The following is a 144,179-nucleotide window of genomic DNA, read 5'->3' on the forward strand; positions in this document are numbered from 1 at the left end:
CGCTGAGTCGGCTGTTGCCGAACGTCGGGGGTCCCGACATGGTGGTGCGCCGCCTCTACACGGGGGTGGTGCGGTCAATGGCACTGTACGGGGCGCCCGTATGGTGCCACGCCCTGACCCGTGACAACGTCGCAGCGTTGCGACGTCCGCAGCGCGCGATTGCGGTCAGGGCGGTTCGTGGGTACCGCACCGTCTCGTTCGAGGGGGCGTGCGTGCTCGCCGGGACGCCTCCCTGGGACCTGGAAGCGGAGGCGCTTGCTGCGGATTACGCGTGGCGATGTGATCTCCGCTCCAGGGGGGAGCCGCGTCCCGGCGCGGCGGAAGTTCGAGCGCGGAAGCTTCAATCTCGGCGTGCCGTGCTCGAGGCGTGGTCTCGCCGCCTGGCGGACCCCGCCTACGGGCGACGGACCGTCGAGGCGATCCGCCCGGTCCTCTCGGACTGGGTGAATCGCGACCGCGGACGTCTCACCTTCCGAGCGACGCAGGTGCTCACGGGACACGGCTGTTTCGGTCGCTACCTGCACCTCGTCGCCCGGAGGGAGCCGACGCCGAAGTGCCACCATTGCAGTGGCTGCAACGAGGACACGGCGGAGCACACGCTCGCGTGCTGCCCCGCTTTCGCGGAGCAGCGCCGCGTCCTCGTTGCAAAAATAGGACCGGACTTGTCGCTTCCGACCGTCGTGGCTGCGATGCTCGGCAACGATGAGTCCTGGCAGGCGATGCTCGACTTCTGCGAGTCCACCATCTCGCAGAAGGAGGCGGCGGAACGGGAGAGGGAGAACTCTTCCTCCCTCTCGGCGCCGTGCCGCCGCCGTCGAGCCGGGGGTCGGAGGAGGGCGTTTGTCCAGCTCCGGCCCCTATGAGGAGGCAGTCTCCTCCCGGTGATGGTCACGGGGCGACCTAAGGGGGCTGAGACTGCGCCGCACGCTACCGTCACTCTAGCGCGCTGGCATCAGGAGGACGGGACGACGCGTCGGCGGCTGCGGACTGCGATGCGGTCCGCATTTTCGTCGTCGCTGTCGTCGCCGAACATACTGTGGAAGAGCAACCCGGTCGGCGGTGTATCGCGTTCCGACCCGGCAGGCTGGTTCTGGCCCAGCGGGGTATCCCGGAACACCAGCGGCATCGCCCGGGCGGCCTGAAGGGCCGCCGTACCGCGGAGACTGACGTCGTTGGTCGTCGACTATCGCCTCGACGACCCGTCGGTCGGGCGTCCTCGGGGTGGCGCCGCGTGTCTGGTTGTAGTGTTGACCGCGGGAACCCCCCTACTCTGACCGGGTTTTGACCCCGGACGGAGATCGGACGCCGGGTGTAAGAGTGCAGGGGAGTCGTTTAGTGGGTGGGCCCTAAATTCCTTGGGCCCGCGGTCTGCTCTCAACACCTGCAGATCGTAGAGTCTCACATACCCCGCGCGCCCCCTAGGCGCGGGGACCTCGTAGGAGGTTCGGCCCTCGGCCCGGAAAAAAAAAAAAAAAAAAAAGGGTGGCGCATTTATGTTGAAGATGTCTATGGGCTCCAGTAACCACTTAAAACCAGGTGGACTGTGAGCTCGTCCACCCATTTAAGCAATAAAAAAAAATTATATGAATTTCATTCATAATTAGTCAGCGGGAAGCAGATGTTAAAGGTTAGCCTCTTGCTCATTGCCAGTATATAGTATGTATGATTATTGAATAGTATTCTTACTTCTGCAGTTCCTCTTGGGTGATGTTCTTCTTCATCTCCCTGTATAGCTGGAAGAGTTTCAGTAAGGCTGCAGCATGGAATAGGCAGTGGCCAGCTTTCCAGAAAACAAGTGCCAGTTTCCCATAGTAGTTGGCCATAGTTTTGGCGACTGGAGTTTTTTTAGACATATTCATTAGGTTGTGGATGTCTTCAATGGCTTTATAGGCTTCCTGTTAAAAAAAAACATATTTTTAAAAGAAATTTAAACATTCGAAAGGTATTGGCCGTGTTTGTATTAATGCAATTTTAAATTATTATATTATTGTAATGAAATTCATTTCTTCATATTCAAATAGTCACTTTTTTGTATATATTCTATAACTTTATTGATTACTAGCTGACCCGGCAGACTTCGTAGTGCCTCAATCGATAAATAAAATACCTAAACTTTTATATAGAATTTACTTAAAACAAACAAAAGGAATCCGTCCGATGGGGGACACGTCAAAGGGAAAACAAAATTGTTATTTTTATTTAATTCCGAGAATTTTCATATTTTTATACCTTTTAAACCTTCTCTGGACTTCCACAAATAATTCAAGACCAAAATTAGCCAAATCGGTCAAGCCGTTTTCATGTTATGTCGTGACAACGGAAAACGGGTTTCATTTTTATATATATAGATTTTCTGTATTACTTATTTATTGAGATTTTAGTGCACATAAAAAATAATTAAATTTATTTACGTATTACAAAATAAAGATGAAATATATATTTTTTTAACAAACCTGCCATAGCTCCATTTGAATTGCACAGTCGAGCTGGAACAATCTTGTTTCGAGGTTCAGCTGTTGAGTTTCTGGTTTTGAAATGCTAACGTTTCCAGTTTGCACCTACAAAATAATACAGACTATATTTCAGAACAGAGTGACACGTCCTTACGGATCCATCAGATCCAATAACCTTTGCATTAGATGCCTTCAGCTCTAATACTAGGGGCAGGCTTAGGGACCCCGGTAACCGTACTCGTCGAACTCGACAAAGAGGTCGACGTGCAACCTAACCCATGCATCAGCCCGCTGAGTTTCTCGCCGGATCTTCTCAGCGGGTCGCGATTCCGATCCGGTAGTAGATTCATTCGCGAAACAATTGCTCTTGAGTTGTTAGGTCTCCTTCGGAGGCGCTCGGGCAGTTGTTAGCAAATCCCACCCCTCTTGGCTGAGCCTTTGCTCGCCCACCTGTCCTGGTGAAACTGGAAAGGCCTTCGGGCCACCAGTAAACTTTCAATCATAAAAAAAAAAAAAAAAAAAAAAAACAGAGTGAATACATTTTGTTTATGGAAATACTACAAACATAAACTATCCACTTAGAAATACAACAATTGTATAGTACCCTTTATACCAGAATACATAACTGCTTTGTGACAGAAACAGGTAATGGTAGACCCCTGCTAGCCCATAAAACAACCCAACACCAGTAGACTAGTTGTCTTCTATATGATGCATAATTGAAGACATGAGTGGATGAAGGGGATATGATACAATTTGTTAATTTTGAGAAAACGAGCAACAGACTTTTGTTACTTGTATTTTTTCTTGAAACATAACTCCTTCATCACATGCAATTTTTAAAAATAGCCTTTAAATCTGGGGTTTGAGGTCTAATATAAACCATATCAGCACATAACACCTTCATTCAATGTAGAAACTCAAAAATCTTTAAAATTGTACTTAGCCCCTTCATCTATTCATGTCTTCAATTGTCCCAGTACAATGTTATCCATCAAAAGTCTCTAATCACACCGTAGCATGTGATAAGAATGTATCTTTAGATCTTGTTCAGAGCAATCTTAATCAATTTGGGATCAAACCACTAGTTGCCCTTTTTTATGAAAGGAAATGGATGTCACAAATGATATAATCTCAATTGTATTTATTGTATGTATTATGACTGCTTCATTACAGACAGTTTACGTGGTACCTGCCTATAAAAGCTGACATCTATGCCCTACCACCAGTTGATAAATAGAAGAATTGAGTTTTATTACACTTACTGTAGGTTTGCAAATATCTTCAAGATGTTTTCTTAGTTTATCACAAAGCTTTCTGAATTCTGTTTTTCGCGAGTACTTTAAACAGAATTGGAAGGCCATGCGAGCAATATCGTGATACAAGGTTTCCACATGAGCATTGGTACGAAGGAGCTCCAGGCATTGGCAGTAGGATTCCCAGAGGAATTTCACCTGTGTTAAAAAATTGGTCTCATTATTATATGTAAATCTATACTAATATATAAATATGTGGTTTTTATAGATGTTCAGTTATAGCTACTGAACCATGCATCCGATTGACTTGAAACTTGGTATTCATGTAGAAAATACATGTTCTTAATGGATAGGCTATTATTTATATGAGTGTTGGACTCCCTAATAATAATGTTAATTTTAAATGCCCAGCGAAGCGGGCGAATACAGCTAGTTTATACATAATTTAAATATCTAAATGCAAGCTCCATAAATTGATAAATTCCAAATGCATTGTTATAGACGAATTTCTGATGATAGCTCACCCATGGTGTGAGTATTGTTCTGTCGGATCGGTCCTGTGCATCTTCACCTGACACTGCACTCAGCAGTATGCTCTCTGGGGTTGCAAGGTTATCCAGATCATCGGTGTCTATGACGGCCTGCGTCGATAAAGCCCTGGCAGTTTCTGTGCGTTCCTCTGCCATACGGAGATAGCCTCTGTAAATTTCTTTAATAGTTAGAAATTGTGAGATTGTACAGTAACTAGTTTTGCTATATTTGGATTTATTAGCTTACAGTATCAAGTGTTTTTAGAGTTCATAGATACCACAAAGTCAATGTTGCTTTCTGTCCACCTCATGCCCTAAGATTACAATTTTATTTTTATTGAATCGATTTACGAACAGGCTCACTGGCATATAGTTGGTTACTTGAGCCCACATATATTACAATGTGTATTTCATCCTATCAACCTTGTGATGAATTACCAAAAACCTCATTTATATTGTAAAACAACTGTTCAATCCTTTAAACAGTTAAACATTATTACTTTGCAACCGCAATGTACAGGATAGTGAAGAGGACCCACTTCTATGAGTTAATTGTATACTTGTAACAGTAAATTCTTGTATTCTTGTACGACATGAACACTGCTGCCAGTTCTCTCAAAAACCCATAGTCGTCTTTTACTGTTGTAAACAGTACAGGACAAGATGAGATTGTGGTAATCTGGACAGACATCACCCATTAAAACATATACTCATGGTATGGCAGCTTCTGAGCCTGAGAATTAGAAGTCATAGTGGGCTTCAGCATTTACTTTGTTGATGTGCATCAGCTCCAGTGACTACTGAACACCAGATGGGGCTTAGGCCACAATCTATATATATAAAAATGAATTGCTGTTCGTTAGTCTCGCTAAAACTCGAGAACGGCTGAACTGATTTAGCTAATTTTGGTCCTAAATTATTTGTGGAAGTCCAGAGAAGGTTTAAAAGGTAGATTAATAAGAAAATGCTCGGAGTTAAATAAAAATAACAATCTTGTTTTTCCTTTGATATGTCCCCCGTGGAACGGATTCCTTTTGTTTGTTTTAAGTTTATTTTATACAAAAGCTTAGGTCTTTTATTTATTGATTGAGGCACTACGAAGTCTGCCAGGTCAGCTAGTAATAACAAAAACAAAAAAAACCTAAGCATATTTGACAAAACTGTGATTGAATGAACATTATAATTCAATTTGTTTGTTACAAAGTGTAAAATAGTGGATTGCTTAAATTTAATTAACAACTTTCATATATTTTTTTTGTTAGGGGTATCCAATTCATATGCCAATATCCAGTTTTATGTGAATCAATGATCATTACTTGATTGGTCGAGTGTGCACCAATGTTTGTGTCTCATTCAACATGTTACTATTCAACTGTATCTTTAAGTATTAATGATTAGCAGCATTTTAGATAAGTTTCAGTAAGTTCAATGCTTTAGAATTTAATATTTTAAGATAGGCATCTGCATTCACAGTGAAATGTTTGTGAACCATGGTATACCTTGCAATAGGTAGACAAGACTGATTTTAATAATTACCTTATAACCTGCTCCAAAGACCCAACGTTAACTGATTGGAACATGTTTCTGTATTGGAACAGACCTTCCTTTGCGACATGAGATTTACGTAGATCAACGCAAAGTTCCAAGTATTTGAACATGATTGGTTCTAGGACAGATTCGGACCAGTTGTAGGCCCATTTTTTGTTACGGAATACTTCCTGTAAGGTGTCTAGGGCCCTTGCTGGTTTGTCCAAATCCATGAACTCTGAAAATAGCATAGTTACATTGGAATGTGACTTAATTTTGTCAATAACAATTGATCTAAATTTTTTACAATATTTTGCACAGGAAACGATATGAAAAGAACGGCGGTGTTTACTGAAATTTGGATCATAAGAGTGAGATCATCAAAACATATGGATTGTTTTCGTAGTTTCAGCATAGGAGATAATTATAATCATGATCTACTCTAAGATTGAACGTTATATTGGATTTGGATTTTAGGTTTGTATTAACTAATTATTGTTTCGTCAATTACGTAAAGATAAGCTTGACACGACGACTCTTAAATGTTTTTGGTTATGTTTATTTATTAAATAAAATTTAAAATCTTTTCACTTTAAAAAAATAAAATTTAAAAAGCATTATTTGATGTCAATAGATGTTTCTCTTGTAATAGCCGTAGGTGGTGAATCCATCGAAATGTTTTTTTTGCTAATCATAGAAACGCAACGTGGATGATCAAATTAATACTAACCATTGGCCCGTTTAAGGGCATTTTCCGGTCTTTGACCGTATCGCGCCATTTTCTTTATATCACTTTCTACTTCATTAACACAATTTCGTCGATTTTATGTCGGTTTAGGAGAGAAAACCGAATTCCTCCAGCACCGGCCTCACACGCGACATGTAAAACAAAATGGTGGAACAGGATACTTTTTTTTAAGGGATTTTATGATCTGGTAACTAAGAACTTTAGGTCATGTCTTATTTTCATTTATATTCTTATTTTTATGAAAAATGATAATATGGACTGAAATAAAATGAAGATGATTAATTTGAGACATTAATCAACTGCGATCAAATAAAATGAAATGAGATGAGATATATGGGATGAAATATAATCTCAGTAAAATGGTGGTCATTTACTGAGATTTTTTCAGTGGACTTTTTGGAGGATCCGGAGAAGTTCCGTCCAGCGGCTTTGTTTCATTTTCCCACATTTGTGCACTTTCATAGATAATAAACAGTTAATAGGCCACCGGTATTACACATTTAAGCCTGAAGAAACAATAAATAGACAATATAAAACAAATCACACAACTTCACTCCTCGCTTTCCCGCCAAAAAGTCGGAACAGGATACAGATTAGCTATCAGAAATAGGGTAGAAATCTCACATCGATTTCATTGTAGAATCGATTTTTTTGCAAAAAAAGTTAGGATTTTAACTCAGACCAAGCAATGAATCTTGGTTAAATTAAAAATTATAGTATATATTTGTTTTGTTTTCTGTTTCGGATAGAAAGTATCATAAAAAAAAACACGTGTGGCCCTCGGAGCCTGCCGCGATACAGCTATTGCGTTCCATTTCTATCAACTTATGCGATTATAATTAGACAATATTAATATAATATTGAAAAAATAATAAATTAAGACCACACTTTAATTATAAACATTAACAAAAGCAAAAAATTCACTGTTTCCTTCACACTCATAAGCTAGACCGCGCGAGAGAGAAATGGGCAGACTTTTCATGATGCTCATGCAGTGCGACGTCACGCCGCGCGCTTATTCACAAACACTACCTACACAAGCGCAACGTGTGAATCTGTTGATCGCGAGCTACCTAGTAGGCGGAGTGGGGGTATTAGGTTTTATTTTCGTTACGGAATTGCTTGATATGGTCGCCGCGTTCAAAGCCCACGATAAATTTTATTTAATAGGTTAAAATTCAATATTTTATACTCAATTAATTTAATTCATTGTAATCACAATTAAAAATCATAGCAAGCACGGCACATATTTAAGAAATCAAGTAATGTCATGCTCCATAGAGAAAGACCCTCAGTTTCTGTTAGACAAATCATGAAAATTGCTTCATCGTACCGCCGCTCACTCAGGTTCACGCAGGAGCCAGTCACCCTCGACGCCTTAGACACATATTTACGGATGCATCTTGTTCATTAATTATGTAATTAGACGCTTGCACTTTAGCACTGGGAGCAGGCATAAGGACCTTGGTAATGCTCGGACAGAAATTCCAGCCACCAGAAATCCGTCCCTCCTAAAGACAAGTTTCCATATTTTTTATACTGAAACCCAGATAAATGTTTCGTTGTCTGTGAAAATCATATTTGGTAGTTATAATATTGGTTATTTAATGATATCGATATGATTTACTTAAGTATCGATTTATAATTTTAAGTACTTAACACCTAAAATTTTCAGATCTACCTAGTCTTGCCATAAATACTGAGACAAAGGAAAAAAAAATCTATTGCAAATGACATTAATTACTTTTACAGTGTGCTAGTTTAATACATAAATATAAAACAATTTAAAGTATAAAAATCTTATTGGAAGTGGTCTCCATTGGCTGCAATACAGTCCTTTAAACGTTGAGGGCAGTTATCAATAGAAACACGCACTCTTTCCATGGGAAAATTTTTCACTGCCAATCGTACGGATTGTTTTAGGGACTCCAAATTATCATGGCGTTTAGAGCAAGCCGTACTCTCTAAAAATGACCATAAATCACAATCCAGCGGATTAAGATCGGGACTGGATGACGGCCAGTCTTCAGCTCTGATGAAGTCCGAAACGTTCGTTTCCAACCAAAACTGCGTAGACCGAGCTTTATGACCTGGCGCCGAGTCTTGCTGGAAGGACCATTCTTGATTATTGAACATGGTGTTGTTAAGGGGCTTCACTACCTTCTCAAGAATGGTATCTTGATACACTTGTGCCGATGTTTTGATACCTTTTTCACAAAAGTATGGCTCAGTCACTCCTTCATAGCTAATACCCCACCAAATCATCACTGAGGTCGGATAGTGCCCACGTTGCACTCTGTCGACTAATTGGGAAGCTTCTTTAGAGCTTTGAGCATAAATACGGTCATTTTGTTTGTTAAAATGTTGCTCAATTGTAAAAATTTTCTCATCCGTAAACAAATTTTTTCTATGACCTCCCTTTGCGTACCGCTTCAGTAGCTATTTCGATTTTACCACCCTATTCTCTTTTAAATTATCAGTTAAGAAATTACCAGTACGTCTCTTTTAGGCTGCAAGTCCTAAGTCATCTTTTAAAATACGCGACATGGTTCTAGGTGCTATCTTCATCTCCCGAGATAAAATCTTTTACTTTCGGACAGAATTTCTTCGAATTCTTTCCCTTACTGCTTTGACCACCTTTTTCGTACGAACACTACGTGGACGGCCAGATCTTTTTCTGTCACAAACAGAGGAGGTCTCATTGCACCTATTAATAGCCCGGTACACAAACATTTTAGTAATACCAAGTGTATGGAGAGTTTTAAAAATTGCATTTGGATCCATACCTACTTTGTGTAATGCAATCACAGCGATTCGGTTCTCTTTATCACCCCACTCCATTTTAATATCGCAAAATATTGTACAATGTATTGGCGCCAAAATGAGAAAACTCAATGAGCAATCATATAAAAATGACAGATTCCAAATTCAAATGTAATATTTTTAATTGTAACGGTATTTATGGCCAGACTAAGTACAGACGATTTTTTCATGTACGGTAGTAGTAGTAGGTAAGTTTTTTTATTAGGTTTTGTCTGAAATCTTGAAAAGGTCGTAAGCGAGATTCAGGCATCTGTCAAGTATCTTGCATTGTATGATTGCTACTCGCCATATCACTCCCCTCCGAGACCTGAGAGGTTGTGTCATTTTAGTTATCGTTGTCCGTGCTGAGATTAGCTTACAAGTGCCAGTGCTGCTCGAAGTTTGCGGTGAGTCGAAACTGAGCTTGAATGCTGCGCGTGTATCGTGAGAAGTCCATGAGTGCAGAGTTGCCACGCCGGAGATGTGTGACCCCAACCGTTGATGATCCGGTCGTGGGCTGCGATGAACTGTAGTCTCGTGATGAGGTAGTGAAGTTGCGTGCCGTAGGACCAGGAAGCGCGGTGAGTCAGCTGCGATGGTCCTGTTGAGGCTGCGATGCTGGATTGCTGTGGGACGACTGTCAATGACTTGCTTTTATCTGCGAGATTGCGGGAATAGTGGTAGCCGAATTTCTTGATGCGCTGATGATGAACGCTGCAGTTGTTCCGTCGCAGGTCACCAGTTGTAGGTTTACGAGGAAAGGAAAGATCTTCCACCGAGCGGGTGATATTTGCTCGGTAGACCGACGGTCCCCATGTTGTTGTTCGGAACTTGTATATATGCAAGCTTATGTTGAAAATGTCGTAAGCAAGATTCAGGCATCTGTCAAATATCTTGCGTTGTATGATGGCTACTTGTTGATCACTAAATAATTTCCTTCATCGTTCTTTTTGAATTTTAATTAGTAATTAATTAAAAAAATATATGGGAAAAACTAGAATAATTATTAAAGACGTGATTTTTTTTTTATTGCACAGATGGGTTAATGAGCTCCAGCCCACCTGGTGTTAAGTGGTTACTGGAGTCCATATACATCTACAACGTAAATGCGCCACCCACCTTGAGATAAGTTCTAAGGTCGCAATAAAGTAACAACGGCTGTTCCACCCTTCAAACCGAGACGCATTACTGTCTGTAAGGACTAAGGAGGATCTCTAAGGATGTTTTTAAGGCGTTGACGATGATTGATCCCCGCATGAGCCGGATCAAGGACATGTTTCGCAACGGCCACCATAAGAGAGCTGGCGTAAATAAAATCACAGCTTACTAATATAATTCATATCTATTGTTTGTGGTAAAACAGATCTTGTGGCAAATGGCAGATACTTTCGCGCGTTAAGACGTCCAGTTTAGCCTATCAGTCAGTCGTTTTACGCTGGTATAATACTCTGGGAGCACCCGTGCCCATTCTTGGGTGAGTTTTTCACTCATACTACTTATTGTACAGAGAACACTGGTGCCCAGGTCAATCCTCTAGTTGTCTTTTACGACACAACACGACGTGTCTGCAAGAATACTGGGCCTCGACGTGGCATTCGCTATATTCCAAGACCTGTGGTTCCACGGGGCTCGGAGAACGATATACTTACTACCTCAGTTGAATTCGAGATATCGTCTCTTCGCATTAAAGGTGTACAATTTCCAAAAATATTCGAAAGTGAGTTAATACGCGGAATAATTTGGTATCACCAGTATTTTTCTCGTAAATATTGTCAAAAGAGCGAAGTGTAGTTTTTTTCTTTTTTAGTTCACCTATAATTTGACTACAATTAACAAAGTTAATACAAATTTTATCTTACTTTAAAAGAAAGATAATGTAACTGGTAAAAGATAAAAAAATAAATGTTGCATCTTTGCAATTAAAATTAAAAATATCACACGTTAAACCTTTAAAGCACTCTCCTGTAAAATTAGTAAGTTTTGAGATTATACAGTTTTAATGCGAGAAGACGATACCTCATCATATGAAATGTTTTATACTGCTAAGCGAGTGATTTCATTCGTTTCGAAAATCAGCATCAGTTTTCGGAACTAGATTTATAGGTGAGTGCGTCTCGTAACTTTTCGGCGGCAAAAAACGCGCCCGTGCCGTGGAACCGTCCACGGCGCCAAAACAGCCCAAGGCCGCGAACGCGTCGCGACCTAAAGTCGTGGTCTCACCCGACTCCCCTCGCCGCGCAACCCCGTCGCCGAAACCCGCGCCCTTCAATAAAATCGCCGCGCCCCCGCCCGTAATCCTACGGGAAAAATCAGCGTGGAACCGGGTATCCCAGGCCCTTACGGCCAATAAAATAAATTACTCCCAAGCGCGTAATCTCGCGCACGGGATTCAAATTAAGATCGCAACGCCGGGCGACCATAGGGCCCTCACATCTTACCTCCGAAAGGAGAGCATAGGTTACCACACCTATGCACTCCAGGAGGACCGCGAGCTCCGCGTAGTAATACGCGGAGTACCAAAGGAGCTCGACGTCGAGCTAATTAAGGAAGACCTAATCGGGCAGGCGTACCCGATAGTAAGTGTGCACCGTATGCACAGCGGTCGGGACAAGTTCCCGTATAACATGGTTCTCGTCGCGCTAGAACCTACTCCGGAAGGCAAACGGATTGCCTCAAGTCTCCGCACCGTTTGCGGTTTATCAGGGGTCACCGTCGAGGCCCCACACAAAAAAGGCACTCCCGGGCAGTGCCATAGGTGCCAACTTTATGGCCACTCCGCGCGCAATTGCCACGCGCGTCCGCGGTGCGTAAAGTGCCTCGGTGACCACGTGACAGCCGACTGCTCGCGGGTCAAGGAGACCGCGACCGAACCGCCGAGCTGTGTGCTCTGCCAAAAGCAGAGTCACACGGCCAACTACCGCGGATGCCCCAAGGCCCCGCGGAAGCGTCTGGCCAACGCGCCACCGAAAACCGTCGACCCAAAGACTTCGGCGCCCCGCGCGCCGAAACCTGCCTTCGTGCCGGCACCGGTGCCCACCGTCTCCGCGTGGGCAAAACCGCTGCCGCTCACGTTGGCAGGGAAACCACCGGCACCCCAGCCCCTGCTCGCGCCGCGCCCCGCCCCCGCGCCCGGTCCCGTGCCTCGCCCCGGCCCCGCGCGGCCTGCCGTAAACGACTTCTCAATCGTGCGTGATTATATCGCCGCGATTAACATCGATCGCATGCGCTCGTTCGCCGACGCCATGCGCAGGGCGGTCACGGCCGATGACCGCCTATACGCGACGTTCGACCATATGGACGTCATCGAGTCCGTCCAGCGTACGCTGGGTTGATTACCGGTAATCAATGGCGAACAACGGTAGGGAAAAACCGCGTTCCTTAAAGTTAGCATTTTATAATGCTAACGGACTCGCGCGTCAGCGCGATCAAGTATATGAGTTTCTCCGCGATAATCTCATCGACATCCTTCTGGTGCAGGAGACCTTCCTAAAGCCCTCGCGTCGCGACCCCAAAGTCGCGAATCACGTCATGGTTAGGAATGACAGACTCTCCACCCGCAAGGGCGGGACTGTCATTTACTATAGGAGGGCCCTGCACTGCGTCCCTCTCGATACTCTCTCGCTCTTACATATCGAGGCGTCAGTGTGCCGCATCGCGCTGACGGGACACCAGCCGATCGTCATCGCATCCGTTTATCTCCCCCCTGACAAACCCCTCCTGAGCAGTGACCTCGAGACACTGCTCGGTATGGGGGACGCGGTCATCCTGGCAGGCGATCTAAATTGCCACCACACTAGGTGGAACTGCCATCGCACGAATATGAACGGTAGGCGTCTCGACGCGTTCATAGACGACCTCACATTCGAAATATTCAACCCCCCGACCCCCACGTGCTATCCGTACAACGCCGCGCGTCGTCCGAGCACAATAGATCTGGCACTGCTGAGGAACGTAACTCTGCGCTTACGCTTCATCGAGGCAATGTCAGAACTCGACTCAGACCACCGATCTGTCGTCATGCAGCTCGGTCGTCCACTCAACCGCGAACCAGATACGAGGACCATGGTGGATTGGAAGAAGCTGGGCACGTGCTTAGCTGACACCGCTCCACCAATCCTCCCTTGCGGCCCGGATTCAACTCCATCCCCCGAGGACACCGTTGAATCCATAAACATCTTCACTGATCACGTCTCGACGGCGATCATAAGATCTTCAAAGCAAGTCGATGTGGAGGACTGCTTCCACCGCATCAGACTTTCCCCCGATCTTAGGGACCTCGTAAGAGTTAGAAACGCGGCAATCCGGGCCTACGATCGATATCCCACGGATTCAAACCGGACTCGGATGCGTCGCTTACAGCGGGAGGTCAAATCCCGCTTAAGCGACGCCCGAAACGAAAACTGGGATAGTTATTTAGAAGAGCTCGCGCCCACTCACCAGGCATACTGGCGACTAGCTAGGACCCTCAAGTCCGAAACTATCGCCACTATGCCGCCTCTCGTACGCCCCTCAGGCCAACCACCGGCTTACGATGACGATGACAAGGCAGAGTTGCTGGCCGATGCACTGCAAGAGCAGTGCACCACCAGCACTCAACACGCGGACCCCGAACACACCGAGTTCGTCGACAGGGAGGTCGAGCGCAGAGCTTCCCTGCCGCCCTCGGACGCGTTACCCCCTATTACCACTTCCGAGGTTAAGGAGGCGATCGATAGCCTACAACCACGGAAAGCTCCCGGCTCCGACGGCATCCGCAACCGCGCGCTTAAATTGTTACCAGCCCAACTGATAACGATGTTGGCCACCATATTAAATGCTGCTATGACGAACTGCATCTTTCACGCGGCGTGGAAAGAAGCGGACGTTATCGGCATACACAAGCCGGGCAAACCGAAGAACGAAACCGCGAGTTACCGCCCCATCAGTCTCCTCCCGGCGATAGGCAAACTATACGAACGGCTCCTTCGTAAACGCCTCTGGGACTTCGTATCCGCGAATAAAATTCTTATAGACGAGCAGTTTGGATTCCGCGCCAGACACTCGTGCGTCCATCAAGTGCACCGCCTCACGGAGCACATCTTACTAGGGCTGAACAGGCGGAAACCCATTCCGACAGGAGCCCTCTTCTTCGATATAGCGAAGGCGTTCGACAAAGTCTGGCACAACGGTTTGATATACAAACTGTATAACATGGGAGTGCCAGACAGACTCGTGCTCATCATACGAGACTACTTGTCGAACCGTTCGTTCCGATATCGAGTCGAGGGAACGCGTTCCCGGCCCCGTCACGTCACAGCCGGAGTCCCGCAAGGCTCCGCCCTCTCCCCGTTACTATTTAGTTTGTATATCAACGATATACCCCGGTCTCCGGAGACCCATCTGGCGCTCTTCGCCGATGACACCGCCATCTACTACTCGTGTAGGAAGAAGGCGTTGCTTCATCGACGACTTCAGACCGCAGCTACCACCATGGGACAGTGGTTCCGGAAGTGGCGCATCGACATCAACCCCACGAAAAGCACAGCGGTGCTCTTCAAAAGGGGTCGCCCTCCGAACACCACGCTGAGCATCCCCCTCCCGACTAGGCGCGTCAACACCTACGCCCCCGCCGTTCGCCCAATCACGATGTTCGACCAGCCCATACCGTGGGCCCCGAAGGTCAAATATTTAGGCGTCACCCTCGACAGTAGGATGACATTCCGCCCCCACATCAAGACGGTACGCGATCGTGCCGCCTTCATTCTAGGACGTCTCTACCCGATGATATGTAGGCGAAGTAAAATGTCCCTTAGAAATAAGGTGACACTCTACAAAACTTGCATACGCCCCGTCATGACCTATGCAAGTGTAGTGTTCGCTCACGCGGCCCGCATACACTTGAAATCATTCCAAGTCATTCAATCCCGTTTTTGCAGGATAGTCGTCGGAGCCCCGTGGTTCGTCAGGAATGTCGACCTCCATGACGACCTGGACTTAGAGTCCATCAGTAAGTATCTGCAGTCGGCGTCCATGCGCCACTTCGATAAAGCGGCACGACACGAGAACCCTCTCGACCATCGTGGCCGCCGGTAACTACATTCCCGATCCTGCGGACAGAATGGAAAGCAGTCGACGTCGCCCAAAACACGTCATCTCGGATCCTCCCGATCCACTAACGGTGCTTTTAGGTACTTCAAGCACCGGTCACCGTTCTCGTCGAACCCGTCGCTTGCGACGAAGGGCTCGACGAGTAAACTAACTCTCAGACACAGCCCACTGAGTTTCTCGCCGGATCTTCTCAGTGGGTCGCGTTTCCGATCCGGTGGTAGATTCTGCGAAGCACGGCTCTTGCTAGGGTTCGTGTTAGCAACATCGTCAGGTTTGAGCCCCGTGAGCTCACCTACTAAAGTTAGGGTTACGCTGACATAGCCGCTAGGGCTATCAGCTTAGGTAGGAAAAAAAAAAAAAAAAAAGTAACTTCTCGAGATCTTCATTAAACAGATTCGGTTTTGTTTGAATGAATAGCAACGTAACTAATTTAATATAAATCTTTATTCTGTTTTTTATCCCTACTAACATATAAATGCGAATGGAAGTTTGTTTGTTACGCTTTCACGCGAAAACTACTCAACCGATCATCATGAAACTTTGTACACATATTCTTGGAGGTATTAGAAGTATAATAACCGGCAAACTTCTTGAGCATTTGTTGACGTAGTGGGGGTAAGTTTGCGCATGGTACACTCACGTGCAAAAACATTACTTACTCTGCGTCATAATGCTATTAAATTATTAAAATCAACATATGTATATATTTATATATTTATTAGAACATCAACAAAACATATAGGTTAATAATTGTAATAATTTAATCTTGGGGTAAAATAGATATTCCTTCTATTAAGTCAAAACTAGAGCTGTTGCCAGGTCTTGGTTCAGTTGAAGCGAAACTGGTATTTGTAATTTTTTTTTCGTTATCATTATCTTGACCATCATCATCATCCCTTTTTTCATCACCCGAGTCGCTATCATCGTGATGAGTCGACATAGGGCTCATCGGCGTAGTTTACAACTCGGTCGATTCGGTCTTCTTTTTTGTCTATAATTAATTATTTTTTGAAGATATTCGATTTGTAGCAATCGAATGTTACTTTTTTCATTTACCAGCTTCCGATTATTTTCTGTTCTTTTCTTCCATCTGAAGCCTAGCTCTTTCATAATTCGTCGTAAGCTTCATTCCGAGCCATTAAAATTTATATCTTCTTTAAATTTTTCGAAGCCTTTCTACGGTACGGAGTTTCGCTGCTTGTTATGTAGTTATTATGATTACATCTTTTTATTACAGATTGAACGAAACTATCCATTCCGGTAACTTTCTTCTTCCCTGATCTTTTCTTACCCGGAGTCCGAAACACGGCGAGCAAGCCAGAGCCTTTAGCTTCGTTAATAATGCACCTAACAGTACTCACTGATGTTTTTGTTGCTTTCGAAGTCTGTTTTAATTTTTCCATATCATTCTTCCCCTGTTTTATAATGAAGCAATATACATCGTACACAATTTTTCTACCCTTTCTTTTAAGTACTACACCAGTTTGTCACGGCATAGTGTATGTTTTATAAAAAATCAACAAATACTCAACAAATAGCAATGGCAACAAAGTCCACAAGCAATTATAACAAATAACTTAACGATTAATAACGATAGACTTTCCACTGTACGCAAGCGTACTTTTGGGAGCAAGCGGAATGAGGGCGCGGTGCGGGACGCAAGACTCGACTGATCTACCAATAACGCGCTCGATACGATTTCCCCTGCCGTTGCGCCTCACCCTCACCACCAAAGTGATCTAAAATTCGGTTCTGCGCAGTCAAGGTCATTTGCTCAAGAAGTTTGCCGATTACTATAACATAGGATACTTTTTATAACGAAAAAAAAAAAAATTTTTCTTTAGGAAAAATTAAAAAATTGTTTGTCAATAAATCTCAAAATCTAGCTTCTTCAACGCCATCTACCGGTTCAGTAATGAAGTTCCAATCCTGAGTACTGTAAATGAAGTCGCGGGTAAAATTTAGCGTTATGCCAAAGTACCAACTATTCCACGCGGACGAAGTCGCGGGCAGAAGCTAGTAATAAATAAATATGCACGAAACAACTTCATAGCAATAAGACAAGCCGCGATATTAAAATAAAATTCAATGAAATCCTTGAAATTATGTAAATAATCGTCTGCATCGTTTTACAAAAAGTATGAAAAAGTATTGCAAACATTAAAATGAAGACTAAATAATTCATTTGGATTTCCTGAAATCATTTTCGTGTACCATCCGACTCTAGAATAAACTTCATATTTCCCGTACGCTATGACATGTTCCTCTTCGAGCTATATCTCCTCCCGCATAAGCGTAGGAATTTCACACCCCCGATTACCCTCTTCGTCAATCCATACCTTGGGACAGGAAGACCAAGTACTTGGGAGTTATCCTGGTTGCATCCGACATAATCCAATCATGTTTATGCAGGCAAGCCGTAGGAGCACCGTGGTTCGGCAGGAACGTCGACCTACACCACGATCTGGGTTTCGAATCAGTCCGGAAACACCTGAAGTCAGCGTTAGAACGGTATTTCGATAAGGTCATGCGTCATGGTAATCATCCTATCGTTGCCGTTGCTGACAACTCCCCGACTTCGGTTCACGCAGGAGCAAGTCACTATCGACGCCCTAAACATGTCCTTACGGATCCTTACGATCCACTAACATTATTACTAGACGCTGCATCTCTAGCACTAGGAGCAGGCTTACGAACCTTGGTAACCATACTCGTCAAACTCGACAAAGAGTTCGGCGTGCAACTTTAACCATACTTCAGCTTAGTGACTTTCTCGTCAGATGTTCTCTGCGGGTCGTGATTTCGTTCCGGTAGTAGAAGCATTCGTGAAGCTGTTGCCCTTGAGCTGTTAGGTCTCCTTCCAAGGCGCTCCGGCGGCTGTTAGCAAGTCCTACCCCTCACGGCTTAGTCCGTGTCGCCCACTTGTCCTGGTGAAACCGGAAAGGCATCCGAGCCATCAGCAATCTTTCCATCCTAAAAAAAAAGATGTAACCTCTCATAACGTCATTTGAAAACGTCATCATTATTTTGATATTTATTATCAGGTGGGTATGCTCGTCTACCTTTGATGGCAATAATTAAATTCCCAATTTCCCACTTTATTTACCCCAGTCGAAGGTAAAAAACTAATGAGAAAAACAACTCCGAAGACCTTATGTAATCATTGTGTGAGTTGCGTCTTTCAAAAAAGAAATTGTAGATAAATTAAACTCTGAAAAAGGTTTTCAATTTTTGTTATTTACTATGCTCAGGACATACTGCGGTAGTTTGTATCCGAATGCTCAACTTCATCTTTGTCTCCACTCGAGAAAGCGTCTACTCCAGCGATCGTCAGTTCTACGGCATATATATTATGGCCAGCCTTAAAATAGCCAACTTATTTACTATGCTCAATACGTACTGCAGAAGTTTGTCTCCGAATTGATCTATTTCATTGCCTTCATTTGCCTTCTTTCGATAATTAAAGTCTGGCTAATAAACGAAGGTCGCGTATACACAAGCTATTTTTTTTAATATTATTAATAATGGAGATCAAACAACGCGTGAATCTCACAGTTGTGGGTGACTCACATGTATTTATTTTGTAATATTTTATTATAATTACACTACATAACAATACATACATCCATGCTTTATTTTATATCAACACATTCAATTATCACACAATCATACAAAACATTATTTACACTGAACAAAATTAATTCACAAGCATAGTCAGGCGATAGCTGCTGTATAGCGGCGGCGATAATATTTCGCTACTACATAGGTGCATCCGTATCCGACCCTGTAGGTGTAGACCGAATGGTAAACAGTCGACGTCGCCCAAAACACGTCAATAACGGATCCTCCCGATCCATTAACGGTGCTTATAGGTATCTCAAGCACCGGTCACCGTCCTCGTCGAACCCGTCGCTTGCGACGAAGGGCTCGACGAGCGAATTAACCCATTAGTCCAGTCATTATAGGGGGTTGACCTCAGAAAATCGACATACCCAGTATATTACCACATAAAAACTTGTATTTTGGCATCCTAAAACAGTTCTCAAAATTCACATATAATTGATAGTCGCAAGTTTTGAAGTCAGGGGTCAATAGGCATTGGGGAAGGCCTGTGTCCAGCAGTGGGCAGATTAAGGCTGATGATGATGATGATGATGATGATGGGTCAAAGGTCACAAAAATGTTTTTTTTTATTTTTTGCAAATATCTCGTTTTCGTAATGATTATTATATGTTTAACAATAAATTATAACCTTAACATTACGAGTTTTTCATCGAGACTATCAGTTGATCTCAGATAATTCTCTGACCGCGCGCTCTACGCCCTCTATCTCGAAAACAATTCATTGTATAAAAAAATGTTAAATAAAAAAGTTGTAGAGAATTTAATTCTCAACAATATTGATAATTGATGATAAATACAAATAGCGTAAAACCCATAGAAAACGAGATATTTGCAAAAAATAAAAAAAAAAAGATGTCGATTTTGTGACCTTTGACCCCTGACTTTAAAACTTGCAACCATCCAATTATATGTAAATTTTGAGAACTGTTTTAGGATGTCGAAATACAAGTTTTTACGTGGTAATATACTGCGTATGTCGATTTTCCAAGATATGTACCTAATTTGACCTAAAATGACTGGACTACATAGACCTAGCCCACTGAGTTTCTCGCCGGATCTTCTGAGTGGGTCGCGTTTCCGATCCGGTGGTAGATTCTGCGAAGCACTGCTCTTGCTAAGGCCAGTGTTAGCATCATTCCGGTTTGAGCCCCGTGAGCTCACCTACTAAGTAGTTAAGGTTACGCTGAAATAGCCTCTCAAGGCTATCAGCTTAGGTAGGAAAAAAAAAATTTGTGTATAGAAGAACCGGTCGTCGCATTTTTACCGATCACCGCCACTAGTCGAAATCTGACTTGCGAGCACGCATCCTGTGTTACCTTTCTGTGTTACGCCTTTTTAATAATTGCCTCTTGTTTCGTGTACCCTGCTCGTGTTGCTTGGACTATCTATTTCTTGTTATTTTCTCCTTATTTCTATATTTTGTGTTCGTCTTAAATAAAAACTTTCTTTGTGTCCTTTTATGTTTGTAATCAAATTGCAAAGACATTATAATAATATTACAATCTAAGACGACTAAACAGTCACAGCTCAGAGGTCGAGCAGTTGACGTTGAGCTCGCATTTGCAATGTTGGTTAGTCTGTGTCTGTTGGCAGCACTCATCGAAGTCAAAGCGGCTGATTTTAATGGTAGGTTTCAATCTATCTTATGACAAGATCTATTCTATGTATTACCAAATTGCCTTGCATAACACAGTACCTATCAGAATAATAATATGCCCGGCCTTTTTATTAATTTTTTATTATTGCTTAGATAGGTGGACGAGCTTATTGAAGCGAGTTTATTGAAAAGTATAACAATACATTTTTTTCAATAAATTAGCGCTTGGGCCGACTGTGCCTTTCTATCGCCTGTTTCGCGCACTCGCTTGCACGCTCAGGCATAGGCGGAACGTGACACTTTTTCGTGCGTGCAGCCGGTGCTCATCGATTTATAAGACGTTATCACATAAAAATGCGGTTAAGTTTGGCCTTAAACGCCACTGGAGTGAAGTACGCTTTGTGGCAAAGTGCTCCTAAGAATGAGGAGCAGTTGATAGTTGTTGATAGAGCTACGTATCTCCGTATCTCCTATTGAACATCCAAACTGGTGTGAGGTTCGTCTTTTGATATAGTTTTTTTTTTTATTGCTTAGATGGATGGACGAGCTCACAGCCCACCTGGTGTTAGGTGTTTACTGGAGCCCATAGACATCTACAACGTAAATGCGCCACCCACCTCGAGATATAAGTTCTAAGATCTCAGTATAGTTACAACGGCTACCGCACCCTTCGAACCGAAACGCATTACTGCTTCACGGCGGAAATAGGCGGGGTGGTGGTACCTACCCGTGCGGACTCCCAAGAGGTCCTACCACCAGTGATTACGCAAATTATAATTTTGCGGGTTTGATTTTTATTACACGATGTTATTCCTTCACCGTGGAAGTCAATCGTGAACATTTGTTGAGTACTTCATTAGAAAAATTGGTACCCGCCTGCGGGATTCGAACACCGGTGCATCGCTACATACGAATGCACCGGACGTCTTATCCTTTAGACCACAACGACTTCAAATCAATTGTTCAATGAAAGATAAATTTTTTCCACTTTAATTTTGATTAGAGTGCTATTATTAGCGGTAGTATTCTATTAAAATTTTGTATCAGCGTTTCTAAGTTAAAGTTTTGCTTCCAGGGGAAGATTACTGGCTTCTTCCTCGTCTCTTCGATTTGGACAACTACGATGAGTGTCTTTCGCATCCCGACGGCTTGTACTGCCTCGGCAGCTTCCATCTTACACCTGCTGAACAACCGAACCGTGTTTACGAAATGATGACTGTAATTTCTTGATTTGACCTCTAGATATTATCTATTATCTTTATCTATCTAAATATATAAAAATGAATTTATGTTCGTTAGACTCGCTAAAACTCGAGAACGGCTGGACCGATTTGGCTAATTTTGGTATTGAACTATTTGTGGAAGTCCAGGGAAGGTTTAAAAGGTAGATGAATATGAAAATGCTTGGAATTAGATAAAAATAACAATTTTGTTTTCCCTTTGACGTGTCCCCCGTCGGACGGATTCCTTTTGTTTGTTTTAAGTTTATTTTAATACAAAAGTTTAGGTCTTTTATTTTTCGATTGAGGCACTACGAAGTCTGCCGGGTCAGCTAGTGTAAAATAGAAACGCATTTGTGCTGAAATCGTGCGTCAGTTGTCGTGCGTTGGTTCGTGCTGTGACACTACTGGATACCAGAGCCCATGGCGGGTGGAGTTGATATATAAAGTTGAAGCGTAAAAGAGGTAGCCGTTGTACTATAGAACAGATTTAGAGCTCATACGTAGTTGATGTCTATGGAATCTGCTAATCAGTTACTAAGTGGGCCGTTAGCTCGTTCACGTGTCTAAGACAAAATAACTACAGTTCTGTATATTGATAGATTCAGCGAAGCGCTGTTCTTGCTCGGGTCAGTGTTAGCAATCTCTCAGGGTCAGACTCGTGAGCTCACCTACCGTTCCGCGCGTATTTGCAACACGACATTTGTCAAATCAATTTAAGCGTCATTTGTCTTATTTCAGAACTATTCAAAGGAATTGTATAGGTTCAATCGCACTGTTATCCGACGTGGATGGTGTGTTAGTGCACGTGAGTCGAATGTAACAGCGGAGCCGATGAATAGGTTTGAGCACTGCGCTGCGGAGTGGGCCCGCTCTCGTCGCATGCGCGCCCGTCTACTCAGACTGGAGTACTGCAGGAGCCATAGCGACGTACACGCCACACGGAGCCCTGACAAGTCCGAACTAACATTTCTCATTGTGATAGCGGCGATAATATTATTGAATGCAGCCAGTACCGCGTATGATTACGCCACTCGGAATAATGAGAAAAGTGAGTGAATTAATGCTTTTATTATAACTAATATTGAAACGATTTGTTATCAGCCTTTCGGCTGTGCCCTTGGCATTGCTGACGTCCATGAACACAGGTAACCTCTCACCGGCAGGCCGGTGCTCGTCTGGTTATAAGGGCAACAACAAATGGATAAAGGTTGTTGATACATCGTAGAGAGTACCTTTAAGGTTAACTCTCCCTAAAAGTACATGTTGGCGGTCAGTGGATAGACTTTTGGGAATCCACTTGGGATTTCGGAGTAATAACGTCAGCAACACCAGTTCAGGCTACATCAAATGGAAGGTCTTCCACTGAGTGCGTAATATTGGTTGCTAGACCGAAGATTTGAATCCCTTTTTTTGGTATGGAAGGATAATAGCCCGATGGCCTTTTCAGCTTTACCAGGACAGACAGGCAAGCATGAGAACAGTTATATTTATAAGCTCATCTTGAAAATGTTGTTGGCGTGATTCAGGTTTTTGTCGATTTTTTTTTATTCTATGACAGATAGCGCTACAGGTCGCAATCACTGTAATGCTAATCTGTACCGCGCTCTAGGTCACTAGGTCTCTGCACATGTTATTAAAAAAAACATAGACCGATTTCAAGTACAGAACTTGTATTGGCATTGACCATTGTTTTTCAGAGATTGCTCTCCTAGCAACGTGGTCTGTTGTCGCCAACTGGAGGCAACTAGTTGAGCCTTATAAGTCACAACAGAAATCCCTACAAGTAGTCCAAGGAATAAAGTGAGTTCGTATATAATTTGTAAGAGCCGTGAGTGACAACGAAATTCCAATTTAAATAGTATGACTTTATAATACAAGAGCCCGTGAGCCCCAGATCTTCGTTATATTATAAAAGCTGAAAGTTTGTCAGCAGTCAACGCATGCTCCCAACATAGGTTAGAACGATGGATCGTTATGAAGTTTGGGTTACCGCAGATAAGCGGTACTAAAGGTGAATAAAATACCGATCTTAATTCATCAAATAATAAAGTACGATTTTTTGGTATTACCTTCACTATTCATTATTATATCATTTGGTATATTGTTAAAAATCACGTTAACCATTGCTAAACGTAAAACGAACAAAAGTTATGAATATGTTCAGTTAGAATTAATGAAACATGTTTTCGCAAGAAGCTTTAACGCGAACTAATCTAAGCTTTGATAAGACTTAATATAGTCAGTTAAAATATAAATAAAAAATTGGCTCAATAATCTCTTGGACAATAATAAATGTATATAAAATCATATCTTGGTCACACGGTGATACATTTTAACTGTTCTAAATTATACGTACAAAAAATATCCTATGATATTAAGTTGAATTCTTTAGATGGTTTTTTTCGTCTTCTTTGAATCTCTGTGTTGGCTGTTCACAATGAGATTTAAAAAACTATCATGGAAAAAAGTAATGTACTGATATGACCGTAGTCTTCACGATTGTACTGTACACCAGTAATTCATTAATGGAGCCCTAATAATTATTAGGCAATCTTTTTCTGCCCCAGCTAAGACGCATTTGAACATTAGTAGCGAACTTAAGTTTTTTTTCAAGTTGTATTTATTTTTAACACTACTAATATATTTGTTGTTCAGTCAGTCAAAACACCCTTAATATATTAAATATTTCTTAATACGTCCGGAGTTAAAGGCAATGTTAAGATTGGAGATGGGATTTGATCGATAAGATTCGATGATTTTTTTGTTGATATAAATGGCGTTGATTTAACTATGTTTCCCGAGAGCGTGTCCTTCTACGTTTCCTCCTTCAAAGCTTGAAAGTGGTTTGGCTATGTCCTTTACGATAACTGATATCCACACAACAGTGCTAGTGCGGTAAAGGCTAGGGGCTCATCTGCTTTCGAATTAATAAACAAAATTAAATGACTTTTTTCATGTTATATTTTTTAAGTATGGCAATAAGCTTGTTCTGGCACTATTGTTTCCAGTGCCGAGCTTACAAAAATCTACAAGTATTAATAATACGGCTATATTCTGTTAATTGAAAAAAAATTGGAACGAAATGAGGCGAAGTTAATTTATTTGAGACTGTAATTAGTTGGGATTATTATTAAATGGAATGAGATGAGATGAGATGAATTAAAGTCTCAGTGAAAAAGTGTATTTATTGAGACTTCTGTTTTACTGGTGCTAGGACCCTTTGTGAGTCCGCACGGGTAGGTACCACCGCCCCACCTATTTCTGCCGTGAAGCAATAATGCGTTTCGGTTTGAAGGGTGGGGCAGCCGTTGTAACTATACTGAGACCGTAGAACTTATATCTCAAGGTGTGTGGCGCATTTACGTTGTAGATGTGTACGGGCTCCAGTAACTACTTAACACCAGGTGGGCTGTGAGCTCGTCCACACATGTAGGCAATAAAAATAAAATAAAAACTTTTTGGAAGAGCCCGAGAAGCCACGTCCAGCGGTTTGTTTCATTTTCTCACATTTGTGCAGTCTCACAGATGCTCAACAGTTAATAAACCACCGTTATTACACATTAAAATCTGCATAAAAAGTGATTTAAGAGAATAAAACAATTCACAGACTTCGTTTCTAGCGTTCCCGCCATAAATCCAAAATGACTTTCACCCGCCATAACTATCACAGATAAACATAATTTTTGTACCATTTTCAGAGTCATAGCTTGTGCGTGTATCTGTATTGTGCATAGTGCAATATTATTATATTCATTGTTCTTGTACGAACCTAGAGAAATGGAGCAGGCAAGTGTATATATAAATATTTGAAAGTTTTGTAAACTTTTCATCACGTTTTCATTTTGTTTGTTTTTCAACATTGTAAAGTATAAATAATAGCTTGGGGAAAAGTTTCTTCGCATTTTTTAAGAAAATTCATAACATTATTTAATATAGTTTATTTAGTGTATGTAGGTACCATTTTGTTCGATAGCTTTTTGCCATCTTGTAGGTAGGCATATGATCCCATTGCTATAGAAATTTTTGACCTTTTGATCAAAATACCGCGATAATTAGATTTGGCAGTCCTCTCGTGATGTTAACCTGACACTGCCTAAAGAAATCTGAAGAGACCGAAACAGGGGGAAATCTGAAGGTGCAAGGTCAGGACTATACGGAGGATGCATTAACACCTCCCAGCCAAGCTCTTTTAATTTTTGCTGAATGGCTAAAAATGTGTGCGGTCTAGCGTTATCATGATGCAAAACCACACCCCTTCTGTTGATTAATTCTGACCGCTTTCTTTCAACTTCTTGCTTTAATCTCATCAGTTGTTTGCAGTAGAGCTCAGAATCGATGGTCCTGCTTAGTATAAACAGCTCATAATGAATAATGCCCTTCCAATTTCACCACATACACAGCACCACCTTGTTGCGAGTCAACCCGGGTTTTGCCACAGACTGTGAAGCCTGTCCGGCCTTTGACAACGACCTTTTTCGCACGTTCTTGTCGTACGTGATCCACTTTTCATCACCAGTTATCAGCTACTTCAGCTACGTCGTAACTACTGATATGCCGATCTTGCTCCACTTTTTCAAAAATGGCATCCATTTTATTCGTAATAGGGCGACCAGAGCGACGTGAATCTTTGACATCAAAATTTCCGAATTGAAAAGGCTTAAACCAAATTTGTGCTACTCTCACAGACACTGCACTAGGTCCAGAAAATAGCCCATAAAAGTCGCAAATTTATTTCGCGGCATGCGTTGCGTTTTTACTTTTTTGTAGTAAAATTTTAAAATGTATCGAATTTCTTCATTAGATTCACTCATCTTGACAGCACGAAAAATAAATAAAAATCACACATTTTCTTAATTTGAATTTGGAATTATCTTCTTTAAATTTTAAACTTTAATGATACCAAAAGCAGCCAGATACAAATAGTATAGCCAAAGAGATTTTATTACAAGTTCATACATACTATAATGCGAAAAGACTTTTCCCCCAACCTATTAATTACCCTGGTGCCTAATAGTAAGCGCGGGGTCAATATATTTTATGGAATACGTACAAATGTGACAGGTTCATTGAAATTGCCGAGGGCGGCGTCCTTTGACACCGCTGCGCCCACACCCTGCCCCATAGATAAAGCTGCCTCTGAATATTATAACAATACTGCTTCTATTATGTTACTCTGTGGTCAAGCAAAACTGCTACCGTGCCGTTTTTGAATCCGGTAACTGTAGTTTTCAGTAGTATACCGGCATCAGGAATATCATGCTCTTAAGCACGGAACTTCTTCCGCGAACCTTTTTTAAGATACTTTCTTAGAATTTTCATGATAAAATTTTCAGGTAATAGCGAATCCATTAACAATGACGATCCAGAACAGTACGACGGTCGTGCACATGTTCATTGTACTGTCAAGTTTCCTTACTGCTCACAATCTGTTAAGGTCAGACAAACAGTTTGGTTTCGGTACATTCTTAAGGTTGCTCGCGAAAAGAATAATTAGGTAAGTGTTTTTTTTAAAATATTCCTTTAAACTTTAACGTTATAAAGCTTGTGACACATCTGTAGGGTGACCAGAGTGTTGTACTCATTTTGCAATCACATCATGGCTTACCTACCCTCGAGCCGGAATATAGACTTCATAGATCAGGACGATTTTTAATACGATTTTGTTTTATACTTTACTACTATTACTTTACTACTAACTATTTTATTTTATACTTATGTAAGTATCTATGTTACTACGCATGCATCAGCCCGCTGAGTTTCTTGTCGGATCTTCTCAGCGGGTCGCGATTCCGATCCGGTGGTAGATTCATACGCGAAGCAATTGCTCTGGAGTTGTAAGGTCTCCTTCGGAGGCGCTCGGGCAGTTGTTAGCAAATTCCACCCCTCCTGGCTGAGCCTTTGCTGGTCCACCTGTCCTGGTGAAACTGGAAAGGCCTCCGGGCCACCAGTAATCTATCACTCATAAAAAAAAAAGAATATTTATAACCACGCACCCCATGCTTTTTTCACAATAAATTAATTTTCTAATTTTTAGGCGGATTCAGTATAAAAGCGTCTTTCTTCAAAAAAAATTAAAATTAAAATTTATTCCATTTGGAATCAAACCTTTAAAAGCGTCGAATATTAAATACCAAGGACAACAAGTAACAGAAAATTTATTAGAAACTTACCACGGTCCGATTCTAAATAATAATAACTAGTGTTCGTTCTGTGAACGAAATTCGACTTTATTTACTGACGTTTCAAGGTTTATAATAAATTTCCTCTGTTGTTTTGTCAATGATATTAAAAGAATAATACAAATAGAACTATTAAATTTTTTATATATTCCAGTCTAGTCGTACTCGCCCACTTCGCCGCGCATTTAAAATTAACATTATTATTTATTGTCAATATTATTAGGGAGTCCAACACTCACATAAATCCATTAAGTACATGGCTTTTCTACATGGATACCAAGCTTCAATTCAATCGGATGCATGGTTCAGTAGTTATAACGGAACATCCGTAAAAACCACTCTATAAATAGATTTATATATTAGTATAGATAACGCTAAACAACGTTAAATAATACTAAAGAAAAAAGAAATAGAAAAATCGGTTGAAAAACAAATGCGAGAATCGTACTTAGCTTTGCCTAATTAAATACATAATATGATTATTTGTTTCAGATTGAGCCCTGTGTGTCTATTGGTGATCGGTTTCGCCGGGACCTGGTGGCCCCGGGTCAGTGACGGACCTCTGTGGCCGGCTGCGGTCGCGGAGCAGAGTAAAATCTGCCGCGAGAAGTTCTGGGCGCACGCGTTCTTTATCAATAACCTGGTGGAGCCGGACAAGTTCTGTTTGTTACCGACCTGGTGAATAGCTTATTGTGTTAATCTTCAAAAATTATTTTTGTCATATCAATGTCATTGTTGCGTTCTATTTTCATTTGCAGTTCAAAATATGCCTAAACAAAAAATCATAATTCTGTTGATACCGATCACGATATTGGAGTGAAGTCATAAAGGTTTTATATTGTCATCGGTTCTTGATGACTATTCAAGTTTTCAAGTTAATCAGACGTCTTGAAATCTGTGTGAATGACGTTAAATGATTCCGTTATATACTTATAACATTACACATACTAATTCCGTAGTACTAAACCAATAATTAGCCGTTTTAAAAAAACAATATCGATTAACTAACAAATCATCATCATCATCATCAGCCTATAGCAGTCGACTGCTGGACATGGCCTCTCCAATTGTTCGCCACTGTGCACGATCCTCGGCTTCTCTCATCCAGCTCCTGCCAGATCATCACTCCACCGAACCTGAGGGCGTCCTGCACTGCGTCTTCCAGTTCGTGGTCTCCACTCAAGAACTAACAAATACGCTATTATTATAATTATTTTGTATTTTTTTTTCTCAGCAGACGCTGGTACGTCTTTATTATTTACGGGTCTTAGCCAAGTACATAAATAATAAGGAATAAATATTTTTAATGTAAAAGGTCGTGTTCGTTAGTTGAGCTTTCTTCTCTTTCTAAAAACTTACGAACAGTTCTGTATGTATGTGTTTAATACAGCAGCTATTTGTATTTGCACGAAAGTGTTGGGTTTCAGATCAATTAACTTCAAATTATTATTATTATTATTTAGAAATTCGACCAAAAGCCTGAATTCCGATAAACACATTACAAAGATTATCTTGGCGACAGCTTTTTTTTTTTTTATGAAATACGTACTTAACACTTGTTCACGATTGACTTCCTTGAAGGAATAATATCGCGTAATAAATATCAAACACGCGAAATTTTACTAATTTGCGTAATTTCTGGTGTTAGGACGCCTTGTGAGTCTACACGGGTAGGTACCACCACCCTGCCTATTTTTGCCGTGAAGCAGTAATGCGTTTCAGTTTGAAGGGTGGAGCAGCCGTTGTAACTATACTGAGACCGTAGAACTTATATCTCAAGGTAGGTAGTGCATTTACGTTGTACCTAGATGTCTATGAGCTCCGGTTACAACTTAACACCAGGTGGGCCGTGAGCTCATTCACCCACCTACGAATCTACTCCTGGTGTTTGGGTTAGGTTCTTCATTTTTTCCCCCTACATATTCGCTAAGGGGTCAGATACGTCCGGACGTGTAGGTAAGCTCACGGGTTCAACCTGTGAGAAATTGCTAACTCTAGCAAGAGCTGTGCTTCGCAGAATATAACACCGGGTCGGAATCGCGACTCACTGAGAAGATCCGGCGAGAAACTCAGTCTATGGAGGCTCTTCAAGCACCGGTCATCGTCCTGGTCTCACTCATTACTCATCTTATTTTCCAATTGATTGATCAGAAACAGTAAGGGCTGTCGAATAATTTACGCATCCATAACGAGTATTTCCATTTCGTCAGGTATATAGCGGTCGACATGCAGATGTCCATACTAGCAGCTATCTTAACAATGATCCTGGCCAAGTTCAGTAAGAAAGCTGTGCCGATTCTCGTGATTCTATTCATAGGAGCCATAGTGTTGAATGCAGGCTTGGCGTACATATACGAATGGAAGTCAATGTTGTATTTTGCAACAGTCGCAGAGTGAGTATTCCCATATCTCTTAAGCGGATAGATAGAAAAGACCGCGAAGATACTGACGGTACGTGACCGAAAATCAAGAGCAATCAATGACACTGTGAACACTAGACGGCAAAGGTGGCAAGCTCACCTACCCTGACAGAGCGTAGCTGAAATAGCCCCTAAGCCTAAGCCCAATAGATAAGGAAATAAAAGATGGCAAGAGCACAGAGATTGCTAAAGCACGAATCCACTGCAATATTCTACTACTCAGAACCGCTTTTATTAATTATATTTATGTATTGTACAAAGGCACTTTCTATTTCTATATAAGTACTTATAAGAAGAAGTAATATTTAGTATTAGAATAAACGTGACGAGACTGACTGAGTTGCAGGTAATAAAATGCCTATCAACGCAGGGTTATTTAAATGTTATCGTGCAAATTTTAATTTTTTTTTATAACTATGCAGATAGCCTTGAGTGGTTATTTCAGTTTCTCCTTGACGTGTAGGTGAGTTTAGGGGGCTCAAACCGGGAGTGTTGCTAACACTGGCCCTAGCGAGAGCAGTGCTTCGTAGAATCTACCACCGGATCGGAAACGCGACCCACTGAGAAGATCTGGCGAGAAACTCAGTGGGCTGTGTCTATGGGTTAATTTACTCGCCGAGCCTTTCGTCCCAAGCAACGGATTCGACAAGAACGATGACCGGAAATTATCGATACATACAAAGCATTAGCGCTTTGTGGGATATTGAATAGGAAAGAAAATACAAAGGCGAATTGGGAGCCACTTGAGATTTGTGCAAAATTGAGAATGCTTCATCCACAGTGTGTTAAGGGAGATCATTTGTACACAGTGGCTTGGCTGTACCTCTAGTATTGCTGATGACCATGAGCAGTAGTGGGCCGTAACCGGGTCTGCCTCAGCAAGCAACAAAAAAGAATGGAAGAATGTATTAGTAACTACGTGACTATGGAGGGTAGAGGCAAGGAACACCATCTTGTATCATCAAGTTGAAAACTGTCCAACAGCACGTTATGCACTTGAAGACTTACTGAAATAGCGCAAGTGTAGAAAATGGAAATGATATCAATATAGTATTGATATAAATAAAGTGAAGTGTGCTGGGTTGAAGTGAAGTATCGTAGTTTATGGCGCTGTTTTTAAAATCCTTTCAGTTGCTACTACGAGTATGACGCCACCTTAATTGGTTCTCTTTCAGCGGATACTTTTTAATACACTGAGATGGTGCTCCTCACTTTTACCCTCCATACCCTGGAACAGACAGTATGTATACAGCACGTCGTACAATTTCGATTATTTGTTTCAGAAATATCCACACTTTATTCCGTGATATTCCATCATTGGGCCACTTTTACATGTCGCCTTGGGGCAGTCTTCCAGCTTGTATCGCGGGGCTCACCGTAGGACATTTGGTCCATTTTACCGAGGGAGAAACCTTGGGAAACACACACAAGGTCAATGATACATTATTTCACTTATTACTATTATTACTATTTCTAATGCACTCGATATTGTTTTTAAGATCGCGCTTGTTATGTCTGTAATATTTATTGGAGTAACTTTACCGCGAAGCAGTGACGGAGGATTGTCTATCGATTTCTTTGATTTTCGCTTTTATTTTTATACAACTGCAAATGTTTGAGTGGTTACCGGAATCCATATATATCAACAACGTAAATGTCTCAATTCTATAGAACAAGGGCTGCCGCACCTTCCAAACCACAGCGAAGAAGGATCCCTTTGTTATAATGCCGCAATTGCAAGGAGCTTATAGTTAAAAAAGCCTGACATAATTGTGATTTTTCAGCGACGGCTCCACAAATTATTTTACATTCTGTGTATACCTATCCTGGTGGGCTGGTCGATGCTGGGTATCTACTTCCAGCATATCCGGCATCCGATCTTCGTAGCAGCGTACGCGGCTCTCGAGAGATCAATTTTTCAGATCATGTGCATCCTTGCGTGTATAGCATTAGCCATCATAAATAGTGAGTATTTAAATAGAAAATCTCTATAAGCTGATCATTCCAACTGTATTCGATTTAGAACTAGAACTACATATTTTTATTCTTACCTATTCGCTCCTCACCGAACCCGTCGCTTGCGACGAAGGGCTCGGCGAGTAAATTAACCCTTTATAGTTTCTCGGTGGATCTTCTCAGTGGGTCGCGTTTCTAATGCGGTGGTAGATTCTGCGAAGCGCTGGTCTTGCTAGGGTCAGTGTTAGCAATACTCCGGTTTGAGCCCCGTGAGCTCACCTACACACGTTAGGCTGAAGCTGAAATAGCCTCTCAAGGCTATCAGAATAAGTAGGAAAAAAAGATTTGAACATCATATGACTAAAAGCAGCTCCACATCGCATGTCGCCTACGACATAATATTACGACATAATAAATGGAAAGGCGATCCACTAAGAAGATCCGGCGAGAAACTCAGTGGGCTGTGTCTATGGGTTAAGATGTTCAAGATCTTCGCAGCGAGAAACGAAACGCATAAACTGATTTTTTATATTATCTGTGCATTTTTTACTCCCTCACGACTTTGGGACTTTTTGGCGGGAACGCGAGGAGTGAAGTTGTGTGATTTGTTTTATTTTGTCTATTTAGTGTTTCTTCGGGTTTAAATGTGTAATAATGGTGGTTTATTAACTGTTTAGTATCTGTGAAAGTACATAAATGTAGGAAAATGAAACAAAGCCGCTGGACGTAACTTCTCGGGATCCTCCAAAAAGTCCACTTAAAAATTTTTAGTAAATAACCACCATTTTACTGAGATTATATTTCATCCCATATCATCTCATTTCATTTAATTTCATCCCAGTTGATTAATGTCTCAAATTAAACATCTTCATTTCATTTCATTTATCTCCATATTATCATTTTTCATAAAAATAAGAATATAAATTAAAATAAGACATGACTTAAAGGTCTTAGTCACCAGGTCATAAAATCCCTTAAAAAAACACGACTTTGGCGCATTTTCTAAACATTTTCAAATATTTTATCTTCGGACTCAAGTTAAATAACATCACTTCCACAAACCGGTTTAGCGGTAGGCAGCGGCTTGGCTCTGCTCCTGGCATTGCTGAAGTCCATGGGCGACGGTAACCACTTACCATCAGGTGGGCCGTACGCTCGTCTGCCTACAAAGACAATAAAAAAAAAACCGACTTATTATTTATCCCCGGGCGAGTAATTGTGTACTCGCTACAGCACCTACCGTTGCTCACTCAGCACTACTTTTGGTTGACTGGTACAAAATGCCTTAGGCATTAGGTCATCCATGTATGTAGATAAATAATACATGAAGTGCAATACACAATTCGAAAAGTAACATGAGTTGTCGTTGATCCAATCGAAGTCAACGGTATTCACGAAAACTGTAAATAATTATTGGAAAAGTCTGAAATAATAATAATAAAGAACACGAGATGAAACCACTAAAGTATTTTATATATGGTTCGAAAAATAATAAGTTGCAATGCGCAATCGAGGCCTATAAAATCAAAGGCAGCTAAATTCAAGTCTGTCAAATATTCAGGTAAACTACAAAAATCGGCCCTAAACACGTCATTAAGGATCCTCCCGATCCATTGAAGTACTGCTCTTGCTAGGGCCAGTGTTGGCAACACTCCCGGTTTGACAAGCTAAAATAACTTTGTTCGGATAGCTACGATATTCTTTATTTTAAAGCACATTTATAAAGAATGAGAATATTACTAATAATCTGAATTTTAAATGATAAAACTTCGTTTATTACTACTTAGTATACAGAGTAAAAATAATTTTTTTGAACTGAATTTGTTAGAGATTTAGCTGCATTTGTTATAATATAAAAACACTAAAGCGTATCCAACTGACTAAACAAGATAGCGCTATTGTTAATCCATTTTACGACATTAAGGCGTTTAGCTGCCTTTGATTTTATAGGCCTCAATTATGTTACAGTGTTATTAAGCTGTAGATATTGTATCGAATTTATTGTGTCGATCATTACTTTCAGATTTAAGCTTAAACGCATTCACCTGGCAAGGGTGGCATCTGTTGGCGCAGCTCTCTCTGCCCGTGCTGCAGATACACTGGTGCATAGCGTTGTTCATCATTGGTCAATCGCCTCAGCCAGTTGCGGCCTCGGTCCTTAACATTGTGAGCGCATTATCATTTCGTGTTTGAGCAAATGAAACATAATAACAAGTAACCTTTTCTGATCAGTCAAAACGTCAACAGCCATGTTTCGCACGCCGTGACGTGGCGCTCTCTGATTGGTGTTTGCTGTCACGTAATTTAATAGCTATTTTTCAGAATCTCAGTAAAAAAATATTAATATTCTTTAATTTTTATGTTCAATAATTGAGTCGTCTATTATCAAAGGTGGCAATCTGTGCATTTGGACAAAAAAATGTTATTGATATGTCAATACAGATTGATTTGAATATAATCGTCTCCTTCAAAGAATACGGTTCAAAACCTGCATTAAATAAAGGTTAATAGTTAACCTGTTATTTATCTAAGATGTCGTTCCGAAGAGTTTTGTGACTGCCAATGGAATACAAAGTCAATAATTCGTTTTTCTGATTTACCAATATTGTTCAAAAGTCAGATTGCCGGCTTTGATAATAGTCGACTCAATTATGAGTTTGGCTTATTTATATATTATTATCTTAATTGATAATTGGAATCAAAAAATTATAAAAACTGAGTACCTATTTGTTTATTCCTTTTTTTATTTAAACCTTGTCTTTCACAATAAGTACCTAGGTAGTTCTTCTATTCTATTTTAATACAAAGTCTGTTGTAATTGGGTTTGAGTTTCAAGCGATCTTAATGATGATAATTTGAATGGCTGTTAATTAGAATATCCGTGTCTTCGTTTCTTTGAGGTTCTACGAAAATTCTCCATCTCTTTTTCGACAGTGTCTCACGTAGGTATTTTAATTAAAAAAAACTCTTTAATTCCTAAGCCATTAATGCCTTCAATACTGCAGGAAGAGATATTTATGATTCAGTAAGGATGCGTATCACTACCCGACCTTTACATTATCACTACATAGTATAAAACAAAGTCGCTTTCTCTGTCCCTATATCTGTCTGTCCCTATGTATGCTGCTTAAATCTTTAAAACTACGTATAGACCAGGGTAGAAGCCTTTAAAAATAATGAAAAGTGAAAGAAAATAATAGTAGGATGAAACCCATTAGAAAAGGAGGACAATATTATAAAAATGGAAGGAAAAATAATTTACGGGCGATCTGAGGTCGGGAAGGGGATGGGGGGGGATTAAGGGTAAAAAACGGTTTTTCTCGATTTCCGGCAAAACTAAAAGTCCTATGGAAAAAAGTTAAATGGCAAAGTTGTAGGTAATAAAAAGATCTAAAACTTTTGTATTTACACTTTTTTCACATAACCTCAAAATTTATGTAAAAAATTAAAAAAAACAAGTTTTTGGTTTTTTATTTTTATCTTTTTAAAAAAAAAATCTTTTTTCACGAAATTTGCTGAAAACTTACCTTTTTATGTCTCAAATACGCTGTAATTTATTTGATTAGAAATATTTATTTTTTCACCTTATTTTGAATTAATATCAAAAAGGACCCTAATTTTCAATCGAAAATTCACCCGTCAAAATATCAGCTTTTTTCAAAAAGTTGGTATGTTTTCTGCTCGTTGAAATCTCTACTTTCCGATGGTGAAAAAAAAAAAATGTTACTGTAGTAAATCTTCTCAGAAAATGCAAAAAATCGAAAAAAAAACTCGAATTCGAATAAATTTTTTTAATTATTATATACAATTTTTTATTTTAATATTTACACTTTAATTACTCGAAAAACATAAGATTACATACCTGATTAACTTATATACCTGAGTAACCTACGAAAAATTTCAGCACATCAAAAGATATTTGAAACATGTGAAATATACATGAAAATCAGCCAAAAGTTAGTTATTAAAAATATATTTACGATATATATTTTATATATATATTTATATATTTTTTATAGATTTTTAATATATTGTTTATGTATTTAGAAATATATATTTTCCTGGGAGTAACTAAATTTGTTTGTGCAAAATTAAGGAGATTATTATTTTTTAATAACTAACTTTTGGCTGACTTTCATGTATATTTCATATATTTCAAATACCTTTTGATGTGCTAAAATTTTTCGTAGGTCACTCAGGTATATAAGTTATCTAAAAATAGTTATAAATAGGCATCTACGCATATAATTTTAAGAAGATTCGACAACTTTCTCCAAATATTGTAAATGTCTTATTAAATATGAATTTTATTAACTTATTTGTTTGTTAATTATAGTATTATATTTTGATTTGCAATTTTTTTCTATCAATGTAACATGTAATCTTATGTTTTTCGAGTAATTAAAGTGTAAATTTTAAAATAAAAAATGGTATATAATAATTAAAAAAAATATTCGAATTCGAGTTTTTTTTCTATTTTTTGCATTTTCTGAGAAGATTTACTATAGTAACATATATTTTTTTTTCACCATCGGAAAGTAGAGATTTCAACGAGCAGAAAACATACCAACTTTTTGAAAAAAGCTGATATTTTGACGGGTGAATTTTCGATTGAAAATTAGGGTCCTTTTTTGATATTAATTCAAAATAAGGTGAAAAAATAAATATTTCTAATCAAATAAATTATAGCGTATTTGAGACATAAAAAGGTAAGTTTTCAGCAAATTTCGTGAAAAAAGATTTTTTTTTGAAAAAGATAAAAATAAAAAACCAAAAACTTGGTTTTTTTAATTTTTTACATACATTTTGAGGTTATGTGAAAAAAGTGTAAATACAACAGTTTTAGATCTTTTTATTACCTACAACTTTGCCATTTGACTTTTTTCCATAGGACTTTTAGTTTTGCCGGAAATCGAGAAAAACCGTTTTTTACCCTTAATCCCCCCCCCCATCCCCTTCCCGACCTCAGATCGCCCGTAAATTATTTTTCCTTCCATTTTTATAATATTGTCCTCCTTTTCTAATGGGTTTCATAATACTATTATTTTTTTGGTTTTAAAAATTATCGACACTGGTCTAGTAACGGATTTTGATGCGTTTTTATTTATTAGATAGAGTGATTGAAGAGGAAGGTTTTATGTATAGTAATATCCATTGAATAGTGGAGAAATCAATAATAAATTACAGTTTCCGAAGCGAAGCGAGGGCGGGTTGCTAGTAATTAATATATCGCAAAACTATCGTGCCGGCTTAAATATTTCTGTAGACGCTGTGCCATTGCAATTGAGATCTTGACTCTGTGTTTCATAGTGGTGATATTCGCTTTGCGTTTAGGTATACGAAACCTGTTAGTTTCGGAAGCCCGGATAAATAAGTATGTGATTTATGTTGCAGCTACCGGTTGGCGTTACCACAGTCTGTTTCACGTATCCACTGGCATTGTTATTGACTCTACTGGTTGAGCTGCCGATGAAGAGGACATTTGACTTTATTCTTCGTTGATTTTATATACAATTTCCGTCTTCTTATTTGTCCATTACGTGAATTTGTATGTGGGAGTTTGTGATACTTGTTGAAGATTAAATAATGTTTAAGATATGTTAATTTGTTTTATTTAAAACCAAATTAATAGTGTCTTTTTGATGGGTGTTAGGGGTGGCAATGGAATCACAGGTACTCAATAGCCAACCTCACCTACCTGTGGCGCACTCTGTTACCTAGGCCCTGGCGACCGACAGATGGCGGTATAAACATCCATAATAAGCTATGTCCCTAAATAAAAACGCACTAGGACATGGGTAGCAGCATGCCTGAGGAAAGGACATAGTACTGCGGTCACCAAACCGCCTGGCAAGCGTGGTGACTATTGCCATAACGCTCCCAATAGACAAAGCACAAAACAAAGGTTTCTAGTCCCGGACAGCTCCGCTATTCCTGGTTACGGCAGCGGCAACGGTAATGGTGGAGCATGGGGTGTCAAGAATCCCGCGGTGCGATCCGGCTACCATAAACGTCTGTGCCTTGACGTATACAATACCCGGACATTGTTGAAAGCTGAACATCTCCAAGAGCTGGAGGCAGAATTGAGCACAGTAAATTAGCATATTATTGGCCTATCGGAAGCCCGAGGAGAGGGAGAGAGTTACGAAGCCCTAGCTTCAGGAGATATGCTCTTCTATCGAGAAGGAGAACAGCTCTCGCAGAGCGGCGTTGTTTCCTTCTCCATAAATCCCTTGTCAACCACATTACGGAAGTCAGGAGTGTGTCGGCGTGCGTTGTGTATCTTGTAGTAAAACTAAACAGTTGATGCTTATTAAAAGATGTGCAAGCATAAGCTTCCACATCGATATACTCTGACGAAGTTTGCAGGGTCTTTTACGACGATATCTGAACGAAAATTGACCTGGCAAAGCCCAGACGGGAAGATTAGAAATGAGTCGTCGTGGCCTAAAGGATAGGACGTCCGGTGCATTCGTATCTTGCGATGCACCGGTGTTCGAAACCCGCAGGAAATTACATTTTTTTCTAATAAAATATGTACTTAACAAATGTTCAAGATTGACTTCCACGGTGAAGGAATAACATCATGTATTAGAAATCAAACTCCCATAATTAGCCCACAGTTGTCCACTGCTGGATATAATCCTATAGGATTCTGGATATAATCCTATAGATAGACCTCTCCCAATCCACACCACTGAGCCCGGTCTTCGACTCTCCTCATCCACCTCTTTCCGGTCACTGTTCTGAGGTCATCGCACCACCAAGCCAGGGAGCGTCACTAGTTACGTTTTCCGTTGCGCGGTCTCCACTCGAGAGCCCGTCTACTCCAGCGATCGTCGTAATCAGTTCTGCGGCATATATGGCCAGCCCACTGCCTTAAAATCTATACTAATATATAAATCTACAGTGGTTTTTACGGATGTTCCGTTATATCTACTGAACCGTACGTTCGATTGACTTGAAACTTGGTATCCATGTAGAAAATACATGTGCTTAATGGATAGGCTAATATTTATATGAGTGTTGGACTTTCTACGCCAATTGCGGGGGCGTTAATGATGATAATCTTTGTGGGGGAGAGAAATAATAATGTTCATTTTAAATGACCAGCGAAGCGGACGGGTACAGCTAGTAGCTTATAATAGCCCACTTATTTACTATGCTCAGGACGTACTGCAGAACAAAAAAAGGTCGCGCGTACACAAGCTATTTGTTTTAATGTTATTAATCATGGAAATCAAACAACGCGTGAATCTCACAGTCACAGCACAGAGCTCAAGCAGTTCACGTTTGAGCTCGTATTTGCAATGTTGGTTAGTCTGTGTCTGTTGGCAGCACTCATCGAAGTCAAAGCGGCTGATTTTAATGGTAAGTTTCAATCTATCTTATGACAAGATCTATTCTACGTATTACCAAATTGCCTTGCATAGCACAGTATCTATCAGAATCATAATAATATGTCCGGACTATTATTTATTCAATAATTTAATGCCGTTTTTATCCACATCATCATCAATACGCGATAGTAGTATCCTTATCTCTTTTACTACCTAGCTGTTAATAGCCCTATTCATTTTTATTTTACTAGCAAATATTGGGGGCAGAGTAGGTATTAGTATTATAATAGGGCTTGTTTTAAGCTCGTTAAATTGGTATAAAAGTACTATTTCTGCCGCCAATTAATCTACTACTTTTGTTTTTGTTTTGAAATCACCAAAGAAAGAATAGATATAGGTCTTAATAAAGAAAATTAACACATTCTTTGAAATTATAAATATAATATAAAAGTTTATATATTATTATGTAAATAAGTCATCGTAGTCTAAAGAATAAGACGCCCGGTGCATTCGTATCAAATTTAACAAATATTCACGATTGATTCCCACGGTGAAGAAATAACATCGTGTAATAAATATCAAACCTGAAAAATTATAATTTGTGTAATCCCTCGTGCTAGGACGTCTCGTAAGTTCGCACGGGTAGGTACCACCATCCTGCCTATTTTTTGCCGTGAAGCAGTAATGCATTTTAGTTTGAAGGGTGGAGCAGCCGTTGTATTATAAAAACTGAGACCTTGGAACTGTATGTGTTTATGAGCTCCGGTGACCATTTAACACCGGGTGAGATGTGAGCCCGTCCACAAATGTAAAAAAATAATTTGGTTATTTGTAAATTCAGCTTACGGATGATAGGTCTATGTGATACAGTAATAAATAAATATTGTTAAAAAAAATTGCAAACTTTTAAGAATCGAACTGGTTTTTTTTTATTGCTTAGATGGGTGAACGAGCTCACAGCCCACCTGGTGTAAAGTGGTTACTGGAGCCCATAGACATCTACAACGTAAATGCGCCACCCACACATGATTAGCGGTAGTATTCTATTAAATTTTTGTATCAGCGTTGCTAAGTTTTTTTTTTTACTGCTTAGATGGGTGGGCGAGCTCACAGCCCACCTGGTGTTAAGTGGTTACTGGAGCCCATAGACATCCACAACGTAAATACACTACCTACCTTGAGATATAAGTTCTAAGGTCTCAGTATAGTTACAACGGCTGCCCCACCCTTCAAACTAAAACGCATTTGGTTTTTCCTACCTAAGCTGGTAGCCTTGAGAGGCTATTCCAGCGTAACCTTAACTAGTAGGTGAGCTCACGGGGCCCAAACCTGACGACGTTGCTAACACGAACCCTAGCAGGAGCCGTGCTTCGCAGAATCTACCACCGGATCGGAAACGCGACCCACTGAGAAGATCCGGCGAGAAACTCAGTGGGCTGTGTCTGAGGGTAAATTTACTCGTCGAGCCCTTCGTCGCAAGCGACGGGTTCGACGAGAACGGTGACCGGTGCTTGAAGTACCTAAAAGCACCGTTAGTGGATCGGGAGGATCCGAGATGACGTGTTTTGGGCGACGTCGACTGCTTTCCATTCTTTCCGCAGGATCGGGGATGTAGTTACCGGCGGCCACGATGAGAGGGTTCTCGTGTCGTGCCGCTTTATCGAAGTGGAGAAACGCATTACTGCTTTACGGCAGAAATAGGCAGGGTGGTAGTACCCACCCGCGCGGACTCACAAGAGGTCCTACCGCCAGTAATTACGCAAATTATAATTTTGCGGGTTTCATTTTTATTACACGATCTTATTCCTTCACCGTGGAAATCAATCAATCAATCAATCAATGCTAAGTTTCATTCTTGCTTCCAGGAGAAGATTACTGGCTTCTTCCTCGTCTCTTCGATTTGGACAACTACGATGAGTGTCTTTCGCATCCCGACGGCTTGTACTGCCTCGGCAGCTTCCATCTTACACCTGCTGAACAACCGAACCGTGTTTACGTATTGATGACTGTAATTTCTTAACTTATTATTATTATTATTAGGGGATAGGATAGATATTATTAGGGGTTAAAGTATGAAATTGCCGATTTGTACTGAAAATTTGAAATTCGTTTCTTTTTATTTAACACTAGCGACCCGCCCTCGCTTCGCTTCGGAAACATTAAAACACACATGAAACAAAAAAAAAAAAATTAAAAAAAGTAGCCTATGTTCATCAGGGACAATGTCGGCTTCTAATGGAAAAAGAATTTTTCAAATCGGTCCAGTTGTTTCGGAGCCTATTCGAAACAAACAAACAAACAAATCTTTCCTCTTTATAATATTAATATAGATATAGATATTTATTTAATTGTTATTATCTACTTAGTCTGGCCATAAATACCGTTACAATTAAAAATAAACAAAATATTACATTTGAATTTGGAATCTCTAATTTTTATATGATTGCTCATTGAGTTTTCTCATTTTGGCGCCAATACATTGTACAATATTTTGCGATATTAAAATGGAGTGGGGTGATAAAGAGAACCGAATCGCTGTGATTGCATTACACAAAGTAGGTATGGAGCCAAATGTAATTTTTAAAACTCTCCATACGCTTGGTATTAGTAAAATGTTTGTGTACTAGGCTATTAATAGATGCAATGAGACCTCCTCCTCTGTTTGTGGCAGAAAAAGATGTGGCCGTCCACGTAGTGTTCGTACGAAAAAGGTGGTCAAAGCAGTAAGGGAAAGAAATGTTGGGTCCACGTGGTTCGTTCTTCAAACCAAAATTTTCATCACGAAAGCGTTTAAACCAAAATCGCACGGTGCGTTTATTAGCAGTCCCCTCTCCAAACGCAATATTGATATTGCGAGCTGCTTTTGCAGCGTTAGTTCCGCGTCGGAATTCGTATTTAAAAATAACTCTAATTTTCGAAGTATCCATCTTTCTTGTCTAAGCTGAATACAAAAAAAAAAACAACTGAAAGTCGATAATCGAATGTTGCACGTTTTTAAAAGAAGAACCGCATAGGCACCATTTGAAAAAAGTTTCACTCAGAAATCTCAAACCATGAAGGTTCTATGTCAATTCGAAGTACCTATTACAATAAAACGGCAATTTCATACTTTAACCCCTATTATGTAAAATAGAAACGCATTTGTGCTGAAATCGTGCGTCACTTATCGTGCGTTCGTTCGTGCTGTGCTACTACTGGCTACCAGAGCCCATGGCAGGTGGTGTTGATGTATGAAGTTGGAGCCCAAAAGGGGCAGCCGTTGTACTATAGAACTAAGATTCAGAGCTCATACGTAGTTGATGTCTATGGGATCTGTGCTCGTTCTCCTCGTCCACTCGTTCACCTGTCTAAGATAAAATAACTACATTTCTGTATTTTGGTGGATTCAACGAAGCACTGCTCTCGCTCGTGTCAGTGTTATGGTAGCCATACACGTAACGATATACTTGTGCAAGTTTAGACTTGTACAAGTATGCAGTAACGTGTGTTGGAAAATTATTGCGCAAATTTCTAGACTTGTACAAGTTTAAAAAAGTTTCAATTTTCGATTTCGAACTTGTGCAAATTTCCGTTTGCGCAAGTTTACTTGAACGCGTGTGGCATGTCGACGTCCGAAGTTACAGTAGTATAGCAACCGCCCGCTTGTGCACACGTCTTGTGCTAGTTTTAAACTAATGCTCTAACTAATGCTCACGATTGACTTTCACGGTGAAGGAATAACATCGTGTAATAAAAATCAAACCCGCAAAATTATAATTTGCGTAATTACTGGTGGTAGGACCTCTTGTGAGTCCGCACGGGTAGGTACCACCGCCCCGCCTATTTCTGCCCTGAAGCAGTAATGCGTTTCGGTTTGAAGGGTGGGGCAGCCGTTGTGACAATACTGAGACCTTAGAACTATATCTCAAGGTGTGTGGCGCATTTACGTGTAGATGTCTATGGGCTCCAGTAACCACTTAACACCAGGTGGGCTGTGAGCTCATCCACACATCTAAGCAATAAAAAAAAAAAAACGCTAAAATGACATGGAGTTGAAAATGACACGAGAGACGTGGAGTTCGAGACAATTTGGAGGAATTTATTAATATTTACAGAAATAAAGTCTATCTTTAAAATTTTTATTCATTTAATAAATTGATGTGCGAATGCTCTCTTTTTTTAACCAGCCTACCCCATATAGGTATTTCGGTTTCTTTTAAGTCTTTTCAGTTTTTTGGTAGCAAATATTAAGCAAACTATTGCCAAAGCTTCATCCATCGACACACCCGGATGCTCTGCTCACTTTCATAGAAATGATATCGTTCAATTATACTTGAGCCGTCTGTGGTCACTCAGGAGTGACATTATACCTGTGCAAGTCTAAACTTGCACAAGTATATCGTTACGTGTATGGCTACCATTAGGAATTATCTCTCACTTTCAGCCCCGTGAGCTCGCCTACCCTTTCGCGCGAATTTGTACCACCGGCTAAAGAAAAAAGAAAAAATAATTTATCAAATCAATTTAAGCGTCCTATTTATCTTATTTCAGAACTATTCAAAGGAATTGTATAGGTTCAATCGCACTGTTATCCGACGTGGATGGTGTGTTAGTGCACGTGAGTCGAATGTAACAGCGGAGCCGATGAATAGGTTTGAGCACTGCGCCGCGGAGTGGGCCCGCTCTCGTCGCATGCGTGCCCGTCTACTCAGACTGGAGTACTGCAGGAGCCATAGCGACGTACACGCCACACGGAGCCCTGACAAGTCCGAACTAACCTTTCTCATTGTGATAGCTGTGATAATATTATTGAACGCAGCCAGTACCGCGTATGATTACGCCACTCAGAATAATGAGAAAAGTGAGTGAATTAATGCTTTTATTATTCTTCCCTCTCGGCGTCGTGTCGCTGGCGTGGGCTGTGGGGACGGAGGAGGGCGTTCGTCCAGCTCCCGGCCCTATGAGGAGGCAGTCACTTCCTGGTCATGGTCACGGAGCGACCTGAGGGGGTTGAGGCGGTCCGCATTGCCGTCGTCGCTGTCGTCACCGAACATACTGTGGAAGAGCAACCCGGTCGGCGGTGTATCCCGTTCCGACCCAGCTGGTTCTGATCCAGCGGGGTATCCCGAAATACCAGCGGCATCGCCCGGGTGGCCTGGTAGAGCAGCCGTACCGCGAAGACCGGCGTCGTTGGTCGCTTCGACGACCCCTAGGCGCGGGAACCTCGTAGGAGGTTCGGCCACCGGCTAGAAAAAAAAGTCATTTAAATTTAAATGTAGTTTAAGCTGCGATATCAGTGGGGTCAGTAACCATTCAACACTAGGATGCAGTCTCTTCACATTTTATTAAAAATATATATAGACCGATTTCAAACCCAGGGTTTGAATTGGCAAAAACTATTGTTTTTCAGAGATTGCTCTCCTAACAACCTGGTCTGTTGTCGCCAACTGGAGGCAACTAGTTGAACCTTATAAGTCACAACGGAAATCCCTACAAGCAATCCAAGGAATAAAGTGAGTTCGTAAATAATTCGTAAGAGCCATGAGTGGTAACACTAAAATTCTAATGTAAATAGCATAAAATTATTAAATATACATACGTTCCGTAATGACCTATCCAAGTGTAGTGATCGGTCACGCGGCCCGTATGGACACAAACTTTCTCCAGGTCAACGAATTCTTCAACGTTTCTGTAAGTATCTTAATGTTGCATCAGAACGCCACTTCGATAAAGCGGCGCGACACGATAATTCTATTATCGTGGCCGCCGCTAATTCCTTATCCGACTCAGGCGACGGGACAACGCATAGCCGCCATCGCCCGAACCATGTTTTGTCGGATACCCCGGATAAGCACTCGGCGTTTTGAAGCTCTTCAAGCACGGGTCACTGTTCTCATCGAACTCGTCGATTATGACGGAGTTCGACGAGCGAACTAACCCATAGACACAGCCCACTCACTGAGTTTCTCGCCAGATCTTCTCAGTGGGTAGCGATTCCGATCTGGTGATAGATTCTGTGAAGCACTTCTCTCTTCTCACTTTCAACAAGTGTACTTTCATTTATGTTGAAATTTTTTTTTGATTTGAATTTATTTGTCTAGGTCTGCTCTTGCTAGGGCTAGTGTTAGCAAATTCTCCCGGGTTGAGCCCGTGTGCTCGCTTAACCGTCCGGGCGTAATTGGCATAGTCCCTTAGGCTATCAGCGAATAGGTAGGAAGAATAAACATAAAACAAACAAAAGTTTTGAATATATTAAATTAGAATTAATCCACAAAGCGGAATGAGAATAAAACGTGCACTGATCTAAGTTTTGATAAGACTTAATATAGCCACTTAAAATTTAAATAAGAAAAGTTGCTTCACAATCTCTTGGCAATCTCTTTGCATACAAAAGAATATTTATAATATAGATATTATATAAATTTATATATTTATAAGAATATTTAAGTTAAATTTTAATCATTTAGCTGACTTTTTTTTTTGTTTTCCTTGAATCTTTGAGATTTATAAATAATTACCAAAAGAAACAAAAAAAAATGTACTTGATAGGAATCTAATCGTCACGTTTTCCTTCTCTTTGATTCCCTCGATGAAAGATTCATTTCTCTTTGATGATGCTCCTCCATTTATGTCGGTCCTCCCTCCATGATGAGGGCATCACGTATAGTTGAGTAGATCTGGTAAGCTAAGCTAAGGCTAAGCTGCATTTATTTTTAACATTATTAATATATTTATTGTTCAGTCAATCAGAACACCCTTAATATATTAAATATTTTTTAATACACCCGGAGTTAAGGCAATGATAAGATTGGTGATGGTTTGATGGATGGGATTCGATGATTTATTTAAAATTTAAATGGGTTCAATACTCAAAGATATTACGACGATTCTGGAGTGTGTGCCCTTTCCTCCTTCTAAAGGTTTATAGGTTGAAAAGGGCGTCAGCTCTAGCTAGCAGCTAGGGGAGATAGTTTGTCTATATCCTTATGGTATAACTTCGGTGAAAGCTATGGGCTCAACTACCTTGGAATGAAAATCTAGGTTGTTCAATGAAACGATATGAGACGAAATGAACTAAATTCTCAGTGAACAAGTCTATTTAGTGTAAATTTCGGTGAAATTTTTGGAAAACCCTGAGAAGCTACGTCCAGCGGCTTCGTTTCATTTTCCCACATTTGTGCAGTCTCATAGATGCTAAAGAGTTAATAAACCACCGTTATTATACGTTTAAATCTGAATAAACACAGACATCTAACAGAATAAAACATTTCACAGAACTTCACTCCTCGCATTCCCGCCATAAATTCAAAATGACTTTCACCCGCCATAACTATCACAGATAATTATTTTATGTTTGATTTTCAGAGTTATAGCTTCTGCGTGTATCTGTATTGTGCATAGTGGAATGTTGTTATATACATTGTTCTTGTACGAACCAAGAGAAATGGAGCAGGCAAGTGTATATTATATACATTTTTGAAAGGTTTTCCAGTATTAACAAAGGCGTCCGTTATAGCGTCCGTGTGCAATCACTACCCTAGTGCTGTATAGTGCGCGTGGTCAAAATGTAATAGGTTCATTGAAATTGCCAAGGGCGGAGTCCCTTAACACCGCTGCACCCACACCCTGCCCCATAGATAAAGCTGCCTCTGAATATTATAATAATACTTCTTCTATTACGTTACTCTGTGGTCACGCAATACCACTACCGTGCCGTTTTAGAATCCGGTAACAGTAGCTATCAGCAGTGTACCGGCATCAGGAATATTATCATGCTCCTATGCACGGAACTTCTTCCGCGAACCTTTTCTATGATACTTAGAATTTACGTGATAAAATTTTCAGGTAATAGCGAATCCATTAACAATGACGATCCAGAACAGTACGACGGTCGTGCACATGTTCATTGTACTGTCAAGTTTCCTTACTGTTCACAATCTGTTAAAGTCAAGCAAACCGTTTGGTTTTGGTACATTCTTAAGGTTGCTCGCGAAAAGAACAATTAGGTGAGTGTTTTATAATACGCTTTTATTAGCTTCAGACGTATGTATGTAACGGAATTTTTGAACATGATTTTGACCCCTTCAAAACGTCGGATTAACTCGAAATTATTAACACCCGATGACAATTCAATATAAAAAAATTTATTGAATAACTTGAAATTCAACTAAAAATGAAAAATATATATTTAAAAAACTAACAAAATACGTTTTTATGGAAAATCCAACTAAAAAATAGAAAATAAATTTTAATAAATTTGAATTAAAAATAGCGTAAGAAAAAATTATAATATTTTATTTTAAAAAAAGCGTGGGGTGCATGTTATCAGTAGTTATATATATATTTTACTAGCGACCCGCCCCCGCTTCGCTTCGGACATTAAATTTTATTATTGATAGCTGAGTCCCGCGATGTTATTTTTTTTATTTTTTTTTATTGCTTAGCTGTGTGGACGAGCTCACAGCCCACCTGATTTTAAGTGGTTACTGGAGCCCATAGACATCTACAACGTAAGTGCGCCACACACCTTGAGATATAGTTCTAAGGTCTCAGTATAGTCACAACGGCTACCCCACCCTTCAAACCGAAACGCATTACTGCTTCACGGCAGAAATAGGCGGGGCGGTGGTACCTACCCGTGCGGACTCACAAGAGATCCTACCACCAGTAATTACGCAAATTATAATTTTGCGGGTTTCATTTTTATTACACGATGTTATTCTTTCACCGTGGAAGTCCATCGTGAACATTTGTTGAGTACGTATTTCATTAGAAAAATTTGGTACCCGCCTGCGGGATTCGAACACCGGTGAATCGCTTCAACACGAATGCACCGGACGTCTTATCCGTTAGGCCACGACGACCACTAAATATTTTTACCCGCGGTTATTGTTCGTACCGCGGGTGAAGCCGCGGGGCGAAGCTAAAAAAGCCGGAACAAACAGACAGACAGATAGACAGACAAAAATTGTAAAAAGCGTTATTCTGGTGTATGTACCGTATATATATTCATATGCATGTACCTACTAGTAAAGATGCTATTTCAATATTACAAACACACTCCAATTTTATTTATATGTATAGATGAACCGATATGAGTAGAAGGGTTATTTTAATAATATCCTCGGTATCCTGAAAAGCACCCCACGCTTTTTTACAATAAAATATTTTTTTCTTACACTATTTTTGATTCAATTTTATTAAAATTTAATTTCTATTTTTTAGTTAGATTTTCTTTAAAAGCGTAGTTTGTTAGTTTTTTTTAAACTATATATGTACATATTTTTTTAATATTATTTTAAAGCTTATAGTTATAAAGCTTCCGGCACATCTGTAGTGTGACCAAAGTGTTGCGCTCACTTTGCCATCACATCATCGCTTGCCTACCATCGAGCCGGAATATCGACTTCATAAACGAGGAAGAATTTTCTATTTAGAATCAAACCTGAGAAACGTCGAATATTAAGTAGGTACCAAGGACAATTGGTAACGGAAAATTCATAAGAAACTTAAAATGGTCTTATTTTAAATAATAATAACTATTGTTCGTTCTATGATAGAAATTCGACTTTAATAAATGACGCTTCAAGGCTTATAATAAATATTTTATTTTACATTACCTCTTTTGTTTTGCTAATGAAAAAAATAAAGTAATGGAACTGTTTTGAAATTTTTAGTTTAACTGTTTAAACTATTGAATTGTCAACGGTCCAATAAGTGTGCCAAATTTCGAGTTATTACGACGCTTTGAAGGGGTTCAAAATCATGTTTAAAGATTTCTTTACACACATAGAGACATAGATTCTAATTATTTTTTTTTTGAAAGCATTGGCAACACGGCCATCAGCTTAAACTAATTTTACAAAAAAAAATAGAAAATGAACTAGGACTTACAATAAAAACAGATATAAAAGAAACAAACCAAACCAAGAAACAATTACAAATCATTGAGAACAACAAAGTAATTACAAAATGAATTGCAAGAACTTACAATAAAAAAAAAATTACAAGTTTTCTTTCAACAAACAACAAAAAAAAGAACTGAGATGTTATAAAAATATATTTAAACTTGCACATACATAGATTCTAACATACGTATTGTTACGCCGGTAAAGAGTAACGCCATCTATCGCTGAATAGTCTAACGAATATCGAATAACGAAATCTAGTAGCGCCCAGAACGCTCGAGAAGTACAACGCCATCTGTTGACAGATAGAGGAAACTATCACTAGAGAGGTGTAGAATATTCTCGATAATTCTAGGGATGAGGTATCGGCTATAAAAGCGTGTTTTAAGGTGTTTGTGAAGTGTTTAAGTGTTCTAAGTGTTGAATACAGTTTTTAAGTTGTACTTTGGTGAAATTTTATTTATCTCGATCCCCAGCGTGTAGCAGTATGAAGCTAATAAAAGCGTATTAAAAAGAAATAACAAAGTCGGTTGAATATCGAACATGAAAATGGTAGCACTTAGCTTTGCCTAATTGAATATATATGATTATTTGTTTCAGATTAAGCCCTGTCTGTCTATTGGTGATCGGTTTCGCCGGGACCTGGTGGCCCCGGGTCAGTGACGGACCTCTGTGGCCGGCTGCGGTCGCGGAGCAGAGTAAGATCTGCCGCGAGAAGTTCTGGGCGCACGCGTTCTTTATCAATAACCTAGTGGAACCGGACAAGTTCTGTTTGATACCGACCTGGTGAATAGCTTCTTGTATTAATCTTCAAAAATTCTTATTGTAATATCAATGTCATTGATGCGTCTATTTTCATTTGCAGTTCAAAATATGTCTAAACAAAAAAACGAAGTAACAGTTCATTTTATCTCTTTTTTTTAATCCGTTTTCTTAATTGTTGATACCGATCAGGATATTGGAGCGAAGCCATAAAGTTGTTATATTTTTATCGGTCCTTGATTAGTGTTCAAGTTTTCAAGTTAATCAGACGTGTTGATGGCCGAAACATGTCTTGTCAGATCTGCCGGTCCACTTCTGATGTTTCTAAGCTCTTCAAGCACCGGTGACCTCTTCATCCTCGAACTAGCCCATAGACACGGCCCACTGAGTTTCTGGCCGAATCTTCTGAGCGGGTCGCGATTCCGGTCCGGTGGGAGATTCTGTAAAGCACTGCTCTTGCTAGGGCTAATGTTAGCAAATTCTCTCGGGTTGAGCCCGTTAGCTCACCTACCCGTCCGCGCGTAGCTGGAATAGCCTCCTAGGCTATCAGCGAATAGGTAGAAAAAAAAACGAACAAAAGTTATGAATATGTTATATTAGAATTAATGAAACATGTTTTCGGTCTGTGTCTTAGGGAGGCTCTTAAAGCACCGGACACAGACTTTAGTCTCACTCATCACTCAACTACATCATACATTACTTGTTTTATCAAAAACAATAATTGTTGTTGCATAATTGTTGCATCCTTAACGAGTATTTTCATTCCGTCAGGTATATAGCGGTCGACATGCAGATGTACATACTGGCAGTTATCTTAACAATGATCCTGGCCAAGTTCAGTAAGAAAGCTGTGCCGATTCTCGTGATTCTATTCATAGGAGCCACAGCGTTGAATGCGGGCTTGGCGTACATATACGAATGGAAGTCAATGTTGTATTTGGCAATAGTCGCAGAGTGAGTATTCCTAAATCTCTTTAAGCGGAAAGACACTGCACTATAATAAATTATGTAGAAAAGACCGCGAAGATAATGACAGTACGTGACCGAAAATCAAGAGCACACGAATCAAAGACACAGTTTGTGTGAATCTCTTCTTCAACTCGTGTCTACCCAATGCTGAGTATAGGTCTCTTCGAACGCACCCCATTCTCTTCGGTCGTTTACCTTTCTGTCTGAATACTAGGCGGTAAAGATGATAAGAGCACAGAGATTTTGTACATGAAAAGAGGAATATAAGTTAGAAACACGAACTACGAGTGGTAGCTACACCCTGATAGTGCATTTTGAAGGAAATTTTTAAAAGTAAAAAGTCTGGGTAGATGTCTGTAGTCGCCGTCTTCGGGGTCTCGAATGAGACTGTAACTACGCGTGGACTATGGGCGTTGTACCCGAATCTAAGCCTGCCTGTACAGGTTCCACAATAGTGATGTGGGGTCAACTCTGTTTGAGCAATGAGCATGTACAAGAGGGGACTGACCGCGTGCTTGAGCTGTACCCATCTGCGAAGGTTGTAGACTTTAACGCTCACCAACAAGAGTGATTGGGGTCTAGAACCACTGGCCTCCCAGGTCGGGCCGACTACGGTTTCGACTTGGTCTACGGCATCTCCCAGCTGGTGACACAGCTCACCCGTGTCCCAGATATTGAGGGGCACGAGCCTTCTCTGGTGGACTTTCGGCTGACCACCGATCTAGCCGGATGCAGCGTGGTGGTCGACTCTCCACTTTGATCGTTTGATCACTGCCTTATCCGTGCTGCTATACAACTCTCTCATCCTGGTCTTCGAACGACAATTGAGTATCGACTGGATGTCTGTGCGGACCGTCTTAAAGACGTGGTGCTCCAGGAATGGAATTGTTTATTCGCTCCTCTGAGGGGCCCGTTGGGGGCGCAATAGACCCTGGTATAATAATGCCAGTAGGGATGCTGCACATCTCAAGTAGTCCCCATACACGGCCTGGAACGATCCCAGGAGATGTCGAGATCTGAACGTCTCAGAGGAAAGGCAGAAGTATAACACCGCTTCCAGGTCCTACAGGAGAGCTATTGCCAAGGCGAAGTCGGAGAACGTTTCCAGAATTGGTGAGCAACTTAAGAACTATTCCTCCGGATGCCGTGCTTTTTGCCAAAGCTGCAGAAGAAAACTTTCCCATCACTACGCAAGTCCGATGACAGTCTGGCTCATAGTGTGAAAGAAAAGGCTGACCTTCTGGTCAATCTCTTCGCCTCGAATTCAACTATGGATGCGGGGGTGCCACATCCCCCGGTTTGATAGTTATCTGCCGGAGATCTGCTTTACACAGTGTGCAGTCAGACAGAAGCTGCGGACCCTGGACATACATAAGTCGAGTGGGCCAGATTGCACCCCTGCAGTGGTTTTGAAAACATGCGCCCCTGAGCCAACACCTGCGCTAACGCGTTTTTATCGCCCCTCGTATAGTACTAACAGGGTTCCGTCTTCATAGAAGACTGCCCATGTCCACCCGACAGTCCAACTGGACACCCGGATGCTGATCAAATGGACTCCTCGAGTTATGGACCTATCGCGATAACTTTCTTACTTTCCAAGGTGATTGAGCAAATAATAAATACGCAACTTCTGATTTATCTTGAGGACCATCAACTGATCGACACAGTACGGTTTCCGTCATGGTCGCTCAGCTGGCGATCTTCTTGTACACCTTACTCACATCACTGTCGTTGTAGATGGTTGCTGCTCTGCTAACATGACCCTTAACGCTGGCGTTCGACAAGGCTCGTTGCTCTCCCCAGAATTTTCATCCTTTATATCAATGACATAATATCGATTGATGGCATGCATTGCTATGCGGATGACAGCATGAGGGATATCGGCCAAAGTCTTTCTTGGAGCGTGGTGCAGGAGAGACGATCTAAACTTGTGTCTGAAGTGGAGAGCTCTCTGGGACGGGTCTCCGAGTGGAGTGAATTGGAGGAAATGTTCCGGTTAAAGATACAAGATTGCGCATTCACTGCGAAGAAGGACCTATTTGTTATGATGCCGCAATTCCAAGGAGTATCCCTTCAACCTTCCAAGAGTATTGGGATACTTGGTTTCGATATTTTCAGCGATGTCCAATTTTGGAGTTATTTGGAGGGCAAAGTCAAATTGGCGTCAAAAATGCTGTGACTCCTCAACAGAGTGAAGTGGCACTTCACGCCTGGACAAAGGCTTTTGCTTTACAAAGCACAGGTCTGGCTTCGCGTGGAGTACTGCTCCCACCTCTGGGCCGGGACTTCCAAATACCAGCTACTTCCATTTGATTCCATACAGAAAAGAGCCGTTCGGATTGTCGATAATCTCATTCACAGATCGTTTGGAACCTCTGGGTCTGTAGATGGACTTAGGATCCCTCTGTATTTTGTACTGTATTTTTCATGAGGAGTGCTCTGAGGAATTGTTTGAGATGATACCGTCATATCGTTTTTACCATCGCACCGCCCGCCACCGGAGTAGAGTTCATCCATACTACCTGGAGCCACAGCGGCCATCCACAGTGCGTTTCCAGAGATTTGTTTTGCCACGTACCATCTTTAGTTGCGCTTTGTGGGATATTGAATAGGAGACTTAATGCAAAGGCGGATTGGGAGCCACTTGAGTTTTTGCAAAATTGAGAATGCTTCATCCATATTGCGTTTAGGGAAGATACACATATAATATTTATATACACAGTGACTTGGCTGTATGTCTAGTATTGGTGATGTCCTTGGGCGGTAGTGGGCCATAACCGCGTCTGCCTCTGCAAGCAATAAAAAATAATGTATTAATTAGTACGTGAATATGGAGGGTAGAGGTAAGGAACAACATCTTGTATCATCAAGTTGAAAAAGTGTTCAACTGTAAACGGCAAGCTATGTACTTGAAGACTCACCGAAATAGCACAAGTGTAGAAAATGGACATGATATCAATATAGCAGTTTTTAATAGAGTGAAGTGTGCTGGGTTGAAGTGAAGTGTAGTAGTTTATGGCGCTGTTTTTAAAATCCTTCCACTTGCTACTACGAGTATGATGCCACCTTAATTGGTTCTCTTTCAGCGGACACTTTTTAATACACTGAGATGGTGCGCCTGACTTTTAACCTCCATACCCTGGACTAGAGTATTTATTCAGCATGTCGTACAAGTTTGATTATTTCTTTCAGAAATATCCACTCTATATTCCGTGATATTCCATCATTGGGCCACTTTTACATGTCGCCTTGGGGCAGTCTTCCAGCGTGTCTCGTGGGGCTCATCATAGGACATTTGGTCCATTTTACTAAGGGAGAAATCTTTGGAAACATATACAAGGTTGTTTATTTTTATATCTAACGCACTCGATATAGTTTTTAAGATCGTGCTAAGTCTGTAATTTGGAGCAACTTTACAACGAAGCAGTGACAGAGGAGAGCGGAGATTTTTTTGTCCATCTAGGTGTAATAAAAATGAGAATTCCAACAAATTGTTGCTTCATTAGCTACGCCATGCAAAATGATGATCGTACTTACTATAAAGTGAATGAAACTGCACAAAAAAATAACGAAAGGAAGTTGAATCATTAGTTCCAGATTTTTAAATAAAAAAAAAAAAGAATTGTGTACCGATTTTTTGAAAACAACTTTTCTTTTTATACACCTGCAAATGTTTAAGTAAGTATTAAATCTTTTTTTATTGCTTAGACGAGTTAAGGAACTCACACGGCCCTCCTAGTGTTAAGTGGTTACCGGAGCACACAGACATCAACCACGTAAATGTAACTACTCATGTCGAGGCATGAATTCTAAGTCTCAGTTCTGTAGTACAATGGCTTTTCCACCCTTTAAGCCCTCTTATCGTAGCCACCTTTTTTTTCTACCTATGCTGATGGTCTAAAGAGACCATATCAGCGTAACCTTAACTAGTAGGTGAGCTCACGGGGCTCAAACCTGACGATATTGCTAACACGAACCCTAGCAAGAGTCGTGCTTCGCAGAATCTACCACCGGATCGGACACGCGACCCACTGAAAGGATCCGGCGAGAAACTCAGTGGGCTATCGCGACCGCCGCTAATTACTTATCCGACTGCGACGGGGCGACGCAAAACCGCCGTCGCTCGAAACATGTCTTATCGGATCCCCCGGATTCATTCTCGGTGCTTTTAGGACCCTCAAGCACCGGTCACCGTCCTCGAGTCCTTCCAAGAGTTCGACGAGCGAACTAACCCATAAACACAGCTGACTGAGTTTCTCGCGAGACCTTTTCAGTGGGTCGCGATTCTGATCGGGTAAAAAAATAATGATAAAATCGTGATTTTTCAGCGACGGCTTCTCAGCTTATTTTACATTCTGTGTATACCTATCATGGTGGGCTGGTTGATGCTGGGTAACTACTTCCAGCATATCCGACATCCGATCTTCGTAGCAGCGTACGCGGCTCTGGAGAGATCTATCTTTCAGATTATGTGCATCCTTGCGTATATAGCATTAGTCTTCAAAAATGGTTAGTAGTTAAATAGAAAACCTCTATTAATTGATGATTCCAACCGTTTTCAATTTAGAATTGGAAGTACAAGCTCTCGGGGCTCAAACCGGAAGTGTTGCTAACACTGGCCCTAGCAAGAGCAGTGCTTCGCAGAATCTACCACCGGATCGGAAACGCGACCCACTGAGAAGATTCGGCGAGAAACTCAGTGGGCTGAGTCTATGGGTTATTGTTTTTTATTGCTTAGATGGGTGGACGAGCTCACAGCCCACCTGGTGTTACTGGAGCCCATAGACATCTATAACGTAAATGCGCCACCCAACTTGAGATATAAGTTCTAAGGTCTCAGTATAGTTACAACGGCTGTCCCACCCTTCAAACCGAAACGCATTACTGCTTCACGGCAGAAATAGACAGGGTGGTGGTGCCTACCCGTGCGGACTCACAGAAGGTCCTACCACCAGTAAATCTATGGTTATATCTATGGGCTATATCTATATAGTCTATGGGTTAATTTACTCGTCGAGACCTTCGTTGTAAGCGACGGGTTCAGCGAGGGCGGTTATAGCAATAAATAATAAATAAATAGCTGGGAACAAAGCACGCACGGTCATCTGCCACCAAATGGCACAAAATTAGGATTCCCTGTGTTATGGGTACCAGAGACTGTAAAGTATACTTACATAGTTAAATATGTTTTAATATATACATGTAGTTATAGATAATAGACACCCAGACAAAGGGCAAATAAACCTTTTCAACACACGATATCGAACCCAACAGCCTCGACGCAAGTCAGGGGCGCTAAGTACTGCACCGCTGAGTCAGTCCATCCAACCATTAAAATATTTTTTGAGTATGTGGCAGGAACAAAATTAAGACGCAATGCTCATTTATATTATAAAAATGGGTGCGCGTGCAACTTGGTGCACGTGAATGAAGTGAAACTTCTATTTTGATGTGTAGTATTGTGGTTTTCTTCATTTTTCATCCTTAAATCAGATTGCTCTTGTAAATAGGGAATGCGGTGTTTATGAGATGCGACATCTTCAACATTTATATTATATATATTGTAAATGATATATAGAAAAATAAATATGTATATATATTTTTTTAAATACTTCATTAAATTATTGGACGCTACTCTTTGCTAACGCTCGCGCTGGCCTGTAACAGGTATACTACACGCATGCGTTCGAGTGCCACGTATTCACTCTCGCTCTGTCTCTTTCTATTCCCCCTCCCCAGGAGCGTTAAACGTTTAACGCAACCTTGTTGGAAGTCGCATTAGAAGTTTCACTTCAATAATATTATAAAGCTGTAGATACGATAACAAAAAAATAATTGTTTCGAATAATTGTTTTATTAATTTCAGATATATGCTTTAAAGCACTCGCCTGGCGAGGCTGGCATCTGTTGGCGCAGCTCTCTCTGTCCGTGATGCAGATACACTGGTGCATAGCGTTGTTCATCATTGGTCCATCGCCTCAGCCGGTTGCGGTCCCGGTCTTTAACTTGGTGAGCGCAATAATAATTTCGTATTTCGAAAAATCAAAAATAATACCAAGAACATTGGTATACTTTTTTGTTCAGTAAAACGTCAACAGCCATGTTTCGCACGCCGTGACGTGGCGCTCTCTGATTGGTGTTCCCTGTCACGTGATTCAATGGCTATTTTTACCGAATCTCTTAAACAAAAATATTAATATTCTTTAATTCTTAAGTTAAATAATTATGTGTTTTGCTTTCTTTTGCATGTCTTAATTGATATTATAAAAAAAACAACCCATTAGATTTAGTCTTAGTGGATGCAAGCCGATTTATGTGTATGTTTTAGGCTTGTTTGCGTTACGTTATTGTTTTTACTGCAAATACTATAAAAATAACGTATTTATTCATTCCTTTTTTTATATAAACCTTGTCTTTCACAATAAGTATAGTTCTTCTATACTATTCTAATTACAATGTCTGTTGTAATTGAGTTTGAGTTTGAAGGGATCTTAATGATGGTAATTTGAACGGCTCTTAATTAGAATCACGGGGTTTTGGTTCCTTTGAGCTACTACAACTATTCCCTATCCATTTGTCCATAATTAAAAAAAAAACTTAATTCCTAAGCCATTAGTGCCTTCTATACTGCAGGAAGAGAACTTTAAAATTATATAAGGATACGTAAAACTATACGGCCTTTTTATGTCGGGAAACTATTGTGTCAGGTTAAACAGTTCTTTTTTAAGGGATTCTATAAGTCATATTTTATTTTAAAATATATTTTTATGTTTATGAAAAATGATAATACAGAGTGAAAAGAAATGAAATGAAGATGATTAATTTGAGACATTAATCAACTGGCATGAAATTAAATGAAATGAGATGATATAGGATGAAATATAATCTCAGTAAAATGGTGGTCATTTTCAGTAAATTTTTGCAGTGGAATTTTTGGAGGATCCCGAGAAGTTACGTCCAGCAGCTTTGTTTCATTTTCAGACATTTGTGCACTTTTACAGATATTAAACAGTTAATAAACCACCGTTATTACACATTTAAAACCCGAAGAAACATTAAATAGACAAAATAAAACAAATCACACAACTTCACTCCTCGCGTTCCCGCCAAAATGTCCCCAAAGACGTTCTTTTTTTTTAATAAATTTTATTGGCTAAAACAAAGTCTTTTAAGCAAACTTAAAGAGTTCTTAGAGCGTTGTGCCCATAGATTATATACTTAATATTTGAGAGTTGTGCCATTACAATTCGTTGCGTTTATATGACAGGTATTAACGTGGAAGGTCCAAAAGAGTGTGTGATTTATGTTGTAGCTACCGGTTGGCGTTACCACAGTCTGTTTCACGTATCCACTGGCATTGTTATTGACTCTACTGGTTGAGCTGCCGATGAAGAGGACTTTTGACTTTATTCTTCATTGATTTTATATACAAACTAGCCGTACTCGCCCGCTTCCCTGGGCATTTAAAATTACCATTATTATTTATTGTCATTATTATTAGGGAGTCCAACACTCATATAAATATTAGCCTATTCATTAAGTAGATACCAAGTTTTAAGTCAATCGGATGCATGGTTCAGTAGTTATAACGGAACATCCGTAAAAAGCACTGTAGATTTATATATTAGTATAGATACTGTCCTGGTTTATAGTCCATGACGTGAAAATGTATGTGGGAGTTTAATTTTGATTAAATAGTGTTTAAGATGTGTTAGTTTGTTTTATTTAAGACCAAATTAATAGTGTCTTTAGGATGGAATTAGAGTCGATTGTTGTTGTTGTTATAGGATTTTTCATACATGCACACACGGTGTACTTCGATATTACGACTGTTCCACTCTTCAAACCAGTGTCGGATCAGTTGGATATGGGACCAAAGGTAGGCAATCAATCAGTTAGGTATGGGAGAAAAGGTAGGCAATCAATCAGTTAGATATGGGAGAAAAGGTAGGCAATCAATCAGTTAGATATGGGAGAAAAGGTAGGCAATCAATCAGTTAGATATGGGAGCAAAGGTAGGCAATCAATCAGTTAGGTATGGGAGAAAAGGTAGGCAATCAATCAGTTAGATATGGGAAAAAAGGTAGGCAATCAATCAGTTAGATATGGGAGCAAAGGTAGGCAATCAATCAGTTGGATATGGGAGCAAAGGAAATCTATCACAAAATGCGGAGGCTTTTCCCCTTGTAAGTACCCAAAAAATAAGCAAAAAAGCCTAATAGTTATTTTCATAGTTAACGCTGCCCGTACTCTATTTAATTTATTTTATTGCCTAGTTGGGTGGACGAGCTCACAGCCCACCTGGTATTAAGTGGTTACTGGAGCCCATAGACATCTACAACGAAAATGCGCCACCCACCTTGAGATATCAGTTCTAAGGTCTCAGTATAGTTACAACGGCTACCTCACCCTTCAAGCCTAAACGCATTACCTACTGCTTCACGGTAGAAATAGGCGGGTTGGTGGTACCTACCCGTGAGGACTCACAAGAGGTCCTCCCACCAGTAATAAACGTGTGGACGATCTCACGACCCAACTGGTGTTAAGTGGTTACTGGAGTCCATAGACATCTAGAACGTCTATGAGCTCCGTTAACCTCTTAACATCTGGTGGGCCGTGAGATCGTACACGCACTTAAGAGAAAAAAAAAGCTCTCGTCTGCCGAGGATTGCAATAAAGCAAACACTAAGATGACGTAATCCCAGCTGAAGCGGTGTTTGTCTATGGCAATTGAAGACCAACATATATTTATGGTATAGGTTTTTTAGGCCAGTAAGAAACAAATCTGATTATAAAATTACTTCTTTATTATTTAATGAAATTTATTCTTATCCAGTCAATTCTAATTTATGTCTAAAATATGAATTATTATCACAAACATTAATTAACATTAGGTAACTAAATACTAAAAACATCTTTTTAAATAATAGCGTATTTACATTACTTATTATTGTGTACATTACAGCAGTATGATATGATATGAATTATTCAAGTCATTGTTTAATTCGTTATTCTGTATTAAAATAAACATTATGTTGTTTTAAGACGTTTTATATTATTTTACTGGTTTATTACAAACACCTGTGTATGTGTTACTGTAAATGAAAATGAAATTAATAAAATCGTCGATAAAACGCTCCCCGCTTCTAATACCGGTCACTCACATTCGCACGAATACGGAAACCCGCAAGTGTAGGACGACATTTGCAAATAATTATGCAAAGTTTTCGCTGCATTCGTGGTTTTCCAAGCTGTGTCGGTTTTTTAACAGACATCAAAGCACGCGAACCGCGATCCTTCGCGTAGTCTCCTAGTCTCCCACACATTCGTGTGACCAGTTGCGCCCAGAATTGCGAAGGCAACGGAGGTTTCGCTATTTTCATAGATCGTGACGTCTACTGTGTAGCGTATCTTCATCAAAAGAAGTCCCATAAAAACAGCATGGCTGTTAATGATGTCTGGGAAAGAATTCAAAACTCTTTTTCTCTTCAATGTTCTATTGACGAATTAAAAAGGAGGAGAAATTCGTGAGACATTCGTAAACAAGTGTAGGAGGAAGCGCAAACGGGTTCGCAAATTGCGTACCGAACCCATTTGCACAGCCGCTAAGTTTGCGAATGAGTGTTTGACGGCCCGTACAATGTACGAATATTTGCGCGCATGTGAGTGGCCGGCATAACTGATAAGAGTCCCTTTAAATACAGCCACTCTTGGATTCAGAATGACGTAGTAAATGAATTGTTTGTCTCCGCACAGATATCGCTTTTAAATAATTACTTTTTTTTGTCTTTACGTTAAGGTCACGGCCTCTAGATCATAATTTTCAAATCAGTTACTTAAATAATTGCATTCTAAATGATCGTAGTTTATAAGATAAAATTTTGAGCCGTACTAACATTATTTATTTATATGATATGTTATCTATCTATGTAACAGGGTATTTCAAGGTGATTTTTACAAACTTCAAGTTGGACAGTTAAAAAATGCATACGTATGAAGGATCGATAATAATACTTATTTTATTACTTTGGTCTTATGATAAAATTATTATTTCTAGTTCCGTTTGCTATTTAAAGTAGGCAGTAGCTTGTCTTTGCCCCTAACATTGGCTGACGTCCATGGGCGACGGTAACCAGTCACCACCAGATTGGCCGTATGGCTCGTCTGCCTACATGGGTCATAAAAAAGCGGTTTTATTAAGCTTTTAAACTATATTTACCTATTTCGCATGGACGGATATATGTTTTTATTGTATTACAGTTATTTTTCGTTACGAAGCAGATCATTATTCGCTTAAAACTAGTTTTGAATCGAACAAAGAGCTTAAAGAAATAGTTTGTTTTTCCTAAATTCTAATTTCGCAGTTCATAGATGACTCATGCTTGCAGTCTTCCTCCTCCCTAAGTCGCATTCCTCATGTCTGAGGGTCGTGACCATCTCCTCCCGTTACCCTTCTCTGGAGGATGTTCGCCATCTTCCTCTGTTCGCGGCGGTGTGTATGGCATCGTAGACTGTGGTATCCATGTGCGGATTTGGTGGCATCAGCGCATTGGATTGCGACCACGAGACCTTTGCCTGCAGTCTTGCCAGTTACTGTCAATTTTTCAAGATTATCTTCCTAGATGACTGCAAAAAGAGTCCACATTCTAAACGTACCTATCTATGCAAAATTCTCCAACTTTACTTATATTGTTATCTACATTTTTTTCTACTACATTTAACACTATATTAATTGAGGCCGGCAGCGCAACAGTGGCTTAAGCTTCCCATAGTTATTACGGAGCAACCAGGTTTAAGTTTTCATGAATTTGAATTTGAGTAGGCCAAAAAAACAATACGCGCAAAAATAATGTTTACAAAGCCATCTATTATCTAACTATGGATAGGCCGGTGAAACTATGGATAGGCCGGTTTTGCATCATTTATTACATTATTTTAAATAAATTGCAATATACATAATTATAAGCATGGTTATGAAAAATTGTGGGCTAGGCCACTTTTGCGCTGACGGCCTCAATTATGCATCAAAGATAAAAAGCAAGTACATTTTTTTTTCAATCTATTCGCTGGTAGATTAAGATGCTATTCGAGCTACGCAAGCACAAATCTACAACCACCACTGTTCGTCACGTGAATTTTAATCCAGCAAAATTCAAAGGCGAACCAATCGAATCATTGTCATACATCCGTAATGATAAATTTGTTTATGTTGTATTTATTCTGTGAACGATTTTCATCTGATTGAAAGGTCAGTTCACAATGGGAAATTTTTATATCCTATACCCGTGCTTAATCTTCGCTAGAATAAATGCTTTCATATCGTCTCGGCGCGTAATGTGAGAGCTTGTTTTTTATTTTCACACTAGTCGAACAGTCCGTGTGACTCGGATCCTATATACTAAATACACAAGGCTACACGATTCACTGTATTTCATCGCGTGAAGTTATCAAGAAATCGTTGCATCGGCATTTCCACCAGGATCGTCGCTGGCGCAGCCATGATGTAAGTAAACACTATCGTTGCCGCCGCGTCTATGGACTGAAAATAATTAATTAAATATTATTTATTAAATAGGATAATTATTAATTAAATAGAAGCCAAAAAGTCAACTTTCATTGACTTAATAGAATGTCGGCTTAAGAACGCGTTGTAATTATTTATTTCACTCTGGAGTCGTTTTTAAGTCTCTCTCTCTCTCTCTCTCTCTCGATAGTGTTGTAATGCAAAAACTTGGTATAGCCATTTAATAATTATTAAAATAATTGTTTTAAAATTGTATATGTTGTTGTATTGTTGTATATGTTGTATTTTAAAATTAGAGTTTCGTGGTGTTCAATGAGGTGTTCTAAAAATAGCTATACTATGTTTTTTTGCATTACAACACTATCGAGAGAGAGAGAGAGAGACATAAAAATGACTCCAGAGTGAAATAATTACAACGCGTTCATAAGCCGACATTCAGTTAAGTCAATGAAAGTTGACTTTTTGGCTTCTAATCGGTTTTCTCACACCCTGTATTGTAAACTATAATCTGTAAACTATAATGTAAACATATGCGTTTAGTAAAACATCAATTACTAGTGGTAGGACCTCTTGTGAGTCCACACGGGTAGGTACCACCACCCTGCCTATTTTTGCCGTGAAGCAGTAATGCGTTTCGGTTTGAAGGGCGGGGCAGCCGTTGTAACTATACTGAGACCTTAGAACTTATCTCTCAAGGTGGGTGGCGCATTTACGTTGTAGATGTCTATGGGCTCCGTTAACCACTTAACACCAGGTGGGCTATGAGCTCGTTTACCCATCAAAGTAATAAAAAAATATATCGATAGCTGTTAGTGTTGTTGTTGCTGACTTCATTCTCGCAAATGTTACACCCTGTATAGTGTGTAGATAATTTTGTTGTGTTGTTATAAACTTACCACGTCTATAAAACTAGTAAAGGTCCGTGTAGGTCTGGCTGCAACAATGGTCACGTTGACCACCCAGTGAATCATCATGACGGACAGAGACATCCTGGCGAATACGTCCCAGCCGCGCCATGAAAAGAATTTGCGTGCACGGGCTGGGTGTAAAATTAATTCATGAGAGAAAATTATAAGATGCGAATTGAAAACTTCCTCTTTTCAAGAAGACAATTCTTACTGGTGATAGGATCTCTTGTGAGTCAACACGGGTAGGTACCACCACCCTGCCTATATTTGCCGTGAAGGAGTAATGCGTTTCGGTTTGAAGGATGGGGCAGCCGTTGTAACTATACTGAGACCTTAGAACTTATCTCTCAAGGTGGGTGGCGCATTTACGTTGTAGATGTCTATGGGCTCCGTTAACTACTTAACATCAGGTGGGCCGTGAGCTCGTCCACTCATCTAAACAATAAAAAAGAACATGCAAAATATAAACGTCATGTCATTGTTGTTTGTCAGCCAATTTAAGCGCTAAATTTCATTTTAAGTAGAATGATAGTCGTCGCGGCCTAAAGGATTAGACGGCCGGTGCATTCGTATTGAACGATGCGACTCTGACCGTGTTCAAATCCAGCAGACAGATACCATACATCTTTCTAAGGAAATAGGTGCTTGACGAAAAACTTCGAAGACAGAAGAAGATCCAACAAAATTAGAAATTAGAAAAATTACTGCTGATATAGAAAGCCCGCAAGTGTAGGTACAACTAACTAGCCTATTTGTGCTGCAAATCAGTCCTCTGTTCCGGTATGAAAGTTGGGAAATCTGGATAGAATAAAATTATCATTTACAAGTAAACTTGTTGAAAACCTACATTGAATTGTCGTAAATCCCATTAGTTTTACTGCGAATATTGAACAGAATAGCAGTCGGTCCAATCCAATGAATAGAGCTGTGTCTATATTAGATTTTAGTTCTCTGAAATAAATCCCGCAAAACAGCCATAAAATGTACAGCGGTATCATCAAAGCGTGAGAGTACTTCAGCCACTGAAACAGAAAAAAAAATTAGCGTTAAAAAAATAGGTCACATCAAGACCTAGAATTATTTAGTTTGGGGATTTTAGTTCTTCTTCTTTTTGGGCTGGTCACTGGACGTTTTCGGATTATTAAAGTGCTTCTAAAATCTAGTAGGTACTTACTTTACATTCGTGAAATTTATATCCGTTTTCTTGTAATTCGTAAAGTAGATGAGCCAGAAACAAACCCATCAGGCAAGCTGGTAGCGAGTTAAATGGATTCACGTACATTTCGTAAAACGACGGCTTATTACGGAGCATCTTGCGTGCGTTACTGAAAAATGAATGTAAGTAATGGTTAAGATATGTTAATGAATCATAAGCATTGATCCGTTGATTGGTTGAAATAAATTTCATTCGTTCATCTTTTTTTTTTTTTTTTTGTTTTATTGCTTAGATGTGTGGACGAGCTCACAGCGCACCTGGTGTTAAGTGGTTACTGGAGTCCATAGACATCTACAACGTAAATGCGCCACACACCTTGAGATATAGTTCTAAGGTCTCAGTATAGTCACAACGACTGCCCTACCCTTCAAACCGAAACGCATTACTGCTTCACGGCAGAAATAGGCAGGGTGGTGGTACCTACCCGTGCGGACTCACAAGAGGTCCTACCACCAGTAATTACGCAAATTATAAATTTGCGGGTTTGATTTTTATTGCACGATGTTATTCCTTCACCGTGGAAGTCAATCGTGAACATTTGTTGAGTACGTATTTCATTAGAAAAATTGGTACCCGCCAGCGAGATTCGAACACCAGTGCATCGCTCGATACGAATGCACCGGACGTCTTATCCTTTAGGCCACGACGACTCTTGTCATCTTATCGAATGCAGTCAATTGCGTAGGAAGACCCATTTGTTACGGCACCGAAATTCTAAGGAGTAATTGCTGCCACCATCGGAAGGTATTATACAGGAACTAAAGGATAGTTGGAATGAGTAATTTGGAAGGTAAAGAAACGATGAATTCAAAATACTTGTAAGGCCTAAGCAGGCCAACAAATGGTACTTCAATTTTGAACAAGATTAAATTTTTTGTAGAACACTCTTCGCTTACAGTGCTGCTCTCATCTTTAGCACAATACTCTTAATTGCCAGCTACCTACATTTTAGTCGAAAAGTTCGAATTGTCTCAACTTCTGAACTCACGGACGTCTTTGGGTCTCTTTGTCTTAACGTATGGCCAGTATATACCCTATTATGTAATTATTTAAGAAGTCACCACTAGAACAGAGTTCAATACTAATACTTTTCTTCCAAAGATTATTCTTCCCCCGTACCAAAAGGACGTGTCTTTTGTTTTTGCGTAGACTTTCATAGTATTCGTAATGCAGAGAATATATGTATTATAAATGTATATTACGCAGTGACCACGTTCATAGCCTGTACCAGTTTATTTGATGATTAAAAACATATTCTTAACTTACTCAGGTTCAGCGATTTGTAATAACGTCGAGTAGTTATTTAAGTACACCATTAAACTTAGACCAGCACAGGATAATACGAACAGGCTTCCGAGGATGCGTAGGGCATGGCGTCGGTGCTTAGCCAGACACAAAGTCAGAATGAGAGCTAGGATATGGAGCTGCATGTCAACCGCTAAGAACCTGAAACAATGAAGAGTTTATTATATAGATAGCAGAATGTGACAGAATATCTTTTCAATCGTAACTTCGCTGTTAAATATCGTAGGTCTATGTGGTTCACCATTGTGGTTGCGACTCGAAGACGGCAGAACATACGCTCATCGCCTGCCTCGCATGGGAGGAGTGGCGCCGTGTTCTCGTCGCAAAAAATAGGAAACGATTTGTCGTTGCCGAGTATTGTGGCATCGATGCTCGGCGACGACGAGTCGTGGAAGGCGATGCTCGACTGCTGCGAGTGCAATATCTCGCAGAAGGAGGCGGCGGGGCGCGTCAGAGACGTACAAGCCCGCCGCCGTCGAGCGGGGGCCGGGGAGGCGGATTTCACCCAAGCCCTGGCCCTTAAGTGTTTCGGGTCCTCCTCAAATGTCGGTCTGGGGACCGGCGAAGGGGTTCTAAGAAGACGACGTCAGCTGCTCTGAACGCGTTTTACGCAATAGCATCCGGGTGATGTAAGGCCGGCTATCCTCGACCTACGCTGGTTCTGACCCAGCGGGATATTCCGTAAGATAAGTCACTCTAACCGGCGCCATCTAGGCCGGTTTCGGATAGCCTGCCGACCGAGAGGGCTGGTAGTCGTGGCGCCGACGACCGCCGATCTGGCGTCCCGAGGGGGAGAGTTGTGCTCCGCACTAAGCACTTCACTTTCCTCCCTTTGCTTTTTCATGAATCCTGTCTCATGCAAGGTTTGGACGTTGGTTGTTGAGCGACAGGAGGTTTTAGTCGGTTCGACGAAGTCCGGCGAAGTCCGGCGATTTCCTCCTGACCAAAAAAAAGGTCTATGTGGTTCCAGCCCAAAGTTTGAACTTGAATCGTCTTTTTTCTCATATTTTCGGGTTTCTGGAGGGTTGCTTTGTATTATCTAGCCAAAGCACAGCCCGGAACTGTCATATGGTTCGTAATAGGTACATTGGGTGCATTAAGCTTTTGACAAAGAGACGTCATTAACATGAACGCAAAACAATTCTCAGTATAAGCGGGCATAATGATGGTATTTACCCGCGCGTGTTTAAAGGACAGTCAGCCACCAGCAAATGTAAGATTTTGGGACACTGCGATGCTGTACAAAAACCCTTTTATGTTGATCCTAGGAAGATCATGGTACGGTCCTATTCGTGAAGTTTCGATGGAAGATCAATGGAATTTATTTTGAGCACGACGCATCTTTTTGAGGTCAGATACCTTTTCTATGCCGAAAGATGTCGCTATGATATCATAACACTGAACTTGTAATGACATTAACAATGCATACATCAGACGTGATCCGTGTCCAAACATTGGAAGCGGAACGTGCTAATGTCGTCATCTGACAGAGCCTTATCGATAGATTTCGATCATGATAAGGTAATGATCTTGATAATGTTATTAGTGAAAGTAATGAAACGAATGTTTTAGATTAATTTGAAATTTTAGGTCAATTTTTAATACGCTTTTATTATTATTATTAATTTTTTTTATTGCTTAGATGGGTGGACGAGCTCACAGCCCTACTGGTGTTAAGTGGCTACTGAAGCCCATAGACATCTACAAGGTAAATGCGCCACCCACCTTGAGATATCAGTTCTAAGGTCTCAGTATAGTTACAACGACTGCCCCACCCTTCAAACTGAAACGCATTACTGCTTCACGGCAGAAATAGCCAGGGTGAGAATACCTACCCGTGCGGACTCAAAAGAGGCTCTACCACCAGTAAGAAATTGAGTAAGAAATTAGCCTATTTTTGGTAGTGGGTAGTGGTACCTACCCGTGTGGACTCACAAGAGGTCCTACCACCAGTGCAGTATTAGCTTCATACGTATACGTTAGTATGTAACGGAATCTTTGAACATGATTTTGATCCCCTTCAAAACTATCTGATGGGGTGCATGGTATCAATAGTTATAAAATTTTTATGATCAGTAGAAGGATTATTTCGGTAATATCCTGAAAAGCAACCCACGGTTTTTTTACAAATTTATTAAAATTTATTTTCTATTTTTTAATTGGATTTTCTATAAAGGCGTATTTTTTTAGTTTTTTTAAACTATTATTTATTTTTCATTTTTTTGTTGAATTTTAATTTTTTCAAAATGTTATTTTCAATTTTTAAAAATTTTTATTCTGTTATATCATTTTTGTTATAGAAATGAGGATTGTAATAGGTAATATGTTCGTTGTATTATTCATTGTATATTTGAAATGATTTTATGTTTTAAGGATTCACTCAGTACTTTAACTTAAATTAATAGCGTTGGAGTTCGTGACGTAGCAGATAAGCTGCAGGAAAGTCGTCTCCGATGTTACAGCCACATAAGAGCCAGGCCTCCAGACTATGTCGGAAATTAATGCCTCAACATCTATATACCAGGTCCAAGATCTCGCGGCAAACCCCAGAAACGCTGTTTGGATGTGGTAAAGGCGGATATGGAGGATAACCTCACCCAGAAGGATGCCGAAGACCGGGCAAAGTGGAGGAGTAAGAAAGCGGACATTGACACTAAGACCGGGAAAACTCTAGGAAGAAGAAGAGGCACTCAGTACTTTGTAATTGGATCTAGCATGGTAAACGTTATAGGTTTTTATATTTTTGGACTGTAAAACTCACTAGCACCACTGTGATTAGAAACTCGGTGACACAACAAAACGACACTAAAAATATAGGCTTATACGTCCATAAGTGTTCGTCGCTAATCCCGTTTTCGCGGATCATTTGGAACCTTTGGGTCTGCGGTGGGAGTTTGGTTGTTTGGGTATATGGGCTATGCTCCTTCTTCCTGTGCAAAGGTATATAGTTATGTACCTATCCTGTGTTTATAGGCGTTGCTCTAGTAAAACTGCGGGATGGTATAATAATCGGCATGAGTCGTGAGCTCCCGACAAAAGAGTGGGGGGCCGTCCGCGTATCGTGCACTTAGGGTCAAAATAAGTGGTTCACTCATGTATTTAATATATTTTTTTATAATTTTAATTAAATTAACTTCGTTCAACTTGAAATTAAAATATGTAAAAGTAATTTTATAATAATTTTACTCTTTTTTTTTGCTTATATGGGTGGCCGAGCTCACAGCCCACCTGGTGTTAAGTGGTTACTGGAGCCCATAGACATCTACAACGTAAATGCGCCACCCACCTTGAGATATCAGTTCTAAGGTCTCAGTATAGTTACAACGGCTGCCCCACCCTTCAAACCGAAACGCATTACTGCTTCACGGCAGAAATAAGCAGGGTGTGGTACCTACCCGCGCGGACTCTAAAGAGGTCCTACCACCAGTAAACTCGGGGCTATAACAAAAAAAAAATAGACAGAACAGTTCGCTTACCATGTCTGTATGAAACAAACGTTTTCAGGCATGTAAAAGTTATTGATGTACAGCGCATGAGACCAGAACTTTTGTTCGCAAAAAATCTTCTCGTTTCCAACTAGGACCGGCCATAATGCACCGTCGCGGCTATGAACCCACCACGTGGCTCCGTAGCCCACCAGGAGCAAGTTCATAGGAGTTATTCTAAAGAACAAAAGGATCGAATTAGTTTCATCATCAACAGCCCACAGTCGTCCACTGCTGGACATAGGGCTCTCCCAATCCACACCACTGAGCCCGGTCTACGGCTCTCCATCCACTTCTTGCCGGCCACCGTTCAGAGCTCATCGCACCACCTAGTCAGGGGGCGTCCCACGTTACGTCTTCCGCTGTGCGCTCTTCACTCGAGAACCCGTCTGCTCCAGTAATCGTCAATCCTACGACATATATGGCCAGCCCACTGCCACTTCAGCTTGCTGACTCTTTGAGCTATGTCGATGACTTTAGTTCTCTGTCGAACAACCTCATTCCGGATTTTGTCCTTCAGAGAAACTCCGAGCATGGCTCTTTCCATGGCTCGCTGAGCAACCTTGAGCTAACGGACCAACCGTACTGTGAGTGTCCATAGTACATTTGGCTGAATTTATTTGGCAGTCCGAATTAGTTTGGCTTTTTTTTGTTCCTACCTTTACTAATAGCCTGAGAGGCTATATCAGCGTTACCCTAGCGTGTAGGTGAGCTCTCGGGGCTCAAACCGGAGGTGTTGCTAACATTGGCCCTAGCAAGAGCAGTGATTCGCAGAATCTACCACCGGATCGGAAACACGACCCACTGAGAAGATCCGGCGAGAAACTCAGTGGGCTGTGTCTAAGGGCTCATTTACTCGCCGAGCCCTTCGTCGCTAGCGACAGGTTCGGCGAGGATAGTTTCGCTACAAAGCGTCCCAAAACGCCAATTGTAAACATTGTTACCTGCTATATCTCTTGACGATTTGCTTCGGGAACATGCTTAGCGTGAGCGGTTTTTTATTTGACGGCAATAGTAGATTGTAGGCGCAGAGGAAGTTTGAAAAAATAACGAACATCTGCACTATGGATGTCCCATTATAAACCAGTGTGCCAATAACGCCGTGGAGAGACTGCAATGAAAACAGTTGAACAGATTAAGAGTTAAGTAGGATTCGGAAGGTTGTCTGTGAAAGCACGAAGAGTAATTTCGAGAAATCATCAATGGCTGATGGCAAACAGAAAATGCTTGTTGAAAAAACCACGTTCAGTAGGTACTTGGAGGTTTCAAAAGAGTCCCGAGTAGGTAAGTACGGTATAGATGGCTGTGCCCCTGGCATTACTGATGTCTGAGCGTCGGTGACCATTGAGACGTATAGTCGTTTTAGTCATTTGTCTTTGAAGAAAATATTGAAAACAACAAAATGTTTTACAGTGTAGAAAAACCTGTAAAAATTTGTTATGCTCATTAGTAGCTGGGATCCACAATCTCTTAGATATTTTCAATCGAGAATTTTTTTATAGTAAACGACACTATCTACATCCTAAAGTTATAATATTTCTTCATGTAAAGTATTTAATATAAAGGGATATTTTTGCGACTTTCAGACTAGTGAAATGTTGATTAAAATTATTTTGATATTTGTTTCAAAATATCAAGCGTAAAATACAAAGACAAGCATTAATTATGCATTAATAATGAATTTAAAAAAAAATCTACTAGTTGAAATTATAATATTTGATGAGACCTTTGCGCTGGAGAGGGCTGAGAATCGCTATGTAAGGCCTTAGTCTCATTTATTTATTTATTATTCTACTCTCTACAAAGTGTCTTATGATTTATATTGTCAGTGGTACGATGGACTAGAAGTACTCGTGTTACCAGGCTATAAAATCTTTGGAAAAAAGTCGGAGGATACATTCTATACTATTACCATGACATGGGGTAAATTGGGATCCTGGGGTAAATTGGGACAAACCTGCGGAAGATTCTCAAAGTACTTGTAGCACGGAATCTACCTAATTTTCTTTAAGGTAATATTTATCAATGTATAGAAGAAAAACCAAGTTAATTATGGAAGTACTAAACATGAGTTAAGTTGGTCCCAAAAATTCGTCAAATTAAATTTAAAATAGTGGTTGAAAAGTGCGTTTTAAAACAGCTTAAAGAACTTTTTAAAAAAGTGATATTATCGTTGTTTTTTCAATAAGATCACAGTTTATATAAGTTTTTAATACACCTGGAAATACCACAACAAACGGTAAGTTGCAATATTCTTATTTTAAATACAATATTTCGACAAAATAAAAAATGTATATTTTTTCCTTTCTTTTTGGGGAAAATTGGGACGTATGTAGGGTAATTTGGAACGAGACTGGAAAAATTAGGGACGAGAAAACACAAAATTGGAACGCCAAAAGACAAAATAGGGATGGCTTGTTAGGGTTGTCACTGATATCTTATAATAGATTTTTTAGCCTATACTATCACTTAATTGCGTGATGTAAAGAAGGTTAATGTGTTTATCAGTTAGTTTATGTAAGTATTATAGGTAAAAGAAAAGTATATATATAATTACTTTTTTTTCGCGACATTTACCTTGTAATATCTGCCCGGTCGTATGTTCTTTATAGCAATAAAAAAAATTAAAAGTTAAAAGAACTCAAACGAATCAAAACTTTTGTTATTTCAGAATCTATTCACGCATCGAATCATGATTTTGTTAACATTCACAATGAACACACACAAATAAAAACAGGCCTCAGATTTTAAATGTACCATTAATTAAAAATCCGAGATATCCAATTATGAGTGAGTGAATTAATTGAGTTTAGTTATTTCGCTTAGAAAGAATTTCTTTTATTTTTGTTATTATTGGCAGTAATCAGATAAAGCTGTTTTTTTATCTTATTCACCTGATATCTTACTCTTGCTCAAAGATTATTTTGAAAATGTTGATTAAATAAAATTGTATTATTGCATTTCCAGTCCTTTTGTTTTCTATTTTTTATTCTATTTTATGATTTTGTTTCAGAGTTGTGATTTTTAAGGAAATTAAATAATAATTTTATAAAATATAACATGCACATACTTTTTTTGATCATTGTATTGTTGATTATCATTCACGTCACATCGCTTCGGAATAGAAACTAGCTTAATTTACACTATGTTGTGTATTGTGCTTAAATTATGGATTGTGTTCATCATTTCGGTCCATATAAATAATTTTAAGGCACCTACCTATATATCGCAGTACTGCGAGTTGACAACCCTTACAAATATCCCAATTTAACCCTTAACCGTGTCAATTTACCCCGGACGCTGGGTAAATTGGGACGGCCATTATTTTACCGATTATTTCTTTAAAATGAACAATTAAAATAATGTAACGGTTTTTATCACCTTGGTACGTTCAAGACTCAACTTATTTCTTTGGTTGAGCAGTGACTATTTAATTGGAACTATTTTAAAATTCAATCTGAAGGTCGATTTTGTCCCTATTTACCCCATTGTACGGTACGTAGTTCCATGTAGTCATAGACATAATTAAAACCAAACTGCCAAAGTATTCGAAACGTCAGAATTAATACAATGACATAATAAATTCGAGATTAAACCGTAAAAAGAGTTTTAATTATGTCCATGTACTATACAGAAATAATTAAATTAATAGGTTATGTAATCATAAAGACGCCTTGAAGTTTCACACGTTTTATGAACGTGAACTTACTTTTTCGTAATCTCGTGGGTTCTGCAGATACACCAACGCGTGTGAGAAAAACACATGACCCCACAGCACCAAGGCCATTACGATGACTCTGGAATGTTAGTAAAAAGCTTAACTGAATAACGATCCTTGAAATGCTGCAAGAGGAATTGCGGTCTGCGTTTAGTCCATGCAAACATTTTATTCCGACCTGCTTCTATATAGTAATCTCGAGGGGTTATAAAAGCTTTACCGAAAGTATAGGCGAACTCACGGGGCTCAGCCTGGGAGACTTTGCTAACATCTGTCCTATCAACAGCAGCGCTTTGCTGAACTTATCACCGGGTCGGAATCGCCACCCACTGAGAGGATCCGGTAAGAAACTCGGTAGGCTCTCTGTCTGTCTCTGTCTGTGGGTTAAGTTGTACGACGAACCCTTCGTCGCATTCGACGGGTTTGACGAGAATAGTGAACAATGTTTGGAACGAAAAAGACCAAAAGTGGATCGGGAGGATCCATAATGACGTGCTTAGGGTAAAGACGACTGTTTGTTGTTCGATCGTCGGTTTCGGGTATGTAATTTCCACACAAACGAATCTCCCTGCTTGGAAAGTGACAACAGAGATTTTTTTTTATACCACACGATCTAAATCTACTGCTGTCTTTTCAGATGTTTGACACGTTTATATATGGGTAAAAAAAAAAACCATAGACAAAGGCCTTCATTTTTAAATTATAGCCTGTCCGGTTTTGGAGGACAACATCGCGGCTTCAATTTAAACATTTTGGCGGCAAATATTTTAAAATTTACTCTGTGATTCTTACAACGTGCAAGCCGTTTGTGAGCGTGCAAGGTTTCTGAAATATTGGTACCTTTCATATGATTTGAATCCGAGCATAGAATAAGTCAGCCGTATTACACAACAGACCACATAGAAGTCGTCGTGGCCTAACGGATAAGACGTCCGGTGCATTCGTATCGAGCGATGCAACGGTGTTCGAATCCCGCAGGCGGGTACCAATTTTTCTAATGAAATATGTACTTAACAAATGTTCACGATTGGCTTCCACGGTGAAGGAATAACATCGTGTAATAAAAATGAAACCCGCAAAATTATAATTTGCGTAATTACTGGTGGTAGGACCTCTTGTGAGTCCGCGCGGGTGGGTACCACCACCCTGCCTATTTCTGCCGTGAAGCAGTAATGCGTTTCGGTTTGAAGGGTGGGGCAGCCGTTGTAACTATACTTGAGACCTTAGAACTTATATCTCAAGGTGGGTGGCGCATTTACGTTGTGGATGTCTATGGGCTCCAGTAACCACTTCACACCAGGTGGGCTGTGAGCTCGTCCACCCATCTAAGCAATAAAAAAAAAAAAAACCACGCTTCAAAACAATTAAACCGATTTATCTTGTTACCTTGCTCCCTGAAACGGCGCTAAGCATGAAAGTCGAGGATCTTCATTCGACAAGGACGATGTCAAGCGCGACCAGTTGCTGGGCATAGACCACGCCATTAGAATTTTGTTTTCTGATAAATAAAAAAAGAGTTAGGATATTTTTTGGGCATTTGCAACAGTCGTATCCGACTTGAATGACTTCATTTAAGTTTAGTTTCAATTAAGTTTTGCGGGTGCGATATTATAATAATAATAATAATAATAAAGATCATTTATTGCCTTTCACATAATAAAATGAAATACAAAAAAAAAGAAAAGCAAAAAAAGAGAAAAAGGCAAAAGGAGGTGGCTCAGCTATTGCTGTTCAAGGTTGATAAATTGAACAGCGCTGATTTTCAGTCACCCCCGTTATATTCACGTCACGTCTTTTTGCTTAGTTAGTTCCTTGGTGACCAGCGCATTTTTATTAGTATTAAGTAATTATCGGTGCACACAGAGACCATGCAATAGATGAAGAGAGACCACGAGCGGGCTTCGTGATGTAGGTTGAGCGAGGCCAGTAGTAGACGACTAGGAGCTGAATATGATGACAGAGATTACTACGTGAATGTTCTTAGAATAAGCTATGAGGGAGCCGTCTTAATTGTGTTATGGGCAGTTATAAGCACTATAGTGACATCCATTCGTGCATGATGATAATAGGCTATAACCAAATAATAATAATGGTTCGTTCGAAGTAAGTATTAGTTGAATGGAATATTTGAAATGTATTCAACTGATAATTATTTTTAATAAATGTATATTTTTCATTGGATTGGTTTTGTTAATTTTAAGTACGTTTCAATGATACTATGTGCACATATGGACTTGTGTTGTTGTCTGAAATAAAATAAATCATTCATCATTCATATATATACCACATGTGGTAAATTTGTATTATCGTATTAAATTATTCGTCGTGAAAGCGAAAGGATATGTTGTTATGGTCGGGACGTAATTTTAAATTGGCATCCGATTCCAATTCCGGTTGGAGTATTTTATGTTAAAGATATAATATGTATGTTTCCGTAGAACGTAGAGGAGAAAATGCTCGGACATTTTATGTAGTGTAGCGATCGGTCGGAACTATGACCAAGTCGGGATTCATTAAATCCGCAACATTGAATTGCAGGATTGAACTTGGACAATGATATAAGTCCTTAGAGATTGTATCCTTCTGACAAATATTGGACATTCGAAATGATAGAAAAGCAATTGTTTAACCACTTAACAACTCACTGTTTTCTTCGTTTCCTTTCCATAAATCGTAGGCCGTTCCGATGACGTTGAAGATTAGAATACAGATAATTGCACAGAGGAACACTCTTTCTGGCAAGTCCGAAGCGTTCGGAGTTTTTGCTTCATCGTGAGTTCGGCAATATTCGAGTTTTAGCAGGCGAGCATTCATCCCCCGAGAGCGGGCCCAATCTTGACCGCATTTCGTGAATCTGCGCACTGGTTCGCCTTCGGTTCTTAGGCTGCGACTGCTGACGCACCAGCCGCGCTGTATGATCGTGCGGTTGAAGTGATGCGGGTTTTCTGAATAAACCTGTAACAGGAGTTTATAGAATATTTCTGTTGTTTTAGTGCGGCTTACCTACCCTCTGCCATTTGAGTTGACCAATTCTTCGGCTTATGATCTATTCTCTCATTATTTTTTATTTTTTGTACAATTCTTTTTTTTTTATTTGATATTTTGCAATTTTTTGTGTACAATAAAGCATGCTCTCTCTCTCTCTTACTCTCTATCACTCTTTCTCTTTCTCTCTCCCCCTCTCTCTCTTTCTCTCTCTTTCTTTCTGTTTCTATTTTTTATGCGATTACGTAAACCCAAAAAAGAGAACATACGGTTTAATTTTATTATGTGAGGCTTTGCATTTTATGCTGGAAGCGAATGATTTAGCGTTATACTTTGATTTATCTTACTTCTAGATTGAGGTCGGAAACGACCCGTTCTGTCTTTCAATGTCTCTTTGTGCTTTGTTTACAAGTTCTCTTAAAACGTTTAGGAACCACCTCTTTTAGTGCGTTAAAAAAAAAAGATTTTAAAACTCTTGTTTTTTTTTTTTTTTTTTTTTATGATTGAAGGATTACTGGTGGCCCGGGGGGCCTTTCCAGTTTCACCAGGACAGGTGGGCGAGCAAAGGCTCAGCCAGGAGGGGTGGGATTTGCTAACAGCTGCCCGAGCGCCTCCGAAGGAGACCTAACAACTCAAGAGTAGCTGCTTCGCGAATGAATCTACTACCGGATCGGAATCGCGACCCGCTGAGAAGATCCGGCGAGAAACTCAGCGAGCTGATTCATGGGTTAGGTTGCACGGCGAACTCTTTGTCGAGTTCGACGAGTACGGTTACCGAGGTCCCTAAGCCTGCTCCTAGAGCTGAAGGCGTCTAGTGCAAAGGTTATTGGATCTGATGGATCCGTAAGGACGTGTCTAGGGCGTCGACGGTGACTGGCTCCTGCATGATCAGGATTCGGGGAGTAGTCAGCGGCGGCAACGATAAGGCGATTATCATGACGCATAGCCTTATCGAAGTATCGTTCCGACGCTGACTTCATGTATTTCCGAATTGATTCGAGGCCCAGGTCGTCGTGTAGGTCAACGTTCCTCACGAACCACGGAGCCCCGACAGCTAACCTGCAAAAGCGGGATTGTAGGGATTGGAGGGTGTCTATGTGTGTGCGGGCCGCGTGAGCGAACACCACACTCGCGTAAGTCATGACGGGCCTTATGCAAGTTTTGTAAAGTGTCACCTTGTTCCGAAGGGACATTTTACTCCGCTTACAGATCATGGGGTAGAGTCTACCGAGAATAAACGCGGCACGGTCACGGACTGATTTTATATGCGGGCGGAATGTCATCGATGCATCCAGGGTAACGCCCAGGTACTTGACCTTCCTGGCCCAGGGTATGGATTGACTAAAGAGAGTAATCGGGGGTGTGAGATTCCTCCTCCTAATACGGGAGGAAATCCGTGGGGAGCTTCCCCTCTGAAATAGCACCGCAGTACTTTTCGCTGGGTTGATGTCTATGCGCCATTTTCGGAACCACTGTCCTAGGGCTAGGGCTGCGCTCTGAAGCTTCTTCGCGATTAGGGACTTGTTTCTACTGGAATAGTAAACAGTCGTGTCGTCGGCGAATAAAGCTAAATGGGTCGGCGGCGACCGGGGAATATCGTTAACGAATAAGCTAAATAGGAGGGGTGAAAGGACAGAGCCTTGCGGGACTCCAGCTGTGAGAGGTCGTGGGGAGGAGCGGGTTCCCTCGACTCGATATCGAAAAGAGCGGTTCGACAAGAAGTCCCGTATGATGAGCACGAGACTATCCGGCACACCCATGTTGAATAGTTTGAAAATCAAACCGTTGTGCCAGATTTTGTCGAACGCTTTTGCGACGTCGAAGAAGAGAGCTCCCGTGTATAACGGTTTTGGTCGATTAAGCCCCACAAGAACGTGCTCCGTGAGGCGGTGCACCTGTTGAACGCATGAGTGATTTGTACGGAATCCGAATTGTTCATCGATGAGAATGCCCTTGGATGAGACGAAGTCTCTGAGGCGTTTGTAGAGCAGACGCTCATACAGTTTGCCTAGAGACATGAGGAGGCTAATCGGGCGGTAGCTCGTCGGATGATTTTTTGGTTTACCGGGTTTATGTATGCCGATAACGTCCGCTTCTTTCCACACCGCGGGAAAGATACAGTTCGCCATAGCGGCATTGAAAATAGATGCCAACATCACGATGAGTTGGACGGGTAGAAGTTTAATAACGCGGTTGGATATACCGTCGGAACCGGGAGCCTTGCGAGGACGTAGGTCTTTGATCAAGTCTTTAACTTCCATCGGGGTGACGGGTGGTAACGCATCCGAGGGTGGCAAGGAGACTCTGCGTTCTACCTCACTGTCTACTAATTCTACATGAACAGGGTCCACGGATTGAGTGCTGGGCGTGCACTGGGTTTGCAATGTATCGGCCAGCAACTCTGCTTTTTCATCATCATCAAACGCCGCGAGTCGGCCTGAGGGGCCTACGAGGGGGGGCATAGTTACTACCGTATCCGATTTGAGAGTACGAGCTAAGCGGTAGTAAGACCTTTGGGAGGGCGCGAGTCCTTCTAAGAAATCAGACCATCTGGCATCTCGGACTTCGGCGATGCGAGACTTTACATCGCGTTGTAGGGCACGCATTCGAATACGATTTTCCGCGGTAGGATACCTGTCGTAGGCGCGTATCGAGGCGTTCTTAGCTCTAAGGAGTTCCCTAATATCATCGGACAATTTGAAGCGGTGAAGGAAATCCTCCGCTACAACTTGTTTCGATGATCTATCTAATGTTGAGGTGATGTGTGACGTTAAGATGTCTATGGCTTCAGCGGTATCCTGAGGAGACGGGGTAGAGTCCGGGTTAAAAGGGGAGCGATGGTGGATCAGATTCAGCCAGGCTGATGCCCAGCGTGTGCCAATCCGCCACAGTCCTCGTGACGGGAACGGAGTCGGGAGCGCGACCGAGCTTCATAACGACGGGACGGTGGTCTGAATCTAACTCTGAAACTACTTCGATCGAGTGTAAGCGCAGAGTTACGTTTTTTAATAACGCTATGTCGAGTATATCCGGGCGATGCGCGATATTTAGCGGGTAGTGAGTCGGTGTTAGCGGAGCGACGATATCGAAGGCGAGATCATCGACTAACGCGTCAAGCCGCCTGCCATTCGGGGTTGTGGTGTGTGAGTTCCACCTGATGTGTTTACAATTTAGGTCGCCCGCCAGAATGACAGAGCTCCCCATGCCGAGCAGCGCCTCGATATCACTGCTTAGAACGATCTTATCCGGTGGAAGATAAACGGACGCGATAACGATCGGCGCGTGTCCCGTCAGTGAGATTCGGCACACTGATGCTTCGATATTAGCGAGCGTGGGAGGATCGAGCGGGACGCAATGCAGGGCTCTTCTATAGTAAATGACGGTACCACCACCACGAGCAGAGAGCCTGTCGTTCCTGACCATGTTATAGTTCGCGATTTTAGGGTCACGGCGTGCGGGCTTAAGTAGGGTCTCCTGCACTAAAAAGATATCAATTTGATGGTCACGCAAAAAGTCAGAAACCTGATCACGTTGATTTGCGAGACCGTAAGCGTTAAAAAATCCTATCGTTACGGATAGGGGCTTTATTCTACTTATATACGCCATTGATTACCGGCGGAGTGAGGGGAGGACGTACGTATTTAATGACGCGTATACGTCGGCGTATTCCTGCACAACGGCGATAAAGTGTTGTGCAGTGGAGGCAGCGCGAATGGCGTCGCCCAAAGCGTTAACGCGCTCAAAGTTGATCGACTGAAAGAAGTCGATCGCTAAAGCGAGGTTGTCGGACGCGGTCGGAGGGCAAGTCGCGGGAGAGGGACGAGTTGCGGGGGCGGGACGAACCACGGAGGAGGGAGTTGTAACCGTGTTCGTGTACGGCAGCGGTTTCGCCCAAGCCGAGACACTGGGCACCGGCGCCGGAACGAACGCTGGCTTAGCCTGCGACACAGAGGGTGCCGAGGCTTTGATGTCTGGGCCGGAAGCTCGGAGGCGGTTTTGGCGGGCGACGCGGCGATTTATTTTCGGGGCTCGGGGGCATCCGCGGTAATTTGCGGGGTGACCCTGTGTACGACACAGGACGCAGCTAGGCGGTTCCGTCGCGGTTTTTTGATCGCGAGTGCAGAGGGCCGTGGCGTGATCTCCTAAACACTTGACGCATCGGGGGCGCGCGTGACAGTTACGGGAAGAATGCCCGTATAATTGGCAGTTATGGCACTGGCTAGGTGTGCCTTTCTTGTGTGGGGTTTCGACGGCGATTCCGGAAAGGCTACAGACCGTTCGGATGTTGAATATTTGCTTACCCTCGGGGGTAGGCTGGAGGGCGACGAGAACCATGTTATATGGCTCCCTTCCGCGACCTGTGTGCATGCGGTGTACGGAGTTAACCGGTAGGCCTTGTTCGAGAAGGTCGGCCTTGACTAGCTCGGCATCCAACTCTTTAGGGAAAAAACTCTTGTACATAGGTGTTCGTTTTTATTTATTTATTTAGAAGTCGTGCTTTGAATTCATTCACAATTAAATCGATAATGTTGACGCTTAAAGTTTGGGTGGTTGATTTACAGTTTTCAAATTGAATTTAAATGAAGAATGCTATTAATTTAAAAAAAAAACTGTTGTTCATTCAATTCTTGACACTCCGGTTTACGAGTATTACAGTATCTATATATAAATACGCAAAGAAAAACCTTGTATCCCTTTTTACGAAAATTGCGCGGACGGAGGAGTATGAAGTTTTCCACACTTATAGAGAATATAGAGAAGAAGTGAACAATGCTAATATTTTTTTAAAATAATGCATAAAAGATACATTACATCAATAAAGAAAACATTACACAGACTACATACCATGTATTTGACGCACACACGCATGCATACTATTTAATGTCAAACTTTTGTTCTTGACGACTGTGGTCAAATTGAGAACAGATTAAATATTGTTTGTCTTTATAAATATTTTTTTATAGTGTAGCCTTGGCGAAATTTGTGATAATAGAAGTATAAAATACAATGATAATAGTGTACAAACTTACAATTCCTAGTTACCTTCCTACTACTAGTTATTTTTAATTGACATTACACTTTTTCGGAATGAGTACATATGTTTCGACCCTTATATTATATAGTGGCATATTATTTACGCACCTGCTATTATTGTATGTTCTTATTTTCGTATTGAATTCTGTTTCGAAATCAACAATCAATTTGTTTTCCTTGTTCACTATTAATTAAATGTATTGAAAATTCCAAAAAAAATTGTGTAAAAATCATTTTGATCATCTACTTTTACAAACACACCCAATTAGATTTCAACTATAAATCTTAATAATATTGGAAATACATATTATGTAGGATTTTTAGGACTTTTGAGACCTTAATATCTATGTGAGATTTGGCTGTGGCTTACAAATTCTTAATGAGAAACGATGTGAGTTAATTAAACGTTGCAAATATAATTACCGTGATTTACTCTTCGATCGAGTGCTACATTGATTTCCTAATGAGTTGGTCTCCATGGAAATAAAATAAATACCACATTTAGTCAACTCATACTTCTTAATTACATTTTAAATCATTTTAAATGGTAATGCTAATGTTGTAGTGGAAACTATCGCATGATTCGATTGGATCGTTTGTTCGAATATTAGATATTAATTTAACGCTTTCCTCAATTATAACAATGGTAATTTATCCTCAATCTATATATTAATACGTGTAGAAAAAAAAGTGCGTGCGTACAAAGTACACATGTCGGAAGTGAAACTTTTTAGGCGAACTAATTTATAAGTCTTGCTTATATTTATACAAATCTAAAACTTTAGATTTCCGAGACTTAGAGGAAGGGAAAAAGGAAGATATGTTCCCGCCAAAAGTCTGTCAAATGTCAATCTCAAACCTCAGTGTTGATAGTCACATTATGTTTAGATTTCTAAATTGTAAATGACTAATATTTTGCCAATTGAATTGACTAATTTAATTTCATGCTATTTGATTAATGTTCCAAATTCTTTTCATTTCATTTCAATTTCTATTAACATTTTTCACAAAAAAATTATAAAATATTAGGCTGTATGGTATGATTCATTTGCCTTTCCAGTTGGAAAAATACAACAACTACTACTACTGACATTTTACAAGTACTTAATTTTAATAGTAGTTTGATGTCACTTCCGTTGCATACCTGCGTGACGTTCTGTAAAAATTTTACCCTCATGCGCCTAAAGAAGTTTCACTTCAAAAACTTTGTATCCCTTTTTACGCAAATTGCGCGGACGGAGGAGTATGAAATTTCCCAAACTTATAGAGAATATAGAGAAGGAGTGCAGAATATTAATATTTTTTTAAATTATACCCAAAAAAATACATTAAATCAATAAAAATAACATTACACACAGTACCATGTATTTGACGCACACACGCATGCATACTATTTATTTATTGTTAAACTTTTGTTCTTGACGTCTGTGGTCAAATGGAGAATAGATTAAATATTGTTTGTCTTTATTAATACTTTTCTATAGTGTAGTTTTGGTGAAATTTGTGATTATAGAAGTATAATAGTCTTTGAAAATAGAATCATAATAGTGTACAAGCATACAATTACAATTAATTATAGTCGAATTTCGACTACTGCGGGACCACTAGTACATGAAAAATTCTCAACATTAATTCAATGTTAGTCATACAGAATGTTTGCAGAGCGTTTTCGAAGTCGATAGTTAATAAATTATTGCTCAAAAACAGATTACTGACAGCAGTATTCATTTGTAATTAAACATCGAATTTGAATTTATGGAAGTACCCAAAATCGTGCATTCCTTTGAAATCGTGTACCCGCGCGTCAGGCGATTTCTATGTGTGTAACATGCAGGGCAGTGACCAAATTTTTTTTTTTTTTTTTATTGCTTACATACGTGGACGAGATCACAGCCCACCTGGTGTTAAGCGGCTACTTGAGCCCATAGACATCTACAACGTAAATGCGCCACCCACCTTGAGATATAAGTTCTAAGGTCTCAGTATAGTTACAGCGGCTGCCCCACCCTTCAAACCGAAACGCATTACTGATTCACGGCAGAAATAGGCAGAGCGGTGATACCTACCCGTGCTCACTCTAGACGTCCTACCACCGGTAAATAAAAATAATAAGTAAACTGTAATTTACTCAAAAAAAAAACTATAAAAATAAGTTATCTTCGTTTACGGGAACGATTCTAACGCACTGTCTATAATTATAATTTTATTTTTATTCTTTAAGCGTGCAATATTCTTATTGGGTTCATTGTGAAAACTGTAAAAACGTATAGAAATACAGCGTGTAAATGAACCTTGAGAGAATAAAAAATATATACTATTTACCTTGATAAGATCGAAAACTGGACTCTGTTCTTCAGCTGGTGACAGTTCGAAAGTTCCCAGGCAATACAGGCCCTGTTTCTGCGACAGACATTTCGTGTAGTCGTCCAAATGGTACAGATCCGGAAGGTGATAGTACTCTTCATCTATATAATTGCAAGCGGTTAGTGTTGTTGCACACGTGTCACCAGCCACAAGCACAAAACACAGCCACCGACCTATTTCCCGTACATTTTCATACATTTTATATAGACACGCGGCACACGATTGGCGCCGGTGGTCTATATACATATAAATATAATATATAAAATTACAGGAAATATTTCGGTTGGGGCGTTTTGTGGCCAGTGGTCCGTGTGCGGCGCCCCTAAAGGTTGATTTAATTTTCTGCGGCGAAGCAGTCATTAAGTCTGAAGGGTAATATATAGGTAAAAATACAATGAGTATATCTTGACTTTGATAACTTTAAATTAATGCATATATCGACGGAAGAAAGCGGAATTGTCGTAACCTGAAAAACCAACTTTTCACCAGAGCCATAATATTATGTATGATATAATATGGTGAAAAGTGATTTAACTGAAAATGCAAGTTACGACATTTTCGTTTTCTCATGTCGATATGTATTCCAGTCTCTGACCCTTCAAACCGAAACGCATTACTGCTTCACGGCAGAAACAGGCAGGGCGGTGGTACCTAACTAAGCTGGCTCATAAGACGTCCTACTACCAGTCAAGATCCCAGGATTTTCTGCCAGCAAGACGTCAGATACAAATATTTAATTTCGCGACTCGAGAAATACCTGATTTACTGACATAAGTATCTAAAAAAAAACCAGTTAATTAGGCTAACGATACGCGTTTGTCGTTAATCGTTGAAAAAGAACACCTGTGTCTAGAGTAATGTTTACTTTTTATTTTTACTGAGGAAACATTATTCTCTCGTCCTGTTCGTATGTCACAGCTGTTTTGTTTGGAGACTATTTGCACAACGTTGTAGGTGGGGCGCTTGTTGCTACATAAGTACTGTTAGTAAGATTCCGCAGGGTTGGGTAACTGGTATTTTTTTAAGCCGTCGTGGTCTACAGGATAATTTGCCAGTTGCATATTCATATCAAGCAATGAGAAAGCCGATGCTTAAATCCTACAGGCAAGTACAATTTTGCTGAGCGAACTCTTAACGCGTGTTTCTTATAGACCTAACAGGCTTTGAAGGGTGGGACCACTGATGGGACTTTGATGGGAGCTACCCAATATAATGGAGACTCCATTTGTCTCAAACGTCTACGGCCACCGGTATCTATTTAACACTAAAGCCACCTACTATTCTTGTATACGTATTCCAACCGCGCTCGGTCAAATTGACCGATAATTAAAAAAAGTTATTTTATTATTAAATTCAGATGATAATTATTCATTTTTTTTCCGTCTTAGAAAAATGAGAGATTATTTACATATTCTAAGAATAGTGTTGGAGTTTGATAAAGAAATTTTAACGGTAAAACGTGCAAATTTTACTAAAATTTGGAAACTCTCAATGAAGCGTACTGGTAGGTTTAGTGTTAATATGAGGCTGGCCGTGAGATAGTGAGATACTTTGCTTATGTTGTGAAGAAATATAAGGTGATTTGACAAACTTTGACTAAAAGATACAAAAAAAACTATGAATTTACAATAATAGCGACCAACGAAATAATACGGGGAAAAAAAAACTCGAATATAACAAAGATAACAAACTCGATTTAAATGTTCTATAAATAAAATTAATTTGAACCAATTAAGCAACATTGAATCGAAACGAAAACAATGATATTTTCTCTAATAAATAAATAAATAAATAATCATATATAAAAAAATACCTATATTTTTAAAAATAAAAACAATAAATTTTATTTTTACCTGTAAATTCACTCGCTGACATAACAATACCGAATAAAACGCACCAACAAACACAAAATGCATTATAATTATTCATTACGATAATTTAAAATTGCGACAAATTAAAATGAGGTTTCGTATTGTCGCATGGACCGATCTCCGCTCGCCCTATCTCGCGACTGTACTGATCTGATGCATCACACACCCGCTTTATTATTGGAACGAAATCAAATAATACGTAAAATGACGGAAGTTTGTCTGTGTGTGTGTTGATATTTTTAAAATTTTAATATTTCGTATTTAGAATACGCCGGCTATATTAAGCCTTTAAGTTGCCGACGTTTTTTTTTTTTTAATCCTCCCTATGCTGATAGCCTTGAGAGGCTATTTCAGCTTCGCCCTAACGTTTGTAGGTGAGCTCGCGGGGCTCAACCGGAGTGTCGCTAACACTAACCCTAGCAAGAGCAGTGCTTCGCAGAATCTACCACCGGATCGGAAACGCGACCCACTGAGAAGATCCGGCGAGAAACTCAGTGGGCTGTGTCTATGGGTTAGTTCGCTCGTCGAGCCCTTCGTCGCAAGCGACGGGTTCGACGAGGACGGTGACCGATGCTTGTGGTGCCTAAAAGCACCGTTAATGGATCAGGAGGATCCGTAATGACGTGCTTTGGGCGACGTCGACGGTTTACCATTCGGTCTACTGGGTCGGGTATGTAATTTCCAGCGGCTACGATGAGAGGGTTCTCATGTCGTGCCGCCTTCTCAAAATGGCGCAGCGATGCCGACTGTAGGTACTTACTAATTGCCGACGCTAAACGATTGTAATATTTATATGTCACTAACTGCGCCTCGCTGATTTGGTGGTGGTACCTACCCGTGCGGACTCACAAGCGGTCCTACCATCATTACGCAAATTATAATTTTGCGGGTTTGATTTTTATTACACGGTGTTATTCCTTCACCGTGGAAGTCAATCGTGAACATTTGTTAAGTACGTATTTCATTAGAAAAATTGGTACCCGCCTGCGGGATTCGAACACATATGTAGGATTAGAGCGATTTTCTCTTGAGCCAAAGATAATTAGCATGTGAGTTTTTCATCCAAATGATATTATTTCTATGCGTATTCTTATCTTACTGTTTGAAGGCAGATAGATAGATATTCTTTCAAATTCGAGATTCCGACGTACCTAGCTCGTATGAGTTTTTGTGATTGAGTTCGTCATCCAAGAGATATATTTATCCTTGTTTAGCAGGTGCTATGTAAGTGTGAGTATTATGCAATTTGCAAACCGCATTCAACCAAACTCATTTTGCTTAGGTACTCCAGTATGAATATATCTTTGTACGAAGCCATTTGACTTTGTCCAAATTTTTATCTACGAATTCTTTCGGATACTTTATTTAATCCATCCATAAGCCCTGGTACCGACTTAATGAAACGATGTGGATTGAAGGACAAAGACATGTCTGAAGTCGCCGTAGCCTAAAAGGATAAGACGTTCGGCACATTTGTATCGAGCGATGCAACTGTGCCGGTGTTCGAATCCCGCAGGCAGGTACCATTTTTTCTAGCGTAATTAACACATGTTCATGAATTACTTCTACGATGAAGGAGTAGTATTGTGGAATATAGCTATTCGATGATTTGCAAGCGAAGTAAATTGTCCCTTAGAAATAAGATGACACTCTACAAAACTTGCATACCTACGCCCCGTCATGACCTATGCAAGTCATTCCGATAGAGGCACCCGTCACGTGCGGACGTGCTCATCGTCCACTCGATCGCCCGGTCTTTGTTCGCCCGGCTTTTGTTAGCCCGGCCATTGTTCGCGCGGCCTGTGTTTGTGATACATCTGCCGACCAAGTGTGTTTCCTGGAAGCTTTTATTTGTTTTGTTTTAGTTATTTTTGTGTTCGTGGAACATTTGCCGACAAAGTGTTTTCCTGCAAGTATTTATTTGTTTTGCTTCTTTTTGTAATTTCTGTTTTGTTGTGCTTTTTCTTTGTCCTGTAGTAATCGCGCCGCATTGCCACCTGTGTTCAATAGAACCGCTCAGGTCCGAGAAGTTGGGGCCTCGCCGCAAGGCGAGTGTTTTCAAGACCCGGGGCCGCCCCACCTGGGTATTCAGCGATCATGGACGCTGTATTCGTGGAATTCCTCCGACTTCGTCACCCACAGCTCGCCTCAGAGTTTCTGGCTTTCAAGGCCAATCACACTGCGAGCTCTCTCGAAGACTCCGCCGTGCTCGCTGCTCCTGCGTCGCCTGTACCTGCGTGCAAAGCGTCTACATCGAGCACCGCAGCCTCCGTCGTGCCTGCCGTTCCCGCGTCGCCTATACTGGCGAGTAAAACTACTGCGTCGTCCGCCGTGGCCACCGTTCCAGCAGCGCGATCATCCGCGGCCTCCGTCGCGCCCTCCAAAACTCCTGCTTGTAGGTCACCTGCGCCCGCCTCCTCGTCCTCCGACTCTGACTCGGAGATGGAGGTCGACCTCGCCCCCGCCTCATCGACGGATGGATTCACCCTGGTACAAAAGGGTAAGAAGCGTGCCGCGGAGTCTCGAGCTCTCGCGGCCGCTAAAATTAGCAAAGCCGCGAACGCGTCGCGCCCCCGCCCTCAGACTCCCGTTGCGCCTCCAGCCCGTGCCACTCCGTCGCCGCGACCGGTGGCGCAATCTAAAACTCAGACCCCTCCCCCGGTTATCCTTCAAGAGAAGGCAGCTTGGGACCGAGTTTCCCTGGCCCTTAAGGCCAAAAATATTAATTTTGCCAGCGCCCGTAATCTCGCCAACGGGATTCAAATAAAAGTAACGACACCCGACGACCATAGGGCCCTCTCAAGTTACCTCCGAAAGGAGCGTATAAGTTTCCACACTTATACGCTCCAGGAGGAGCGCGAACTCCGCGTTGTCATACGTGGAATCCCGAAGGAGCTAGATGCCGATCTCGTCAAGGCAGATCTGATAGAACAAGGCCTACCAGTAAATTCCGTGCACCGCATGCACACCGGCCGCGGTAGGGAGCCATACAATATGGTTTTAGTCGCCCTCCAGCCTACCCCCGAGGGTAAGCAAATTTTTAACATTCGAACCGTCTGTAGGCTCTCCGGTATTGCCGTCGAAGTCCCCCATAAAAAAGGCACTCCTAGTCAGTGCCATAACTGCCAACTGTACGGGCACTCTTCCCGTAACTGTCACGCGCGCCCCCGATGTGTTAAGTGTTTGGGCGATCACGCCACGGCCCTCTGCGCTCGCGACCAAAAAACCGCGACGGAACCGCCTAGCTGTGTCCTGTGCCGAACACAAGGTCACCCCGCGAACTACCGTGGATGCCCCCGAGCTCCAAAAATAAATCGCCGCGTCGCCCGTCAAAACCGCCTCCGAGCTTCCGGCCCAGACATCAAAGCCACGGTACCCTCTGTGCCGAAGGCTAAGCCTGCTTTCGTGCCGGCGTCGGTGCCCAGCGTCTCGGCTTGGGCTAAACCGTTGCCGTACACGAACACGGCTACAACTCTCTCCCCCGCGACTCGTCCCACCCCCGCGATACGTCCCTCCCCCGCGACCTGCCCTCCGACCGCGTCCGAAAATCTCGCTCTAGCGATCGACTTTTTTCAGTCGATCAACTTTGAGCGTGTTAACGCTTTGGGTGACGCCATTCGCGCCGCCTCCACTGCACAACATTTTATCGCCGTTGTGCAAGAATACGCTGACGTATACGCGTCGTTAAATACGTACGTCCTCCCCTCACTCCGCCGGTAATCAATGGCGTACATTAGTAGAATAAAACCCTTATCCGTAACAATAGGATTTTTTAACGCTTACGGTCTCGCAAATCAACGTGATCAGGTTTGTGATTTTTTGCGTGACCATCAAATTGACATTTTCTTAGTGCAGGAGACCCTACTTAAGCCCGCGCGCCGTGACCCTAAAATCGCGAACTATAACATGGTCAGGAACGACAGGCTCTCTGCCCGTGGTGGTGGTACCGTTATTTACTATAGAAGAGCCCTGCATTGCGTCCCGCTCGATCCTCCCGCGCTCGCTAATATCGAAGCATCAGTGTGCCGAATCTCACTGACGGGACACGCGCCGATCGTTATCGCGTCCGTTTATCTTCCACCGGATAAGATCGTTCTAAGCAGTGATATTGAGGCGCTGCTCGGTATGGGGAGCTCTGTCATTCTGGCGGGCGACCTAAATTGTAAACACATCAGGTGGAACTCACACACCACAACCCCGAATGGCAGGCGGCTTGACGCGTTAGTCGATGATCTCGCCTTCGATATCGTCGCTCCGTTAACCCCGACTCACTACCCGCTAAATATCGCGCATCGCCCGGATATACTCGACATAGCGTTATTAAAAAACGTAACTCTGCGCTTACACTCGATCGAAGTAGTTTCAGAGTTAGATTCAGACCACCGTCCCGTCGTCATGAAGCTCGGTCGCGCTCCCGATTCCGTTCCCGTCACGAGGACTGTGGTGGATTGGCACACGCTGGGCATCAGCCTGGCTGAATCTGATCCACCATCGCTCCCGTTTAACCCGGACTCTACCCCGTCTCCTCAGGATACCGCTGAAGCCATAGACATCTTAACATCACACATCACCTCGACATTAGATAGGTCATCGAAACAAGTTGTAGCGGAGGACTTCCTTCACCACTTCAAATTGTCCGACGATATTAGGGAACTCCTTAGAGCTAAGAACGCCTCGATACGCGCCTACGACAGGTATCCTACCGCGGAAAATCGTATTCGAATGCGTGCCCTACAACGCGACGTAAAGTCTCGCATCGCCGAAGTCCGAGATGCCAGATGGTCTGATTTCTTAGAAGGACTCGCGCCCTCCCAAAGGTCTTACTACCGCTTAGCTCGTACTCTCAAATCGGATACGGTAGTAACTATGCCCCCCCTCGTAGGCCCCTCAGGCCGACTCGCGGCCTTTGATGATGACGAAAAAGCAGAGCTGCTGGCCGATACATTGCAAACCCAGTGCACGCCCAGCACTCAATCCGTGGACCCTGTTCATGTAGAATTAGTAGACAGTGAGGTAGAACGCAGAGCCTCCTTGCCACCCTCGGATGCGTTACCACCCGTCACCCCGATGGAAGTTAAAGACTTGATCAAAGACCTACGTCCTCGCAAGGCTCCCGGTTCCGACGGTATATCTAACCGCGTTATTAAACTTCTACCCGTCCAACTCATCGTGATGTTGGCATCTATTTTCAATGCCGCTATGGCGAACTGTATCTTTCCCGCGGTGTGGAAAGAAGCGGACGTTATCGGCATACATAAACCCGGTAAACCAAAAAATCATCCGACGAGCTACCGCCCGATTAGCCTCCTCATGTCTCTAGGCAAACTGTATGAGCGTCTGCTCTACAAGCGCCTCAGAGATTTCGTCTCATCCAAGGGCATTCTCATCGATGAACAATTCGGATTCCGTACAAATCACTCATGCGTTCAACAGGTGCACCGCCTCACGGAGCACATTCTTGTGGGGCTTAATCGACCAAAACCGTTATACACGGGAGCTCTCTTCTTCGACGTCGCAAAAGCGTTCGACAAAGTCTGGCACAATGGTTTGATTTTCAAACTATTCAACATGGGCGTGCCGGATAGTCTCGTGCTCATCATACGGGACTTCTTGTCGAACCGCTCTTTTCGATATCGAGTCGAGGGAACCCGCTCCTCCCCACGACCTCTCACAGCTGGAGTCCCGCAAGGCTCTGTCCTCTCACCCCTCCTATTTAGCTTATTCGTCAACGATATTCCCCGGTCGCCGCCGACCCATTTAGCTTTATTCGCCGACGACACGACTGTTTACTATTCTAGTAGAAATAAGTCCCTAATCGCGAAGAAGCTTCAGAGCGCAGCCCTAGCCCTAGGACAGTGGTTCCGAAAATGGCGCATAGACATCAACCCAGCGAAAAGTACTGCGGTGCTATTTCAGAGGGGAAGCTCCACACGGATTTCCTCCCGGATTAGGAGGAGGAATCTCACACCCCCGATTACTCTCTTTAGACAACCCATACCCTGGGCCAGGAAGGTCAAGTACCTGGGCGTTACCCTGGATGCATCGATGACATTCCGCCCGCATATAAAATCAGTCCGTGACCGTGCCGCGTTTATTCTCGGTAGACTCTACCCCATGATCTGTAAGCGGAGTAAAATGTCCCTTCGGAACAAGGTGACACTTTACAAAACTTGCATAAGGCCCGTCATGACTTACGCGAGTGTGGTGTTCGCTCACGCGGCCCGCACACACATAGACACCCTCCAATCCCTACAATCCCGCTTTTGCAGGTTAGCTGTCGGCGCTCCGTGGTTCGTGAGGAACGTTGACCTACACGACGACCTGGGCCTCGAATCAATTCGGAAATACATGAAGTCAGCGTCGGAACGATACTTCGATAAGGCTATGCGTCATGATAATCGCCTTATCGTTGCCGCCGCTGACTACTCTCCGAATCCTGATCATGCAGGAGCCAGTCACCGTCGACGCCCTAGACACGTCCTTACGGATCCATCAGATCCAATAACCTTTGCATTAGATGCCTTCAGCTCTAATACTAGGGGCAGGCTTAGGGACCCCGGTAACCGTACTCGTCGAACTCGACAAAGAGGTCGACGTGCAACCTAACCCATGCATCAGCCCGCTGAGTTTCTCGCCGGATCTTCTCAGCGGGTCGCGATTCCGATCCAGTAGTAGATTCATTCGCGAAACAATTGCTCTTGAGTTGTTAGGTCTCCTTCGGAGGCGCTCGGGCAGTTGTTAGCAAATCCCACCCCTCTTGGCTGAGCCTTTGCTCGCCCACCTGTCCTGGTGAAACTGGAAAGGCCTTCGGGCCACCAGTAAACTTTCAATCATAAAAAAAAAAAAAAAAAAAAAAAACCTATGCAAGTGTAATGTTCGCTCACGCGGCCCGCACTAACTTGAAGCCCCTTTAAATCATTCAATCCCGTTTTTGCAGGATAGCCGTCGGAGCCCCGTGGTACGTCAGGAACATCGACCTCCACGACAACCTGGACCTACAGTCCATCAGTAAGTATACGCAGCCGACATCAGTGTCCCATTTCGATAAAGCGGCACGACACGGGAACCCTCTCATCGTGGCCACCGGTAACTGCATTCCCGATCCTGCGGACCGAATGGTAAACAATCGACGTCGCCCAAAACACGTCATCTCGGGTTCTCCCGATCCACTAACGGTGTTTTTAGGTACCCCAAGCACCGGTCATCTTTCTCGTCGAGCCCGTCGCTTGCCACAAAGGGCTCGGCGAGTAAATTATCCCACAGACACAGCCCTCAGTTTCTAGTCGGATCTTTTCAGTGGGTCACGTTTCCGATCCGGTGGGAGATTCTGCGGAGCATGGCTCTTGCTAGGTTTCGTGTTAGCAACAACGTCAGGATTAAGCCCCGCAAGCTCACCTACTAGTTCAGTGAATTTAGAATAGCACCTCGAGGTTACTAGAATATGTCGGAAAAAAAGAAAGAAAAAAGTGGAAATTAAATGAAACTTGTACAAATTGCCCACCGAGTTTCTCGCCGGATCTTCTCAGTGGGTCGCGATTCCGATCCAGTGGTAGATTCTCCGAAGCACTGCACTTGCTAGGGCTGTTAAGTTGAGCCGTGACTTACCTGTCTGGGCGTAGCTGGAATAGCCTCTTAAACTACCGGCTAATAGCTAAGGAAAACTAAACATCGCAAAAATTATAATTTGCGTAATTACTGGTGGTAAGGCGCACGTGTAGGTTCCACCATCCTGCCTTTTCTGCAGTGAAGTAGTAATGCGTTCCAGCTTGAACGAAGAGTTAGCTGTTGTGCTTAAAAAATTCTTAGACTTAGAACTCATGTCTCAAGGCGGGTGGCGGCATTTACGTTGCGCGTCCATGGGCTCCAGTAGTCTGGGTGGGCCGTGAGCTCCTCCATTGATATATATATAATTTTTTTTATTGCTTATATGTGTGGACGAGCTCACAGCCCACCTGGTGTTAAGTTGTTACTGGAGCCCATAGACATCTACAAGCAATTCAAAAAGACGTTAAAATATAAACTGCAGTTTACAAAGTATGTACCTACAATCATAGATTATACACTTAATATATTAGAGACCTACAATGTACATACGTACAGCAGTGAGTAATTTTAATGCAATGACCCCAAGTGTCAAAGTTACAGATAATAAATAACGTTTTTGAGGCTGAACTTGAACTTCAATGTAATGTCAATACAGTTTTTATTCGTTCGCATTGAAAAGAAATTTTGCGAGCTTTTTATTTATTATTTTGTTAAAGGTCTCGGTTCGTATAAAAATTGGACGTGTGAGTAAAACTGTAAAACACACCCAAGTCGTTGGGCCTAAGGGATAAGACGCCCAGTACAATCGTATCAAGCGATGCACCAGTGTTCGAATCCTGCAGGCGGGTACCAATACTTCTAGTAAAATACGTACTTAACAATTATTCACGATTGACTTCCACGGTGAAGGAATAACATCGTGTAATAAAAATCAAACCCGCAAAATTATAATTTGCGTAATTACTGTACGGTAGGATGTCTTGCGAGTCCGCACGGGTAGGTACCACCACCCCGCCTGTTTCTGCCGTGAAGCAGTAATGCGTTTCGGTTTGAAGAGTCGGGCAGCCGTTGTACTATAAAAACTGACACCTTAGAACTTATATCTTGAGGTAGGTGGCGGCATTTGCGTTGTAGGTGTCTATGAGCTCCGGTAACCACTTAACACCAGGTAGGCTGTGAGCTCGTCTAAACACCTAAGCAATATATAAATAAAAAAATGCGCCCTGAAGGTTCCAGTTGCGAGCCAAGGCTCTTAGCACACAAGGCCATGCGACCCTCGTGAATGAGTTTTTTTTATTTATTGCTTCTATGGATAGACGAGCTCACAGCCCACCTGTTACTGGTTAAGTGGTTACTGGAGCCCATAGACATCTACAAGGTAAATGCGCCACCCACCTTGAGATACAAGTTCTAAGATCTCAGTATAGTTACAACGGCTGCCCTACCCTTCAAACCGAAACGCATTATTGCTTCACGGCAGAAATAGGCAGGTTGGTGGTACCTACCCGCGCGGACTCACAAGAGGTCCTACCACCAGTAAAACTGGACATATGCTGTCTATGTGTCACACTATGTGTCAAACATACGTAACACGAGACAAATAATGTGTTGTCGGATCCTACAGATCCACTCTCGGTGCTTTAGGCTCTTCAAGCACCGGTCACCGTTCACGTCGAACTCGAATGACGAGCGAACTAACTCATATACACAGCCAACTGCGTTTCTCCCCGGATCTTCTTAGTGGGTCGCGATTCCGATCCGATGGTCCGATTCTGCGAAGCACTGCTCTTGTTAAGGATAGTGTTAGAAAATTGTCTAAGGTTGAGCCCGTGAGCTCACGTACCCGTCCGCGCGAAGCTGGAATACTTAGCCCCTGTCTGGCTACCAGAGAATAGGTAGGAAAAAAGTCCTTAAATTGATTGATTGATTGATTCTATGGTTTGGCTGTATAAATTATATATTTATTCTATACTAGCCGTACTCGCCCGCTTGGCACTTAAAATTAACATTATTATTTATTGTTATTATTATTAGGGAGTCCAATACTTATATAAATATTAGCCTATTTATTAAGTACATGTATTTTCTACATGGATACCAAGTTTCATGTCAATCGGATGCATGGTTCAGTAGTTATAGCGGAACATCCGTAAAAATTACTGTAGGTTTATATATTAATATAGATTTCAGAGAAATGTAACAGGTAAAACGAATTACAAAATAATAATAAAAAAAAGAACATTTTATAACATATTTCATGTTTACTCTTCGGCCGGTTTCATTTCTTCATATAAAATGCATTCCGTTTTTTATGTAAATAAATATACACACTACATATATTTAATAATTGTAGATTTTTTTAAACTCGACACTGGCAACATTACCGTCGCAATAAGTCCATTGCCACACTTAAAAAAAGAAGAAGAAGAATAAAAATATACACTACTAATAAATATATATTTTTTATAGCTTAGATGGCTGGACGAGCTCTCAGCCTACCTGGTGTAAAGTGGTTACTGGAGCCCATAGACATTTATGACGTAAATGCGCCACCCACCTTGAGATATAAGTTCTAAGGTCTAGTTACAACGGCTGCCCCACCCTTCAAGCCGAAACGCATTACTGCTTCACGGCAGAAATAGGCAGGGTGATGGTACCTACCCGTGCGGACTCACAAGAGGTACTACCACCAGTAAACGGTAAAACGGTATTCGTATCACCGTATCACCATTATAGGTCGCCTAAAGCGACGTTTTGCACGTTAGAAAGTCAAATTTGATTTTTTTCATCACGATCGGCGGGTGTCCCGTCAAGAAGAGGTGGTACGTTGATACCTCGATAATATGATCACAGAAAATTGAGGTAGTCGAATACAATCAATAAAATAAAAACTAGCACTGGATTTAACCTTCAACTACCGTGTTTAAGACTACTTCAGTGCCGTCGTGAAAAAATAAGCCCCCCTCATCACATTACATCCTAAAATAAGTCTGTTCAAAGCATCATTTCGTTAGTCTTTCCGCGTTGAAAATTATGAACAATATCCAATGAATATTTAATAAATAATATAACGAAAAATTATTTATATAATATGGTTTAATATGCTGTAAAAATTAAAACTATATTGAACTCAACGTTACGGGCTTGTGCATAATAATATTTCTTGTGTGTCGACATTATCAAACTTATTAATATTAATATTTGATATAATGCGTCATTCGACTTCAGCGTAAATAACGTTGTCCACTGCGTAGATGACAGGAATGAATAGAGGAACATGGTTTGAACAAAAATGCTCCGTAAAGGTTACGACCCTCAGCACTGAGGAACACGTTACAAGGAGGAAGAGGATTTTTCAATTAGCTTTTACCCGTATCTTAAATTTTGCCGCTTTTGGAAATTTGGGCACTATCCGCTAGCCTATAGGCAGGGACGTCTTAAATTAGTCTGGGGCCCTTGGGCACACAAGAGTTTGAGGCCCTTTTGGAAAGTAAAAAAAGCGAATTATAATAACATTTTTTTACTGAGTATGAAAATTTATTATAGGTATTCAAATAAAGTATGATATAATATGTCATTAATGATATTAGAATGCTGCTGGTTTTTAAATGCGTTCGGAAATATTATTAATTAGTACAATAGGAATAGGCGCAGTCATCGATATAATGGCGCAGTATATGCCTTGTAAATACCTTCTGATAAGATTACTGATTTGTGAAAAAAGTGTAATGCGCTCGACAAAAATGTTTTGAGAATAAATGTGTGAGAGAAATTGTCGGTCCTTAGGGGTCCCCTGAGAAAGGGGGCCCTGGGCACGAGCCCCGTGTGCCCTTATGGTAAAAACGGTATTGCCCATAGGCCGAGGTCGAAGATGGCTGTGCCCAACTCTAAACATGAAAACGTGACTGTTTCGCGCACCACTGAACCGTAGGTACGTTTAAAACGTGTTATATTATATAGTACAAGCTTCAAAATTTGATTAAGCTATAAAATTTGCGGCACACGACGTCTGACTCCTTAATTATCGAAGCCATTCTTATGCCATTCTAAATGTGCGTAGTTTCTAATGAGCTTTTTTTTTTTTTTCCTACCTATTCGCTGATACCTTATGAGGCTATTCCAGCTACGGAGTCAACCTGAGATAATTTTCTAACACTAGCCCTAGCAAGAGCAGTGTTTCGCAGAATCTACCACCGGATCGGAATCGCGACCCACTTTGAAGATCCGCCGCGAAACTCAGTGGGCTGTGTCTGTGAGTTAGTTCGTCGTCGAGCCCTTTCGTCGCAAGCGACGGGTTCGACGAGCAGGGTGACCGGTGCTTGAGGGTCCTAAAAGCACTGAGAGTGGATCCGGGGGATCCGACAAGACATATTTCGGGCGATGGCGGCTTTGCGTTGCCCCGTTGCGGTCGGATAAGTTCTTATTACGTCAATCCGCACGTGTTTTCTTCCAAAGATTGCTTGCTAGATCTGAACACCGGCGCATTGGTTCGACACGAATACACAAGTTATCTTCTCCTCTAGGCCACGACGATTTATTCCATTAGTCCTGCCTTTAGTTCTCATTTTCGGCACTGGTGGTTGGGTGTGTTGCACCGATGAACGCGCTGGGCTACTACCGGCTCCCCTATTTATGATGTGAAGTAATAACGGGCGGCGGTGACGCAAACGACTGTTATTAATACTGTTACGCCGGTAAGAGTAACGCTATCTTTCGCCGAATAGTCGAACGAATATCGAAGGATCTAGTAGCACCTAGAACGCTCGAGAAGTATAGCGCCATATATTGTCAGATAGCGGAAACTACTACTAGAGATGTGTGGAATATTCCCAATAATTCTAGGGATGAGGTATCGGCTATAAAATCGTTGTAGAGATGGCACGTAGTCAGCCAGTAATCGGAACTACTCGAAGCGAAACAGGGAACGGATCACCTGAAGCGAAGCCAAAGAATTGAGAGTTTTAAGGTGTTTGTGAAGTGTTTAAGTGTTCTAAGGGTTAAATTATTATTTTTTGCTCTTGTAGACAGACGATCATACGGCCCACCTGATGGTGAGTGGTTACCGTCGCCCATGGACTTCAGAAATGCCAGGGGCAGAGCCAAGCCGCTGCCTAAAGTGTTACACACAGTTACAAATTAACAGTGTTAACTTGTAATTCGGTTGAATTTTATTAATCCCGAGCCCCAGCGCGTAACAATACAATCTGAAATTTCATTTTGAGTTCGACAATACAAGGACTAGACTTTTAAAGTCTATAGGCACATATATATGGTAACATCGGCGAGATTTGATAATCACAAAGACATCAAAATAGAAATTTAAATAAACAAAATTTATTTTTACCCTTTAAAAAACATGTATATTTTTTATTTATAATGTAATAATATATTTTTGGTTAATTCTGTACTCGTTAACAAAATAACAATACTGATCCAATAAAATAACAATGTCCGTTGATAGGGGAGATAATAGTACTTATTTCTGTTTTGCCTAGAAATTAATAAGTCCATTATTTTCAATTGTAGCCTTGCATGTTTATCCTTGGATGTGTGCGTTACTTACCTCGCTCTGTCTTAATTTATTTATTACAGTAATTATGATTTATACTAGGTATTTTTAATACCCGAACCGTGTATATTCAATGTTACATAAACAATGCGAAAAAATATATTTACATTTCAACTACGCAAAATTAACTTATATACATTAAATTATAAGCAATGAATATTTATATTTCGTAGTTCGATTATTATTTTTTACGAAACGTAAAGAAAAAATATGAACAAGCGGCATTTATTCAATCCGACGCAACCTTCGGAATGTTTGTGAGTTTAGCTTGGTGTGACCATTAAGTTTTCATAAAAAAAAAAAACATGCTTAATAATTTTATGTTCTTTGAAACGTAACAGAAGTTACGCTTCAGTTACATGTTGAATATATAATTCCGAGAACAAACATTATCAATTTAAATGATTTGATTCAGTATTATGTATGTAGCTTGCGTAGCAGTGATCGTCAATTCGCGGGATATAATAAAATTTTAAATTATATTTTACTGTGTTACATGAAGTATCGAACGAATGTGTTAGCAACGTCGTCAGGTTTGAGCCCCGTGAGCTCATCTACTCGCACGGAGAATCTAGTATAACCCCTCGAGGTTACCAGAACACAGGCAGGAAAAAAACGGACGAATAAGCTTCCTTCGCTTAACAATAGTATTATGATTAAGCGCAGGTTTCACTATCGATTTCTACAAAAAAATAATTATTAATTGTTATCCTCTTGTGAGTCCGCACGGGTAGATACCACCACCCCGCCTATTTCGGCCGTGAAACAGTAATGCGTTTCGGTTTGATTTGTGGGGCAGCCGTTATAACTATACTGAGACCTTAGAACTTACATCTCAAGGTGGGTGGGGCATTTACGTTGTAGATGTCTATGGGCTCCAGTTATCACTATTTTTTTTTTACTTTAATTACTTTATCTACTGTTACCGAGCAACACTTCCGGCCTCACATAATAAATTATGTACGACCTAAGGAAATATATAGAACTTATTATTGTCTTATAATATAATTAGTAATTTCATAATCAAGTAAATAGTTCATTCATATTTCTTTATACTTATAATATTTTATTGGCGCCTTCCGCTTGATAGCTTCCGGCGCAATAAGCCTTAATGTTATTTATGTTACATAATTCGATATTATTAAATAATAATTGTACGTAAATAATCAGCAGAATAATTAAGATGAACAATGTTTAATATTACCTACTAAGTTTGTATTAAAATAGGTCAAGATGATTGTATAAATACCGGCGGCTAGCATATCTCTGTTGCTCCTCCCGATCCACTAACGGTGCTTCTAGGTACTTCAAGCACCGGTCACCGTTCTCGTCAAGCCCGTCGCTTGCGACGAAGGGCTCGACGAGTAAATTAACTCCCAGACACAGCCCACTGAGTTTCTCGCCGGATCTTCTCAGTGGGTCGCGTTTCCGATCCGGTGGTAGATTCTGCGAAGCACGGCTCTTGCTAGGGTTCGTGTTAGCAACGTCATCAGGTTTGAGCCCCGTGAGCTCACCTACAAACGTTAGGGTTACGCTGAAATAGCCTCTCAAGGCTCTCAGCTTAGGTAGGAAAAAAAAAATCTCTGTTGCATTCGTATTCTACCCACCGTAACGCGTACAAAAGAGAATATATTATTTCGTGTAGATGTAAATTGTCTCAATTGTCGCCGCCACCCTGAGGATCCGTTTATACTACTTTATTTTACTTTATCAACTGAAATAACATCGTGACGTATTCATAAATTAATAATACAGCCTTGAGTTTCTTAAGTGAAATGCGCTCGGTAATCTTTTTTTTATTGAATCAAACAAAATAAAATTACTGAGAAAAAAAGGCCCAACGAAACATAATTAACGAATACAGTAGGGGATTTTTGGCGGGAACGCGAGGAGCCATTTTTTTTGAATTGTTTCATCTTGTTAACTTAGTGTTGCTGCTGGTTTAAATGTTTAATAACGGTGGCTATTGACTGTTTAGCGCTGTGAGAGTGCACAAATGTGGGGAAATTAAACAAACCCACTGGACGTGACCTTTCGGGCTTTTCCAGAAAGTCCACTGAATTCTTTTTCATTTCAATTTCATCTCAATTGACCAAAGTCACATATTAATCAACTTCATTACATTTCGCTTCATGTAACAAAATATGGATATATGTATTTAATGATTGATGATTTCTATCAGATACATGACGCCGAAACTTCGTAAATATATCTTTTATGGTGCTTTGCGGCAGAAATAGGCAGGGTGGTGGTAGCTATCCGTGCGAGCCTACAACATGCCCTAACACCATCATCATCATCATTATCATCATTCTTTCCTATTACCCTCTGCTGGGGTGTAGGGCTCGAATCAAATCCTTCCATTTACAACGGTATGCTTAAGACACCAGTATTTATAATTTTTGCGGGCTTAATTTTTATTACACAATGCTATTAATACATTGTGGGAAACGTTCGTGAGCATTTTGTATCATCATCAAGTATGTATGTGTTTCTTTAGAATAATTGGTACCTGCCTTCGGGACTCGGACAGTTTTATGGCTCAAAATGAATGCGCTGGGGTCTTGTCGTCGTCAAGATAAGTCGTTGTGCCCTAAAGGAGACCTCATCATAGTCGGTTGCTCTTGGCAGAGCATTCGTGGTCATGTGGATTCCTTGTTTATTAAAGCCTTGACATATGTCTTCATAGTTTGCAAACTGAAGCTTGGCGCACGCAGTCGTTAATTGGGGTTTCAGTAAGGTCTTTCACCTGATCAGTCCAGCGCATGGGGATTCGTCCACGAGATCTCTTACCATTGACAAAGGAGATCTAAAGAAAATCATTCAGAAACTGGAGAATGAACTATGGGAAAATGACATAGTAATGGAAAATGAAATGGAAAATTGGATCATAAAAGACAGATATACCAGCGACGAAAATTCAAGCACGTGTAGCAATGCTCATTAACAAGCATATTTTTTTTATGATTTTCATTTATAAAATATTACTTTAAAATAAAACGACAATATATATTTTTTAACTGTAATAAAAAAATACCCGAAAAATAATAATTGTAAAAACAATAAAAAAAAACAAAAATCCGTCTGACGATGTAGCACTCGACAGAAACCTCGTCGCGAACAACAAATGTATAGATTGAATATTTTAATAAATATTTGACCGTTGTTCAAATTATAGTCTCAAAAAACTTCTGGAATGGGTACTCCACCAGTACTGTAACGGGTAATGCTATGGCGTACGATAATACGACGGTTGCTATCCAATCGACCGTCTGAAATAGAAGATGATTGTTTTATTTTTCACATTTCTGGTGGTAGGACCTCTTCTGAGTCCGCGCGGGTAGGTACCACCACTCCGCCTATTTCTGCCGTGAAGCAGTAACGCATTTCGGTTTGAAAGGTGTGGCAGCCGTTGTAACTATACTGAGACCTTAGAACTTATATCTCAAGGTGGATGGCGCATTTACGTTGTAGATGTTTATGGGCTTCGGTAACCACTTAACACCAGGTGGGCTGTGAGCTCGTCCACCCATCTAAGCAATAAAAAATTTTCAATACTGCTAATGGAGTAGCGTGTAGGACTGTAGAGGTAGGCACTACCATTCTGCCTATTAATGCCGCAGCAAATGAAGTTACTGTACACCCAATAAGCGAGTTAAAATTTCCAAATGGTTCCTTAATTAGACCCTAGTTTGTTGACAAAGTTTAGTCTAAATGATAGAGAAGATGATTAGTGTATTTTTCACATTATCTTTATTTTTTATTGCTTAAATGGATGGATGAGATCACGGCCCACCTGGTGTTAAGTGGCTACCGGAGCCCATAGACAACGCAAATTTCGCCGCCCTCCTTGAGATATAAGGTCGAAGGTCTCAGTATAGTTACAATGGCTGCTCCGCCCTTCTAGTCGAAACGCTTTACGGCTTCACGGTAAAATAGGCGGGACAGTGGTACCTACCCGTGCGGACTCACAAGAGGTTCGACCACCAGTAATACTGTTGATGGTAGCGTTACTATTATAATACGAGTATAATCATTGTAGGTATCACGGATCGTTTGGAACCTCTGGGTCTGCGGAGGGACTTCGGTTCCCTCTGTATTTTGTACCGTATGTTCCATGGGGAGTGCTCTGAGGAATTGTTCGAGATGATACCGGCATCTCGTTTTTACCATCACATCGCCCGCCATCGGAGTAGAGTTCATCCATACTACCTGGAGCCACTGCGCTCATCCACAGTGCGTTTCCAGAGGTCTTTTTTGCCACGTACCATCCGGCTATGGAATGAGCTCCCCTCCACGGTGTTTCCCGAGCGCTATGACATGTCCTTCTTCAAACGAGGCTTGTGGAGAGTATTAAGCGGTAGGCAGCGGCTTGGCTCTGCCCCTGGCATTGCTAAAGTCCATGGGCAACGGTAACCGCTCACCATCAGGTGGGCCGTATGCTCGTCTGCCTATAAGGGCTATAAAAAAAAAAGAAAAGAAAAAGGTATTTTCGCCGCGACTTATGGTGTTGTCTATTCTCGAGTTAATTTTCCTAGTGGTTTATTGTTTTCGCACCGGTTTGTTAATAACGTCCAGTTTTCGGTAGGCAGCGGCTTTGCCCCTGGCATTGCTGAAGTCCACCGGCGACGGTAACCACTCACCATCAGGTGGGCTGTATGCTCGTCTGCCTACACGGGCAATAAAAAAATAAATAAAAAAAAGTTTAGATTCCAAAAATCGGTAGGTACGTGTTTCGTTCACTTACCGTCTCGATATCAGATATCTCGTATACGTATGGCTTCGCAGCGATAATACATCCGACGCACCAATGGCACAGCATCACGCAGAGTGACATTCTTCCAAGGGCCTGCCATCCGCTCCATGCTAAGAACCGTCTATGCGGACCTGTTTTATTAGCATTTATAATAATAATAATAGTTCGCCGGTTTCTGTCCCAATAGTTCCTAACCCTCCGGCCGATTGCTGCCCACCTCGCCAGAGTGTGTCCTGCCGTCTTCCCAGGCGAGGCAGTGTTTAATACACATAATAATAATAGTTAAAATTTTTATTCAGACGCAAAAGGATATTTACAAATAATAAACTCAAATTAACGATTCTGCCGAGTCGAAGACATCGACAACTTCGTCTGTTTGCCCAACTCTGGCAATTAGCATTTATTAGGACTCTAATCCCTGGTGTTTATATATAGTCATCGTGAAGTAAAAGATGGCTAATGTACTCATGTCAAGTGATACGACTGTGAAAATCGTTCCCATTTGATTTTGGACCCAATCCAAAAAAACGAATGATAACAAAATCGGGGGATACAGTTTAGTGTTGTAGCTACATATCTCTATCATCTCCATCCAAATTTCAGTTACACCACTGGATAGCTAAAGAATCAAAGAATTTATTACGCTAAGTAAGGACTGTAACACATCGCGCGCGGGGGAGGGGGTAGTCCCGCCATTTTGAAGGTAATTTTGCTGCGTATCGAGATTTCCATTTAGTATAACTTTCGATTCGGTGAAGCTACGACGTTCATTCAAGTGTCAATCGTCAGCTCTCGTCAAACTCTGTCGATTATATATATAACATTAGTGTAAAATTGTAACTGTGAATATAATAAGGTGTTAAAATAAAAAAAATAATATAAAAAAATATATAATGTCGGCCTATACGCGTCGAAAAGCCAAATCCAAATACAGAGATTGTATACGGTTGGAAAGGGCATCTCAACAGTAATCGAATGGTACCAATAAAACACCATATGATCGAGTCAAGCAGTGCCGGCAACGTAAAGTAATGAATGCGGCCGAGCGGATCAACGACGGTGCCAGTACATCTGCAGATGGGACGGTTGAAATTACGCAGATGGATGATGAAATCGCTTCTGTATCGACATCGGGCTGTATTACCCGTTACGAGACGTATTCACGTACAACAAACGGCCGTGTCCATAACACAGCCACACCCCAATTTTTTAATTTTTTTTTTCTTGTGTACAATAAAGCGTACTTTCTCTCTCCCTCTGTCTGTCTCTCTCACTCTCCCTCTTTCTCTCTCCCTCTGAGCACCGTTCGGTCGCGAACTGTCACGCTATGAGGACAGAACGTTATTCCTCTATCAAAGGTGAGCCCTACAGTTACTTACTGTAGGGCTCACTACCTTCCTTCTTCCTTCCTACCTTCGTGATCCAGCTTATGGGATGGTCAGAGAGGCTTAATACGGGAAGAGATGCTTGAAGTGGTGTCGGGAGGCTTGTTTATGTCTACGGGCTCCGGTAAGAGGGTACCAAGCGGGCTGAGAGCCAAGGGCGGATCCGGGGGGGGGGTCATGGGGGTCATGACCCCCCCCTGAGCTGGTTCCGGGACCTAGGTGGACCACATATTGAACATAATGATTTAAGGACACAATACTTAGTCTGGCCATAAATACTGTTACAATTAAAAATAAACAAAATATTACATTTGAATTTGGAATCTGTCATTTTTATATGATTGCTCATTGAGTTTTCTCATTTTGACGCCAATACATTGTATAATATTTTGCGATATTAAAATGGAGTGGGGTGATAAAGAAAACCGAATCGCTGTGATTGCATTACGCAAAGTAGGTATGGAGCCAAAGGCAATTTTTAAAACTCTCCATACGCTTGGTATTAGTAAAATGTTTGTGTACCGGGCTATTAATAGGTGCAACGAGACCTCCTCTGTTTGTGACAGCAAAATATCTACCCGTCCACGTAGTGTTCGTACGAAAAAGGTGGTCAAAGCAGTAAGGGAAAGAATTCGAAGAAATCCTGTCCGAAAGCAAAAGATTTTATCTCGGGAGATGAAGATAGCACCTAGAACCATGTCGCGTATTTTAAAAGATGACTTAAGACTTGCAGCCTATAAGAGACCTTTTTTTTTTTTTCGCCGGATGGCCGGACTTCCGCCCTTCACTGGGGATGGAGGGCGGGGCATGTCGGAGTCGAACCGACTAAAACCTCCTGTCTCTCAACAACCAACGTCCAAACCTCGCATGAGACAAAACTCATGAAAAGGCAAAGGGGGGAAAGTGAAGCGTTTAGTGCGGAGCACATCTCTCCCATCACCCTCCCCCGCGGGACGCCGGACTGGCGGTCGTCGGCGCCACGACCACCAGCCCTCTCGGTCGGCAGGCTATCCGAAGCCCGCCTAGATGGCGCCGGTTAGAATGGTCCTATAAGAGACCTAGTGGTCATTTCTTAACTGATAATTTAAAAGAAAATGGGGGGTAAAATCGAAACAACTACTGAAACGGTACGCAAAGGAAGGTCATAGAAAAAAATTGTTTACGGATGAGAATTTTTTTTTACAATTGAGCAACATTTTAACAAACAAAATGACCGTATTTATGCTCAAAGCTCTAAGGAAGCTTCCCAATTAGTCGACAGAGTGCAACGTGGGCACTATCCGACTTCAGTGATGGTTTGGTGGGGTATTAGCTATGAAGGAGTGACTGAGCCATACTTTTGTGAAAAAGGTATCAAAACATCGGCACAAGTGTATCAAGATACCATTCTTGAGAAGGTAGTGAAGCCTCTTAACAACACCATGTTCAATAATCAAGAATGGTCCTTCCAGCAAGACTCGGCGCCAGGTCATAAAGCTCGGTCTACGCAGTCTTGGTTGGAAACGAACGTTCCGGACTTCATCAGAGCTGAAGACTGACCGTCGTCTAGTCCCAATCTTAATCCGCTGGATTATGATTTATGGTCAGTTTTAGAGAGTACGGCTTGCTCTAAACGCCATGATAATTTGGAGTCCCTAAAACAATCTGCACAATTAGCAGTGAAAAATTTTTCCATGGAAAGAGTGCGTGCTTCTATTGATAACTGGCCTCAATGTTTAAAGGACTGTATTGCAGCCTATGGAGACCACTTCGAATAAGCTTTTTAAATGTTATTTGCAATAGAATTTTTTTTTCCTTTGTTTCAGTATTTATGGCAAGACTAGGTATATTGTTGCTCCTTATATTGCTCCTTAATTAATTTAATATAATATAATAACTTTGTATGATGGCAAATGTTTGGGAACGAACGCATCGAAAATTTGAATTTTACCGCGCCACACTCGCGCGCGCTTGTCGACTACGTAACGTCTAGCTAGGCCTAACCTCAAATTGAATCCTAACCTCAATCGGAATCGGAACGACTAAACTTCAACATATCATAACATAGTTCTAAGTTAAAAAACTAAAATTTATTTATACCTTTAATGTGCTTATAATAAAATACCTACTTTTTACTTGTATCTATTGTTATCAAAATTAAATTATAAGTTCTTGACTTGACCATGACTATGTGACCCCCTCCTGGCACCAAAGCTGGATCCGCCCTTGCTGAGAGCTCTTTAACCCTTCTAAGCAATAAATAAAAATAAAAAATATAATATGGCGTGATTTATGGTGGAAGTAGTTTCTCAATACATGAATATAAATAAAATAATCATAAATCGATATCTGGCAGTAATTGTCTGACTATGAGTAATTAAATAAAAAATATCTATATATTATTATAATATACCTACTTATATTTACGAAATGAAAATGAGGTTGTTAAGAGAGTGTTAACTATGAATGTGGAAGGATTTAGAGGAAGAGGTAGACCTAAGAAGAAATGGATGGATTGCGTGAAAGACGATATGGGTAGGAGGGGAGTGAGCGAAGAAATGGTATATGATAGAAGAGTATGGAAGGAGCAAGCATGTTGCGCCGACCCCAGGTGACTGGGAGAAGGGGAATTTAATCTCATAATTTCGTTGTTTATTTTCAACAGATATGTTGTGTATATATCGACGCTTGAAAGGCAAACGTGACTAAGCGACAATAACTGCTTTGTACATAAATGATGGGCAATAACCATATTCGATGCGCAAAAAAAATATATTTCTAGGTCTATTAAAATCATTTCAATCCTACAGCTACTAGCTAGATTCTACTACAGCTAGATTCGTTAAAATAAATTTAGTTTTCAGGTATTTCAACTTTAAATTAGTCAACTGTAAAGTTCACGCATTGTCGCTTAGTCACGTTTGCCTTTGAAGCGTCGATATATAGCTGTCTCTTTTTAGTGTCGCTATGTGAGTGTCTGTTACGTTTCAAAGAATTTCAAGTCAGAAATAAGATAGGTAAGAAATAAGATTAAGTCAGAAAAGAAGAATAAGTAAGAAAGGAAATTAGTCAGAAATAAAATAAGACGCGAAATAAGTTGACTTCAATGATTTAGGAAAATAATAATAATTACATTATTTACTTATTCAGCGTCCCAAATTGGGAATTTGATAATACACGTACGTATCAGATTTAGAAGATATGTATATTTTCCTGGATATATGGAAGATTATTATGACGAGGACGGTGAAGTTTCACGAGTCGCTATTAAGGACACGACTTACTTAAGTGCCTATTTATGTACGCTAACTCACGGTTATAACAAACTTAGGCTAAATGCTTATAATTCAACTAGAATCACAAAAACCTAAAGATTAAAAAAAATTTTCATGTACTATTGCATTTTATCTTTTTGCATTTTATTAGAGGTGAAATTTTCAAATATCCTTAGTACTTCTAATTTCCTCCGCCTCCTTGGGTCGTATTCCTCACTGCTGAGGGTCGTGATCATCCTTTTATATCACCTTGGTACACACGATCTTTCCTCATCTATTTTTGACTTCGACGTCTAATTAAAAAAAAAAAAACATTAATTGCCAAAACTTCAAGATCCTAGCTCCAGCGGTTTAGGCTTTACGTTAACGATTCATTATGCACAAGTAATAAATGCACATAAAACTATCGATAAAACAAAACAGTACCTACTTACTGTCAATATTGATGAGTCCCAAAACAAGTATGGAGCTAAGAAAAATGAATACAATTTTATCGACGACCATGTAGGCAGTGATCGAAAGACGCGAGCTGATACTGTGTGTATATTTTCCAGTGATGGCTGCCCACAAAATTGTTAGCAGTAAACTGATGTTATGCAAGTATACCAGCGCCTAGAAAAAACAAAAGATAATTTGCAGTTGTTAAGTGTACTATGTGGATGTTCCTTAATAATTCTTTGGTTATATAGAATCAGAAATGTGGAGATTCGTAGAAGAACCAAAGTTGCTGACATAGCCCGTAATCCTACGGGCCGTAATCCTACGGGCTATGTCACGCTGAAGTTGCAGTGGGCAGGCCACATAGCGCGAAGATCGAACGGCCGATGGGGCAGACTGATCCTCGAATGGAGACCACGTACTGGCAAGCGCAGTGTGGGACGGCCACCTACGAAATGGACCGACGACCTGGTAAGAAGAACCGATACGTCACGTTGGATGCAGGTGGAAACGGACCGGCCGCACTGGAGGTCACTTGGAGAGGCCTATGTTCAGCAATGGACAGTGGACAGGCTGAGATGATGATGATGATAGACATCAATCAACAAATAAATTACAAATTTGTAATTGAGAAAGCTTTCATAATTTCAAATACTCTTTAAAATGACGGTACAGATTAAGCGTTAAATGTACGTTCACAATTATCGTTTACAATTCCTCTAATGGGTCCCGGATATGTTTCGCAAATTGTTTCATTTTGAAAACTAAACTGTTGGTTTTTATAGTACATTGTGCATTAAGGGAGAAAAGCTGAACATTTCCTCCCGCGTGATGAGATGTCCTACTTTTTTCCCGCGGTGCACATACTATTTTTTCTCCTACCAGGCCGAAAGTTCGTGGAGTACCTAGCCGGGGTCCAGGGGCGAAACCCTGGCCGGGGGTAGGGGGGGCGGGGCCCTTCATTCTCATAAAAAACAATTTAACTGTTTTTTAATTTTTAAATAAAGAGCATCAATCAGCGATCAGCAATCAGCAGCAATGAGAGCAGACGTAGACACTAACGCGCATGCGCACTTGTCAGTACCCGGGGGAAAGTTACACTTTCTTCCCTGTACAGCGGGAGGAAAACCGAACATTCGGCGTAGGTAGGGGAAAAAAAAAATAGATTTTCTTTACCTTGTTCGTGAATATAGTATTGTCCTTTTTCAGCACGTCATACTGTAGATGACCGAAGTACAGTCCCGCGAAGCAGCTAGGCAGAGCGCCCCACGTCGAAATGTAATAATGCCAAAATGACGGTAGTTTCTCGAACAACGTACTTATCGCTCTGTTCGAATTGAAAAAAAAAACCGCTATTAATATTATTTTTTTATTGCTTAGATGGGTGGACGAGCTCACAGCCCACCTGGTGTTAAGTGGTTACTGGAGCCCATAGACATCTACAACGTAAATGCGCCACCCACCTTGAGGCATAAGTTCTAAGGTCTCAGTATAGTTACAACGGCTGCCCCGCCCTTCAAACCGAAACGCATTACTGCTTCACGGCAGAAAATAAGCAGGGCGGTGGTACCTACCCGCGCGGACTCACAAGAGTTCCTACCACCAGTAATTACGCAAATTATAATTTTGCGGGTTTGATTTTTATTACACGATGTTATTCCTTCACCGTGGAAGTCAATCGTGAACTTAGTATGCATTTCGATATTGACATCGTTAATGGCTGGGTATTAACTAGAAAGCTTGTTTTTCATTCAAAATTATAACTTTTTAACATTATTGTGATCAACACTATCGTCTGTCTTCATTTACGGGAATCAAATTCATGTCAATCGTGCTCTATAGGTATTTTCATTAAATATATATGTATATATATATATATATATATATATATTTAAGGGAGATACTCAAATAAAGGGTTGAATTCATACTCGGCCATTTGAAATTCGGTACATAGGTAGTTTTCGAACTTAGAAAATTTAAAATCAAAGCGGTAAAAAAAATTAAAGTTTTTTTAAAAAATTATAAGAGTCAATACGAAATGCGAAAACTAAAGTCAACGCTTATGTAATGTCTTCATGGAGTGTTTGTTAAAAATAGATTTCGTGAAGCAAGCGTCACAAGTGCACAAACTCTAAATTTTAAGTCCGTATTCATAGTGTTTTTTAATGGTGACATTTAGAATAGGTTGGCATAATTGAATGCGTATAGAGCATTTACAGTTAATAACCATTGAAAAATTTCTTAAGTCTATGCCCACCCCGAGTGCAAGAATCATGTCGTTGTAAAACTTAATAACCGATGTCATAGTAAAATGCTCCGAGGAATTGTTCGAAATATCCTCTTCATATCCTTTTTCCCATCGCCCCTCCCGCTATAGGAGGAGAATTAATTTATACTACCCGTTTTTTTTTATTACTGGTGGCCCTAGCATTTCTAGCTTTACCAGAACAGGTGGGCGAGCAAAGGCTCAACCAGACACTATCTGGTTAATCGACAGTGTGTTTCCACTCGGCTTTACATTGAGCTCCCCTCCACGGTGTTTTCCGAGCGCTATGACGTCATACCCTTTTTCAAACGAGGCTTGCGGAGAGTTAGCCGTGGGCAGCGACTTGGCTATACCCTTGGCATTGGTGAAGTCCGTGAGCAACTTATTACCATTAGACAGACCGTTCGTCCGACAACAATAGCAATTACTGGTGGTAGGACCTCTTGTGAGTCCGCGCGGGTGGGTACCACCACCCTGCCTATTTCTGCCGTGAAGTGTAATGCGTTTTGATTTGAAGGGTGGGGCAGCCGTTGTAACTATACTCGAGACCATAGAACTTATATCTCAAGATGGGTGGCGCATTTACGTTATGGATGTCTATGGACTCCAGTAACCACTTAACACCAGGTGGGCTGTGAGCTCGTCCACCCATCTAAGCAATAAAAAACAAACACAGAGTGCGAGATAAACGTGACTTTTTGAGACAGGAAGAATTATTACTCAATTTTATTATTAGACTACGGTGCGAAACTTCAAATAGGAAGCCTTTGAAATCCTCGCGGCAGAGATAGTGTGTACTCTACTACAACTACTCTTCACCACTCGAACATATTAAACGAAGCGAAACAAACACCCTATTTTAGTTTCAGTCACGGTCCTCGAACAATTTGTTTCAAAATAACACGCATTTAAAATTGAAGTGGCGTAACTAAAATTTTTAAGGAAATGAGTTTTATTTTTTGAATCACTTATTCATATATTCTATTAGAATATATATTATTATTTTTTAATTAATATTTAGTTTTAGTTAGAAAAGGACAAAGTACACTTTCCATCTCTTTTAAATGCAGTATTCTAATTAAAGTAATAAAATAAAAACTGTAAATTTACAATTCTTCAATTACAAAGTAAAACCTTTATCATATAATAAACTCTTTAGTTTAAAAAAAATTAAATAGAATATTCGAGAATGAATTAACAATAAACGACTTAACTGCGTTTTCTGTAACTTAATAAGAAAACAACATCTAAAGCTCTTAAATCTCTTTTTCAAATTAATATTATAAACAGTCTTATTATATGTACAAAGCAAAACTGTACTACTCTCTTCACTGAATGACAGACATGCCAGTGATTCCGTCTAAGAAAAATCTTTTGAAGTGAAACTTCTTTAGAGTCGTTGTGATTTCAAACTCGATGAAACGAAAAAATAAGTCCATAGAGACACAAACACATAAATGTATAAGATTCAGCCGGCGAGAGAATGAGATAGAACACATTAGACGTTCTCGGTCTCCTCTTTGTGCGACTCTTCGTAGCATCCTCACTATCGTCTACTAAACATTGTCCATATGTATGCTCCTGTGTAGTGGGATATTCATTATATCTATATCTTTTTTTTTTATAGCTTAGATGGGTGGACGAGCTCACAGCCCACCTGGTGTTAAGTGGTTACTGTAGCCCATAGACATCTACAACGTAAATGCGCCACCCATCTTGAGACATAAGTTCTAAGGTCTCAAGTATAGTTACAACGGCTGCCCTACCCATCAAACCGAAACGCATTATTGCTTCACGGCAGAAATAGACAGGGTGGTGGTACCTACCCGCGCGTACTCACAAGAGGTCCTACCACCAGTGAATATAATATAAAAGTTTCACTTCTACCGTGTGTGACTTGCACACACACACACACACTTTTTTTTTAACTAAATAGTTTTAAATCATATAGGTTTTACCAAAAAACATGAATTTTGGAATAAGCCACTTGAATTCTAAAGGTGCGCGATACGTCAAGGGGGCTCAACGTGTTTACACAGGTTTGCCTTTGTGTCTGAGTTATTGTTAATTAAGAAAATTGTAATTATTCTCGCACAGTGTGTGCTGACACCGAACGTTATTTATGTGGTCCAACGTTTGGATTGCGAATAGGGTTGTCACCCGTACTTTATATTAAAGTATTGTACGTTATTTCGGGTTATTGTACTCTATACTTTATGTGTACCATAAAGTACACGAAAATACTTTATTTGGCATGTTTAGGTTTATTTAGGATTTTGAAAAGTTTAGTCATATGTAATTTTTCGTTAAGCGAAATACATCGATTGCTCAATCGATGTCGCCGCTCGCCAACGCCAACCACATCGCCTAAGCACTTGTTTTTATCTATACATATAAATAAAATTGGAGTGTCTGTTTGTAATATTGAAATAACCGCTTTTTACTACACCAAAATAACATTTTTTACAATTTTTGTCTGTCTGCCTGTCTGTTTGTTCCGGCTAATCTCTGGAACGGCTGGACCGATTTTGACGGGACTCTCACTGATAGGTAGCTGATGATATAAGGAGTAGCTTAGGCTACTTTTTTTAGACTAGATTCGCCCCACGGCGTCACTCGCGGTACGACAATAAATGTGGGTAGCATCGCGAGACTCAGCTATTAATAATAAAATTTAATCTTTCCAAAGCGAAGCGAGGGCGGGTCGCTAGTAACAAATACTACTAAACGCAACTCAACCTCAAATTTCAACAATGTTAGTGTCATTAATTGTCACAATTTCTTGTTTAATTGTAATAAATAAAATACATATTTAAACATAATAATAATAAATAAGAAATTGTACTTTATTTTAACACTGTGTACCTTTTTTCCTACCTATAATAACTAATGTACTTTATCCGCAAAAAAAGGTGGCAACCCTAATTGCGAGCGGCACTTGTGAACACATAGTTTTCGTTATTTACAAATTTTCATGTTTTTGTGGTATAAATATGTGTCGATTCAATCGAAATTCTATTTATATGATGTTCTTTTGCGGTAGATAATAGTGGGCTGACGCCCTACCGCTATGTGTGGTTTCGGCAGTTTTACAACTGTTGATTTTTTATTTATTGCTTAGTTAGCTGGACGAGCTCACGGTCCACCTGATGTTTAGTGGTCACCGGAGCCTATAGACGTCTATAACGTAAATACCGCCATCTACCTTGCGATATGAGTTCTAAGGTCTCAGTCTTTACAGTAGAATGGCTGCCCCACTCTTCAAACCGAAACGCATTACTGTTCCCGGCAGAAATAAGCAGGGTGATGGTACCTACCCGCGCGGACTCACAAGACGCCCTACCCTCAGTAATTGCGCAAATTATAATTTTTCGGGTTTGATTTTTATTATACGATTTTATTCCTTCACCGTGGAAGTCAATCGTGAACATTCGTTGAGTACGTGTTTCATTAGAAAAATTGGTACCCGCCAGCGGGATTCGAACACCGCTGCATCGCTAGATACGAATGTACCGGACGTCTTATCCTTTAGGCCACGGCGACTTGAATAAATAATTCGAGAATATAATAAACATGGAAATCGAAATTTCGACAAAATAAAATGATAGAACATCATTCATGTAGTTGAAGTTAATTAAATTTGCATTATTAAAACAACTGTTGCCAGATCTTGGTGAAGTAAAGTTTGTCTCGGACAACACGGGAAGCATCAGCTTTCAAATAAAAAAAGAATCATTAGAATCGGCGAACATACCCAAAAGTTTTGACCCATAAACAAATTAAAGTCGAATTGATAACCTATTCCTTTTTTGAAATCGCTTAAAAACATCTTAAAAGATATATGATACTCACTCAGTCTTACTCAAAAATATCAATGGTTCATATTCGTATATGTAGCACACCAAGAAATTCACGAATAAAAACCCAAAGAACAAGTGGATGTAGAGGCGTTTGGCATGACGGTAGCGCCACAGCAGGAGTGTCAGTAGACAGGTCAAGATGTATAGATGCATGTCAACGGCCAAGTACCTGTGGAGGAACGGTGAAGGTCATAACATCCATAGCAGATACAGCTCTAACTATTGCTACTGCTGTTTTTTATTCGTAATAGTAGCTCTTCTTCTCAAGGAGTCGGAGTGGTGGGGCTCGATGGGGTTTAGTCTGTAGTCGGTTTTGCGGGGTAGCTCTTGGATGGTTGACGCCGTGCAGTGCCTCGCGCGCCTTTCTCAAGGCATAGTCTCCCGGAAGGAATTGGAAGAAGAGGAGAACCCCGGTCTTTCTCTTCTCCCTCTTCTTCTCTGGAGGCGCCGGAGTCCGACATAACCCGGTCTGTTACCCCCCTCGACCGGTTATCCGTAAATAGATTCCCCAGCGTTAAAAAGGGTGGGTAAACATAGACAATAATGGAAGATATTTGAAGGCCTATGCCAATAGGCACATTAAATATACAAACATTAAAGCAACAGTCCTAAAAGTTCAGGATAAAGGGTTCATTGATTGATTGATTGAAGTTCACTGTTGGTAGGGCCTATTGTAGTCAAGGACCACGCGTGTTCATTACCACCATTTCGTCTATTTCTGCGGCGAAGTGCACTTAAATTGACGATTTTAATGTCCAAAGGTTTTAAGTGATGACGGCCGCTTCGGGAATATTGACGCTTTTCATCTTTTTTTAATACGCTTTTATTAGCTTCAGACGTATGTATGTTTGTAACGGAATCTTTGAACATGATTTTGCCCCCTTCAAAACGTTGGATTAACTCGAAATTTGGTATGCTTATTAAAGACCGATAACAATTTAATATTAAAAAATTTTTGAAAAGACAAATTGTCAAAAAAAAATAAAATAATAAAAAAAATTGAAATTCAACTAGAAAATTAAAAATAGATAATAGTTTAAAAAAACTAACAAAATACGCTTTTAAAGAAAAGCCAACTAAAAAATAGAAAAAAAAATTTAATATATTTGAATAAAAAATTGTCTAAGAAAAAATGGTTTTATTGTAAAAAAAGCGTGGGGTGCATGGTATCAGTAGGTGTAAATATTTTATGAATAGATATGAGTAGAAGGGTTATTTTGATAATATCCTGAAAAGCAACCCACGCTTTTTTTACAAATGAAATTTTATTTTCTATTATTTTAGTTGGATTTTGCTATAAAAGCGTATTTTGTTAGTTTTTTTAAACTATTATTTTTATTTGTCTGAATTTTTGGTTATATTTTCAAGTTCCTTACCAAGATGGCATTAAGCATGTCTCCTCTTTGTTTATCACGTTATTTAAATAGAACATGTGGATCCAGAATTTTTTCACGCATGTCGCGCTGTAGCCTTTGATTGCATAATCTGTCATCGGTCCGGTTCTTGTGTGTGCGTACCAGGTCGCTCCGTAGCCCATAACCAACGCGTAAACCGGAGTGATTCTGGAAGCAATACTTAAAAACAGAAGAGGAATAGTGGATTGCTATCGCCTAAATAGAGTGGTAATATTTTGTTTGTGTTTATAAAATGGCATCAAATGCTCAGAATTATTTTCAGCCTTCAAAGGCTGTATGATAGTCATGACTCCTTTGCTTACTATGTATAATAAAAAAAAATACGTATACGTCTTTCCATTGACACTTAATCTTTCAATATGACTTTGACAATACTTCTCTTTTATTTTATGCGTATTATCTATGGTACGTACCGTATTATTCTTTTGTAGATACAAATCGGTAGCATTCGGAGTTCCAAAGGCTTCTTCTCCGAATACAGGAGCAAGTTATAAGTGGTCATGTAGCTGGTCAGTATTAAGAACATGTGAATCAAATTCGAACCGTTTGAAAGGATAATTCCTTTTGTGCTTACTGTCAACTGAAAACAATCGGAATCTAAAGCTTTATTAAGCTAGAGTGTTTTATTTTTAATTGCTAATGTGGATTGACGAGTTCACGGCCCATCTGGTGTTAAATGGTCACCGGAGCTCATAGAAATGAACGTATGAGTTTCACGGCAGAAATAGACATACTGGTTATAAATACGTATTCGGGCTCACAAGTAAACTAAAATATATGCTTTTATTCTACATGAATATAAAACAAATATAAAAACTACAATGGGCGGTATTTACTGGTGGTAAGACCTCTTGTGAGTCCGCACGGGTAGGCACCACCACCCTGCCTATTTCTGCCGTGAAGTAGTAATGCGTTTCGGTTTGAAGGGTGGAGCAGCCGTTGAAATTATACTGAGACTTTAGAACTCAAATCTCAAGGTGGGTGGCAGAATTTACCTTGTAGATGTCTATGGGCTCCGGTAACCACTTAACACCAGGTGGGTTGTGAGCTGGTCCATCCATCTATGTAATAAATAAAAAAAATTAGATCCCAGGATCTGCTTTCAGTACTTTTAGGCTCTTCAAGCACCGGTCACCGTCCTCGTCGAACTCGTCGATTAAGACGAAGAGTTTGACGAGCGAACTAACCCATAGACACAGCCCACTGAGTTTCTCGCCGGATCTTCTCAGTAAATCGCGATTCCAATTCGGTATTCTGCGTTTCACTGCACTGTGATAGTCCTTTAGGCTACTAGTGAATAGGTAGGAAAAAAAGAACTTATTTTTCACAGTCGTATCACTTGACATGAGTACATTAGCCATCTTTTACTTCACGATGACTATATATATATATTTTTTTTTTTATTGCTTAGATGGGTAGATAAGCTCACAGCCCACCTGGTGTTAAGTGGTTACTGGAGCCCATAGTCATCTACAACGTAAATGTGCCACCCACATTGAGATATAAGTTCTTAGGCCTCAAGTATAGTTACAACGGCTGCCCCACCCTTCAAACCGAAACGCATGACTGCTCACGGCAGAAATAGTCAGGGTGCTGGTACCTACCCGTGCGGACTCCCAAGAGGTCCTACCACCAGTAAAAATATATCGACGTTTCCCGGTTAAAATAAACAGAATATGAAGTATTGTATCCGGCGAGAATCTCTGGTTTATTATGTCTGTGGGAACAAAAATACCATGGTAGCGGTATTTTTATGTGTCGTAGTCAGCCTACCGTTACGCTCATCAGTGTGACTTCTCACATTTCTATTACCCTTATTCATGAAGAACTTACCTGCTCTAAAGCCTCTGGGTTGGCCACAAAGAACAAATAATGAAAGACAAGTACGTGAGCGTAAAACACGAGCAAGAGGCATAATATTCTGTAACAAAAAAAATGGTGCTCGTGAAAGAAGTGAAAGAAGTGAAACTTCTTTTGCGGTGTGTAGTATTGTGGTTTTTCTTCGTTTTTCGATCCTTAAATAAAGCTTCTCTTGTAATAGGGAATGCTGTCTATGAGAAATGACATAGCTCGCTTTGTCCTTTCCCTGTCGTCACGGTCGCGTGGTTCTTCATCAGAAAAATTGGTACCCGCCTGCGGTATATAATATATATGTGTACAAAAGATTTTGTCAATTGTTATTTTGCATGGAGCCCGTTGAGATAGCGACGTAAACACCAGCGCGAACTAATTAATTAGGTTAGATACTAAGGTAGGTAATTAGGTAGAAAACATTTATTGACACGATTATTACTGAAATACTCTTCTGAATTTGCAGACTATTTTAAAGATGACCGTGAAATTTAACAATTACATAGTAAAGAATCATCGCTTTTAAAAAAAAGACATAAAGTTCTTTAACAATTGCGGTCAGCGACAACCGATTATAAAAATCTAAAAATAATAATTGGAATGATTACCTAAATCCTTGCACGGCCTCAAAAGTTGGAAGGCGAGGGTCGCCCGTCGTACGTATAGCGGTTAGTTTGTTCCAGTTAGCGGACATTGACCAGGCCAGTAACAGTTTGTTTCCTAAAAAAAAGAACTTCTTAAATTGCACGTTATCCCAGCCATGTTTTTCTGTAAGTTTGTAGACGAGGTGATCTTTTTTTCTCTACCTAATCGTCGGTAGCCTAAAGCGCTATCCCAACTACGCGCGGACGGATAGGTGAGCTTACGAGGCTCAACATGAAAGAACTTGAGAGAGTTAACACTAGCCCTAAAGCAGTGCTTCGTCAAATGTACTGCCGGATCGGAATCGCGACTCACTGAGAAGTTCCGGTGAGAAGCTCAGGGGATAATCTCTATGGACATGGTAAGAGAATGACGAAGGTACGAACATGACAACGTGAATGACAATGGGTAGTCAAGCAAGAATGCATGAATGCAAAACACATACATAGGTTGGGTAGTTCTATCTGTGAGCTCACAATGCATTAGCGGTAGACAGCGGCTTGGCTCTGCCCCTGGCATTGCTGAAGTCCATGGGCGACGGTAACCACTCACCATCAGGTGGGCCGTATGCTCCTCTGCCTACAAGGGCAATAAAAAAAAAAGCATAACCAAAATTTTCGCAAATTTAATGTGTTTTACGTATTGAGTAGATTTTTTTGGGGAGTGCTTGAAACAAGAGATTTAATTAAAATTCAATTTGATTATTACGACAATTAAGGTATGTAGAGATAGTAGATGCATTCGTAATTTTACAAAAAACATTAAAAAACATTAAATTGGAAGTCGTCGTGGTCTAAAAGATAAGACGTCCGGTGCATTTGTGTTGAAGCAATGCACCTGTGTTCGAATCCCGCAGGCGGGCCCCAATTTTTCTAATGAAATACGTACTCAGCAACGATTCACGATTGACTTCCACGGTGAAGGAATAACATCGTGTAATAAAAATCAAACCCGCAAAATTATAATTTGCGTAATTACTGGTGGTAGGACCTCTTGTGAGTCCGCGCGGGTAGGTACCACCGCCGTGCCTTTTTCTGCCGTGAAGCAGTAATGCGTTTCGGTTTGAAAGGTGGGGCGGCCGTTGTAACTATACTTGAGACTTTAGAACTTATATCTCAAGGTGGGTGGCGCATTTACGTTGTAGATGTCTGTAGGCTCCAGTAACCACTTAACACCAGATGGGCTGTATGTGAGCTCGTTCACCCATCTAAGCAATAAAAAAAAATTAAAAAAAAACTTACTTCGAGAACTATCTCTGGTCGCGTAGTCGTAAACTGTCCCGACAATATTCATAGCTACTATCGCGAGAAGAATTTTAACGAACAGTTTTTGTTCTGGTTCGATCGCGTCGTCATCGTCTTTCGTTTCGTGGTACGTTCTGCAGTGTTGTAAGCGATGTAACTTCGCGTTCATACGAAGGGTCTTCGCCCAGTTTTTGGCGCGATTTTCGAAAACATTTGCCTCGTTGCTTTTTTCTGCGTCGCGGGCGCTCAGGCACCAGCCTCGTCGGATCAACGTGCGATTGAAATAATACGGATTGGACGAGTGTTCCTAAAGTAGAAAATACATTTCGTTATGTTTTTTTTTAAATTTTTTTTATTGCTTAGATGGCTGGACGAGCTCACAGCGTATCTTAAGTTAATCAATGTTAAGTGGTTACTGGAACCCATAGACAATTACAACGTAAATGCCGCCACCCATCTTGAGATAGAGTTCTAAGGTATCAGTATAGTTACAACGGCTGCCCCAACCTTCATACCGAAACGCATTGCTGCTTTACGGCAGAAATAGGCGGGGTGGTGGTACCTACCCGTGCGGACTCCTGCCCTGGTAAAACGGGAAAGGCCTCCGGGCCACCAGTATTACATCAATCATAAAGTGATATATTTATTTATTTATTTTATTTATGTACACACAAAAAAGAAGACATAGTACAGAGTAATAGGAAAATTATGTACGAAGACACTGTTTATTTCTTTCAGAAATCTATTCCAGAAGACCTGCGAGAGGATTATGTGAATAATAATTAAAAGTGATGAGTATGTGTAGAACAGCTAAAATAATAAATAGAACATGAGAATTATCGTAATGCACATACACATAGCAAATATTGTTAGGTAAACTTGATTACAAAATATTATAAGTAACACAGTATATACGAAGAGTATAGAACAATGATCATTCGGTCGATGAGAGATAGAATAATAATTGTTTGACCGGGCTCCAGTAACAGTTTGTGATAAGTATTTACTTGATACGTGAATTGCTTATCCATCCGAATCAGTTAACAGCGTACAAAATAAATACTTTCTCTTAATTTTTTTTTTTACGTTTTTATGATCGAATCTCTACTCCGGTGTTTCCCGAGCGCTATGATATGCCCTTTTTCAAGCGAGGCTTGCGGAGAGTACTTAATGCTAGGTAGCGACTTGGAGGTACCACTGGTATTGCTGACATCCATGAGCGGCGGTAACTATCTACCATCAGGTGGGGCATAACGTCTCCCTACATAGGCCGTAAAAAAAAAAGAAAAAAAAATAAATTTGATTAATGTTAGCCATTAATTTTATTAAGCGCCAAATATCTGTTTTCGATTTTATTATGTTAAACGGTACGAACATTAAGTCAGTTATGTTAATTGTATTAATAAAATTAAGTTGTTAATTTAACATTAATGTTTTTTTTTCTTTTTTTTCCTACCTAATCTGGTAGCCTGGAGCGGCTATTCCAGCGTAACCGTGGCTAGTAGATGAGCTCACGGGGCTCAAACCTGACGACGATGCTAACACGAATCCTAGCAAGAGTCGTGCTTCGCAGAATCTACCACCGGATCGGAAACGCGACCCACTGAGAAGATCCGGCGAGAAACTCAGTGGGCTGTGTCTGAGAGTTGATTTACTCGTCGAGCCCTTCGTCGCAAGCGACGGGTTCGACGAGAACGGTGACCGGTGCTTGAAGTACCTAGAAGCACCGTTAGTGGATCGGGAGGAGGTTAATGTTAATTAAACATCGAATGCCGAAAAACTCGGAGCCAATCTGCAGCGTGACTCAGAAAACAACGTATTTTGTTCGATCGCTAGGTAGTTACATCAAAATAACTGATGGAAATGCTAACACGGCTGTGATTGTTTATGCAAAATTTCAAAGAAAGCTGGAGGGAAAGTGTACGTGAAATTCACGTAAAAGATGTAAAATAGACAGAAACGAGTTTTTTTCGGCAATTGAAAATACGGTTACGAAAAAAGAGCAAGTTATTGTTAACGTTTTACGTATTATTTTTGTAGGCAGACGAGCATACGGCCCACCTGATGGTGAGTGGTTACCGTCGCCCATGGACTTCAGCAATGCCAGGGGCAGAGCCAAGCCGCTGCCTACCGCTTAATACTCTCCACAAGCCTCGTTTGAAGAAGGACATGTCATAGCGCTCGGGAAACACCGTGGAGGGGAGCTCATTCCATAGCCGGATGGTACGTGGCAAAAAAGACCTCTGGAAACGCACTGTGGATGACCGCAGTGGCTCCAGGTAGTATGGATGAACTCTACTCCGGTGGCGGTACTAACAATGTTCTATCTAGTATTTTCTTTCGTTTTCGCATGTCGGATACATTATTAATGTTCTATGCTCTTTACAAGATAGAGGCAAGGCAAAATAGAGGACACAGTTCTAGGAGCTGGTCAGACCAAATTCGATCTGTCTGAACATGCGATGCCGAGTTTCACGAAGCCAAGATTCGCAGCAGATGCAGGGAGATGATGAGAAAATGATTCAGCGGGGGGAGTCACGACCCTCAGTAATTAGGAAAGCGATGCGGTTAGGAGGAGGATCCTTTTGACATATTGTTGTTATGAATATATGAAAAGCACTTACTATATTTTATGATTTATACTCTCCTTATCCGACTACTTTTGCCTAAGCATCAAAGTGATCAATCACCAATAAGTACGATTGCTAACGTTAAACTGTGTTGATAATTTAAAAAAAAACAACTTTGAAAATATTATGTATTCTATTTTTTTTCTTCTTCTCTTTCCGATAATGGCGCTTAAAATTTCACGTAAACTATATTCTGTGATTTATACTCTTCAATAAGTACGATTGCTAACGTTAAACTGTGTTGAAAAAAAAACTTTGAAAATAATAAGTATTCTATTTTTTTCTTCTTCTTTGTCCGATAATGGCACTTAAAGTTTCACGTAAATCGGGCATTTAATTTACCTCCATAAGTTCGTAGATGTCATGCGGTCGCTCTGTTGGCGTCAGGTGGATCGTCCCAAAGCAGTATAGCCCATCTACTTCGGCCAAACATGATTTGTATTCGTCAAGTTCATACATACGAGGAAGTCTTGATTTTTCCGCATCTGAAATTAAGTTTTACATTTCATTCGATATTGTTTGAGGATTATCAAAGCTATATCTACCTAGTCAGAAACTGGCCCGTCTGCTGTCAAGTGGTTACCAGACCCCACATATATCAGCGAAGTAAATGCCGCCACACTTTTATTTTTATAGCTTATATGGGTGGACGATCTCACAGCCTACGTGGTGTTAAGTGGTTACTGGAGCCCATAGACATCTACAACGTAAACCACCTTGAGATATAAGTTCTAAGATCTCAGTATACTTAAAACGGCTGCCCCACCCTTCAAACCGAAACGCATTACTGCTTCACGGCAGAAATAGGCAGGGCGGTGGTACCCACCCGCGCGAACTCACAAGAGGTCCTACCACCAGGTTTGCAATGATTTAAAAAAAAGACACGAAATTAATTATACCCTACCTAAGCAATCGCTACGTTAGCGATGCTTATAAGAAAAGGATGAAAAGTGATGTGATAGCTTACCCAAACATTAAAATAGACAAACAAAGTTTTTTTTTTTTTAAAGTTGAATTGAAACTAAAACAACCTATCCCTAAAAATAAGTTGTCTTATAACAATGAACGATAAAATATAATAATTGTTTCGAAATAAATGAGTAGCACGTAGGTATTACATACAACTAGGGTTTTAATGTCGCATTTAAATGAAGAGAGGGAAATTCGCGCGGGAAATTTTTGACTTATGAAACTAATTTAGTCGTGTTAATATTCGAAGAATACATGCCGATAATAAAACACTTAAATGCGAATCTCATTTTGGGAGCACGTATTTAAATCTCGGCTAGATTCATAGTTTACGGGTCTTGCAACGCTGAATACTGTTTAGGATGAATTATTTGATAATTTGAAAACATTATTGGAAGCATTCGTATATCGTCAAAAAAGTGGAAGAGAGTGTGACTATTGAGTTGATACCAATATCTGCATTTTGTTCCTTGTGTCCTAATGCCAGTAATTGATATTTCACATCCTTCCACATATCCTTTGCGTATTTAAAATAATATGATTGTGTTTTATGGAAGTGTTGAGATTTTCCCAAATACCAGTAGGTTTTATTACGTTATTTAGACATATTTTATTTAATTTTAACGAAGGTCAACATAATTGGAATAACTTTTGGTGCGATTTCTACATAATGCCATTTTTATAAAAGGCAGCTTTAATGTTCAAAATCGGTTCGAAGCTCCAGAAATTGTGGAAAGAATTAGAAAATGAAGTAAGTACATAAAGGAATTATTTTTGAATTTTTGTCATGTCATAAATATGTACAGTACCTGTAAGTTCCCTCGCTTTTCCGCTAACGAATAGAAACAGAACCGCGTATATCGATTTGTACATTGTTACTGAATCTAGTAACTATGATTTTGATTCATTAATTATTATTGATTCTCATTTGAATGCGCATATAAATCTAAAAGATGTTAGGAAGGTTAATTGGCTGTGTGAAAATGACGCGGCTTAATAAACAAAAACATAATATATGAACTTGTGTTTGGCTTCATTTATGTAATATGAGTTGAAGGTTGCTTTTTATAAATCAAATGAAACTTTTATTTTGTTGAAATAACAATTTTTTGCATACGAAGGAATGAAATATTGATTTACTAGCGACAAATGACGAACGACTTTTTGTGCTGCATACTTAAATAGAGGAACATTCTTCTGTGTAATTCTGGCCCATCGAGTATCTCGCCGGATATTCTCAGAGCGTTGCGATTCTGATCCGGTGGTAGATTCAGCGAAGCATTGCTCATGTTAGGGCTAGTGTTAGCAAATTATCTCAGATTGAGCTCTTGAGCTCACCCACCCGTAGCTGGAATACCCGCTAGATTACCAGACAAGAGGTAGGGGAAAAATTAATCTTACGACTCGGTTAATAGCCTTCCTACCTAAAAAAGCAACGGGTTCTACTGCTAGGTTCGTTTGGTGTATCGGAATATATTAATAAACATAATATGAGGACTCTATCGACGACCCATTGGGTCGTTTATCTTCATTCTTATTTCTTTTGTCTTACATCATTAAAGGAAATGGAAAGTTTTTAACGTGATTTTTTCATCATAATTTTCTTAAGCATCAAGATGTCTAGTTACGATCATGACATAAGCAAGTGTAGTTAGTGTCCACAAAGGTATCACACGACCCGAATCCTTTTTTTTTTATGATTGAAGGATTACTGGTGGCCCGGAGGCCTTTCCAGTTTCACCAGGACAGGTGGGCGAGCAAAGGCTCAGCGAGGAGGGGTGGGATTTGCTAACAGCTACCCGAGCGCCTACGAAGGAGACCTAACAACTCAAGAGTAGCTGCTTCGCGAATGAATCTACTACCGGATGGGAATCGCGACCGGCTGAGAAGATCCGGCGAGAAACTCAGCGAGCTGATTCATGGGTTAGGTTGCACGGCGAACTCTTTGTCGAGTTCGACGAGTACGGTTACCGAGGTCCCTAAGCCTGCTCCTAGAGCTGAAGGCGTCTAGTGCAAAGGTTATTGGATCTGATGGATCCGTAAGGACGTGTCTAGGGCGTCGACGGTGACTGGCTCCTGCATGATCAGGATTCGGGGAGTAGTCAGCGGCGGCTACGATAAGGCGATTATCAATGTTCCTCACGAACCACGGAGCTCCGACGGCTAACCTGCAAAAGCGGGATTGTAGAGATTGAAGGGTGTCTATGTGTGTGCGGGCCGCGTGAGCGAACACCACACTCGCGTAAGTCATGACGGGCCTTATGCAAGTTTTGTAAAGTGTCACCTTGTTCTGAAGGGACATTTTACTCCGCTTACAGATCATGGGGTAGAGTCTACCGAGAATAAACGCGGCACGGTCACGCACTGATTTTATATGCGGGTGGGATGTCATCGATGCATTCAGGGTAACGCCCAGGTACTTGACCTTCCTGGCCCAGGGTATGGATTGACTAAAGAGAGTTATCGGGGGTGTGAGATTCCTCCTCCTAATACGGGAGGAACTCCGTGTGGAGCTTCCCCTCTGAAATAGCACCGCAGTACTTTTCGCTGGGTTGATGTCTATGCGCCATTTTCGGAACCACTGTCCTAGGGCTAGGGCTGCGCTCTGAAGCTTCTTCGCGATTAGGGACTTGTTTCTACTGGAATAGTAAACAGTCGTGTCGTCGGCGAATAAAGCTAAATGGGTCGGCGGCGACCGGGGAATATCGTTGACGAATAAGCTAAATAGGAGGGGTGAGAGGACAGAGCCTTGCGGGACTCCAGCTGTGAGAGGTCGTGGGGAGGAGCGGGTTCCCTCGACTCGATATCGAAAAGAGCGGTTCGACAAGAAGTCCCGTATGATGAGCACGAGACTATCCGGCACACCCATGTTGAATAGTTTGAAAATCGAACCGTTGTGCCAGACTTTGTCGAACGCTTTTGCGACGTCGAAGAAGAGAGCTCCCGTGTATAACGGTTTTGGTCGATTAAGCCCCACAAGAATGTGCTCCGTGAGGCGGTGCACCTGTTGAACGCATGAGTGATTTGTACGGAATCCGAATTGTTCATCGATGAGAATGCCCTTGGATGAGACGAAGTCTCTGAGGCGTTTGTAGAGCAGACGCTCATACAGTTTGCCTAGAGACATGAGGAGGCTGATCGGGCGGTAGCTCGTCGGATGATTTTTTGGTTTACCGGGTTTATGTATGCCGATAACGTCCGCTTCTTTCCACAGCGCGGGAAAGATACAGTTCGCCATAGCGGCATTGAAAATAGATGCCAACATCACGATGAGTTGGACGGGTAGAAGTTTAATAACGCGGTTGGATATACCGTCGGAACCGGGAGCCTTGCGAGGACGTAGGTCTTTGATCAAGTCTTTAACTTCCATCGGGGTGACGGGTGGTAACGCATCCGAGGGTGGCAAGGAGGCTCTGCGTTCTACCTCACTGTCTACTAATTCTACATGAACAGGGTCCACGGATTGAGTGCTGGGCGTACACTGGGTTTGCAATGTATCGGCCAGCAGCTCTGCTTTTTTGTCATCATCGAACGCCGCGAGTCGGCCTGAGGGGCCTACGAGGGGGGGCATAGTTACTACCGTATCCGATTTGAGAGTAAGAGCTAAGCGGTAGTAAGACCTTTGGGAGGGCGCGAGTCCTTCTAAGAAATCAGACCATCTGGCATCTCGGACTTCGGCGATGCGAGACTTTACGTCGCGTTGTAGGGCACGCATTCGAATACGATTTTCTGCGGTAGGATACCTGTCGTAGGCGCGTATTGAGGCGTTCTTAGCTCTTAGGAGCTCCCTAATATCGTAGGACAATTTGAAGCGGTGAAGGAAGTCCTCCGCTACAACTTGTTTCGATGACCTATCTAATGTCGAGGTGATGTGTGACGTTAAGATGTCTATGGCTTCAGCGGTATCCTGAGGAGACGGGGTAGAGTCCGGGCTAAACGGGAGCGATGGTGGATCAGATTCAGCCAGGCTGACGCCCAGCGTGTGCCAATCCACCACAGTCCTCGTGACGGGAACGGAATCGGGAGCGCGACCGAGCTTCATAACGACGGGACGGTGGTCTGAATCTAACTCTGAAACTACTTCGATCGAGTGTAAGCGCAGAGTTACGTTTTTTAATAACGCTATGTCGAGTATATCCGGGCGATGCGCGATATTTAGCGGGTAGTGAGTCGGGGTTAGCGGAGCGATGATATCGAAGGCGAGATCATCAACTAACGCGTCAAGCCGCCTGCCATTCGGGGTTGTGGTGTGTGAGTTCCACCTGATGTGTTTACAATTTAGGTCGCCCGCCAGAATGACAGAGCTTCCCATGCCGAGCAGCACCTCGATATCACTGCTTAGAACGATCTTATCCGGTGGAAGATAAACGGACGCGATAACGATCGGCGCATGTCCCGTCAGTGAGATTCGGCACACTGATGCTTCGATATTAGCGAGCGCGGGAGGATCGAGCGGGACGCAATGCAGGGCTCTTCTATAGTAAATGACGGTGCCACCACCACGAGCAGAGAGCCTGTCGTTCCTGACCATGTTATAGTTCGCGATTTTAGGGTCACGGCGCGCGGGCTTAAGTAGGGTCTCCTGCACTAAAAATATATCAATTTGATGGTCACGCAAAAAGTCAGAAACCTGATCACCTTGATTTGCGAGACCGTAAGCGTTAAAAAATCCTATCGTTACGGATAGGGGCTTTATTCTACTTATATACGCCATTGATTACCGGCGGAGTGAGGGGAGGATGTACGTATTTAATGACGCGTATACGTCGGCGTATTCTTGCACAACGGCGATAAAGTGTTGTGCAGTGGAGGCAGCGCGAATGGCGTCGCCCAAAGCGTTAACGCGCTCAAAGTTGATCGACTGAAAGAAGTCGATCGCTAAAGCGAGATTGTCGGACGCGGTCGGAGGGCAAGTCGCGGGAGAGGGACGAGTCGCGGGGGCGGGACGAATCGCGGAGGAGGGAGTTGTAGCTATGTTCGTGTACGGCAGCGGTTTCGCCCAGGCCGAGACACTGGGCACCGGCGCCGGAACGAACGCTGGCTTAGCCTGCGACACAGAGGGTGCCGAGGCTTTGATGTCTGGGCCGGAAGCTCGGAGGCGGTTTTGGCGGGCGACGCGTCGATTTATTTTAGGGGCTCGGGGGCATCCGCGGTAATTTGCGGGGTGACCCTGTGTTCGACACAGGACGCAGCTAGGCGGTTCCGTCGCGGTTTTTTGATCGCGAGTGCATAGGGCCGTGGCGTGATCGCCTAAACATTTGACGCATCGGGGGCGCGCGTGACAGTTACGGGAAGAATGCCCGTATAATTGGCAGTTATGGCACTGGCTAGGTGTGCCTTTCTTGTGTGGGGTTTCGACTGCGATTCCGGAAAGGCTACAGACCGTTCGGATGTTAAATATTTGCTTACCCTCGGGTGTAGGCTGGAGGGCGACGAGAACCATATTATATGGCTCCCTTCCGCGGCCTGTGTGCATGCGGTGTATGGAGTTAACCGGTAGGCCTTGTTCGAGAAGGTCGGCCTTGACGAGCTCGGCATCCAACTCTTTAGGGATGCCACGTATAACGGCACGGAGTTCGCGCTCCTCCTGGAGCGTATACGTGTGGAAACTTATACGCTCCTTACGGAGGTAAGAAGAGAGGGTCCTATGGTCGTCGGGTGTTCGAACCTTAATTTGAATGCCGTTCGCGAGGTTACGGGCATTCGTAAAATTTATATTTTTGGCCTTAAGGGCCAGGGAAACTCGTTCCCAAGCTGCCTTCTCTTGAAGGATTACCGGGGGAGGGATCTGGGTTTTATTTTGTGCCACCGGACGCGACGATGGAGTGGCACGGGCTGGAGGCGCAACGGGAGTCTGAGGGCGGGGGCGCGACGCGTTCGCAGCTTTGCTAATTTTAGCGGCCGCGGGAGCTCGAGACTCTGCGGCACGCTTCTTACCCTTTTGCACCAGGGTGAATCCATCCGTCGATGAGGCGGGGGCGAGGTCGACCTCCATCTCCGAGTCAGAGTCGGAGGACGAGGAGGCGGGCGCAGGTGACCTACGAGTAGGTGTTTTGGAGGGCGCGACGGAGGCCGCGGATGATCGCGCTGCTGGAACGGTGACCACGGCGGACGACGCAGCAGTTTTACTCGCCAGTATAGGCGACGCGGGAACGGCAGGCACGACGGAGGCTGCCGTGCTCGATGCAGAACCTTTGCACGCAGGTACAGGCGACGCAGGGGCAGCGAGCTCGGCGGAGTCCACGAGAGGGCTCGCGGTGTGATCGGCCTTGAAGGCCTGAAACTCGGAAGTGAGCTTTGGGTAGCGAAGCCGGAGAAATTCCGCAAATACAGCGTCCATGATGGCTACGTGCCCAGGTGGGGCTACCCTGGGTCTTAGAAAACACTCGCCTTGCGGCGAGGCCCCAACTTCTCGGACCTGCGCGGTTCTATTGAACACAGGTGGCGATGCGGCACGATTACTACAGGACAAAGAAAAAACACAACAAAACGGAAATAACAAAAAGAAACAAAACAATTAAACACTTCCAGGAAGACAGTTTATCGGCAGATGTACCACGAACACAGAAATAACAAAAGGAAACAAAACAAATAAAAACTTCCAGGAAAAACACTTGGTCGGCAGATGTACCACGAACACAGGCCGCGCGAACAATGGCCGGGCTAACAAAAGCCGGGCGAACAAAGACCGGGCAATCGAGTGGTCGATGAGCACGTCCGCACGTGACGGGTGCCTCTATCGGAATGACCCGAATCCTCTCTCCAAACGAAACAGTACCGTTTTTGCAGGATAGCAGTCGGAGCACCGTGGTATGTTAGCAAGAGCAATGTAGATAGATCTTCGCAATGAATTAAAATCAATAAGTGAAGACAGTGTCAGTATGCTTCATCGACAAATCGCTGCAGCTTCTGCGTCAGCCGTAAGGTGAGACTCTTTGCCCGAAAAATGATCGATAGGATCACCTAACGACAAGTCCACGCCTCAAGCACGCCCGTGATTGACCCCTTGCGTTCATATTATTAAGACACGAGAAATATACATAAATTTAGCCTACTCCTACTTTGAAGTCGTAAGTCTCCTAATTCAATTGAAGTAATTTTTTGTGGTCACGCTAACAGAAAGCTCAAAGCTACCCAATGAGAGCTAGGTTAGAAGTTTTCTTAGCGATCGAATAAAAAATTCGAACAATAGATTCGCAGGAAAATCATGATAACGAATACAGCTCGAAAATATTTAGCTTTAGTTAATTTTTGCACAATTGCAACATATGACAGGAAATTGTTCGAAATCGACAATTTCGAAATCACAATAAATATTACATATGTTCATCAAATTTTTTGTTGTATTGACTGTAAAAAAATTCCACTTATCCTTTGCGCTTCCTACCTTAACACGTTAACAGTCCCTATAAAAGCGTTCCGAAACACGCCCTATGTCCAAGTGTGATTATATATTTTTTGGTCATTATTCGATGTCCACTTATCGACTGATGCATTAAAAGTAACAAAATATAGTCGTTGATCCCGGATATACCCGTGCACACCGGGCGGTACACGGACTTATGAATTACATTACCGTGTACACTTAACGTGTACCACAGACTAATGAGTGTGGCGGGTAGCCATCATACAACGCAAGATAGGATAGGGTCTCTCCAGGAGACACTCCTGCCACCCAGGACCTGTCCAGGAGGCCCTCCATCCGTTCCACGATCAACGCTGACGATGTCAGGGCCACACATTTCCGGCGTGGCAGCTCTGCATCACATGGACTACTCACGACACTTACGCAGCATTCTAGCTCAGTTTCGACTCACCGCAAACTTCGAGCAGCACTGGCACTTGCAAGCTAATCTCAGCACGGACAACAATCATTAAATGACACGACATCCGGTCTCGGAGGGGAGTGATGTGCCGGGTAGCCATGATACAACTCAAGATATTTGACAGATGCCTGAATCTCGCTTACAACATTTTCAAGATAAGCTTGCATATATACAAGTTCCCAACAACACTCGGACCGTCGGTCTACCGAGCAAATCCACCCGCTCGGTGAAGATCTTCCCTTTGTCGTATACCTACAATGAGTGTTCCAATAGACGTATGCATAGTTAATTTATTACCATATTGATGGTTCGCTTCTGCGGCAGACTACTTGTCCGCCAATACATACCCTCGAACACATAAACATAACATGAAGATCTATAAACTATGGTCTGCATAAGGTTACACTTGGGGATACCAAATTTACAGTGGTCAAAGTGTGCAAGTTTTTGGTTTGGATTCCTCCGAAAGTACACTAGTAACATTGAAAGAAGGTCTTCTTTTTTTTTTCCACGTGAGAAAATCGCCGGATCCCCACCCGCACGGCAGGTGGGGTATGTGGGAGTCGAACCTCACTAAAAACTCCTGCCGCTCACAGCCGGCGCCCTACCCCGGACCGGGTGGGAACCCAGTCGGAGCTATTGAGACGGCGGGACAGGGTTTACGCAGTGCACATTACATCCATCCCGCCGTCCCCTGAAAGAAGGTCTACTTGATGAAGGTCGCTGCATGATAACTGACAACTACTACACGAGCGTCTCTTTGACAGAATTTATGCTTTCTCGCAATACAGACTTCTGTGGCACAGTCAATAAAAAGAGAAGAGGTTTACCGAAAGAGAGAAGGAGAGAAAAGCTGGGGATTCTAGCAGCACATTAAACCATTGCAAAAAAACTCTTACGGCACGAATTTGCACACCAACCCAGGGAAATACGCTTTTTCAGCACGGGAAGAACACCGCAATCACATGCAAGGTCATCAAGACCATTAGAATTATTAGGACCATCAGGATTACCCGGGCCATCATCAGAAAGACCGCTTTTTTCTAGTTCAAGTACGCCGCTGAGAAACACATATTTTTAGGAGTTTTTGGGCAAGAAAGATTCTCGATTCATCCGAAGACGATGCGTAGGATGCTGCCAAAACCTCCTTGATGAAGGTCGACTTGCTCCATATGCACGATCTAAAGTCAAAAAGGTAATGTAAAATTTGCAAAAAACCATATTGCGTTGTTTGTTTTTCTAAACTTTTAGTTCATCAATTAAAGTTTGTATCTTTTTTCTAAGTTTTTTTATGTCGTGTTGCTATACCAAGAATTTAAAAAAAAATATGACATGTTTTCGACTTTTTCCATTTATTAGATCCTTGGCCACAAGTCCACAAAGAAAATACTAACTAATTTGACAAGTCCGTGGTTCTAGGGTCCGTAGAGAAACACATCGGCTCCTTTACCTCATAGGGTACACGAACTCGGCGGAACCGCTCACCGTGTACCATATATGTAACACCGGACTGTTAATAGTAAGAAAACTAAATGTATTAAATTTACTTTAAATTGTATTAAATCATCTTTAAATGTGAGACAAGTAGATAGTAATGTAATTGTTTCTGAGGAATCATTGGAGCTTGTTGAGTCAACCGTATTTCTTGGTATAACAGTGGACTCCAAACTGCAGTGGGGACCTCATATTCATAAATTGGCGAGTAAGCTCAGCTCTGCAGCATACGCAGTAAAAAAAATAGAATGTTAACAAATGCGGACACGGCTCGTTTAGTTTACTTTAGTTACTTCCACAGTGTCATGTCCTATGGCATTTTGCTATGGGGCAATGCGGCCGATGTAGAAATGATATTTATTCTGCAGAAAAGAGCTATACGTGCTATTTATAACATGCACTCAAGGGAATCCCTGAGGGAAAAATTTAAAGAAATTAAAGTTCTCACTATGCCATCCCAGTATATCTTTGAAAATTTGATGTATGTTCGTAAACATATTGAGGAGTTTCCTAAAATGTCGGACATACATTATAGAAATACTAGGAACAAACACAAGCTTGATGTGCCGATGAGTAGGTTACATAAGATACGAAATTCATTCGGGTCTAACATAAATGAAAGTACATACTTGTTGAACGTCAAAAGAACTACCGCCAATTCACAAGACTTAACCTCCGTCCTGAGAAGAATTGGCAAGAAACTCAGCGGGCATGTATTTTTTTTTTAAATATTAGTTTTTTTTTTAATGTTAGATTTTTTAAAATTATCATTGACGGTGACAACTGTGCGCCCGTACAACAAAATCCCACAAGATGTTCAGAACCTAAATATACATAGGTTTAAGAAAACTATTAAAGAACATCTGTGCAATAAAGCTTACTATAAAGTCAATGATTATCTAGAAGATTGCACAAAGTGGGAATGAGTTGCTCGCTCCGGGCATTTCAATATTGTAATAATTGCTATGTTATAATTACTTATTGTAAAAATGAATATTTAAAAAAATCTAATATTAAAAAAAAAGTTAATATTTAAAAAAAAATACATGCCCGCTGAGTTTCTTGCCAATTCTTCTCAGGACGGAGGCTAATTCTTGTGAATTGGCGGTAGTTCTTTTGACGTTCAACAAGTATGTACTTTCATTTATGTTGAATAAAACTTTTTTAATTTGATTTGATTTGATTTAACGTGTTAAGTTTTAACTTTGATCCATAGCACTGGTTATTAAAATAATTTAATATCCATAGCTTTGGACCTATGATGAATCGTTTATCAAATGGCTTTGACAGTTGACGTTATGAAGTATTTCGCCAAATGACATATGACATATACAACAAAATAATGACATTTCCAATTTATCAAAAAAATGAAATTTCTATTTCGAGATATTTTGAGGTTTGCCGACCAATTTCCACAAACTAAGTAACCTAAAGTAACTGAAAAACATTTTCATTACAGTACTTAAACGTACTAAGATAATTATTTGATGTCAGTAACTTTCCACTGAAATGAATGTTGTGAATAGTAGCAAATAAAATTATTTTGTAACAATTGTATCTTACGATGCGAGTAATCGTAAATGTTTGGTTGTACCAATGTCCTTTTACGATTTGCTATGTTAGCGAGGATCTCTTCGTTCTACCAGAGGAGAGAATATACAAATCTTTAGGTTTAAAGACTGGAGACTGTTGTGAAATAGGAATGGATGCTGATAATGTCAAGAAAAATGTATTAAAATTGAAAATAGATGCAACTTTTTTACTGCCATTCGTAAAAGCCTGCATGGGCTCAGATGTCTTCCGAAAAAAATTATCATACAACTTAAACAGCATCTGCGAGTTCCCAAGGCACGGGACCGTAGTCCTCAAGTTAATACTTGAACCACCAGATAAAGAAATAATTGATTACGCTTGGTGAGTTAATAAATTTTGATATTTTTATCAAAAATTACATATTAATAGAAAGTACATTTTATTTTATTCAATTTACAGCTAACAAATGTGAATTTTCTTATATATGCAGTTAGAATTCTAATTCAATAAACAATATACAATCTGTGATAGATTATGAAGATTTTTATTGACTACATTAACTAATTACATTGATAATATTTGTAGCAAAAATAGCCATAAATGGAATTTGAATTGTGTTATTGCATTAAATATTGTTAAATTTGCATTATTACTGCTATACTTATAAGCTTCTCTTGCGAATTCAGGACCACATCAGTTAAACTATTCCAAATTTATGCAATAATTTTTAAATTTACAGTTGAAATATTTAGTTTGCATTATCATTGTGTTTATTGCTAAATAACATTTGGAGATACTCAACAACATTTCAATAATTAGTTTACGTAACTTTTCATAAGGATAAAGCCTTGATACTCTCTTTAACACATAAGCTGATGTGGTCAACAAGGGAATATGATCAATAATAGTTATCACATTAGTATTTATTTATTTATTACTTCTAGTGCATATCCAATGAATGCAATTGAACCGTAATTAAGCATTCTCATTTTCATTTGCAAAGTTTAGAGTCCGTTTCATCCATTCAATTTGTTTTCATTTAATTTATTTATTAGATAAGTTCTTTTGTTGGTTGTGTACAAAAAGAAAATTATATTTTTTAATAACAAATAACACAATAACACTAACGCTAAAACTATTTTGTTCAAAGACAAAGAAGATCTGTTGAAAAATGAGAAAATGGTGCTAGCTGTTTTGTGTTTCCCTATTTATATGTACATAGTATATGATTATTTTAATACTTCCTTAATAAATTTCTATTATTTCTTAGGATAAAGATAATATCTTAAGATATATATCTTTTGTTTTTTGTGGACTAAAAAGACAATTTTTTAATTACTGTTACAACATTAATGCAAGATGGGAACTGTATGTGTAGTTTGAATGATGATACAGCTCCTTTCTCTAATAAGAATTGGTATTTACACTTTTTACTGTTTACAATATTTGAACTTTAACCATGTCAAAAAGAAGGTATTTGAATTTGATGATAAAAATGTGAGCGATTATCGTGTTATCTAATTACAGGAATGAAAGGATCGTTAGATTAGTTTGGATGAGACTAGAAATAGAAAATGCCTTTTCTTGGTTATCTACTTTAGGTGGTGCTTACTCTGCCTTAGGAGACTATTTTGAAGACTGTGTAAGTAGTTTAAATTTTCTTCAATTACTCAACTCCATTGCAATTATTTTAGTGCATATGAAACAATATTTCAGCAGCGTTAGCTGTTGATTTAACACAGTATCAATTAACCCCGAGATGAGAGGTGAAATCGAAATTTCGATTGTTTTTGAAACAGATTTGCCACTTATCAAATTATTCCTTATTTATATATATGATTTTTGCTGGGAGTAACGATACATACATTTAGAGACTTACAAGTCCCTTAGATTAGTACAAATATGGCAGAAGTTAGATATATATTGAAGTCGTCGTGGCCTAAAGGATAAGACGTCTGGTGCATTCGTGTTGAAGCGATGCACCGGTGTTCGAAGCCGAGGCGGGTACCAATTTTTCTAATGAAATATGTACTCAACAAATGTTCACGATTGACTTCCACGGTGAAGGAATAACATCGTGTAATAAAAATCAAACCCGCAAAATTATAATTTGCGTAATTACTGGTGGTAGGACCTCTTGTGAGTCCGCACAGGTGGGTACCACCGCCCCGCCTATTTCCAAGCAGTAATGTGTTTCGGTTTGAAGGGTAGGGCAGCCGTAACTATACTTGATACCTTAGAACTTATATCTCTAGATGCGTGGCGCATTTACGTTGTAGATATCTATGGGCTCCAGTAACCACTTAACACCTGGTGGGCTGTGAGCTCGTCCACACATCAAAGCAATAAAAATAACTAATTAAGGTTTCTAATCCAACAGGCAGAAGAAGCGGGCAGAATATCTATAAGACAATACAAACTATCGAAAATGTTAGGAGACGAAAGCTTAGCGGCCCGGAGTAGACTATATTCAGCACTGTCATACTCACAGAAAGGACACCTACATTTATCAAGGCATATAGTACGCAATGTAGCCGAGTTCGCTAGAATAACGAATGATAAACGTTTGTTCAGAATGTGCCAGGGAGTTTGGGCGAAATTAAAATATTTAAAGTCACTAAAGAAACAGGGTAAACACCATGTGAATGGTAAGATTAGTGCGTAACATGAATTTTTTTAATTTTCTAGTTTGCCTCTGATGAAGTTGTACAAAATTCTTTGTTTTCTTTTTTTTCTGTATCTCGTTTCTTTGTAGTCCATGGATAATTTTAGAAATTCTATTATTACTTACGTTTTAATGCAGCAATTACGTCATTCACAATTTTTACCATATACTTATATGGATTTGAAAGATGATCAAATTTTAGAAAAAATGTCTGCATTTTATTTTTAACAATTATTGGGTAAATATTTTAAGATTATTTTAAAATACAATCAGAGGAACCAGTGTCTATTACAATTCAATAAACAATTTGATTTTTTAAATAAATAATACAATATGTAGGAATAATAGGGTATTTGATTGAATTAAAAATATATAGAAATTTAAAAACTATTCTGAGAGGTTGTAAATTTAATGTTGTATACTTTCAGCAAAAGTGTACCTTATTTATAACTCTCAACAAATATATATTGTATATTTCCCGTATTCCTTTATGTAATTTATTATGAAACTAAATATCTTCTATCTCCTTCTTCTATATATCTATATATATATATATATATAAATGAATTGCTGTTCGCTAGTCTCGCTAAAACTCGAGAACGGCTGGACCGATTTGGGTAATTTAGGTCTTGAATTATTCGTGGAAGTCCAGAGAATGTTTAAAAGGTGAATAAATATGAAAATGCTCGGAATTAAATAAAAATAACAATTTTGTTTTTCTTTCGATATGTCCCCCGTCGGACAGATTCCTTTTGTTTGTTTTAAGTTTATTTTATACAAAAGATTAGGTCTTTTATTTATCGATTGAGGCAATACGAAGTCTGCCTGGTCAACTAGTCATCGATATAAATCAATTAAGACCATAGTTATCTAAACTGTCTGGTGATGTCACAAATCATAGTTTAGCTGTTAACCATAGTTAATTAATGACTAACAACATTATTCCTGCTCAGAAGTGATTTTAGTGTATTAAATAGAATGAAAAAATAGGTACACATTTATTGCATGTTTTAATTGTGAAAACTTACCATCTTTTTACATATTATACTGAATATGTAAGAAATCGTAACTTAAAGTATACAATAAATCAATGAAAAATTTGGAATTATTTCCATAAAACAGTCAAATATCCTATATATCGAATTTAAACAAAAAAATGTAATAGAACTATCAATAATAATGTTCTATAGGACTTTATAGGACGTAATGGAAATTTGGTGCTCAAAAATGAAAACATTAAATATTTTCTTTGAATATAATTTAAAGGAAGATAAAAAGGCAAAGGAAACATCTGATTTTAAAATATTCTATTTTGTATTTCAGCCGTTTTTATGTTTGTTCCGCGACTTCTTTTTTAAGTGTAGCAATTGGATTTTTGAGACGCCACTGTTGCCATTGTCAAGCTTATAAAAATATTCAATTTTTAAATACATACATCTTCTCTTATTTGAAAAATGCCACATTCATCTTGGCTTTCATCTTTCCACATTTGTGCACTACCACAGATTATAAACAGCTACTACTGTTATTACACATTTTAATCTGAACAAACACTAAATAAAACAATTCAAGCAACTTCGCGCCAAAACCCCACGCTCGGCGACTTAAATAACAATATTCGTAAAAACAAACACGAAAAAATCAGTCATAGGCAATTAATTAATGTACTACAATCTTATACAATTCATATATAATGTCTATATAAAACATGGATCTTTATTCTGCGTAAAGCCAACTTTCAACGAATTGTTCTCGCAACGACTTAAAGTTTGCGTGAAACGAGATCTTCCCTATAAAACGGGGATCAACACATAGGTACCACATTCTAAATTTATTTTATAGCAAACACTCAAAGCACTTATGAAACAACAGCAGGAGTGGAAATCTATCGTTGTAAGATCATTTTAGGTTAAGGATTAGCGTAATATTTTTAATAGTTGTCACGGAGTAAACTTGCTATAGTTAAAACTAGCTTCACGATAGATCACGGTCAGTGGTTCTTGGTGACCACGAAAACAATACGTCAAATTTCCGTTTATCAGCCTGTATTTCTCCACTGCTGGATGTAGGTCTCTCCTATAGTCCGCCTTCCGCATCCATACTTTTCTAGCATATCGCAAGTCATCGGTCCACCGGGCAAGGGGACGCTCAACACTGCGCTTTTTATTTAATTTACTTTTAAATACGATGTTCGAAATACGTCGGATATAAGAATTTGTGTGGTTCAAGTAAATTACAAAAATATATATGCAAAAACCACGTCCGACAATAATAAACTGTCACTTTGGAAACAACCCAAAAATAGTATCCATTTTAAACGCCAAAAAAACTTTTCTGTTCTTAATGAATCCGACATCATGCGGCCGAGAAAATTTTGCTGTTTCCGAATATGTGTGCAAGGTGTCCCAGAAAAGATGGATAATCCCGAAACACATCAAAGTAGAGCTATTGGGGACTAAACATAAAGAATAAAAAAAAAAATTTCGTAGTTAGTACCCAAATTAAATATAAAGAAAAAATACCAAATTTCATGATTAAAATTTAAGTTCAGTTTAACTTTTATAAAAAAAATACACTAACTACATACTCATACGATTTCCTGCATATTCTTTAGTATAGTCCATGTAGAATATTATAACACCAAAAAGCCTATGAATTTCATTTATTCATAGCTTTTGTATATTCCAGAAATGCACAGTAGTATGGTACATATCAACTTTTTTAAATACGTAATTTAGGAACTACTTGAGAATTTTTTTTTGTTCCTAATAGATCTACTATGAGGTGTTTCAGGATTTGTGACACCCTGTATAACTCAATATCATCCTAGATGTCACTTAAACCATATAGCATTTCACCCCTCGAGGTGACAACGAATAACACTGGACTTAAACCGTCTTTTTTTTCCTACCTAAGCTGGTACCCTTAAGAGGCTATTCCAGCGTAACCTTAACTAGTAGGTGAGCTCACGGGGCTCAAACCTGACGACGTTGCTAACACGAACCCTAGCAAGAGCCGTGCTTCGCAGAATCTACCACCGGATCGGAAACGCGACCCACTGAGAAGATCCGGCGAGAAACTCAGTGGGCTGTGTCTGAGGGTTAATTTACTCGTCGAGCCCTTCGTCGCAACCGACGGGTTCGACGAGAACGGTGACCGGTGCTTGAAGTACCTAAAAGCACCGTTAGTGGATCGGGAGGATCTGGAAATGACGTGTTTTGGGCGACGCGACTGCTTCCATTCTTTCCGCAGGATCGGGAATGTAGTTACCGGCGGCCACGATGAGTGTTTTCGTGTCGTGCCGCTTTATCGAAGTGGGGACTTAAATCGTAAAAGTATAAGTTTTGATAATTTTTGGTTGTGTCTGCGATACGCGAAAATTTAAGTGGTTTACTCCGGGATCGCTATTAGTAAATATGAAAATCGGGAGCTTTGGGCTCGATTATCCAGTTACACAATAAAAAAAGGGTTCCTGCGTTTTTTTTAGTATCGCATTGCTCATGTTCAGCATTCAAATCTAATCTAAATTCTCTAAAATGTGAATTGGGACGTTTTTCATATCATATAATAAAATAAGAACCATATAATTCGTATGGTTTAATAGGGTAGACAATCAATGAATGCCAGGTGACGTGAGTTTGTCCATCAATCTACACTAATGAACAAAAATGGAAGAGACACAATTTTGTAGTAGTCCAGTTGGGCGATAATTAGTATGGATGGTAGAAGTAAGGGCGCCATCTCTGTGAATTAGAAAGTGTCCGTTGAAAGGGAGAAAATTAAGATGGCGCCACTGTAGCAAGTGGAAAGATTTTAAAAATAACGCCATAAACTATACTTCACTCTGTTTAAAACTGCTTCATATCTATTTATCTATCTATATATATAAAAATGAATTGCTGTTCGTTAGTCTCGCTAAAACTCGAGAACGGCTGGACCGATTTGGCTAATTTTGGTCTTGAATTATTTGTGGAAGTCCAGAGAAGGTTTAAAAGGTAGATAAATATGAAAATGCTCGGAATTAAATAAAAATAACAATTTTGTTTTTTCTTTGATATTGTGTCCCCCATCGGGCGGATCCCTTTTGTTTTAAGTTTATTTTATACAAAAGTTTAGGTAATTTATTTATCTATTGAGGCATTACGAAGTTGGTCAGCTAGTGATTCATATGATTTCCATTTTCTACACTAGCGGTATTTCGGCGAGTCTTCCAGCAACAACTTGCTGTTTACACGTGGACACTTCAACTTGTCCTCTATACAAGATGTTCCTCCTTACTTCTACCCTCCATGGGGATAAGTAAAACATCACAGATTCTCTAAATACGCACTTGTTTATTTTGTATTCCACAAATTGTTTATTGAAATCACAAGAAAAATATTATTATGTACCTACATTGTCGTTAATCCAAATGTGATTGATTTGTTAATTGTTTGGTGCTGTAAATAAATCATTTTTCGAAATAAATTAGAGTGTGTTTTATTAACGAGGCCCTTGGCTCTCCGTATACATACATACGTGTATACTGTAGTGGGGGGAATCGGGACCTTTTTCGATTCAAATCCAATCCAATCCAATACAAATTCTCAATGGTTTTTCTTGGGGTAATACCAATAAAATTGAAATTAAACTGGTTCCGGGGGTTTAAATTTTTATATACATAGTTCGTTACAAAATATAGGCACGCAAAAACTGAAAAAAACTACCTTGACCCGATTCACTTGGCTTTGGGGTGAATCAGGTTACGTGTGGGGACAATAGAGTTTTTCGATAGGGCTGGCTATTTACTTCTTAGGTGGGTACCTAACTTTAGGTAATTAACTTTTTAATATCTTTAATGGGTTACAAAATTTTGATAACTAAATTAAACTATTTAGTACTAGCGACCCGCCCTCGCTTCGCTTCGGAAACATTAAAACACACATGAAACCAAAAAAATAATTTTTTTTTTTTTTTTAAAAAGTAGCCTATGTTCATCAGGGACAATGTCGGCTTCTAATGGAAAAATAATTTTTCAAATCGGTCCAGTAGTTTCGGAGCCTATTCGAAACAAACAAACAAACAAATCTTTCCTCTTTATAATATTATAGTATAGATTCTTAAATATTAAATAAAAGTCATTTTCAGTTTAATTGTTAAATATAACAACTCAACAAAAGTATTGTGACATCCCAGGTTTGTCTTTAATTTAACTCTAGTGTCCCTATTCCCCCCAATCTACTGTAACAATGATTTATTTTCTCTGAATTTATACCGACTTCATAACAAAACCTTTGGAGCCGAAGAATTCGATTGGCGACTGCTTATGCGTGCGTTAATTGTTCAGCTGGAAAAGATGGATCTCTGTCGCTAATGTAAAGATTAGTTAGACTTTGACAGAATCGGTGATCTAGTAGTTACACCGAGAGTCTTGTGTTAAATTTCCCACATCGAACAAACATTTGTGGCGAAACATTTCGTTACGTCACGCGCATGCGCGACCGAAGAAATCTAGGAGGCCACGATCCCCGCCATTACAACAAAAAAGCATTGTACATTTTTACATAAAATAAACATTTTATTATTTTATTTAGAGCTACTTTTATGTAAGCGTCCTAAACATTCGTGTGATGAACAGGTTTGTTGAACATCTGGGCGTTTATTGTCTATAAATGTATATATTTAAAAGTATCTAACTGTATAATATGTCAATCTCTGGTATCCATATCACGAGGAATCCTAATTTGGGGCCGGACGACCGTGCATGGTTTGTTCGCAGTTATTATTATTAAAGACTTGAAGAATGCGGACTGTTATATATCTGTACTGAACCCTAAAATGCTGATACCCTCGAACCGCTGACTATAAAGTCCGAGGTAGAGACTTCAGAGGAGACTGGAGAAGTCAGTAGAGAGTGAACTGTCTTAGAGTACGGGTGCGGCTGTCGGGGTTGCTCTGAGCGTTGTTATTATCCATATTGTATAAATCAATTAAAATAGTTCGTATCCTAAGTTTCCTTTTTTAAAACGACCTTAGAGTAAATTTCCATAACAGGACGAATCAGGTTTATAAGCTATTCCGAAAAGGACGGAGAACTACATAAAGGTCTTCTAAACTGGTATTAGGTTTGTAATCTCGTACGGGTAGGGAATAAGGCCAGCTTGCCTATATCTGCCTACACCTTCAGACTCAAGGGTTTGGAACACAGCCGTTACACCACGTGACTAAGAGACTTTACTGGTGGTAGGACGTCTTGTGAGTCCGCACGGGTAGGTACCACCACCATGCTTATTTATGCCGGGAAGCAGTAATGCGTTTCGGTTTGAAGGGCGGGACAGTCGTAACTAGGCAGAGACCTTAGAACCCATATCTCAACGTGAGTGGCGTAATTTACGCTGTAGATGTCTATGGGCTCCGGTAACCACTGAACACCAGGTGGGCTGTGAGCTCGTCCACCCATTTAAACAATAAAAAAAATAAAAAAGGAGTCTTGAGTCCATTTGGATGGCGGCAGTCAGTTTTAAATTATGATTGAGTTAACTATAGTTACCAATGATAAAGGAAAATAAAATATGTACTCAAAAAATAAAAAAAACCAAAAGACAAAACTTACATAGTTTATTTATAATAATAAAAAAATGGTCACATTTATTGCAAACCAAGCCAGACGCAACAGAAGTATGTTAAGAAACTATTATGTATCTAAATAAACAATGGGTTTCGGTAACTCGGCTGAACACAAAAAGTAAAATGTAACGTTATCAAACAGATTAGAACAAGAACTGAGATTCTCAAAAGTAGTCTTGGCGACAAATACAAACTTCCAACGATACGGTGATGATTTTTAATATTGACCTAACTAATAATGTGTAGGTATGTTCTTTTTAACTATTAACGTTAAGAAGAAACACAATGTAATATTTAGCTCTATTACGATACTGAGAGGTGAAATCCATTAATTATAAAAAAAATATATATATATATTTATAGCACAAGCATAATTTTAAGGATTCATTCCCAAAGTAAAGTTATCAATGAAAATTAAAGTGAATACTGTCTCATTTTGTTATATTGAAAATGATTTCGAC

General features: G+C 40.7%; 6 protein-coding genes across 6 annotated transcripts in view; 3 read left to right on the forward strand and 3 right to left on the reverse strand.

Moving 5' to 3' along the window:
* The window catches only part of eIF3a (eukaryotic translation initiation factor 3 subunit A), a 30,822-nt gene extending 23,731 nt beyond the window's left edge, over positions 1 to 7,091 (reverse strand). The window contains exons 1-6 of the mRNA XM_028187353.2: positions 6,497 to 7,091; positions 5,776 to 6,004; positions 4,234 to 4,408; positions 3,719 to 3,907; positions 2,454 to 2,558; positions 1,687 to 1,895 (exon numbers count right to left, since the gene is read on the reverse strand). Of these exons, the coding sequence (XP_028043154.2) occupies positions 1,687 to 1,895; positions 2,454 to 2,558; positions 3,719 to 3,907; positions 4,234 to 4,408; positions 5,776 to 6,004; positions 6,497 to 6,545 (956 nt within the window). The 5' untranslated portion in view covers positions 6,546 to 7,091. The remainder of the gene's footprint in view (positions 1 to 1,686; positions 1,896 to 2,453; positions 2,559 to 3,718; positions 3,908 to 4,233; positions 4,409 to 5,775; positions 6,005 to 6,496) is intronic.
* A 13,227-nt stretch (positions 7,092 to 20,318) lies between these two features.
* LOC114252870 (uncharacterized) lies at positions 20,319 to 37,998 on the forward strand. The gene is made up of 12 exons (XM_028187545.2): positions 20,319 to 20,653; positions 21,700 to 21,842; positions 22,586 to 22,895; positions 23,545 to 23,647; positions 25,546 to 25,633; positions 27,181 to 27,341; positions 28,519 to 28,704; positions 30,237 to 30,419; positions 31,730 to 31,877; positions 32,231 to 32,411; positions 34,426 to 34,568; positions 37,797 to 37,998. Exons 1-12 carry the CDS (start codon positions 20,593 to 20,595, stop codon positions 37,902 to 37,904), a joined length of 1,815 nt encoding a protein of 604 aa, XP_028043346.2. The 5' UTR covers positions 20,319 to 20,592; the 3' UTR covers positions 37,905 to 37,998.
* Positions 37,999 to 39,661: 1,663 nt separating this feature from the next.
* Positions 39,662 to 59,071, forward strand: LOC114252914 (nose resistant to fluoxetine protein 6-like). Its single transcript, XM_028187604.2, has 12 exons — positions 39,662 to 39,773; positions 41,608 to 41,750; positions 44,273 to 44,582; positions 45,132 to 45,234; positions 47,087 to 47,174; positions 47,567 to 47,727; positions 50,230 to 50,415; positions 51,163 to 51,345; positions 54,553 to 54,700; positions 55,689 to 55,869; positions 57,227 to 57,369; positions 58,673 to 59,071. Exons 1-12 carry the CDS (start codon positions 39,713 to 39,715, stop codon positions 58,778 to 58,780), a joined length of 1,815 nt encoding a protein of 604 aa, XP_028043405.2. The 5' UTR covers positions 39,662 to 39,712; the 3' UTR covers positions 58,781 to 59,071.
* A 1,076-nt stretch (positions 59,072 to 60,147) lies between these two features.
* On the reverse strand, positions 60,148 to 85,924 carry LOC114252827 (nose resistant to fluoxetine protein 6). The gene is made up of 12 exons (XM_028187486.2): positions 85,753 to 85,924; positions 83,858 to 84,000; positions 76,162 to 76,471; positions 74,903 to 75,014; positions 73,508 to 73,595; positions 70,743 to 70,909; positions 69,790 to 69,975; positions 66,275 to 66,454; positions 64,967 to 65,117; positions 64,640 to 64,814; positions 63,781 to 63,923; positions 60,148 to 62,899 (listed from the first exon to the last, which is right to left on the reverse strand). Exons 1-12 carry the CDS (start codon positions 85,826 to 85,828, stop codon positions 62,792 to 62,794), a joined length of 1,839 nt encoding a protein of 612 aa, XP_028043287.2. The 5' UTR covers positions 85,829 to 85,924; the 3' UTR covers positions 60,148 to 62,791.
* Positions 85,925 to 101,890: 15,966 nt separating this feature from the next.
* Positions 101,891 to 124,540, reverse strand: LOC114252858 (uncharacterized). The gene is made up of 12 exons (XM_089733527.1): positions 124,404 to 124,540; positions 122,968 to 123,110; positions 119,993 to 120,302; positions 118,718 to 118,829; positions 118,092 to 118,179; positions 116,672 to 116,838; positions 116,220 to 116,405; positions 114,836 to 115,012; positions 109,894 to 110,044; positions 108,714 to 108,891; positions 103,632 to 103,771; positions 101,891 to 102,156 (listed from the first exon to the last, which is right to left on the reverse strand). The coding sequence occupies exons 1-12, from the start codon at positions 124,465 to 124,467 to the stop codon at positions 102,052 to 102,054; spliced, it is 1,821 nt and encodes a 606-aa protein (XP_089589653.1). The 5' UTR covers positions 124,468 to 124,540; the 3' UTR covers positions 101,891 to 102,051.
* A 9,751-nt stretch (positions 124,541 to 134,291) lies between these two features.
* Positions 134,292 to 137,502, forward strand: LOC114252843 (uncharacterized protein F58A4.6). Its single transcript, XM_028187510.2, has 3 exons — positions 134,292 to 134,828; positions 135,975 to 136,089; positions 136,828 to 137,502. The coding sequence occupies exons 1-3, from the start codon at positions 134,479 to 134,481 to the stop codon at positions 137,110 to 137,112; spliced, it is 750 nt and encodes a 249-aa protein (XP_028043311.2). The 5' UTR covers positions 134,292 to 134,478; the 3' UTR covers positions 137,113 to 137,502.
* Positions 137,503 to 144,179: the final 6,677 nt, after the last annotated feature.

Source organism: Bombyx mandarina, chromosome 16, assembly GCF_030267445.1.
Source record: "Bombyx mandarina strain Sakado chromosome 16, ASM3026744v2".
Classification (NCBI taxonomy): domain Eukaryota; kingdom Metazoa; phylum Arthropoda; class Insecta; order Lepidoptera; family Bombycidae; genus Bombyx; species Bombyx mandarina.

Excerpts from the sequence above, each read along its gene's own strand:
- LOC114252870 (XM_028187545.2), top strand. The coding sequence starts at position 20,593 with ATGTTGGTTAGTCTGTGTCTGTTGGCAGCACTCATCGAAGTCAAAGCG. Across the intron at positions 20,654-21,699 it reads CAAAGCGGCTGATTTTAATG|GGGAAGATTACTGGCTTCTT; the intron begins GTAGGTTTCAAT and ends TTTTGCTTCCAG. Across the intron at positions 32,412-34,425 it reads AGCATTAGCCATCATAAATA|ATTTAAGCTTAAACGCATTC; the intron begins GTGAGTATTTAA and ends CATTACTTTCAG.
- LOC114252914 (XM_028187604.2), top strand. The coding sequence starts at position 39,713 with ATGTTGGTTAGTCTGTGTCTGTTGGCAGCACTCATCGAAGTCAAAGCG. Across the intron at positions 47,728-50,229 it reads CTCGCGAAAAGAACAATTAG|ATTAAGCCCTGTCTGTCTAT; the intron begins GTGAGTGTTTTA and ends TATTTGTTTCAG. Across the intron at positions 55,870-57,226 it reads AGCATTAGTCTTCAAAAATG|ATATATGCTTTAAAGCACTC; the intron begins GTTAGTAGTTAA and ends TATTAATTTCAG.
- LOC114252827 (XM_028187486.2), bottom strand. The coding sequence starts at position 85,828 with ATGAATAATTATAATGCATTTTGTGTTTGTTGGTGCGTTTTATTCGGT. Across the intron at positions 75,015-76,161 it reads GAAAGGAAACGAAGAAAACA|AAAACAAAATTCTAATGGCG; the intron begins GTGAGTTGTTAA and ends TTTATTTATCAG. Across the intron at positions 66,455-69,789 it reads GTTTGTTTCATACAGACATG|GTTCTTAGCGGTTGACATGC; the intron begins GTAAGCGAACTG and ends TCATTGTTTCAG.
- LOC114252858 (XM_089733527.1), bottom strand. The coding sequence starts at position 124,467 with ATGTACAAATCGATATACGCGGTTCTGTTTCTATTCGTTAGCGGAAAA. Across the intron at positions 123,111-124,403 it reads AAAAGCGAGGGAACTTACAG|ATGCGGAAAAATCAAGACTT; the intron begins GTACTGTACATA and ends ACTTAATTTCAG. Across the intron at positions 116,839-118,091 it reads ACCCAGAGGCTTTAGAGCAG|TTGACAGTAAGCACAAAAGG; the intron begins GTAAGTTCTTCA and ends GATTGTTTTCAG.
- LOC114252843 (XM_028187510.2), top strand. The coding sequence starts at position 134,479 with ATGCGAGTAATCGTAAATGTTTGGTTGTACCAATGTCCTTTTACGATT. Across the intron at positions 134,829-135,974 it reads GAAATAATTGATTACGCTTG|GAATGAAAGGATCGTTAGAT; the intron begins GTGAGTTAATAA and ends ATCTAATTACAG. Across the intron at positions 136,090-136,827 it reads GAGACTATTTTGAAGACTGT|GCAGAAGAAGCGGGCAGAAT; the intron begins GTAAGTAGTTTA and ends CTAATCCAACAG.